The sequence below is a fragment of the Octopus bimaculoides genome, chromosome 12, assembly GCF_046866305.1.
Source record: "Octopus bimaculoides isolate indiv1 chromosome 12, ASM4686630v1, whole genome shotgun sequence".
Taxonomy (NCBI): domain Eukaryota; kingdom Metazoa; phylum Mollusca; class Cephalopoda; order Octopoda; family Octopodidae; genus Octopus; species Octopus bimaculoides.
Genome location: NC_142939.1, coordinates 62,366,084 through 62,480,248, shown reverse-complemented (window position 1 = coordinate 62,480,248; position 114,165 = coordinate 62,366,084). Strand labels below are relative to the sequence as shown.

The window sequence follows — 114,165 nt, the reverse complement described above, 5'->3', positions numbered from 1 at the left end:
GGATGCCCTTCCTAACGCCAACCACTCTGAGAGTGTAACAGGTGCATATTAAAAATGGGGAAGGCTGGTTTATGGGATTACCTTAGGTCTCCCATCCATAAAGGGTTTAGCTTTATGGCGAATCATCAGAAGAAGTCATGGGCTAACAGGATTTGATGACTCACCATAAAGCTAAACCCTTTATGTCCGGGAAACCTAAGATAATCCCATAAACTGGCCTTCCCCATTTTTAATATATATATATATATACACAGACACACAGACATATACTCACACACACGTATATACAGATGGACATACATGAAAAGCTTCTTTCAGATTACCCAAGGTGCCACACAGTGGAATTGAACCCAAAATCACACAGTTGGGAAGCTACATTAAAATAGAAAAACTATATTCACAATGGAATAATTGATATGTGACTCCTATAGATATAAATAAATCTCAAGAGTTGTGCTTTATATCCTATAGCAAGTATATCCTTGAACAAAACACTTCACTATCCTTGTTTCTCTTTCTTTCTTTTCTTCTCTTTCACTTTTTCTCTCTCTGCTTGTCTCTACATGAATTACACATTCAATTAATCTCAATTTCAATTATACTAAATTAAGGATTTAACAGACATCACAGATCCTGTTTAGATGCTGTCACAGGAGACTTATGTCTTATTTTATTGGTATCCTACTGCATGACACTTGTATCAAAGTACTTCACCATGACACAACACAAAACAATCTTGTATTGTTTCAGTGTTCAAAATTGATATTCTCCTCTTCATTAATATCCTTCTGTTTGTTTATTTCTGTAAGATAAACCTAGAATTAAAGGAGCTTATAGTAAACCAAGCAAAGACGAAGGTTTAGTAAGTAGGAAATAAGACAAGACCCTGATATCCTCAGGGAAATTGCTCTGCTCAATATACAGAAAAGGAGTAAACATAAATTCCATTTGCTGCACTCTGTGTAAGCTATGGACATGCAAGAGATGTAGTGGAATCATAGGCAGGCTATCAGTTCAAATTCTGCTACGGTTGACTTTGCCTAGCATTCTTTCAGAGTTGATAAAGTAAGTACCAGTTGAGGGCAGGAGTTGAAGTGATCAACTTCGCCACTAAAATTTCTGAAACAACAATAATAATGGTTTCAAATTTTTCTGCAAGGGCAGCAATTTTGGGGGAGGGGATGAGTTGATTACATCAACCCCAGTGTTCAACTGGTACTTATTTTATCAACCCCAGAAGGATGAAAGGTAGTCGACCTAATAATAAAAATTATCATTACCATTATTATTATTATTATTATTATTATTATTAATGGCAGTAAGCTAGCAGAAATGTTAGTGCTTAGTGGTATTTTGCCTGTCGCTATGTTCTGAGTTCAAATTTCGCTGAAGTCGGCTTTGCCTTTCATCCTTTCGGGGTTGATAAATTAAGAACCAGTTGAGGACAGGATTTGATGTAATCAACTATCTCCTGCCCACTAAAATACCTAAAATAACAATTTGTACTGGGGTTAATCTAACTGACTGGCTCCCTCCCCCAAAATTTCAGGCCTTGTGCCTAGAGTAGAAATAATTATTATTATTACTACTAAAATGGTGAGCTGGCAGAATCGTTGGCATGCTGGATGGACTGCTTAGCGGTATTTTGCCCGTCACTACATTCTGAGTTCAAATTTCACCAAGGTCAACTTTGCTTTTCATCCTTTGAAATTTGAGGATTGGGATCGGTGTAATCAACCTCAAACTTTCACGCCTTGTGTCTACAGTAGAAAGGATTATTATTATATTTATTATTCTACAGGTGGTGAGGTGGTGCATAGGAAAAAATGCCATGCAGTATTTCTGCCAGATCTTTACACTCTGATTTCAAATCATGGTAAGGATATTTTTGCCTTCCATCCTGCTGGGGCTGGCAAAATAAATAGTACTTATATTGACTCTAATGACCAACCTCTCCCCTTGAAACTGCTGCTCCTAAGCCTAAACCAAAAACAGTTATTACTATTATTATCATCATCATCATTATCATTAGAGCAGCATGTTGGCAGATCCATTAGTAGCATTTCTTCTGATTTGTTACCTTCCAAGTTCAAATTCTGCCAGGATTAAGTTTGTCACTCACCTTTTTTTTTGGGGGGGGGGGGGTCGATAAAATAAATTGCCAGTCAAGTACAGGAGTTAATGTAATCTACTTGCCCCTCCTCTTAAAGTTTGCTAGCCTTGTACAAAAATTAAAATTATTGTTATTATTATTATTTTACTGGCCTTCTCGTATTGAAACTGTTACTGTATTGCAGATATTGTTGATATGGGATGTAAACATGACATTGTCTCTTAAAACAATGTTATGCAAAGATACTTGGAATGTAAACATCAGCACACCCACACGTACACTCATACGTACATGTTATACACTAAATTATAGGCAACATAAAAACATTTACAGCAGACAAAACCGAGGAGGTTTTATCCACGAAAAGTATCAGATATTAATTTTATTAAATTTTCAGAAATTTTAATTTTTATTTGATTATTTTTTTTTTTAAGGTAGGATGAAAGAGAATTAATAATTTGTTAAAATGGATTTCGATAATAAAATGTTGAGAAACGCAGTAGAGTAGAAGTGGGCAAATTAAAATGTTAGAGTTAACTCCCTTTACGGGTGTATTTACGTGAATATACATTTTCATCAATAGTATGGTTGAAGTGTTAAGAAGTCCACAGCGCATTCATGATCAGCCAGGTTCGATCCCACTGCATGACATCTTTAGCAATTTTTTTTTTATGATGGTGTCATATCAACCCAAGCCTTGTGAGTGAAATTGGGTTGATGGAAACTTTGTAGGATCCGGTAGGGTGGATTGAGTTTATTTTAAAACTTAAACGTTACCATACACTTTGTCACACTGATTCTTTCCTGAGGATTACATTATGTTACACATCTCCGGAGTCAATGTAATCTATTTGCCCTTCCTCTTAAAGCTTGCTGACTTTGTACAAAAATTAAACTGATTTGTTATTATTTTACATTATGTTATATATCTCAGCCACTTACACACACTAATTCATTTTTCAATGTGTAAACTGTCCAGTTCATAGAACAAGTAAATACTCATCGCTAGAATCAATTAATAAAGAAGCACTTTTTAGCCAGTGTTACTTTAGTGTGCAGTCTACCTGACCATTTACACTTTAAGATGAAGACCAAACCTAACCCTGAGCCCTAAACCTAAATCCTAACCCAGATCAATTTCTCATGCTAAAATGGCAGTTTAGCCTTTCTTTCTCTGAAGAATCTCAACTCAAAGTCCAGTGATTAAGAATCAAAATCTTTGGCCTTAAATTGCCTATATTAGTTTGTAATGTGTTATGTATGTTTGAATGAGTGATCAAATGTATGAGATGCAAGAAAAGCACCTAAATATCTACTAAGAATTCTTCCCAAATCTCCATATCATCTCAGTACAAGATTATGCCTGTGAATAAACCCTACTGTCAGCCAATTCCATCATGAATCTTGCTTCTACCACCTTCTTTGGCAAAGACAAGCAGTCAGATTTTTCCTTTCCTGAGATATTATAGTGAAAAGGGTTATAGCATTAAATGAAGATAGAAAACCTGTGGTCCTTTGCCTCAACAAGTATTATTTGAAGGTTGCTCAAAAGAGAAGTTGGTGATAATGAGATAACACACTTGCCACTTTTGAATACATTTTTATAAAATGCAAATGAAAAATTACAAGATTAACATGAGTATTGAGTCCTGCAGTCTAACACCTGTGTGATTAAGGTTTTTGGATGCATGGTTTTTGGGAAGAAGAATGGCCATGTGTCAGACTGTACGAGGAGAAAAAGTACTGAACAAACCTTTTATGAATGCACATACACTCACACACACACACATATATATACGTATATACATGAAAACACAAAACCTGTTGTAATCACTTTTCATTAAGTACTTGAGATACTGAGATTTCCATCTCTAACTTCTATGAATTGGTCACTAACACAAATTCATTGCATCTGTTGAAAATTAGTTATTGGTAAGTTTTCATAAGCCTCGAGGTGTTTCTTTACATTTCTGCTCTCATTTTATTTTTGGGACCTGTTGTTGCTTGAGATTTTGACATGGGCCACCATTAATCTTTCTTTTTTTTAGATTCAATTCCTCCCTTCTCTCTCTTTATCTGTCTTATGTCTGTTTCTTTTTCATGCTTGCATATATTGTTTTACAGCTGGATATCTTTTTCTTTTGATGACCCTCATGTGTTTTTGAAGTAAAGGATTTCTTATTACAGATGTTTACAAAGGCACAAAGCAAATAGATGAATTGTGAGCAGAAGAGACAACACTGCTTGTAGACTGCAACCTTCACATCTCACAAACATATATGTGTATGTATGTATATATAATCCTACACACACATGGTGGGTGATGCTCCTTCCATAAGTTTTATAAACATTTATAAACAACATTTATAAATGCAAAAACAAAAAGAATTTATAATGTTTGATCAAATACAAATATTCAAGACAGATTCCACAGCCTCTTGAAATGCAGGAATATTCAATTTTCCGCTGACAGCATGCAAAAGATTCTCCACTCGTTCTTTATTCAGCATTCTTAAAATACCTAAAATCTCTACAACTTCACTGATTACTTTCTCTTTCACATCATTAGGAATTACATAAACGTCCTCAACAGCCACATCATAGACAAGCCTGAGTAGTATTTTTACCAATTTATCATTATGGTGTTGTATTCTTGGCCATGAAACTTTAATGAAACTTTTGAGACTAGCAAGTACATTTAACCGAGCAACTTCGTGTGGCCCATCATAAATTTCTAAATAAGATTCTACAAGTTGCAGGAATTGTTTCGTGTGTCGAACAACAGTCATTCCCATAAGGTGAATGAATTTAGGAATATAACTAGTATACACACGCCGAAATGATAGCTGGTTTTCTATTTGTGCGTTGTACAGGACTGAGGTAAATATTTCATCATAACGGTTATAGCTTATATTTTCTAGTTTGGAAGGAGGTTTTTCTAGAATCGAAAGAATAGAGAGCAGAGAAGACAATGTAGTTTCCAATACACTTTCTTCCTGAGTGAACAGCTGATGCTTTAAAGCATCAAAGATGACAGCATCTCTGTTGTACCATCGTAGTTCTTCTTTGCTTACATTATCAATGATGTAATTCAAGTATTTTATACCAGTCAGTTTATGTTCACTTATAAAGTCATCAACAAACAAAAGCACTGGAGTCAAAACATGGTCTAAATAAAAACTGAGATGTGGGTGTTTTACGGGTGTTTTACGTTCCCCAAACACCAACAGAAAGCAGCTTTTGCAAAGGGATTTTTATTCCAGTTTTCCTTACGCAGGCGAGATTGGTTTAAATTTAATATTTTGCGGAAAATTGACTTCGAGTGCCATGAATCTTCGGGGTTTGTAAAGCCATGTTCATTGGCTAAAAGGAGAAGTTCCTGAGAATTTCGACAAGAGTAGAATTTTGCAAAGGCATTGATAATATTGTTCGCTGCAACAACAGTAGTTTCGCTCGTCCACGGACCAGGTTCGGCGTGAGAAGCTGCTAAACTGCACAACAAAGCAACTAAGTCAAGAGATTCGTTTCTACAGAAAATCCGTTTGGAAGCGTTTTGATTTTGAAGAAGAAGAGTGAATGATTTAAACACCAAATTTGCTCTCGTAACGGCATTAGGGAAATCATCTGCAGTGTATTCGTAAATCTCGCGGTCTCTAAATTCTTCAACATACGCATGCATAACAATCTTTTGTAGGAATTTCACATCGTTGTCTTCAGAAAATGTATTTTTTGTGGAACTTGCTGGCATTTCTTCTTGGTGATTACATTCAAAAAATATTTCGGGACATAACTGAATAAATACAACAAAGAGGTTTAACTTACACAATGGGCGGCAAGTGCATGACTTAAGCTCGTTTGAAATTTGATGAATTACATCGGTAAATGAATGTGATTGTTGTATATGATCAACTATACTTTGTAGGTTACAGCTACTGTCTATATTAGACACACTTGAACGTACGATATCTTCCCATAAATCTGAAATCAATTTATCAGTCATATTGAATGTTATTACAATTATTTCATAAACATAGGTAAGTAATCAAGAAGATGTTTATCATGTTGTTGTTCTTTAAGACGGTGTCGATACAAAAAGAGCTATCCTTTCAAAATATTCTGCATCATAAACAATTATTTGAACAATACTGCAAATCATTACTGTTTCATTATTACTATTCCTCACGATTTCTATGTAACTAATTTAATGGTTTTGAATTAAATTTATATCTCATGGAATTTATCAAAATATAACTTATATTTATATAAAATTGGGTGGAATATTTTTAATCAGAAAACTATATCATATTTGCCATAGTGTTTTCCACTTCCGTTGCCAACATGGCTTTTACTTTATATTCTCTTTTAGAAGCCACGTTACTTTGTCTTAATGCGATCTGTATCCTCCATGAGGAAAGATTTCTTTCCAAAAGTAAGTTTTATATGATATCTCTCTATCTTAACCGATTTTAATTTAGCCCATAAATTTATTGTTTATTGTCTCTCATTTATCTCTGAGGAATGTGCGAGCAAGTATCTAGTTTGTTTGGCCCTTGGACGAAATAAGGAAGAAGAAAAGAGATGCTGTGTTGTTTATGTATTCCTCAACGTTATCAACAGCGTAAATAGATTTAACCAGTAATCGAAACCATATCTTGGAACCACTCTCGGAAAGCTTAATGCATCAATAACGTTTACACGTAAATATCTATATGCTTTTCCAGGGTGAATTCCATTAAACTATAAAAATATTTGATGTCGATATATTTTTGACTTGTCTGTCGAAATGTTTCACATTCATTTAGACCAGTACCTGTAAAAATTATCAACTTGGATATGTATGTACATGAAGAGAATTGAATTTATAATAATTGCTTACATACGTACATTTGTATAGTTTAAAAGGTGGCATAGCAGTGTATGCCTTTTTCCGATAGCATTAGCAATAATCTCAACTTTTATGTAGTGCTAGAAAGTTATTAGATTTATACATTTGCAGACACACAAACACGTGAAATTCTAAATTCCCTTATATAAAATAGTCATGTTGTGACGTGGTATATATATATATATATATATATATATATATATATGTATGTATGTATGTATGTATGTGTGTGTGTATTGGCTGACAAGAAACTAAAACCACAGCTTCGGTATTTAAAAACAATTTCTTCTTCCTGAGCCTTCTGATCAACGAACGATACCCGATAATTTTCTCGATTGAAGTATGCAAAAACGCTTTCCTGTTGCTTTCCTCTGTGTGTGTGTGCGTGCTCCAGGCACCATCTTGTCGGCATGACACAGACAAGTTTTTCACACCTGTCTGTGCACACAACCAAAACAGATACTACCAATATCTTGTCCAGAACTCTAACTATTCCGCCAATTCCGACGATTTTATCAACCCTGGATGAAAGAAAGTTATCATTGGCAGGATTCTATTTCTGAATGTAAAGAACCTGAACAAAATTCCTGTTGCTGCTCATATTTTTTATCTAAATTGTTTCTTCAAATTCACATATACAAAGCTTTTGCCTCTTATTGAAGCAAAATGGTCCCCATCTAAAGCTGACCGCTTTAGAAACAGCTTGTTGTCCTTATTCTCAGCTAATTTGGTTGTTTGCTCATTTAAATTTACACAAGTCTATCAATTATCAGTTTTGAATGGATGCATGCTGAACTAAAGATTAATGTCAGTGCCAACACAAGCCATCTCATTGTGCTACCCTAGTGTACTCTAATTGGTTAACAGTAATTAGAAAACATCATGGTAGTCAGGTACAGGGTATAAAACTGGCGTAGCAGAGCAACCCTTGCATTTTCTGTGCACTCCCAGCTCCTACCCAGTCTTATACAGCAGACCCAAAAGCACTGCTCACATTAAAGTGTTGCCTGGGGCTGACTGACCCCTTGCCCCACTCCCAACTACACTGCTGATATGTAAACAACAACTTCTGGCCTTAGGTGCGACATTGATTGTCAAAATGCATGTAGTAAGACACTTTATCTTTTCTAGAGGCTAGTAGGAGGAAGGTGTCTTTAAATTGGAAACCAGAATTGAATGTTGGCAACAGAGTAAACTCTGCTGAAAGTAGCTAAGAATCAACTGATGGTATTAAACTAGGCAACAAAATGTGCAAAGAGCTGGAATAGACACTGCAAAAAATTTCATCTGATGGTCTCACAACTCTGTCAATCTATCATTTTTGACTGATATTTTATAACTGCAAGAAGTTGAAAAGCTAAGTTGATCTCAAGGGGAATTAGAACTCAAGATGCAGAGGTTTGGAACAAATGCAAGACTATGCTTTATACTTGGTACTTTGCCATTTTGCTTTTGGTATTGAAAGCCAAGTAGGAGTGGAATATTATCATATCTAGAGACAAACACATTTAATATTTTCATCTATGGCATGACCGTGTGGTTAAGAGGTTTGCTTGGTGACCACAAGATTTCAGGTTCAGTCTCACTGCATGGCACCTTGGTAAAGTGTCTCCTATTATAGCTTCAAACCAAAGTTATGTTGTGTGCATATGTATTTATATATATAATGAAAGAAAGGGCATCTTTCTTTCATTATATATATTGAATTAGAATAGATGTTCATCAAAATGTTGTATGAACAGTAAATAAGAAATAAATATTATGATTTGTAAAATAGTTTCATTTTTTAAGAATTTTAAGCATTCAAAGTATGAGTTCATTGTACTGGGACAAACTTATGAAATGCGTTGTGGAATGAAAAATGTATGTACTATCATCGTAAAATTTGAACTGCTACAAATACGTAGTGGAAAAAAAAAATTATCTACTCTCATGGAGAAAGTGTAACTGTATGTATATGCATTTGGACTGGCTCTTGTGCGGGTGGCACATAAAATACACCATCTGAGCGTGGCCGTTGCCAGTACTGCCTGACTGGCCTTCATAGGATTTTCGAGCGAGATCATTGCCAGTGCCCCTGGACTGGCTCTTGTGCAGGTGGCACATAAAATACACCATTTTGAGCGTGGCCGTTGCCAGTACTGCCTGACTGGCCTTCGTGCGGGTGACACGTAAAAGCACCCACTACACTCTCTGAGTGGTTAGCGTTAAGAAGGGCATCCAGCTGTAGAAACTCTGCCAAATCAGATTGGAGGCTGGTGTTGCCATCCGGTTTCACCAGTCCTCAGCCAAATCGTCCAACTCATGCTAGCATGGAAAGCGGACGTTAAACGATGATGATATATATTGTATATATATATATATATATATATATATATATATATATATATATATAATCTACATATTATTATATATATATACATATATATATATATTATATCATCATCATCGTTTAACGTCCGCTTTCCATGCTAGCATGGGTTGGACGATTTGGCTGAGGACTGGTGAACCAGGTGGTTACACCAGGCTCCAATCTGATTTGGCAGAGTTTCTACAGCTGGATGCCTTTCCTAACGCCAACCACTCCGAGAGTGTAGTGGGTGCTTTTACGTGCCACCGGCACGAAGGCCAGTCAGACGGTACTGGCAACGGCCACGCTCAAAATGGTGTCTTTTACGTGCCACCTGCACGGGTGCCAGTTCAGCGGCACTGGCAACGATATATATATAATCTATCTCTATATATATAGTTAATAAAAAAAAGCATATATCAGAAAGAAGCACACTCTAAAAAATAGAGTAGTAATTATTACAACAAAATTTTCTGGAGACTCGGAGAGGCCTAACGACAAACGGAGAGATTAAATTATATACTAATGGAAGTGGCTGTTGCAAGATCTGCATCGCGATCAGAACCAAAAGTCTTAAGGACTATATAAGAAACCTGGCGCATTAAACAGACGTAAAGAAGTGTTTTCTAAATGTACCCACTTCAAGCGTTACTTACGTTTGCACGTTAGGCCTCTCCGAGTCTATAAAAGTTATTTTCCTTCTTCTGATTAAGGGGGAATAACCCGTTCTCATTAACGTTTTTTCGGATTCCTCTTGTTCTGAGCGTTTCCTCACGTCTGCGACGAAGATACTTTAAAATGTTGTATTTATATAGAGTCTGACAAGCTGTCCACAAGTCTTTGGCTTTGTGGGTGCGAAACCTTGGATAACTCTATTTAAAATTTTGTTGTAATATATATGTATATATTTATTTAGATATATATATATACCCTTATAGGGCTTTATTTTGCTGGAAATTAATACATTTGTATTGAAATATATTTCATTTATAACTTCTTCACTGTTCTCAGTTCTGTTAACGGCTGGAAGTTCGGGCGAGTATACTTGGCATTGATGTGGCAACATTTGAAATAATGTCTAGGTCAATGCAGCTGATGAAGACTGATCAGATTTACGTTGTGAAACGTATTTGAAGAGTCTGAAACCGGTCCTGCATTATCCTTAATCTGGGTTGTCCATTTTCGAATGTTCTTCCTACAGGTAAGACAAATTTTTCATGTGTGTTGCACACACGCATTTTTGCCAGTATACACGCAGTGAAGCTATACAATAGCGTCGTAATTATATCGATTGCTATTTTCCAGTTAATATTGGTGCCTTGTTGTACCACTCTTCTGAATTTATATATATATATATATATATCACCAAATTAGATTCTATGTATAGAATCGCTTAACTCTTTACTGTCTATGCCAGTCTCCTTTGCCTTACATCTCACTGTTAATAACATAAGAGAGTATTCAAATTGAACAAGAGTTAAATGAAACTTGAAATTATATCATTAGATGCTGAGCTGTAAAGCTATACATGGTAAGGAGTAAAGGGAGATAACTAGATATCACGATATTTTGTCTGATTTCTTAGTCATTACATGTTTTTCATTTCTAACATCATTGGCAGAAGAAGGTGTAGTTGATTGATTTTACCACAGTTCTTTACTGATATCGTATTTTATCAAGGCTGTCTCACATAAGATATTGATAACATTTTGTCTTGGCTGTTTCGTCTTTCAGTTGGTTGGGGTACAGCAGAACAAAGAGGTTTCGGTGAACAACCAGGCATAAAAGCGCAACTAATTAACCTTGTGAGAGCAATACGAACAGTGATGAAAAGTAAGTGTTACTTTCAGTTTTTCTTCTCCATTATTATTTTTATTATAACTATTTATAATTATAATGTTGATGAATGAAAGAAATTCTTGGAATTAAAATTACTCTCGTTATTTTTAATTCTTTAAAATCTGGTACTTACTCTACCTCTAAGTTACAGGGAAATAAACAAACCAAAACTGGTTATCAAATGGTGATGATGGACAAACAAAAAGACACACAAGTATACAAACTCTCATGCACACATACACACACACACACACACAGACACACACACACACACACACACACGTGCACATTAGGGTTTCCACACAGTATCCGTCTAACAAATGCACTCATAAGTCATTGTTTGGTCCAGGTCTATAGTTGAACACACTTGCCTCAGATACTGTGCAATGGGACTGAACCCAAAACCATACTGTTGCTAAGTGAGCTTCTTAACCAACCACCACCACGATCATAGAGCCATGCCTGCTAAAAATGCATTTGGCTGTTTTATTTATTTATTTTTTTCCCTCTCCAAATTTGAAATTAAAGCATTTTGAAAGGAAATATTGAAATTAAAATTACTTTTAAACTGTTTTCTGTTACAGAACAGATTTTTTTTCTCAAAAATTTATTTTTCAGTTTATCATCAATGGTTTTATATTCTTACTTTTCTTTTTCAGTTCCACTGATTGGCTTAAATATACTCACAATCGTTGTTAAGTTACTATTCGGTTAAGGACTCTTTAACCTGTGGCAAGTTCATTCAGCTTTATCATGCAGAAGGAAACAAACACTACAGCTTCTTCAAAGACCATTGCATTCAACAACAGCTGCATCAGTAACGGTAAAGCAATGACGAACTATCTACTAACTTCTCGTTGACATCCTATATAAAAGAAAAATTTCTTCAGTCGTAGAAGTGATACATATATAACTATATATATATATATATATACACACACACTTATATATATGTATATTTTCCACTGCATGGTGCTTCAATGTTTTACTGTTTCTGTTAACAATAATAATGTGTAAGGGCCATTTTATTGTGTTGCAATAAGATTATTAGTGTATATTAATTTTGTTTTAATTCTGTGTTTTTTACAAAAATGCATTGCATTATTTTCATTTCCAAAGAACACATAAAGAAAAATACCAAACAATAATGTTATTTTTTTTTTTAAATTCTTAATTTTTTTTTTTTTTTGTACTCTCTCTCCAGAAACTTTCATAAAATATATTCTTATGGCTTATCCACTAACAACGAAATTATTTGTTATTTTCAGCAATATTTACTGATAAAATTATTATTTTGGATTTGAATTTTTATATATTTTCCAAAATATTTACTTATTAACTAGTTTGTTATCTCTGCATCCCTGCATGCATACATATAATGGCTTCACTTTTAAGTTAAGTTAAAACTATTTGTCTTCAAACTTCCTGAAATGACCTCCTTCTGTTGCGCTCTGGTCTCTTTCTGCCACAGCTTCTGCTCTTCTAAACTTGAAGCAATACCAACTATGTGTGCTCACCTCTCTCTGTCCTTCTTATATCTATCATTGATTTAATCATCAAACCCTTTACTAAATAGACAGTGGCTAATTCATGCCCCAGGTCTCTCTGAAACATTCTTCTTGCAATGGTCTCCCTTCCAACTAGTTTAATGAAATTGAACATCACCAAACTCAAGGACCCTAAAGGTGTCTTAAAAAGGTTAGGGGCACAGCACTACATGCTTCCTCCAGACACCATATAAACAGACTAAAGGCATTAAATTCTTTGAATAATTTAGTCTCTTTTGGGTGGTAAGTTTACTAAATACATACAAACATGTATCTATGTACATATAGTCACACACAGACACATAAATATTTACATACACACATTTATACACACACACGTATATTTATATATAAATAGTGAGTTCAAATCTTACAACAGCTATAGTGTTCTCTCCAGGGTGGCAGACAGCTCTCTGCCTTGGTTTATTTTCCTACTTCAGAGATAAGTTGTTAGTGGTAGAAAAAAACAACAACATTCAGCCATAAAAACAATTTGTCTAAAAACTAAAAGGTAAAACATGATGTTTCCAAGGTAAAAATAATGGATGTAAAATAAATCTGTTTATATTAAATAAGACTCTTATAATTCATTGATTTTCTAATTATTGCATTTTTTTTTTTTCTTGGAGTTTCTTTTATTTTGCTTTTTTGCAATTCTCAATCTTTTGTCAAGGTCTTTTGTTGATCATATCAACCCTAAGAAATATGTCCTTAACTCTGCTACTTATCTCAATAATATACATGTTCACTCAGCTGGTAAAATGACTGCGAATACATTACTTATAATATATAAGCAAATACACTGTTCTTATATACTAAAGGTGACACATCTTGTCTAGGAATGTTTTTGGCAGTGAGAACATGTCATTGACAAGGCTTAATGAGGCCAAAGTGCTTCTGCTGTTGGCATGATTTTTACCTCCCTCCAATACATAGTGAGTTTTTTAAACACAGCACTCCACACGAGATGTTATTTCTGGACAAATGATGCTGCTGTAAATTGCCTATCGCTGATTACTTACATAGAGTATGATACATAAATGGCTATGTTTATTTAATACTGCTTCCTATATTATGAAATACTGAGGTTTTTTTGGGACATCAATGCAATAACAAGCATAGGGATAGACAGACAGACAGATGGAAGCAGATACAGGCTGGTGACAAGAAAGGCTCCTGGTTCTAGAAAAATCTGCATCTATGAATTATTCAACCCACGTGAGCTTGGAAAAACGGACATTAAACGAAGGTGATGACTTTAGTAGAAATATGGCATCAAAAGGCTTAAAATTGACCTTAATTCTTATTGAAACCAAGCAAGACCTTGTAGAGTTAGTTTTATCATTTGACATCCTATTTTCTATGGATGGCTGGTCACCCATGGTTCTCAACCAGCGTGGAGAATGTTCTGTTTTAAAACAAAAATGTGTTTTATTTAATCTTGCTTTAAGGTAATAAATATTTTTCTTTTTGTTCAAGTACCAAGAAATTTGGTAAAAGTTGCATCAGAAGTCAATATGAGGGTTTCTCTGATGGTAACTACCACAGTATAGTTTGTTCTAACAGAACATCCATGTTTAAGTGGAGATAAATATTACCTCTTGATATTAATGCCATCTCGGTTGCTGATTTTTTTAATTTAAGCTATATGCTGGCAGGATTGTTTGCACACTGGACAAAATGCTTAGTGGCATATCATCCATCTTTGTTTTGAATTCAAATTCTATGAGGTCAACTTTGACTTACATCTTTCGGTGGGGGCAAATATAAAAAGATAAAAAATATTAATAGCAAAATGATGAGTTTGTTTTTCCAATAACACTTGTCTTTGGTCAGGAAGTATTACTTCCTATTTGTTTCCGTCGAGAAATCAAAGGAAATGACTACTAATTCCCTTCAAATTTTGCTTTTGTGACTTGGTCAGTGCAATAAGTAGCAGCTGAGCACTGGGGCTCAAATGTAATCCACAAGCTCTCTACCCCAAAATTTCAGGCCTTATTCTTAAAGTAGAAAGGACAATTATTGGAATGTATATGCTATATTTCCTGATATAGCAACAAAAGTGTAGCTTCCAAAGTTACATTGGCAAGTAAAATGATTTTTTCCTCATCTTTAGCACATTGCATTTTCTTTAGACTTATTCCCCCTCCCCTGTTACTGCAGGGGAGAAAACTCAGTGACCCGATGCCCTTACAGTGTACTACAGGCTAATAACAGGCAGTCATGGCCGTGTGGTTACTGTTAGCTTTGTAACCAGATGGTTTCAAGCTCTATCTCACTGCATAACACTGAGAAAGCATCTTCTACAATGGCTTTTGACCAAATAATGCCTTGTGAGTAGAATTAGAAGGTGGACACATTGTATGCGTTGGCCTATTCTCTGTCTTTGCAAAAACTGATAAGATCCCTTTGTAGCTTGTACTTTTGAAAGGAAGTGGAATATAAAAATCCTTTAACTTGGAAAATAAGTGACAGGAAGAGCATCTGGCTGTAGAAATGCCTCGCTAAGCATTCATTCAACCCAAGCTTGCATAGAAAAACAGACCTAGAACAAAATGCCCTATAAGGATTCTTTGCGATTTCTCAATGTGCTGGAAATAGCAACCAAATCTCACCTTATCCGTTAAAAGTGTGCATGTTTGATGGGTGAATGGTCAACATCAGCTTGCAGGTTGTGGCCGCAAAGCTTTTGATTAGTGTCCGCTGGATCAGAGTGGACTTGGTGCTAAACTTAAAATACTTAGTATTTAAGACCCTCTTTTTTCATTACTCCAAGACAAGACTTCTATATTTCTTCCTCATCACTAGTCCTGGTTTTGGGCTTTAGTTCCTATTCATTTGGTCAGTTTAAAACTATTTTATTTTGTTATTTTTACTCTGTGGGTCATACTGGGGAACTGCTTTCAAGGGTTTTGGTTAATTCTATTTAGCTTTTCACACACCCTGCTCCTTACATCATTTAGAACAGTACTTAAGACTAAATATTTCCCCTTTGGTATAGACGGTACATAACTCAGACTAAATATTGATTTCAAGTTTTGACAAGGCCAGCAATTAATGGGAGGGTGTATGTCGATTACATCATCTCCCAGTGTTCAACTGGTCCTTATTTGATTGATCCCAGAAAGATGAAAGGCATAATCAACATCAGAATTTGAACTCAAAATAAAGACAGATGAAATGCCACTAACCATGTCAACAATTGTTAACTTGGCACCTTACTCATACTAAAATTTGAAAATATTTAGCCTAAGGCCAGTAAGGGGGAGGAGGGATAAGTAGATTACATCAACATATGTTCAACTGGTGCTCTGACCCTGAAAGAGCGAAAAGGAAAATTTGGCCTCAATGGAATTTGAATTTCTAGTGTAAAGATATACAAATTGTCACTAAACATTTTACCCAGCCTAATATTCAGCCAGCTTGCTGCTTTACACAGGGCTAAATACTTCAAGGTATTTTTGTTCATGCTCTGATTCACCAACCATTTCTACTTCTAGAGTTTCTGTCCACTTTGTTTCATTCGCAAGGCTTTGGTCTATCCAAAGTCAATGTTGCAATAGCATGCCGAGGCTTCTTAGCATGTACAATCTTTGTACGCAAATGGTTCATTAATAGTTTGCCTCCAGTCTCTCAGGCTGGTCATTGTATTGTAGACTGGGGAAATTATTGTATCTCTTGGAAACAAGTGAAGGTTTAGTGAGAGGAAGAGAGAGGTCTAGCTGAAGAAAGTATGCCCCATTGAATTATCAATCATGGAAAAAGACATCAATAAAGCCAAGACACATTCAACTTAGCAATTGCCTGCTTGTGAATTGTAATCTGTAGAGATTTGTACAATCAGATTTAACTAAAAAACGCCAAAATTGGAAAATAAAATCATTTTGCAGAACAGTTTGTAAGAACAGGATATAAAAAAGAAATTGTTTAAGCAGTAATACATTTTTATTATAAAAATTATTCGAATGTTACAAAAAAATAACTGAAGAAATACAATAACAAAACACTTTTTATTTGTATAAAATTATAGCAGTGTTAGTTATAACTTCTATTTTATTAAGTATAATCTTAATTGTTCATGAAAGAGTATAATTAGGTAGAAGAAAGACTAAAACTACAGGGTAATTAACAAATCCTTTTAGCATTATAAATTGGTTCTCAACTGGAGTCAATGAAGTTTCTTATTGAAAGTTTCATCTTCCAATCCCTCCCAACTCCTCACCATTGCTGTCAGTCAACTACCGGAGCTACATTCATTACACTCCATCCCCTTGGACCACAATGACTGGCATGGCTCTGGGATCCCAGGATAGCAAGTCTACTTAATCTGCTGTTCATATAGTCAAATACTTGTATCACCATGATCATTTGGACTAAGGATGTCCAGACAAACAGAACTATCATTAGAGCAGGTTTTTTTTATGTTTTTTTTAGGACAACGACCATTATCTTTTGACGAGATTAATTAATTATTAAATATATAAACACAATTCTAAGAATTTTATATAGCATTTAACTGGTAAAAAAGAGACATGTTAATTACCCTGTAGAATAGGTTATGACAAAAAGTTTAAACAATATAACATTGAGAAAAAGGTTACAGGGTCAACATTTTTTCCCCAATTCCATTTCTACCATTTTCACATCTGCCACAGACAAAAATAAAAGAAAATGGATTTTATTAATTTGTTTATTTTGTAGACGATTCTTCAGTTTTTGTTTCTTCAGGGGATGAAGGATTTGCAGGTGTCATCTCGATTTCTTCAGATTTTGGAAGTGATGTCTAGATAAAAGAAAAAAAAAATGTAATTGTGTTTAATTTCGAATTCATTAAAAAATTAAGGTTTACCATGAAAATTACAGCCCCCATTGGCACGAAAAGAACAATGAGCTCAGTCCGGCACTGTCACTTGTTCCAATTTCAAATTTTTCATTTGTTTAACCCTTTTGATACCAACCATTCTGCAATCTCACCCCAATTCTAGAAAACAAATTTCCTATTTAAAAGTGACCTAAAAATCTTCCAAAATTTCCTGTTATGTGCCAGATAACAGCTTAATGATTTTCAAAATTAATTGAAACAAAGACAGCATATTTCAACAAATATGGTAACAGAAGGGTCAAGAGTTTACTTACTATGTAAGATAAAGGTGTTTTTAGTAAAGTCTGGAATATTTGTTGTAAACCAAGAAGGGACTCTGTTGTTTTGTGAAATAGTGTTGAAGAAATATCTTTGATAGATTCAGTCTGAAACAGTACAATAAAATAAAATTAGAAGTTATTTCAATTTCAGAAAATTGCACAAAATGTAATTGGCACTACTAGTTATGACAAAGTGTACCCAATTGATTTGATCAAACAGAACAGCCTGCTCGTGAAATTAACATGCAAGTGGCTGAGCACTCCACAGACATGCAATTCAGTAAGACACAATGTGACCAGGCTGGCCCTTTAAAATACAAGCATTACTCATTTTTGCCAGTTGAGTGGACTGGAGTAAATGGTCTTGCTCAAGGACAAGACACCACCAGGTATCAAACTCAGACATGAACTATAACAATAATGCAAATATCAAATTGGTGAAAGAACTTACATTCTGTATCGTTGTATAGAGGTTCTGACTGTATTGTTGAGATTCTTTCACGAGTTGCTTCACAACATCCGGAGCTTCTGGTAAGTTGGACGAAATAAGATGAATGGTTTCTTGTGCTTGCTTTGCAACATGGCGAGCTAAAGTAATGGCTATTTCATTGTTCTGCAAAGCAAAAGAAAAATAAAACCCAAGAGGTTAGAGTGTAATCCTATCTTTTACAGTTTCAATCTTTGGACAGTGGCCATACTGGGGCACCGTGTTGAAGGATTTAGTCAAGCCTTGTACTTATTCTATAGGTTTCTTTCTACCAGACTATAAGTTATGTGGACATAAACACACTAACACTTGTTCTCAAGTGACGTGAGGGGAACCAAAAATATGTGTTCATTTACCACTAGTACTAAGCTGTAGTGGTTCTAAAGTCACAGGCTTGTCTCTTCAACAACACCAACATGGAGAAAAGACTTGCATGCATAGGTGACTACATCTTCCACAAAAATGCTTGCCCAGGCCTGTGACATGTTCAACCCTAACTCATACAGGTACCAGATTAATTTAAAAACTGTCCGAGCCCATGGAGTATCATAAGTTTGTACAAAGTCACTTGTTAATATTTGGAACAAAGGTCTTGAACAATGTGGACAATCGTGTTAGCCTTCTATGGGACAAAACTAAATATTAAAGTAGCTCCATCTTTGTATTCCATTTGAATAACAGAAAAAAAAAGAAAATCATCATGATAGGGAATTTGTCGAAAGTAATCCATCAAACTAATTTTTTTTATTATTACAACAATACTCTAATGAGTCAAGATATAGGTGTCTGAAAATGTAGGAATATGTTAGCAGTTTAAATGCAATAAGTTGAGGTTAGACATACATCCTTCAAGTCATTCTCAAATTATGGAAAGAATGGTTCCCACAGTTTGACTAAGATAAACTATCTGGTTTGTGTGAACCTAACTAATTTTTAATCAATAATACCTAATCAACCCAAATCCCTGAAGCACAGCCAGCTCTTCTGTCTGAAAGTTACATAACATATGTATTCCAGTGAATTGAAAGCAGTAAACTTGTCAAATGTACACAACTTCTAATACAAGTTCCCGTCTACAAAATCTTCTCACAAGATCAACACTGGGCTACAGTTGAAGACACTTGCCTAAGATTCTATAGTGGGATTGAACTTGGAACCATGTGAGTGAGAAGTAAGCTAAGCACAGTCATACCTGCCAGTTTTCCAAAAAGAGAAAACATCTTGCTCAGGCCTGCACATGTACAGATGAATAATTATCCTAGACAGCTGCCCCTATTTCTTAAGGACCTTAAGTGAAAAAGATTTGAAATTGGCACAAAAAAATAAAGGCATGACATATAATCAACTTTATAACTTGAGTATTATTTTCCTATTAAATATAAAAAATGCTTACAGTTTTTTCATCAAAGGATTTTCCTGCATATGGGTCTTCTTCACTCATGACATCCTTCCATGTTGCCATAACTTTTTCCTTAACATTTTGGATCCTTTCTTTAGAAGAACCAATATTCTGTTGCAATGTCTCGATCTGCAAATCAATTTAAAATGTCTGATAACTTCTGCAAACAACTTTAAACTATTTTCTAACAAGGAAAAACTGCCCATTTCAATTAACTTTCAAAAGAATATGATAGGGGTTTAATAAAAACTATTTTGTACAATAAATTATGCAGTTAAAAAGAAAGTATCATTTAATTTTATCAGTTGAAATCAAAACTAAAATGGCAGTGCCAAGCAGGTAAATAATATCAGACCAATGTCTTTGACTAGATGTTATTGAAACTAACCAAATGCTTTATATAACTACTTTAAATCTTAATTGAGTGGGTTGGTATCAAGACATGTTAAATACGGTACTAAATTTCACCCTCAACGAATTAACTACACCTTTTATACATCTTCCATTATTACAAGGCTTCAGACTTATATTCCAGAAGAATGTGTTATGTTCATACTACTGTGAGAATTATTCACAATCTAGGAGGAACCACGATAAAAAATAGTTGTGTGCCTAGGGCATACATCCACAATATTCATTCATTCTTGGACAAAAGACCAATTCTGCAAGAATTTACATTTGCAACCCAGACTTTATTCTGGACAAATAATTTCAGGATTCCAGTCCCACTAACTGTATGTGGAGTAGATCTTTAGGGATTGCTGTGATAATGCATTGTCTGATGCTGTTTATCTTGTACACATTTAACTGCTTCCTCTTTGAGTTAAGCAGCAGCTTTATATCATTTTTCTCCAAGGAAACACCAACAAATATAAAATTGCATGGAGTGAAGAAATTTTCCCTGAGCCACTTTGAATCATGAAACAAGGGGAATATTTGGGCCAGATACAGCCAGTTTAAATGCTAGAAACGAATATTACTAATGAAATTAACCATAAGGTGAAATACTTACAAGAGTATAAGATGCAATTAATTTGTTTAGGGCTTCTTTGGAACGAGCCTGTGCAGTTTCCAATTCTTTCATTGCTTTTGCATAGACACGTTTCTTGAGCTTCTGAGAAATGTTGCCAACACGAGCTAAGGAGGCTTCTTTAGAGGCTTCCAGTTCTGGAGACACAAAGAACCATCAGATAAGTAATGAAATTAGAGCAGTGGAAAAAAACAGAACAAACAAGTGGGAAAATTAAAAGTCTTGACTGTGTTTAAGTCAACGTTTCCAGCCCCTGGAGATTGAAAACAATTTCAGACAGAGACCTAAGGAATTTCTTACAGCAACTGTGTTGCCAAGGAAACAAATTTCTTTAAATGTTTTGAGAGAAAACAAGCATATCTTTCCATCGATGTCAGTTTTAACATGCACTTTTCAATGTCTGCATAGGCCAGATGAAACTTAAGGCAGATTTTATTTGGTCAGCTCTCACCTGTTTCCAAGTCCTGTGTTGTACATGGTCTGAGATTTGGTTCTACTGCATGGCACCTTCAGCAAGTGTCTTCTATTATAGCCCCAAGTTAACCAAAACCTGGTGAGTAGATTTGGTAGATGGAAGCTGAAAGAAGCCAGTGGCATGTTAGTGTGTGCAGGTGTCACCTTGTCTTGACATTGTTGTTATACAGCTGGTAGCATTTATCTTCCATGAAGACAGTATCTATCCATAGGAAAATATTACCTTGCTTGGAAACAGGTGGGGATTGGCAAGACAGACATCTTGCCAAAGAAAATCTACTTTAATAAACACCTGACCCATACAAGCATGGAAAAGTGAATGTTAAAACAATGAGGACATTTTACTGCTATATCTAGGGGTTAAACAAAAGCTTTACAAGGATCTCACCAAGGGACCTTCCTCCAACCCACATTTCATCACTTAACACCAAGCCAAGACAGACAATGGAGCCCAATGTGGCTCCTAACCTCACCAGCCCCAGTCAAACCATCCAGCTCATGCCAGGATGGAAAATAATTGGACAATAAATTGAGGAAAGGTCTCTAGAGACATGGTGCAAGACAAGAGAAATCAACCATGGACAAGACACCAGTCTAGTTCAGTGACATGGCCAAGTGATCTGGTACCCATTCTTGAAGTCGTTTCACCAGATTCCATAGTATTTAACATGGCTTTAACTGACAGCTATGTTTAAGTGTATTTGTTAAGTAATATAATAATGAGCAGATGGAGGAGAAACCCTTAATTTTAATCAAATGAACTCAAGATCTTCACTTTTGTACAGTTTGCATAATTTAATAATTTGTTTTTTTATGGTTACCTTTGCCTGGTTCCTCAGAATCGTCAGCAGCAGGCAGATATTTATCAAGAGCATCTTCAGAATAGGTTAAATAAACTTCCACCTGATGCAACAGTTGCTGACCAAAATCAGTTTGAAGCAGCCACTGCAGCTGGCTGTAAGTGTAGTTGGAAGCACGAAGCACCTGTTTCATGCCATAATCCTTGCTGTTTTCCAAAGAACTGAAATACTTGATGTTGTCCACAGTTGTGTCCCCAAATTGTTTCACAGTATTGACCTTTAAAATAATCAAATTTAAAGATTAAAAAACTAAAATAAAAAAATAAAATTTTTAGCTATATTTTTTTTTATCATCAAATGGTTTCCATTCATATATTCAGGCTAAATTTTACATGGTGTTTGGAACAAAATTTTATATTTTCATAGAAAATTTTAGACCATTTTAACCCTTTAGCATTTAAACCAGCCAAAATATTGTTTTATGTTCAAACTAGAAAGATTTGACCTCTCACACCTACTCTACAATGTCATTCGAAAAACAAATAATCACATTGAATTCCTAAAGCCACAAGATAATTCACAATGAATTCAAACCATTGTAAATAAATCAAGCATCACATTTCACAGAGTAGACTGAATGCTAAAGGCTTAAAACAAAGAGTTTTTGTAGGCAGCAGGTATTGTCTCAGGTACCAACCAATACGAGAAGGGTTATTAACAATATAAATTTAACAGATGTTTAGCCAATACTATAAATAAGAAAAATTCTACTATTAAGAGTTATGGAAGATTTGGCTAAACTGACTTTACCTTATCAACTGCAGGCTGCACTAGAGTGGAGCACATCTCTTTGCTGTCAGTGACAATCTGTTAAAAATAATATAACATAATAGCATTATATATAATAAACAGTTTCTCTCACATCTGCTAAAAGTTTCATTAAAACAAAATTATTGATAAAAAAATTCTTACACTGGTTTCAGTCACTCATCTGTGACCATGCTGGCCACTACCTTTTCAAGGGTTTAATCAATCACAAACCCTGAATTTAGCTAAATCTGATATTTTATTGATTTCCATTTGTGGAAGTGTCAAATTGTGGGACAAACACATTGGTTTTTAATATGCAGACATGGCTGCATGGTAAGAGGCAAGTTTGATCCCACTATGTGAAACCTCGGGCAAGTAGCTTCCATAATAGCCTCAGACCATACACAAAGCCTCAGACCATACACAAAGCCTCAGACCATACACAAAGCCTCAGACCATACACAAACTGAAAAAAACCATCACACACATACAATCACTACATGTGTACATGTCTTTATCATTGCTGTGACGTTGCATAATAGTTGTCATAAGAGCAGTGTCAGTCAGTTTTATTCTGCAAGAGCATGCCTGGCCATGGGAAAATATTACCCTGCATGGAAACGGGTGAGGCTTGGTGACAGGAAGGGCATCCAGCCATAGAAAAATCGGCTTCAGTAAAGTGTGATCCATGCAAGCTCAGAAAAGTGGATGTTAAAATGATAAAAGTGAAACTACAGTCCACATATACACAGACTCCACAGTTTCTGTTCTACCTAAATTCAATCATCTAAGGCACTGTTCACCCTAATGCATGCTATTATAGAAGCCAATAGTTCAAAGTGACATGCAATAGGATCGAACCTGAAACTGTGGCAGAGCAAGCTCCTTCAGCTCACAGCAATACTCATGCATAATATTCAGTTAGCTAAATAATAAAAGCTAACAGCCAGAAAAAAACTAAAGGAATGGAACGAAAAATTGGAACCATTAAATGATCCCAGTCGAAGGGCCAAACCCATTCAAAATATTCCAATCCACATGCCCCCCCCCCCCCCCCCAAGCAAAAGAAGAAAAGAAAAAAAGAGAAGTGCCCTTCCTGTCACCAAGCCTCACCCGTTCCCAAGTAAAGCAATATCTCCCCATGGCCAGGCATTCTCTTGCAGAATAGAAGAACTGACTGACACTGCTTTCTTACGACAACCATCATGCAACGCCACAGCAACGACAAAGACACACACACACATGCAGCGATTGCATGTGGGTGGCAGTTTTTCAGTTTCTGAATATACTCAGAGAAAAAAAAAGAAAGAAAAGAGAAAAAAAAGGGAAGAGAGGTGACCACACACACACACACACACACAAAAGAGACACTCATGTTAATGTTAGCTTTTTATCATTTACACAATGATCAACTTACTTGCTGAGGAGTCTTTTTGATAGCAGGACACTTCTCCTCCAGTTTATCAAGTTGGTTGCATGCAAAGTTATCAGCAGCATTGACTGAAAGAACAAAAATCTGTATTAAAATTGTGCAGAGGTTAACCTTTTAGCATTCAGATTATTTTGCCAAATGTGTTGCTTATTTACACTGTTTTGAATTAATCATACATTATCTGAGCTTCAAAATTTTGATGGTGTTACTGTATATATTTTTAGAATGACATTGGCGAATAGGTGAGAATCCAGATCAGGTAGGTTTGAACAGAATAAATGAGCTGGATATGGCCAGTCTAAATCCCAACAGGTTAGGGCACAGGAATCTTCATTTGAAGTCAGTCTTCAATGCAAGAATGGACTGGACAGTTTAGCAGGAGCCAATGGATCACAGGACTGTTGTGCCCTAAAGGCTGCCTTGGCATGGCTTCTAGAGCTGGATCCCTTCCTGATACCAATAGAAACAAAAAAATATTTAGACCAACTGTTCTTTGGTGAAAGTGAATCCCCGACTGATACTTATCCTGTCTCTTTTACCAAACTGCTAGGTTACATGGACAAACTTAACAGCAGCAGTAGCCAGCAATGGTGGCGGACAAACAGACATTATATACATATATCACACTCATGACAAGCTTCTTTCAGTTTCCACTTACAAAGCTTCGGTTGGACCAGAGCTATGATAGAAGTCATTCGTCCGATACACTGTACAACAAGACTGAACCTGGAAACAAAAAGCGACCCTCTAAACCACACAGCTGTTACATACAAAACATTGTTGACAAGTCATCTGATAATCCTTTGAGATAACAGCACCCAGCTTGAAAAGAATAAGAGTTATTAACAGGAAGAGAATGCAGCTTAAAAACAGCTGAATATGTATTTAAAAAACAAAAAAAAAATTCCTGACAAGGTTTTGTTCAGCCCTGGGCTATAGAAGACACTTGCCCAAGGTGCCCACACAGTGGGACTAAACCTAAAACCATAGAGCCTAGAGGCAACCTTAATTACATAACCTTGCAAGTACATAAAACAATTAGAAATCACACAGAACCTCACATACCTTACATTAGAGCAATGTTTCCCAACATATGTCCACCCACCCCCAGGCCCCACTGGTAGTTGGAAAAAAAAAAAAACAACTTTAGCTTTAATATTCTACCAATTATTTAATACAAAATAAACTACCAATAACTTTGTACCAAGTATGAAAAAAGTACGTTATTGACAACCATTTTCACAATTCCATATACCACTATAAAAAAATTTGAGTCCCAGTCCTAGCACCACCACAATTTTCCCAGGCCCCGAAGACATATTCCTTCATATAGTACCTACTTTTAAAGCATTTCATTGAAAGTCACGTTTTTGTTTAGTACACAGTGTAATGCTTATGTAAAGAAACCAGTGACTCTCAGTCAAGCTTCCTAACATAGAAGGTATGAGGATTCACCATAAAGCATTAAATTATTCCTTGTTCAATTTACCATATTACTATATAATTTTCATAGTCAATAATATAAAATACAAACTTACTCTGAGTTTGATATTTATCCAGAACTGGTTGAGCAGTATTCAGAACAGTTTTTGCTCCACTTTCAGCTTTATCAAAGGCATACTTCACCAATGTGTTGTACTCCTTGGCTTTGTTATAATAAACAGATAGTTGAGTCCATGTACTTTCAATGACTGGGATTGATGAAACACGCTTCATGAACTGGGCTGATGTCTCTTCACTGGTGCTTTGCTCGTGTTCCATGTTAGATCTTTGCTGATTAAAGTCCTACAATAAATAAAATAAATGTTTTAAAAAATCAAGTTATATAAAAAAAAAAAAAAAAAACTAAAAGGTCAAGATTAACCATCAACGATTGAAGTGTATATGGAACACCTGTATAGCCCTGGAAGGTTATTTAATCCTCAGACAATTAACTTTCACTTTCTAAAGGATTTAACTTTTGTTTAATAACAATGATTACATCTTTTTCTGTGTATTGTGTAATTGCGTGTAAATGTGTTTAGTAAATGTTAGTATGGGAATAGGAGGCATAACTTTGTAATACCTGTGTGTGCGTGTGTGATGGAAAGGGAACGCTTGCTTCACAAACGAACTATGTCGCAGCTAGATTACAGCAAAATGATAATGATACTTCACACTATAACCTCAGCGACGTGAACGACAAATAATGATCGTTAAAATAAGAGACATTAATAAAAACTGTCAGAAGTGTAGGGAGAAACCCATCATTATCTCTTGCTGACACAGTGTGTCCTTTCTTAAACGGTAAATACTAACTAGTAAAAGTATCTCAAAATCACCGGCGCAAGCGTGGCTGTGTTGTTAACAAGTTCGCTTCCTCACCATTTAGAAGCGTGTTCAGTCCCACACTGTGATACCTAAGATAAGTGTCTACTGCAGTAAACTCAGGCCAACCAGAGTGTTGCGAACGGATGTGTGGGTTCGCACATGCATGCGTTCTTCCGACTTGCGGCCGAACCTTCGAGCACGCATCAAACTGATTGATAACAGTTGGACACTGTCCTGTCTTCTCCCACGCGATGTCCTTGGTCATCGTCGACAATGACGGACGTACCAATATAATAAATATATGTGCGTATATAAAAGAAAGAATATAACACATCTGAAGGAAGAAATTAGTATTAAATGAAAATGGTCAAAAATGTTTCACTTCAGAGAAAAAAAGTGTGACAAGCTCCCCACCACCACCAGCATATCGTTCAGTTCTACTGTGTGGCACCCTAGGCAAGTGTCTTCTGCTATAGCCTCAGACCAACAAAAGCCTCGTGTGTGAATTTGGTAGATGGAAACTGAATGAAACCCTGTGTGTGTGTGTGTGTGTGTGTGTGTGTGTGTGTGTGTGTGTGGTCACCACCGCTTGACAACCAGTGTTGGAAGGTTTACATCCCCATAACTTAGCAGATCGGCAATGGGATCGATAGAATAAGGACAAGGCTTTACAAAAAAAAGCACTGGGGGGGCCGATTCATTCGACTAAAATTGAAGTTAATGCCCCAGCATGGGCACAGTCTAATGACAAGATAACAAAATAAGTTTCCTTTAGAGATTATAGTTACTTTTAGATTTAGATTTTTTATTTTTTGTTATTTCGAATAAGAAAAATTAAAACTGATCTGGCAAAGACTTCCGCCCATCCCCCTCCATTTTTTCCCAAATTTTTTACAAATCATTATCTCCGTATTTTTCCACATATTTTGAAAAAAAATTCTGAAAAAGTAAAAAAAAATGAAAGAAAAGGGGGTTGGGGTGGGGTAATTTAAAAATGCCGATTTTCGCCAATTTTTCTTTTGGCAGATTCGTATTCCCTGTAGCTGAAAAGGCGGGGGTTTGTGTCGAAAAAAAGTTTTAAAAAGGGTGGTTTGGGGGCGGGGCAGACGTCTTACCCTGATCTGTTTAAAAGAAAAAAGTAAAGATTGTCAAAATATGGAGAATATATTAACGACAGTCTGAATACTTGGACTACAGTGAGATTTCATGTCAAAACATGACCTTTTAAAACCACTCCGAGTGAGCCTTGTTTCTATGTAGTTCCCACAGTCGATCCTACTCGCACAGACCACCTCCTCCAAATTTTGTCACATTTTATTTAAAAAGAAAAAAAAAAGAGCGAAAAAAGGAAAAATTATAAACATACAGGCGCAGGAGTGGCTGTGTGCTAAGTAGCTTGCTTACCAACCACATGATTACGGGTTCATTCCCACTGCGTGGCACCTTGGGTAAATGTCTACTATTATAGCCTCGTGAGTGGATTTGGAAGACGGAAACTGAAAGAAGCCCGTCGTGTGTGTGCATCTTCTCAACAGGCAGACAACCGATGCTAGTAACAGTTTATCGGTCTCCTTTTCCGAACCGCTACGTACTAGGCTTACAAAGAATAAGTCCAGGCGTCGATTTGCTCAACTAAAAGGTGGTGCTCCAGCAGTCACATGACAGAAACAAGTAAAAGAATACAGGAGCGGAAATCATTTAGAGTGCCAACACCTTTTACCCGGTTTCTATGGATTTGTAATTTCAATTTGTAATTACTATTGAGCAAAAAAAAAAAAAATAATAAAGGGTTGGTGGGGGATTTTGAGAACCACTGGCTTAGTCGAAGAACTACCCTCTATCGGACAAGCAGTAGGAGGGAGGGACAGACGCGCATACAAGACAATAAAGAAATATTGAAACAATTTTGAAACAACGGGTAAGAAAATAAATTCCTGGTTTTACAGTAGAATTTTCGTCACCGTCTTGGACCGGATTTTGATGAATTCATTCTTTTATTTTCTGGATAATTCGACACTATAAGATTCCCTAAAGTCTTAATAAACACGAAACAGAATGAATTGGTTAACTTTCATAAGTTTTATTAAAAGACGCCGTCGATATATCTGTTATTGAAATTAGAATTCACAGCCCACTGGACCCACCTCCAAAAGTAAAACAGTTGATCCTACCGGTTTACTTTTTCTCTTCATTACGCGAACGAGACGGCAAACGGATTCTAAAACAACTATCAATGTGGTAGTTGCATTATAATTGTCCCCCACCACCACCACCACTCCCCAACAAAAAAATAAAATAAAGCATACGCACTATATTCGTTCTTCACTCATTTATTACCGTTCTCATTTTAACTGATGTCCATTGTCCGGAAACCTTTTGTCACACATCTGTGACCTTTTCAGCGACACTTTTCGTCCTCGTGTACGCTCCTGCTAAGCGGAGCAGGAGCATACACAATGACGGAAAGTGTCACTGAAGAGGTCACAGATGTGTGACGAAAGCTTTCCGGACAAAGGAACAGTAATAAACGAGTGAAGAATGAATATATAGTGCGTGTGTTTATTTGAAAAAAAAAAAAAAATGACCGTCCCGAAATATAACTAATTCTTTCTGTAATAAAGGACGAGGATAGGTCGAGTACATCGACCTCAGTGCTTAATTGCTAGTCATTTCATCGACTCCAAAGTTAGTTGTCCACGGTGTAAAGTCTGATGAAATAAGCCTTAGCATCAAATAGTTATGAGGATGATTAAAGCGCGCGACTACTGCTAAAATTCGGCATGGCTGTCGAAATTACAAGGCTAGTGTTTTAAAGCTGTAAAAAGTTGGGGGCGCCAGCCTTTTTTTTTTCTTTTTTTTCCCCCCTCTCCAAATCAAAAATAAAATAACTTATATTTCAACTTCCTACACTTTACGTAAGAGCTGTCACGCTAAAAAAAGAAAAGTGATCATTATTAAAGATTTAAAGTTCGTAGAATGAGTAAGTTTAACTTTTTCTTTGATGTGCAAGCTGAAGTTTCGCGTATTTTGTAAACTATCTGGGAGGTGTGTCTTCGTAACTTTGAGTATATTATTTATATGGGAGAATATAGAATTAGAACAAATTTCCCACCTCCCGAATGATGAAGTTGATAGAAATAAAAAAAAAAAAAAAAAAAAAAAAAAACATCTCGTGTGAAGGAAGGAAAAATCGAACGTAGTAAGTTGAGGGCAGAACTTAAGTTTCGTCAACAAAACCTAGAGTTGAAATTACAGGCTGTTAAACATTTCTTTTAATATTAAAACTAATGTTGGCGGAGGTGAATAAGTACACCACCCGTTTTCGGATTAACAAACAACCCTAAACACCGGTGTGCAGATCCTTTACTTTCGCCCGAATGTTAATATTTTTTATTACATATAGAATCAAATATCTAAAAAAAACGATAAGATAACAGAAACGGTAGGGCAGAGGCAAAATATTTAACGGTGTTTAGAGCAGTTCAATCCATACCATCCAGGGAGTTGAGTAATTAAATGTAAGCAATAATATAAATAGATTAAATAAACAGGAGACTTAATGCCAAAATTATATTTTTTTTTAAATCGTATTTATAAAAATATACACCTATATATTCATCTATATATTTGTTAAAACTTTAGTATAAACAGGATTTTTTAAAAGTCAGCTTCTTTTAATGCCTACTGCATTAAATATTGCCGAAGAGTAACAAAACAACTAATTATTAACAAGAGCTTCATTAATGTTAAACTTGTTACGAAAAGAAAAAACTTTCCAACTGTTAATGAAATTTACAAAGTTTTGTTGGCAAAACTTTTAAGTTTACCAAGTTATTAATGTAACACTCACTAAGCATTGTAAAGAGACATAAAATATAGAAGAAATAAAAGCTGTTCTTGTCAAACATAATAAACTTACTGTAAACAATGAAGTTCAATAGCCGGGTAAAGGTCTTCTTAGTGAGACAACACCTTCTCTGTAGTCTGACTTATTACGCTATGGAACTGAAGAACTGTCGACGGTTCTTTTATACTACAGTTGCCTCCTTTTGAGTTTATTGACTGTTTCTGACGTCACTCCTCTGTTCTTAATTTTTGACAATTCGAGAAGCAAGGTCAAAAAAGGGGACGATCGCGTGGAATATGCGTCATTTTAATAAAATTCCTCCGTTGGTTTGATCAAGTTAGAGAGATTATAAATTTGTTAAGAGCAGTTTCGTTCTAGTTTGAAGTGGTTGTGGTACAAAGTTTATGATAACAGGACAAAGACAGACTTGATAGGAAATACGATCGATTAAAAGGGTGAGCAGACTAGATAAATGAAATAGATAGACAAACAAGAAACATAAGGTTCCAATGTAGAGACACGAAGCCTCAGATTTGGGAAGAATACAGTCGAGAACACTGTATTTCTTTATTTTCCTAATACAAAGATAAATAGTGGGGACAAACAAGGACAGACAAGAACATATATATGAGTCAGTCAAGCTTTTACGGATGATTCAATACAAATGAGTTTATACAATTCAGATGATATGAAGTAAAATAATCTAATATAATATAGGTTAAAAAATTTTTTTGTCTCTTTCGGGTTTTGGGTTAGTGCACTAACTCGCCGGTTGATTTCTTTTTGGTAATTCTGTTCTTCTATGCTCGGACCGGCCGTGTTAGCACGGCTCCTTGCATACTCATCTTTCGTACCATTTCCTTCCATCTTTTCGCGAACACTCTTTGCGGCAGGTTCCTCCCCTCCAGACGAATCTTGAAAACAAGATGAGAGGTGAAGTAATTCACCAGCCCTCGTCTGGAGATGAACTGCCCTGTCGCAATCCCTTCCATTCGCATCTTCCATACCGTTTCTTTCAATGTGGTTATTACGCAGAGAAATGCTGCCTTCTTTTCTTTGGAGAAAGAAGAAGGCGGTGCAATCTTTATCGTGGACTCAGTCGAGAGTCGTACTCCTTCCGTATCCGACATCAGCTGTTCGGCATAGGTTATCAAATCCCTCAGTTCCTCACAGTGTACGAAGGCATGCGTCACCGTTTCACTGGCACGCCCGCACCTCGGACACGTGGGGGAGGTGTCATAACCATGCCTTGACAACCTTTCCCGAACCGGTAAAGCCGATCGGTAGCACAGCCAAGTCAAGGATTTCTGGTAGTTATCCAGAAACCTCGACCCGAAGGTCCTCCCGAACAGGTTGGCTAGCTGCCTCTTATCGAAGCCCAGAGTCTTCCCCAGGACATCATGGTAGTCAGGTACAGGGTATAAAACTGGCGTAGCAGAGCAACCCTTGCATTTTTTGTGCACTCCCAGCCCCTACCCAGTCTTATACAGCAGACCCAAAAGCACTGCTCACATTAAAGTGTTGCCTGGGGCTGACTGACTCCTTGCCCCACTCCCAACTACACTGCTGATATGTAAACAACTTCTGGCCTTAGGTGCGACATTGATTGTCAAAATGCATGTAGTAAGACACTTTATCTTTTCTAGAGGCTAGTAGGAGGAAGGTGTCTTTAAATTGGAAACCAGAATTGAATGTTGGCAACAGAGTAAACTCTGCTGAAAGTAGCTAAGAATCAACTGATGGTATTAAACTAGGCAACAAAATGTGCAAAGAGCTGGAATAGACACTGCAAAAAATTTCATCTGATGGTCTCACAACTCTGTCAATCTATCATTTTTGACTGATATTTTATAACTGCAAGAAGTTGAAAAGCTAAGTTGATCTCAAGGGGAATTAGAACTCAAGATGCAGAGGTTTGGAACAAATGCAAAACTATGCTTTATACTTGGTACTTTGCCATTTTGCTTTTGGTATTGAAAGCCAAGTAGGAGTGGAATATTATCATATCTAGAGACAAACACATTTAATATTTTCATCTATGGCATGACCGTGTGGTTAAGAGGTTTGCTTGGTGACCACAAGATTTCAGGTTCAGTCTCACTGCATGGCACCTTGGTAAAGTGTCTCCTATTATAGCTTCAAACCAAAGTTATGTTGTGTGCATATGTATTTATATATATAATGAAAGAAAGGGCATCTTTCTTTCATTATATATATTGAATTAGAATAGATGTTCATCAAAATGTTGTATGAACAGTAAATAAGAAATAAATATTATGATTTGTAAAATAGTTTCATTTTTTAAGAATTTTAAGCATTCAAAGTATGAGTTCATTGTACTGGGACAAACTTATGAAATGCGTTGTGGAATGAAAAATGTATGTACTATCATCGTAAAATTTGAACTGCTACAAATACGTAGTGGAAAAAAAAATTATCTACTCTCATGGAGAAAGTGTAACTGTATGTATATGTATTTGGACTGGCTCTTGTGCGGGTGGCACATAAAATACACCATTTGAGCGTGGCCGTTGCCAGTACTGCCTGACTGGCCTTCATAGGATTTTCGAGCGAGATCATTGCCAGTGCCCCTGGACTGGCTCTTGTGCAGGTGGCACATAAAATACACCATTTTGAGCGTGGCCGTTGCCAGTACCGCCTGACTGGCCTTCGTGCGGGTGACACGTAAAAGCACCCACTACACTCTCTGAGTGGTTAGCGTTAAGAAGGGCATCCAGCTGTAGAAACTCTGCCAAATCAAATTGGAGGCTGGTGTTGCCATCCGGTTTCACCAGTCCTCAGCCAAATCGTCCAACCCATACTAGCATGGAAAGCGGACGTTAAACGATGATGATATATATTATATATATAATATATTATATATATATATTGTATATATATATATATATATATATATATATATATATATATATATATATATATATATATATATATATATATATATATAATCTACATATTATTATATATATATACATATATATATATTATATCATCATCATCGTTTAACGTCAGCTTTCCATGCTAGCATGGGTTGGACGATTTGGCTGAGGACTGGTGAACCAGGTGGTTACACCAGGCTCCAATCTGATTTGGCAGAGTTTCTACAGCTGGATGCCCTTCCTAACGCCAACCACTCCGAGAGTGTAGTGGGTGCTTTTACGTGCCACCTGCACGGGTGCCAGTTCAGCGGCACTGGCAACGATATATATATAATCTATCTCTATATATATAGTTAATAAAAAAAAAACATATATCAGAAAGAAGCACACTCTAAAAAATAGAGTAGTAATTATTACAACAAAATTTTCTGGAGACTCGGAGAGGCCTAACGACAAACGGAGAGATTAAATTATATACTAATGGAAGTGGCTGTTGCAAGATCTGCATCGCGATCAGAACCAAAAGTCTTAAGGACTATATAAGAAACCTGGCGCATTAAACAGACGTAAAGAAGTGTTTTCTAAATGTACCCACTTCAAGCGTTACTTACGTTTGCACGTTAGGCCTCTCCGAGTCTATAAAAGTTATTTTCCTTCTTCTGATTAAGGGGGAATAACCCGTTCTCATTAACGTTTTTTCGGATTCCTCTTGTTCTGAGCGTTTCCTCACGTCTGCGACGAAGATACTTTAAAATGTTGTATTTATATAGAGTCTGACAAGCTGTCCACAAGTCTTTGGCTTTGTGGGTGCGAAACCTTGGATAACTCTATTTAAAATTTTGTTGTAATATATATGTATATATTTATTTAGATATATATATATACCCTTATAGGGCTTTATTTTGCTGGAAATTAATACATTTGTATTGAAATATATTTCATTTATAACTTCTTCACTGTTCTCAGTTCTGTTAACGGCTGGAAGTTCGGGCGAGTATACTTGGCATTGATGTGGCAACATTTGAAATAATGTCTAGGTCAATGCAGCTGATGAAGACTGATCAGATTTACGTTGTGAAACGTATTTGAAGAGTCTGAAACCGGTCCTGCATTATCCTTAATCTGGGTTGTCCATTTTCGAATGTTCTTCCTACAGGTAAGACAAATTTTTCATGTGTGTTGCACACACGCATTTTTGCCAGTATACACGCAGTGAAGCTATACAATAGCGTCGTAATTATATCGATTGCTATTTTCCAGTTAATATTGGTGCCTTGTTGTACCCCTCTTCTGAATTTATATATATATATATATATATCACCAAATTAGATTCTATGTATAGAATCGCTTAACTCTTTACTGTCTATGCCAGTCTCCTTTGCCTTACATCTCACTGTTAATAACATAAGAGAGTATTCAAATTGAACAAGAGTTAAATGAAACTTGAAATTATATCATTAGATGCTGAGCTGTAAAGCTATACATGGTAAGGAGTAAAGGGAGATAACTAGATATCACGATATTTTGTCTGATTTCTTAGTCATTACATGTTTTTCATTTCTAACATCATTGGCAGAAGAAGGTGTAGTTGATTGATTTTACCACAGTTCTTTACTGATATCGTATTTTATCAAGGCTGTCTCACATAAGATATTGATAACATTTTGTCTTGGCTGTTTCGTCTTTCAGTTGGTTGGGGTACAGCAGAACAAAGAGGTTTCGGTGAACAACCAGGCATAAAAGCGCAACTAATTAACCTTGTGAGAGCAATACGAACAGTGATGAAAAGTAAGTGTTACTTTCAGTTTTTCTTCTCCATTATTATTTTTATTATAACTATTTATAATTATAATGTTGATGAATGAAAGAAATTCTTGGAATTAAAATTACTCTCGTTATTTTTAATTCTTTAAAATCTGGTACTTACTCTACCTCTAAGTTACAGGGAAATAAACAAACCAAAACTGGTTATCAAATGGTGATGATGGACAAACAAAAAGACACACAAGTATACAAACTCTCATGCACACATACACACACACACACACACACACAGACACACACACACACACACACACGTGCACATTAGGGTTTCCACACAGTATCCGTCTAACAAATGCACTCATAAGTCATTGTTTGGTCCAGGTCTATAGTTGAACACACTTGCCTCAGATACTGTGCAATGGGACTGAACCCAAAACCATACTGTTGCTAAGTGAGCTTCTTAACCAACCACCACCACAATCATAGAGCCATGCCTGCTAAAAATGCATTTGGCTGTTTTATTTATTTATTTTTTTTCCCTCTCCAAATTTGAAATTAAAGCATTTTGAAAGGAAATATTGAAATTAAAATTACTTTTAAACTGTTTTCTGTAACAGAACAGATTTTTTTTCTCAAAAATTTATTTTTCAGTTTATCATCAATGGTTTTATATTCTTACTTTTCTTTTTCAGTTCCACTGATTGGCTTAAATATACTCACAATCGTTGTTAAGTTACTATTCGGTTAAGGACTCTTTAACCTGTGGCAAGTTCATTCAGCTTTATCATGCAGAAGGAAACAAACACTACAGCTTCTTCAAAGACCATTGCATTCAACAACAGCTGCATCAGTAACGGTAAAGCAATGAAGAACTATCTACTAACTTCTCGTTGACATCCTATATAAAATTAAAATTTCTTCAGTCGTAGAAGTGATACATATATAACTATATATATATATATATATATATATATATATATACACACACTTATATATATGTATATTTTCCACTGCATGGTGCTTCAATGTTTTACTGTTTCTGTTAACAATCATAATGTGTAAGGGCCATTTTATTGTGTTGCAATAAGATTATTAGTGTATATTAATTTTTTTTTAATTCTGTGTTTTTTACAAAAATGCATTGCATTATTTTCATTTCCAAAGAACACATAAAGAAAAATACCAAACAATAATGTTAATTTTTTTTTTAAATTCTTAATTTTTTTTTTTTTTTTGTACTCTCTCTCCAGAAACTTTCATAAAATATATTCTTATGGCTTATCCACTAACAACGAAATTATTTGTTATTTTCAGCAATATTTACTGATAAAATTATTATTTTGGATTTGAATTTTTATATATTTTCCAAAATATTTACTTATTAACTAGTTTGTTATCTCTGCATCCCTGCATGCATACATATAATGGCTTCACTTTTAAGTTAAGTTAAAACTATTTGTCTTCAAACTTCCTGAAATGACCTCCTTCTGTTGCGCTCTGGTCTCTTTCTGCCACAGCTTCTGCTCTTCTAAACTTGAAGCAATACCAACTATGTGTGCTCACCTCTCTCTGTCCTTCTTATATCTATCATTGATTTAATCATCAAACCCTTTACTAAATAGACAGTGGCTAATTCATGCCCCAGGTCTCTCTGAAACATTCTTCTTGCAATGGTCTCCCTTCCAACTAGTTTAATGAAATTGAACATCACCAAACTAAAGGTGTCTTAAAAAGGTTAGGGGCACAGCACTACATGCTTCCTCCAGACACCATATAAACAGACTAAAGGCATTAAATTCTTTGAATAATTTAGTCTCTTTTGGGTGGTAAGAGATAAGTTGTTAGTGGTAGAAAAAAAAAACAACATTCAGCCATAAAAACAATTTGTCTAAAAACTAAAAGGTGAAACATGATGTTTCCAAGGTAAAAATAATGGATGTAAAATAAATCTGTTCATATTAAATAAGACTCTTATAATTCATTGATTTTCTAATTATTGCATTTTTTTTTTTCTTTGAGTTTCTTTTATTTTGCTTTTTTGCAATTCTCAATCTTTTGTCAAGGTCTTTTGTTGATCATATCAACCCTAACAAGTATGTCCTTAACTCTGCTACTTATCTCAATAATATACATGTTCACTCAGCTGGTAAAATGACTGCGAATACATTACTTATAATATATAAGCAAATACACTGTTCTTATATACTAAAGGTGACACATCTTGTCTAGGCATGTTTTTGGCAGTGAGAACATGTCATTGACAAGGCTTAATGAGGCCAAAGTGCTTCTGCTGTTGGCATGATTTTTACCTCCCTCCAATACATAGTGAGTTTTTTAAACACAGCACTCCACACGAGATGTTATTTCTGGACAAATGATGCTGCTGTAAATTGCCTTTCGCTGATTACTTACATAGAGTATGATACATAAATGGCTATGTTTATTTAATACTGCTTCCTACATTATGAAATACTGAGGTTTTTTTGGGACATCAATGCAATAACAAGCATAGGGATAGACAGACAGACAGATGGAAGCAGATACAGGCTGGTGACAAGAAAGGCTCCTGGTTCTAGAAAAATCTGCATCTATGAATTATTCAACCCACGTGAGCTTGGAAAAACGGACATTAAACGAAGGTGATGACTTTAGTAGAAATATGGCATCAAAAGGCTTAAAATTGACCTTAATTCTTATTGAAACCAAGCAAGACCTTGTAGAGTTAGTTTTATCATTTGACAATTCTTTGGAATCCTATTTTCTATGGATGGCTGGTCACCCATGGTTATCAACCAGCGTGGAGAATGTTCTGTTTTAAAACAAAAATGTGTTTTATTTAATCTTGCTTTAAGGTAATAAATATTTTTCTTTTTGTTCAAGTACCAAGAAATTTGGTAAAAGTTGCATCAGAAGTCAATATGAGGGTTTCTCTGATGGTAACTACCACAGTATAGTTTGTTCTAACAGAACATCCATGTTTAAGTGGAGATAAATATTACCTCTTGATATTAATGCCATCTCGGTTGCTAATTTTTTTTATTTAAGCTATATGCTGGCAGGATTGTTTGCACACTGGACAAAATGCTTAGTGGCATATCATCCATCTTTGTTTTGAATTCAAATTCTATGAGGTCAACTTTGACTTACATCTTTCGGTGGGGGCAAATATAAAAAGATAGAAAATATTACTAGCAAAATGATGAGTTTGTTTTTCCAATAACACTTGTCTTTGGTCAGGAAGTATTACTTCCTATTTGTTTCCGTCGAGAAATCAAAGGAAATGACTACTAATTCCCTTCAAATTTTGCTTTTGTGACTTGGTCAGTGCAATAAGTAGCACTGGGGCTCAAATGTAATCCACAAGCTCTCTACCCCAAAATTTCAGGCCTTATTCTTAAAGTAGAAAGGACAATTATTGGAATGTATATGCTATATTTCCTGATATAGCAACAAAAGTGTAGCTTCCAAAGTTACATTGGCAAGTAAAATGATTTTTTCCTCATCTTTAGCACATTGCATTTTCTTTAGACTTATTCCCCCTCCCCTGTTACTGCAGGGGAGAAAACTCAGTGACCCGATGCCCTTACAGTGTACTACAGGCTAATAACAGGCAGTCATGGCCGTGTGGTTACTGTTAGCTTTGTAACCAGATGGTTTCAAGCTCTATCTCACTGCATAACACTGAGAAAGCATCTTCTACAATGGCTTTTGACCAAACAATGCCTTGTGAGTAGAATTAGAAGGTGGACACATTGTATGCGTTGGCCTATTCTCTGTCTTTGCAAAAACTGATAAGATCCCTTTGTAGCTTGTACTTTTGAAAGGAAGTGGAATATAAAAATCCTTTAACTTGGAAAATAAGTGACAGGAAGAGCATCTGGCTGTAGAAATGCCTCGCTAAGCATTCATTCAACCCAAGCTTGCATAGAAAAACAGACCTAGAACAAAATGCCCTATAAGGATTCTTTGCGATTTCTCAATGTGCTGGAAATAGCAACCAAATCTCACCTTATCCGTTAAAAGTGTGCATGTTTGATGGGTGAATGGTCAACATCAGCTTGCAGGTTGTGGCCGCAAAGCTTTTGATTAGTGTCCGCTGGATCAGAGTGGACTTGGTGCTAAACTTAAAATACTTAGTATTTAAGACCCTCTTTTTTCATTACTCCAAGACAAGACTTCTATATTTCTTCCTCATCACTAGTCCTGGTTTTGGGCTTTAGTTCTTATTCATGTGGTTAGCTTAACACTATTTTATTTTGTTATTTTTACTCTGTGGGTCATACTGGGGAACTGCTTTCAAGGGTTTTGGTTAATTCTATTTAGCTTTTCACACACCCTGCTCCTTACATCATTTAGAACAGTACTTAAGACTAAATATTTCCCCTTTGGTATAGACGGTACATAACTCAGACTAAATATTGATTTCAAGTTTTGACAAGGCCAGCAATTAATGGGAGGGTGTATGTCGATTACATCATCTCCCAGTGTTCAACTGGTCCTTATTTGATTGATCCCAGAAAGATGAAAGGCATAATCAACATCAGAATTTGAACTCAAAATAAAGACAGATGAAATGCCACTAACCATGTCAACAATTGTTAACTTGGCACCTTACTCATACTAAAATTTGAAAATATTTAGCCTAAGGCCAGTAAGGGGGAGGAGGGATAAGTAGATTACATCAACATATGTTCAACTGGTGCTCTGACCCTGAAAGAGCGAAAAGGAAAATTTGGCCTCAATGGAATTTGAATTTCTAGTGTAAAGATATACAAATTGTCACTAAACATTTTACCCAGCCTAATATTCAGCCAGCTTGCTGCTTTACACAGGGCTAAATACTTCTAGGTATTTTTGTTCATGCTCTGATTCACCAACCATTTCTACTTCTAGAGTTTTTGTCCACTTTGTTTCATTCGCAAGGCTTTGGTCTATCCAAAGTCAATGTTGCAATAGCATGCCTAGGCTTCTAAGCATGTACAATCTTTGTACGCAAATGGTTCATTAATAGTTTGCCTCCAGTCTCTCAGGCTGGTCATTGTATTGTAGACTGGGGAAATTATTGTACCTCTTGGAAACAAGTGAAGGTTTAGTGAGAGGAAGAGAGAGGTCTAGCTGAAGAAAGTATGCCCCATTGAATTATCAATCATGGAAAAAGACATCAATAAAGCCAAGACACATTCAACTTAGCAATTGCCTGCTTGTGAATTGTAATCTGCAGAGATTTGTACAATCAGATTTAACTAAAAAATGCCAAAATTAGAAAATAAAATCATTTTGCAGAACAGTTTGTAAGAACAGGATATAAAAAAGAAATTGTTTAAGCAGTAATACATTTTTATTATAAAAATTATTCGAATGTTACAAAAAATAACTGAAGAAATACAATAACAAAACACTTTTTATTTGTATAAAATGATAGCAGTGTTAGTTATAACTTCTATTTTATTAAGTATAATCTTAATTGTTCATGAAAGAGTATAATTAGGTAGAAGAAAGACTAAAACTACAGGGTAATTAACAAATCCTTTCAGCATTATAAATTGGTTCTCAACTGGAGTCAATGAAGTTTCTTATTGAAAGTTTCATCTTCCAATCCCTCCCAACTCCTCACCATTGCTGTCAGTCAACTACCGGAGCTACATTCATTACACTCCATCCCCTTGGACCACAATGACTGGCATGGCTCTGGGATCCCAGGATAGCAAGTCTACTTAATCTGCTGTTCATATAGTCAAATACTTGTATCACCATGATCATTTGGACTAAGGATGTCCAGACAAACAGAACTATCATTAGAGCAGGTTTTTTTTTGTTTTTTTTTAGGACAACGACCATTATCTTTTGACAAGATTAATTAATTATTAAATATATAAACACAATTCTTAGAATTTTATATAGCATTTAACTGGTAAGAAAGAGACATGTTAATTACCCTGTAGAATAGGTTATGACAAAAAGTTTAAACAACATAACATTGAGAAAAAGGTTACAGGGTCAACATTTTTTCCCCAATTCCATTTCTACCATTTTCACATCTGCCACAGACAAAAATAAAAGAAAATGGATTTTATTAATTTGTTTATTTTGTAGACGATTCTTCAGTTTTTGTTTCTTCAGGGGATGAAGGATTTACAGGTGTCATCTCGATTTCTTCAGATTTTGGAAGTGATGTCTAGATAAAAGAAAAAAAAAAAAAATGTAATTGTGTTTAATTTCGAATTCATTAAAAAATTAAGGTTTACCATGAAAATTACAGCCCCCATTGGCACGAAAAGAACAATGAGCTTAGTCGGGCACTGTCACCTGTTCCAATTTCAAATTTTTCATTTGTTTAACCCTTTTGATACCAACCATTCTGCAATCTCACCCCAATTCTAGAAAACAAATTTCCTATTTAAAAGTGACCTAAAAATCTTCCAAAATTTCATGTTATGTGCCAGATAACAGCTTAATGATTTTCAAAATTAATTGAAACAAAGACAGCATATTTCAACAAATATGGTAACAGAAGGGTCAAGAGTTTACTTACTATGTAGGATAAAGGTGTTTTTAGTAAAGTCTGGAATATTTGTTGTAAACCAAGAAGGGACTCTGTTGTTTTGTGAAATAGTGTTGAAGAAATATCTTTGATAGATTCAGTCTGAAACAGTACAATAAAATAAAATCCGAAGTTATTTCAATTTCAGAAAATTGCACAAAATGTAATTGGCACTACTAGTTCTGACAAAGTGTACCCAATTGATTTGATCAAACAGAACAGCCTGCTCGTGAAATTAACATGCAAGTGGCTGAGCACTCCACAGACATGCAATTCAGTAAGACACAATGTGACCAGGCTGGCCCTTTAAAATACAAGCATTACTCATTTTTGCCAGTTGAGTGGACTGGAGTAAATGGTCTTGCTCAAGGACAAGACACCACCAGGTATCAAACTCAGACATGAACTATAACAATAATGCAAATATCAAATTGGTGAAAGAACTTACATTCTGTATCGTTGTATAGAGGTTCTGACTGTATTGTTGAGATTCTTTCACGAGTTGCTTCACAACATCCGGAGCTTCTGGTAAGTTGGACGAAATAAGATGAATGGTTTCTTGTGCTTGCTTTGCAACATGGCGAGCTAAAGTAATGGCTATTTCATTGTTCTGCAAAGCAAAAGAAAAATAAAACCCAAGAGGTTAGAGTGTAATCCTATCTTTTACAGTTACAATCTTTGGACAGTGGCCACACTGGGGCACCGTGTTGAAGGATTTAGTCAAGCCTTGTACTTATTCTATAGGTTTCTTTCTACCAGACTATAAGTTATGTGGACATAAACACACTAACACTTGTTCTCAAGTGACGTGAGGGGAACCAAAAATATGTGTTCATTTACCACTAGTACTAAGCTGTAGTGGTTCTAAAGTCACAGGCTTGTCTCTTCAACAACACCAACATGGAGAAAAGACTTGCATGCATAGGTGACTACATCTTCCACAAAAATGCTTGCCCAGGCCTGTGACATGTTCAACCCTAACTCATACAGGTACCAGATTAATTTAAAAACTGTCCGAGCCCATGGAGTATCATAAGTTTGTACAAAGTCACTTGTTAATATTTGGAACAAAGGTCTTGAACAATGTGGACAATCGTGTTAGCCTTCTATGGGACAAAACTAAATATTAAAGTAGCTCCATCTTTGTATTCCATTTGAATAACAGAAAAAAAAAGAAAATCATCATGATAGGGAATTTGTCGAAAGTAATCCATCAAACTAATTTTTTTTATTATTACAACAATACTCTAATGAGTCAAGATATAGGTGTCTGAAAATGTAGGAATATGTTAGCAGTTTAAATGCAATAAGTTGAGGTTAGACATACATCCTTCAAGTCATTCTCAAATTATGGAAAGAATGGTTCCCACAGTTTGACTAAGATAAACTATCTGGTTTGTGTGAACCTAACTAATTTTTAATCAATAATACCTAATCAACCCAAATCCCTGAAGCACAGCCAGCTCTTCTGTCTGAAAGTTACATAACATATGTATTCCAGTGAATTGAAAGCAGTAAACTTGTCAAATGTACACAACTTCTAATACAAGTTCCCGTCTACAAAATCTTCTCACAAGATCAACACTGGGCTACAGTTGAAGACACTTGCCTAAGATTCTACAGTGGGATTGAACTTGGAACCATGTGAGTGAGAAGTAAGCTAAGCACAGTCATACCTGCCAGTTTTCCAAAAAGAGAAAACATCTTGCTCAGGCCTGCACATGTACAGATGAATAATTATCCTAGACAGCTGCCCCTATTTCTTAAGGACCTTAAGTGAAAAAGATTTGAAATTGGCACAAAAAAATAAAGGCATGACATATAATCAACTTTATAACTTGAGTATTATTTTCCTATTAAATATAAAAAATGCTTACAGTTTTTTCATCAAAGGATTTTCCTGCATATGGGTCTTCTTCACTCATGACATCCTTCCATGTTGCCATAACTTTTTCCTTAACATTTTGGATCCTTTCTTTAGAAGAACCAATATTCTGTTGCAATGTCTCGATCTGCAAATCAATTTAAAATGTCTGATAACTTCTGCAAACAACTTTAAACTATTTTCTAACAAGGAAAAACTGCCCATTTCAATTAACTTTCAAAAGAATACGATAGGGGTTTAATAAAAACTATTTTGTACAATAAATTATGCAGTTAAAAAGAAAGTATCATTTAATTTTATCAGTTGAAATCAAAACTAAAATGGCAGTGCCAAGCAGGTAAATAATATCAGACCAATGTCTTTGACTAGATGTTATTGAAACTAACCAAATGCTTTATATAACTACTTTAAATCTTAATTGAGTGGGTTGGTATCAAGACATGTTAAATACGGTACTAAATTTCACCCTCAACGAATTAACTACACCTTTTATACATCTTCCATTATTACAAGGCTTCAGACTTATATTCCAGAAGAATGTGTTATGTTCATACTACTGTGAGAATTATTCACAATCTAGGAGGAACCACGATAAAAAACAGTTGTGTGCCTAGGGCATACATCCACAATATTCATTCATTCTTGGACAAAAGACCAATTCTGCAAGAATTTACATTTGCAACCCAGACTTTATTCTGGACAAATAATTTCAGGATTCCAGTCCCACTAACTGTATGTGGAGTAGATCTTTAGGGATTGCTGTGATAATGCATTGTCTGATGCTGTTTATCTTGTACACATTTAACTGCTTCCTCTTTGAGTTAAGCAGCAGCTTTATATCATTTTTCTCCAAGGAAACACCAACAAATATAAAATTGCATGGAGTGAAGAAATTTTCCCTGAGCCACTTTGAATCATGAAACAAGGGGAATATTTGGGCCAGATACAGCCAGTTTAAATGCTAGAAACGAATATTACTAATGAAATTAACCATAAGGTGAAATACTTACAAGAGTATAAGATGCAATTAATTTGTTTAGGGCTTCTTTGGAACGAGCCTGTGCAGTTTCCAATTCTTTCATTGCTTTTGCATAGACACGTTTCTTGAGCTTCTGAGAAATGTTGCCAACACGAGCTAAGGAGGCTTCTTTAGAGGCTTCCAGTTCTGGAGACACAAAGAACCATCAGATAAGTAATGAAATTAGAGCAGTGGAAAAAAACAGAACAAACAAGTGGGAAAATTAAAAGTCTTGACTGTGTTTAAGTCAAAGTTTCCAGCCCCTGGAGATTGAAAACAATTTCAGACAGAGACCTAAGGAATTTCTTACAGCAACTGTGTTGCCAAGGAAACAAATTTCTTTAAATGTTTTGAGAGAAAACAAGCATATCTTTCCATCGATGTCAGTTTTAACATGCACTTTTCAATGTCTGCATAGGCCAGATGAAACTTAAGGCAGATTTTATTTGGTCAGCTCTCACCTGTTTCCAAGTCCTGTGTTGTACATGGTCTGAGATTTGGTTCTACTGCATGGCACCTTCAGCAAGTGTCTTCTATTATAGCCCCAAGTTAACCAAAACCTGGTGAGTAGATTTGGTAGATGGAAGCTGAAAGAAGCCAGTGGCATGTTAGTGTGTGCAGGTGTCACCTTGTCTTGACATTGTTGTTATACAGCTGGTAGCATTTATCTTCCATGAAGACAGTATCTAACCATAGGAAAATATTACCTTGCTTGGAAACAGGTGGGGATTGGCAAGACAGACATCTTGCCAAAGAAAATCTACTTTAATAAACACCTGACCCATACAAGCATGGAAAAGTGAATGTTAAAACAATGAGGACATTTTACTGCTATATCTAGGGGTTAAACAAAAGCTTTACAAGGATCTCACCAAGGGACCTTCCTCCAACCCACATTTCATCACTTAACACCAAGCCAAAACAGACAATGGAGCCCAATGTGGCTCCTAACCTCACCAGCCCCAGTCAAACCATCCAGCTCATGCCAGGATGGAAAATAATTGGACAATAAATTGAGGAAAGGTCTCTAGAGACATGGTGCAAGACAAGAGAAATCAACCATGGACAAGACACCAGTCTAGTTCAGTGACATGGCCAAGTGATCTGGTACCCATTCTTGAAGTCGTTTCACCAGATTCCATAGTATTTAACATGGCTTTAACTGACACAGCTATGATTAAGTGTATGTTAAGTAATATAATAATGAGCAGATGGAGGAGAAACCCTTAATTTTAATTAAATGAACTCAAGATCTTCACTTTTGTACAGTTTGCATAATTTAATAATTTGTTTTTTTATGGTTACCTTTGCCTGGTTCCTCAGAATCGTCAGCAGCAGGCAGATATTTATCAAGAGCATCTTCAGAATAGGTTAAATAAACTTCCACCTGATGCAACAGTTGCTGACCATAATCAGTTTGAAGCAGCCACTGCAGCTGGCTGTAAGTGTAGTTGGAAGCACGAAGCACCTGTTTCATGCCATAATCCTTGCTGTTTTCCAAAGAACTGAAATACTTGATGTTGTCCACAGTTGTGTCCCCAAATTGTTTCACAGTATTGACCTTTAAAATAATCAAATTTAAAGATTAAAAAACTAAAATAAAAATAAAAAATTTTTAGCTATATTTTATTTTTATCATCAAATGGTTTCCATTCATATATTCAGGCTAAATTTTACATGGTGTTTGGAACAAAATTTTATATTTTCATAGAAAATTTTAGACCATTTTAACCAGCCAAAATATTGTTTTATGTTCAAACTAGAAAGATTTGACCTCTCACACCTACTCTACAATGTCATTCGAAAAACAAATAATCACATTGAATTCCTAAAGCCACAAGATAATTCACAATGAATTCAAACCATTGTAAATAAATCAAGCATTACATTTCACAGAGTAGACTGAATGCTAAAGGCTTAAAACAAAGAGTTTTTGTAGGCAGCAGGTATTGTCTCAGGTATCAACCAATACGAGAAGGGTTATTAATATAAATTTAACAGATGTTTAGCCAATACTATAAATAAGAAAAGTTCTACTATTAAGAGTTATGGAAGATTTGGCTAAACTGACTTTACCTTATCAACTGCAGGCTGCACTAGAGTGGAGCACATCTCTTTGCTGTCAGTGACAATCTGTTAAAAATAATATAACATAATAGCATTATATATAATAGTTTCTCTCACATCTGCTAAAAGTTTCATTAAAACAATTATTGAAAAAAAATTCTTCCACTGGTTTCAGTCACTCATCTGTGACCATGCTGGCCACTACCTTTTCAAGGGTTTAATCAATCACAAACCCTGAATTTAGCTAAATCTGATATTTTATTGATTTCCATTTGTGGAAGTGTCAAATTGTGGGACAAACACATTGGTTTTTAATATGCAGACATGGCTGCATGGTAAGAGGCAAGTTTGATCCCACTATGTGAAACCTCGGGCAAGTAGCTTCCATAATAGCCTCAGACCATACACAAAGCCTCAGACCATACACAAACTGAAAAAAACCATCACACACATACAATCACTACATGTGTACATGTCTTTATCATTGCTGTGACGTTGCATAATAGTTGTCATAAGAGCAGTGTCAGTCAGTTTTATTCTGCAAGAGCATGCCTGGCCATGGGAAAATATTACCCTGCATGGAAACGGGTGAGGCTTGGTGACAGGAAGGGCATCCAGCCATAGAAAAATCGGCTTCAGTAAAGTGTGATCCATGCAAGCTCAGAAAAGTGGATGTTAAAATGATAAAAGTGAAACTACAGTCCACATATACACAGACTCCACAGTTTCTGTTCTACCTAAATTCAATCATCTAAGGCACTGTTCACCCTAATGCATGCTATTATAGAAGCCAATAGTTCAAAGTGACATGCAATAGGATCGAACCTGAAACTGTGGCAGAGCAAGCTCCTTCAGCTCACAGCAATACTCATGCATAATATTCAGTTAGCTAAATAATAAAAGCTAACAGCCAGAAAAAAACTAAAGGAATGGAACGAAAAATTGGAACCATTAAATGATCCCAGTCGAAGGGCCAAACCCATTCAAAATATTCCAATCCACATGCCCCCCCCCCCAAGCAAAAGAAGAAAAGAAAAAAGAGAAGTGCCCTTCCTGTCACCAAGCCTCACCCGTTCCCAAGTAAAGCAATATCTCCCCATGGCCAGGCATTCTCTTGCAGAATAGAAGAACTGACTGACACTGCTTTCTTACGACAACCATCATGCAACGCCACAGCAACGACAAAGACACACACACACATGCAGCGATTGCATGTGGGTGGCAGTTTTTCAGTTTCTGAATATACTCAGAGAAAAAAAAAGAAAGAAAAGAGAAAAAAAAGGGAAGAGAGGTGACCACACACACACACACACAAAAGAGACACTCATGTTAATGTTAGCTTTTTATCATTTACACAATGATCAACTTACTTGCTGAGGAGTCTTTTTGATAGCAGGACACTTCTCCTCCAGTTTATCAAGTTGGTTGCATGCAAAGTTATCAGCAGCATTGACTGAAAGAACAAAAATCTGTATTAAAATTGTGCAGAGGTTAACCTTTTAGCATTCAGATTATTTTGCCAAATGTGTTGCTTATTTACACTGTTTTGAATTAATCATACATTATGTGAGCTTCAAAATTTTGATGGTGTTACTGTATATATTTTTAGAATGACATTGGCGAATAGGTGAGAATCCAGATCAGGTAGGTTTGAACAGAATAAATGAGCTGGATATGGCCAGTCTAAATCCCAACAGGTTAGGGCACAGGAATCTTCATTTGAAGTCAGTCTTCAATGCAAGAATGGACTGGACAGTTTAGCAGGAGCCAATGGATCACAGGACTGTTGTGCCCTAAAGGCTGCCTTGGCATGGCTTCTAGAGCTGGATCCCTTCCTGATACCAATAGAAACAAAAAAATATTTAGACCAACTGTTCTTTGGTGAAAGTGAATCCCCGACTGATACTTATCCTGCCTCTTTTACCAAACTGCTAGGTTACATGGACAAACACAACAGCAGCAGTAGCCAGCAATGGTGGCGGACAAACAGACATTATATACATATATCACTCATGACAAGCTTCTTTCAGTTTCCACTTACAAAGCTTCGGTTGGACCAGAGCTATGATAGAAGTCATTCGTCCGATACACTGTACAACAAGACTGAACCTGGAAACAAAAAGCGACCCTCTTAACCACACAGCTGTTACATACATAAACCATTGTTGACAAGTCATCTGATAATCCTTTGAGATAACAGCACCCAGCTTGAAAAGAATAAGAGTTATTAACAGGAAGAGAATGCAGCTTAAAAACAGCCGAATATGTATTTAAAAAACAAAAAAAAAATTCCACTGACAAGGTTTTGTTCAGCCCTGGGCTATAGAAGACACTTGCCCAAGGTGCCCACACAGTGGGACTAAGCCTAAAACCATAGAGCCTAGAGGCAACCTTAATCACATAACCTTGCAAGTACATAAAACAATTAGAAATCACACAGAACCTCACATACCTTACATTAGAGCAATGTTTCCCAACATATGTCCACCCACCCCCAGGCCCCACTGGTAGTTGGAAAAAAAAAACAACTTTAGCTTTAATATTCTACCAATTATTTAATACAAAATAAACTACCAATAACTTTGTACCAAGTATGAAAAAAGTACGTTATTGACAACCATTTTCACAATTCCATATACCACTATAAAAAAATTTGAGTCCCAGTCCTAGCACCACCACAATTTTCCCAGGCCCCGAAGACATATTCCTTCATATAGTACCTACTTTTAAACCATTTCATTGAAAGTCACGTTTTTGTTTAGTACACAGTGTAATGCTTATGTAAAGAAACCAGTGACTCTCAGTCAAGCTTCCTAACATAGAAGGTATGAGGATTCACCATAAAGCATTAAATTATTCCTTGTTCCATATTACTATATAATTTTCATAGTCAATAATATAAAATACAAACTTACTCTGAGTTTGATATTTATCCAGAACTGGTTGAGCAGTATTCAGAACAGTTTTTGCTCCACTTTCAGCTTTATCAAAGGCATACTTCACCAATGTGTTGTACTCCTTGGCTTTGTTATAATAAACAGATAGTTGAGTCCATGTACTTTCAATGACTGGGATTGATGAAACACGCTTCATGAACTGAGCTGATGTCTCTTCACTGGTGCTTTGCTCGTGTTCCATGTTAGATCTTTGCTGATTAAAGTCCTACAATAAATAAAATAAATGTTTAAAAAAATCAAGTTATATAAAAAAAAACAAAAAAAAACTAAAAGGTCAAGATTATCCATCAACGATTGAAGTGTATATGGAACACCTGTATAGCCCTGGAAGGTTATTTAATCCTCAGACAATTAACTTTCACTTTCTAAAGGATTTAACTTTTGTTTAATAACAATGATTACATCTTTTTCTGTGTATTGTGTAATTGCGTGTAAATGTGTTTAGTAAATGTTAGTATGGGAATAGGAGGCATAACTTTGTAATACCTGTGTGTGCGTGTGTGATGGAAAGGGAACGCTTGCTTCACAAACGAACTATGTCGCAGCTAGATTACAGCAAAATGATAATGATACTTCACACACTATAACCTCAGTGACGTGAACGACAAATAATGATCGTTAAAATAAGAGACATTAATAAAAACTGTCAGAAGTGTAGGGAGAAACCCATCATTATCTCTTGCTGACACAGTGTGTCCTTTCTTAAACGGTAAATACTAACTAGTAAAAGTATCTCAAAATCACCGGCGCAAGCGTGGCTGTGTTGTTAACAAGTTCGCTTCCTCACCATTTAGAAGCGTGTTCAGTCCCACACTGTGATACCTAAGATAAGTGTCTACTGCAGTAAACTCAGGCCAACCAGAGTGTTGCGAACGGATGTGTGGGTTCGCACATGCATGCGTTCTTCCGACTTGCGGCCGAACCTTCGAGCAAGCATCAAACTGATTGATAACAGTTGGACACTGTCCTGTCTTCTCCCACGCGATGTCCTTGGTCATCGTCGACAATGACGGACGTACCAATATAATAAATATATGTGCGTATATAAAAGAAAGAATATAACACACCACATCGTCCAGTCCTACTGTGTGGCACCCTAGGCAAGTGTCTTCTGCTATAGCCTCAGACCAACAAAAGCCTCGTGTGTGAATTTGGTAGATGGAAACTGAATGAAACCCTGTGTGTGTGTGTGTGTGTGTGTGTGTGTGTGTGTGTGTGTGTGTGTGTGTGTGTGTGTGTGTGTGTGTGTGTGTGTGGTCACCACCGCTTGACAACCAGTGTTGGAAGGTTTACATCCCCATAACTTAGCAGATCGGCAATGGGATCGATAGAATAAGGACAAGGCTTTACAAAAAAAAGCACTGGGGGGCCGATTCATTCGACTAAAATTGAATTTAATGCCCCAGCATGGGCACAGTCTAATGACAAGATAACAAAATAAGTTTCTTTTAGAGATTATAGTTACATTTAGATTTAGATTTTTTATTTTTTTTATTTCGAATAAGAAAAATTAAAACTGATCTGGGAAAGACTTCCGCCTATCCCCCTCCATTTTCTCCAATTTTTTACAAATCATAATCTCCGTATTTTTCCACATATTTTGAAAAAATATTCTGAAAAAGTAAAAAAAGATGAAAGAAAAGGGGGTTGGGGTGGGGTAATTTAAAAATGCCGATTTTCGCCAATTTTTCTTTTGGCAGATTCGTATTCCCTGTAGCTGAAAAGGCGGGTTTTGTGTCGAAAAAAAAGTTTTAAAAAGGGTGGTTTGGGGGCGGGGCAGACGTCTTGCCCTGATCTGTTTAAAAGAAAAAAGTAAAGATTGTCAAAATATGGAGAATATATTAACGACAGTCTGAATACTTTGTAGTTCGACTACAGTGAGATTTCATGTCAAAACATGACCTTTTAAAACCACTCCGAGTGAGCCTTGTTTCTATGTAGTTCCCACAGTCGATCCTACTCGCACAGACCACCTCCTCCAAATTTTGTCACATTTTATTTAAAAAGAAAAAAAAAAGAGCGAGAAAAGGAAAAATTATAAACATACAGGCGCAGGAGTGGCTGTGTGCTAAGTAGCTTGCTTACCAACCACATGATTACGGGTTCATTCCCACTGCGTGGCACCTTGGGTAAATGTCTACTATTATAGCCTTGTGAGTGGATTTGGTAGACGGAAACTGAAAGAAGCCCGTCGTGTGTGTGCATCTTCTCAACAGGCAGACAACCGATGCTAGTAACAGTTTATCGGATCCCTTTTCCGAACCGCTAAGTACTAGGCTTACAAAGAATAAGTCCAGGCGTCGATTTGCTCAACTAAAAGGTGGTGCTCCAGCAATCACATGACAGAAACAAGTAAAAGAATACAGGAGCGGAAATCATTTAGAGTGCCAACACCCTTTACTCGGTTTTTATGGATTTGTAATTTCAATTTGTAATTACGGATTGAGCAAAAAAAAAAAAAATCAAGGGTTGGTGGGGGATTTTGAGAACCACTGGCTCAGTCGAAGAACTACCCTCTATCGGACAAGCAGTAGGAGGGAGGGACAGACGCGCATACAAGACAATAAAGAAATATTGAAACAATTTTGAAACAACGGGTTAGAAAATAAATTCCTGGTTTTACAGTAGAATTTTCGTCACTGTCTTGGACCGGATTTTGATGAATTCATTTTATTTTCTGGATAATTCGACACTATAAGATTCCCTAAAGTCTCAATAAACACGAAACAGAATGAATTGGTTAACTTTCATAAGTTTTATTAAAAGACGCCGTCGATATATCTTATTGAAATTAGAATTCACAGCCTACTGGAACCACCTTCAAAAGTAAAACAGTTGATCCTACCGGTTTACTTTTTCTCTTCATTACGCGAACGAGACGGCAAACGGATTCTAAAACAACTTTCAATGTGGTAGTTGCATTATAATTGTCCCCCCCCCCCCACCACCACCACTCCCCAACAAAAAAATAAAATAAAGCATACGCACTATATTCGTTCTTCACTCATTTATTACCGTTCTCATTTTAACTGATGTCCATTGTCCGGAAACCTTTTGTCACACATCTGTGGCCTTTTCAGCGACACTTTTCGTCCTCGTGTACGCTCCTGCTAAGCGGAGCAGGAGCATACACAATGACGGAAAGTGTAACTGAAGAGGTCACAGATGTGTGACGAAAGCTTTCCGGACAAAGGAACAGTAATAAACGAGTGAAGAATGAATATATAGTGCGTGTGTTTATTTGAAAAAAAAAAAAAAAAATGACCGTCCCGAAATATAACTAATTCTTTCTGTAATAAAGGACGAGTACATCGACCCCAGTGCTTAATTGCTAGTCATTTCATCGACCCCAAAGTTAGTTGTCCACGGCGTAAAGTCTGATGAAATAAGCCTCAGCATCAAATAGTTATGAGGATGATTAAAGCGCGCGACTACTGCTAAAATTCGGCATGGCTGTCGAAATTACAAGGCTAGTGTTTTGAAGTTGCAAAACAATGGGTGCGCCAGCCTTTTTTTTTTTCTTTTTTTTCCCCCTCTCCAAATCAAAAATAAAATAACTTATATTTCAACTTCCTACACTTTACGTAAGAGCTGTCACGCTAAAAAAAAGAAAAGTGATCATTATTAAAGATTTAAAGTTCGTAGAATGAGTAAGTTTAACTTTTTCTTTGATGTGCAAGCTGAAGTTTCGCGTATTTTGTAAACTATCTGGGAGGTGTGTCTTCGTAACTTTGAGTATATTATTTATATGGGAGAATATAGAATTAGAACAAATTTCCCACCTCCCGAATGATGAAGTTGATAGAAATAAAAAAAAAAAAAAAATTAAAAAAACATCTCGTGTGAAGGAAGGAAAAATCGAACGTAGTAAGTTGAGGGCAGAACTTAAGTTTCGTCAACAAAACCTAGAGTTGAAATTACAGGCTGTTAAACATTTCTTTTAATATTAAAACTAATGTTGGCGGAGGTGAATAAGTACACCACCCGTTTTCGGATTAACAAACAACCCTAAACACCGGTGTGCAGATCCTTTACTTTCGCCCGAATGTTAATATTTTTTATTACATATAGAATCAAATATCTAAAAAAAATGATAAGATAACAGAAACGGTAGGGCAGAGGCAAAATATTTAACGGTGTTTAGAGCAGTTCAATCCATACCATCCAGGGAGTTGAGTAATTAAATGTAAGCAATAATATAAATAGATTAAATAAACAGGAGACTTAATGCCAAAATTATATTTTTTTTTAAATCGTATTTATAAAAATATACACCTATATATTCATCTATATATTTGTTAAAACTTTAGTATAAACAGGATTTTTTAAAAGTCAGCTTCTTTTAATGCCTACTGCATTAAATATTGCCGAAGAGTAACAAAACAACTAATTATTAACAAGAGCTTCATTAATGTTAAACTTGTTACGAAAAGAAAAAACTTTCCAACTGTTAATGAAATTTACAAAGTTTTGTTGGCAAAACTTTTAAGTTTACCAAGTTATTAATGTAACACTCACTAAGCATTGTAAAGAGACATAAAATATAGAAGAAATAAAAGCTGTTCTTGTCAAACATAATAAACTTACTGTAAACAATGAAGTTCAATAGCCGGGTAAAGGTCTTCTTAGTGAGACAACACCTTCTCTGTAGTCTGACTTATTACGCTATGGAACTGAAGAACTGTCGACGGTTCTTTTATACTACAGTTGCCTCCTTTTGAGTTTATTGACTGTTTCTGACGTCACTCCTCTGTTCTTAATTTTTGACAATTCGAGAAGCAAGGTCAAAACAGGGGACGATCGCGTGGAATATGCGTCATTTTAATAAAATTCCTCCGTTGGTTTGATCAAGTTAGAGAGATTATAAATTTGTTAAGAGCAGTTTCGTTCTAGTTTGAAGTGGTTGTGGTACAAAGTTTATGATAACAGGACAAAGACAGACTTGATAGGAAATACGATCGATTAAAAGGGTGAGCAGACTAGATAAATGAAATAGATAGACAAACAAGAAACATAAGGTTCTAATGTAGAGACACGAAGCCTCAGATTTGGGAAGAATACAGTCGAGAACACTGTATTTCTTTATTTTCCTAATACAAAGATAAATAGTGGGGACAAACAAGGACAGACAAGAACATATATATGAGTCAGTCAAGCTTTTACGGATGATTCAATACAAATGAGTTTATACAATTCAGATGATATGAAGTAAAATAATCTAATATAATATAGGTTAAAAAAATTTTATGTCTCTTTCGGGTTTTGGGTTAGTGCACTAACTCGCCGGTTGATTTCTTTTTGGTAATTCTGTTCTTCTATGCTCGGACCGGCCGTGTTAGCACGGCTCCTTGCATACTCATCTTTCGTACCATTTCCTTCCATCTTTTCGCGAACACTCTTTGCGGCAGGTTCCTCCCCTCCAGACGAATCTTGAAAACAAGATGAGAGGTGAAGTAATTCACCAGCCCTCGTCTGGAGATGAACTGCCCTGTCGCAATCCCTTCCATTCGCATCTTCCATACCGTTTCTTTCAATGTGGTTATTACGCAGAGAAATGCTGCCTTCTTTTCTTTGGAGAAAGAAGAAGGCGTTGCAATCTTTATCATGGACTCAGTCGAGAGTCGTACTCCTTCCGTATCCGACATCAGCTGTTCGGCATAGGTTATCAAATCCCTCAGTTCCTCACAGTGTACGAAGGCATGCGTCACCGTTTCACTGGCAGGCCCGCACCTCGGACACGTGGGGGAGGTGTCATAACCATGCCTTGACAACCTTTCCCGAACCGGTAAAGCCGATCGGTAGCACAGCCAAGTCAAGGATTTCTGGTAGTTATCCAGAAACCTCGACCCGAAGGTCCTCCCGAACAGGTTGGCTAGCTGCCTCTTATCGAAGCCCAGAGTCTTCCCCAGGACATCATGGTAGTCAGGTACAGGGTATAAAACTGGCGTAGCAGAGCAACCCTTGCATTTTCTGTGCACTCCCAGCCCCTACCCAGTCTTATACAGCAGACCCAAAAGCACTGCTCACATTAAAGTGTTGCCTGGGGCTGACTGACTCCTTGCCCCACTCCCAACTACACTGCTGATATGTAAACAACTTCTGGCCTTAGGTGCGACATTGATTGTCAAAATGCATGTAGTAAGACACTTTATCTTTTCTAGAGGCTAGTAGGAGGAAGGTGTCTTTAAATTGGAAACCAGAATTGAATGTTGGCAACAGAGTAAACTCTGCTGAAAGTAGCTAAGAATCAACTGATGGTATTAAACTAGGCAACAAAATGTGCAAAGAGCTGGAATAGACACTGCAAAAAATTTCATCTGATGGTCTCACAACTCTGTCAATCTATCATTTTTGACTGATATTTTATAACTGCAAGAAGTTGAAAAGCTAAGTTGATCTCAAGGGGAATTAGAACTCAAGATGCAGAGGTTTGGAACAAATGCAAAACTATGCTTTATACTTGGTACTTTGCCATTTTGCTTTTGGTATTGAAAGCCAAGTAGGAGTGGAATATTATCATATCTAGAGACAAACACATTTAATATTTTCATCTATGGCATGACCGTGTGGTTAAGAGGTTTGCTTGGTGACCACAAGATTTCAGGTTCAGTCTCACTGCATGGCACCTTGGTAAAGTGTCTCCTATTATAGCTTCAAACCAAAGTTATGTTGTGTGCATATGTATTTATATATATAATGAAAGAAAGGGCATCTTTCTTTCATTATATATATTGAATTAGAATAGATGTTCATCAAAATGTTGTATGAACAGTAAATAAGAAATAAATATTATGATTTGTAAAATAGTTTCATTTTTTAAGAATTTTAAGCATTCAAAGTATGAGTTCATTGTACTGGGACAAACTTATGAAATGCGTTGTGGAATGAAAAATGTATGTACTATCATCGTAAAATTTGAACTGCTACAAATACGTAGTGGAAAAAAAAATTATCTACTCTCATGGAGAAAGTGTAACTGTATGTATATGTATTTGGACTGGCTCTTGTGCGGGTGGCACATAAAATACACCATTTGAGCGTGGCCGTTGCCAGTACTGCCTGACTGGCCTTCATAGGATTTTCGAGCGAGATCATTGCCAGTGCCCCTGGACTGGCTCTTGTGCAGGTGGCACATAAAATACACCATTTTGAGCGTGGCCGTTGCCAGTACCGCCTGACTGGCCTTCGTGCGGGTGACACGTAAAAGCACCCACTACACTCTCTGAGTGGTTAGCGTTAAGAAGGGCATCCAGCTGTAGAAACTCTGCCAAATCAAATTGGAGGCTGGTGTTGCCATCCGGTTTCACCAGTCCTCAGCCAAATCGTCCAACCCATGCTAGCATGGAAAGCGGACGTTAAACGATGATGATATATATTATATATATAATATATTATATATATATATTGTATATATATATATATATATATATATATATATATATATATATATATATATATATATATATATATATATATAATCTACATATTATTATATATATATACATATATATATATTATATCATCATCATCGTTTAACGTCAGCTTTCCATGCTAGCATGGGTTGGACGATTTGGCTGAGGACTGGTGAACCAGGTGGTTACACCAGGCTCCAATCTGATTTGGCAGAGTTTCTACAGCTGGATGCCCTTCCTAACGCCAACCACTCCGAGAGTGTAGTGGGTGCTTTTACGTGCCACCTGCACGGGTGCCAGTTCAGCGGCACTGGCAACGATATATATATAATCTATCTCTATATATATAGTTAATAAAAAAAAAACATATATCAGAAAGAAGCACACTCTAAAAAATAGAGTAGTAATTATTACAACAAAATTTTCTGGAGACTCGGAGAGGCCTAACGACAAACGGAGAGATTAAATTATATACTAATGGAAGTGGCTGTTGCAAGATCTGCATCGCGATCAGAACCAAAAGTCTTAAGGACTATATAAGAAACCTGGCGCATTAAACAGACGTAAAGAAGTGTTTTCTAAATGTACCCACTTCAAGCGTTACTTACGTTTGCACGTTAGGCCTCTCCGAGTCTATAAAAGTTATTTTCCTTCTTCTGATTAAGGGGGAATAACCCGTTCTCATTAACGTTTTTTCGGATTCCTCTTGTTCTGAGCGTTTCCTCACGTCTGCGACGAAGATACTTTAAAATTTTGTATTTATATAGAGTCTGACAAGCTGTCCACAAGTCTTTGGCTTTGTGGGTGCGAAACCTTGGATAACTCTATTTAAAATTTTGTTGTAATATATATGTATATATTTATTTAGATATATATATATACCCTTATAGGGCTTTATTTTGCTGGAAATTAATACATTTGTATTGAAATATATTTCATTTATAACTTCTTCACTGTTCTCAGTTCTGTTAACGGCTGGAAGTTCGGGCGAGTATACTTGGCATTGATGTGGCAACATTTGAAATAATGTCTAGGTCAATGCAGCTGATGAAGACTGATCAGATTTACGTTGTGAAACGTATTTGAAGGGTCTGAAACCGGTCCTGCATTATCCGATTCTGGGTTGTCCATTTATCGAATGTTCTTCCTACAGGTAAGACAAATTTTTCATGTGTGTTGCACACACGCATTTTTGCCAGTATACACGCAGTGAAGCTATACAATAGCGTCGTAATTATATCGATTGCTATTTTCCAGTTAATATTGGTGCCTTGTTGTACCACTCTTCTGAATTTATATATATATATATATATCACCAAATTAGATTCTATGTATAGAATCGCTTAACTCTTTACTGTCTATGCCAGTCTCCTTTGCCTTACATCTCACTGTTAATAACATAAGAGAGTATTCAAATTGAACAAGAGTTAAATGAAACTTGAAATTATATCATTAGATGCTGAGCTGTAAAGCTATACATGGTAAGGAGTAAAGGGAGATAACTAGATATCACGATATTTTGTCTGATTTCTTAGTCATTACATGTTTTTCATTTCTAACATCATTGGCAGAAGAAGGTGTAGTTGATTGATTTTACCACAGTTCTTTACTGATATCGTATTTTATCAAGGCTATCTCACATAAGATATTGATAACATCTTGTCTTGGCTGTTTCGTCTTTCAGTTGGTTGGGGTACAGCAGAACAAAGAGGTTTCGGTGAACAACCAGGCATAAAAGCGCAACTAATTAACCTTGTGAGAGCAATACGAACAGTGATGAAAAGTAAGTGTTACTTTCAGTTTTTCTTCTCCATTATTATTTTTATTATAACTATTTATAATTATAATGTTGATGAATGAAAGAAATTCTTGGAATTAAAATTACTCTCGTTATTTTTAATTCTTTAAAATCTGGTACTTACTCTACCTCTAAGTTACAGGGAAATAAACAAACCAAAACTGGTTATCAAATGGTGATGATGGACAAACAAAAAGACACACAAGTATACAAACTCTCATGCACACATACACACACACACACACACACACAGACACACACACACACACACACACGTGCACATTAGGGTTTCCACACAGTATCCGTCTAACAAATGCACTCATAAGTCATTGTTTGGTCCAGGTCTATAGTTGAACACACTTGCCTCAGATACTGTGCAATGGGACTGAACCCAAAACCATACTGTTGCTAAGTGAGCTTCTTAACCAACCACCACCACAATCATAGAGCCATGCCTGCTAAAAATGCATTTGGCTGTTTTATTTATTTATTTTTTTTCCCTCTCCAAATTTGAAATTAAAGCATTTTGAAAGGAAATATTGAAATTAAAATTACTTTTAAACTGTTTTCTGTAACAGAACAGATTTTTTTTCTCAAAAATTTATTTTTCAGTTTATCATCAATGGTTTTATATTCTTACTTTTCTTTTTCAGTTCCACTGATTGGCTTAAATATACTCACAATCGTTGTTAAGTTACTATTCGGTTAAGGACTCTTTAACCTGTGGCAAGTTCATTCAGCTTTATCATGCAGAAGGAAACAAACACTACAGCTTCTTCAAAGACCATTGCATTCAACAACAGCTGCATCAGTAACGGTAAAGCAATGAAGAACTATCTACTAACTTCTCGTTGACATCCTATATAAAATTAAAATTTCTTCAGTCGTAGAAGTGATACATATATAACTATATATATATATATATATATATATATATATACACACACTTATATATATGTATATTTTCCACTGCATGGTGCTTCAATGTTTTACTGTTTCTGTTAACAATCATAATGTGTAAGGGCCATTTTATTGTGTTGCAATAAGATTATTAGTGTATATTAATTTTTTTTTAATTCTGTGTTTTTTACAAAAATGCATTGCATTATTTTCATTTCCAAAGAACACATAAAGAAAAATACCAAACAATAATGTTAATTTTTTTTTTAAATTCTTAATTTTTTTTTTTTTTTTGTACTCTCTCTCCAGAAACTTTCATAAAATATATTCTTATGGCTTATCCACTAACAACGAAATTATTTGTTATTTTCAGCAATATTTACTGATAAAATTATTATTTTGGATTTGAATTTTTATATATTTTCCAAAATATTTACTTATTAACTAGTTTGTTATCTCTGCATCCCTGCATGCATACATATAATGGCTTCACTTTTAAGTTAAGTTAAAACTATTTGTCTTCAAACTTCCTGAAATGACCTCCTTCTGTTGCGCTCTGGTCTCTTTCTGCCACAGCTTCTGCTCTTCTAAACTTGAAGCAATACCAACTATGTGTGCTCACCTCTCTCTGTCCTTCTTATATCTATCATTGATTTAATCATCAAACCCTTTACTAAATAGACAGTGGCTAATTCATGCCCCAGGTCTCTCTGAAACATTCTTCTTGCAATGGTCTCCCTTCCAACTAGTTTAATGAAATTGAACATCACCAAACTCAAGGACCCTAAAGGTGTCTTAAAAAGGTTAGGAGCACAGCACTACATGCTTCCTCCAGACACCATATAAACAGACTAAAGGCATTAAATTCTTTGAATAATTTAGTCTCTTTTGGGTGGTAAGTTTACTAAATACATACAAACATGTATCTATGTACATATAGTCACACACAGACACATAAATATTTACATACACACATTTATACACACACACGTATATTTATATATAAATAGTGAGTTCAAATCTTACAACAGCTATAGTGTTCTCTCCAGGGTGGCAGACAGCTCTCTGCCTTGGTTTATTTTCCTACTTCAGAGATAAGTTGTTAGTGGTAGAAAAAAACAACAACATTCAGCCATAAAAACAATTTGTCTAAAAACTAAAAGGTAAAACATGATGTTTCCAAGGTAAAAATAATGGATGTAAAATAAATCTGTTTATATTAAATAAGACTCTTATAATTCATTGATTTTCTAATTATTGCATTTTTTTTTTTTCTTGGAGTTTCTTTTATTTTGCTTTTTTGCAATTCTCAATCTTTTGTCAAGGTCTTTTGTTGATCATATCAACCCTAAGAAATATGTCCTTAACTCTGCTACTTATCTCAATAATATACATGTTCACTCAGCTGGTAAAATGACTGCGAATACATTACTTATAATATATAAGCAAATACACTGTTCTTATATACTAAAGGTGACACATCTTGTCTAGGAATGTTTTTGGCAGTGAGAACATGTCATTGACAAGGCTTAATGAGGCCAAAGTGCTTCTGCTGTTGGCATGATTTTTACCTCCCTCCAATACATAGTGAGTTTTTTAAACACAGCACTCCACACGAGATGTTATTTCTGGACAAATGATGCTGCTGTAAATTGCCTTTCGCTGATTACTTACATAGAGTATGATACATAAATGGCTATGTTTATTTAATACTGCTTCCTATATTATGAAATACTGAGGTTTTTTTGGGACATCAATGCAATAACAAGCATAGGGATAGACAGACAGACAGATGGAAGCAGATACAGGCTGGTGACAAGAAAGGCTCCTGGTTCTAGAAAAATCTGCATCTATGAATTATTCAACCCACGTGAGCTAGGAAAAATGGACATTAAATGAAGGTGATGACTTTAGTAGAAATATGGCATCAAAAGGCTTAAAATTGACCTTAATTCTTATTGAAACCAAGCAAGACCTTGTAGAGTTAGTTTTATCATTTGACAATTCTTTGGAATCCTATTTTCTATGGATGGCTGGTCACCCATGGTTATCAACCAGCGTGGAGAATGTTCTGTTTTAAAACAAAAATGTGTTTTATTTAATCTTGCTTTAAGGTAATAAATATTTTTCTTTTTGTTCAAGTACCAAGAAATTTGGTAAAAGTTGCATCAGAAGTCAATATGAGGGTTTCTCTGATGGTAACTACCACAGTATAGTTTGTTCTAACAGAACATCCATGTTTAAGTGGAGATAAATATTACCTCTTGATATTAATGCCATCTCGGTTGCTGATTTTTTTAATTTAAGCTATATGCTGGCAGGATTGTTTGCACACTGGACAAAATGCTTAGTGGTATATCATCCATCTTTGTTTTGAATTCAAATTCTATGAGGTCAACTTTGACTTACATCTTTCGGTGGGGGTAAATATAAAAAGATAAAAAATATTAATAGCAAAATGATGAGTTTGTTTTTCCAATAACACTTGTCTTTGGTCAGGAAGTATTACTTCCTATTTGTTTCCGTCGAGAAATCAAAGGAAATGACTACTAATTCCCTTCAAATTTTGCTTTTGTGACTTGGTCAGTGCAATAAGTAGCAGCTGAGCACTGGGGCTCAAATGTAATCCACAAGCTCTCTACCCCAAAATTTCAGGCCTTATTCTTAAAGTAGAAAGGACAATTATTGGAATGTATATGCTATATTTCCTGATATAGCAACAAAAGTGTAGCTTCCAAAGTTACATTGGCAAGTAAAATGATTTTTTCCTCATCTTTAGCACATTGCATTTTCTTTAGACTTATTCCCCCTCCCCTGTTACTGCAGGGGAGAAAACTCAGTGACCCGATGCCCTTACAGTGTACTACAGGCTAATAACAGGCAGTCATGGCCGTGTGGTTACTGTTAGCTTTGTAACCAGATGATTTCAAGCTCTATCTCACTGCATAACACTGAGAAAGCATCTTCTACAATGGCTTTTGACCAAACAATGCCTTGTGAGTAGAATTAGAAATTATAGAAGGTGGACACATTGTATGCGTTGGCCTATTCTCTGTCTTTGCAAAAACTGATCAGATCACTTTGTAGCTTGTACTTTTGAAAGGAAGTGGAATATAAAAATCCTTTAACTTGGAAAATAAGTGACAGGAAGAGCATCTGGCTGTAGAAATGCCTCGCTAAGCATTCATTCAACCCAAGCTTGCATAGAAAAACAGACCTAGTACAAAATGCCCTATAAGGATTCTTTGCGATTTCTCAATGTGCTGGAAATAGCAACCAAATCTCACCTTATCCGTTAAAAGTGTGCATGTTTGATGGGTGAATGGTCAACATCAGCTTGCAGGTTGTGGCCGCAAAGCTTTTGATTAGTGTCCGCTGGATCAGAGTGGACTTGGTGCTAAACTTAAAATACTTAGTATTTAAGACCCTCTTTTTTCATTACTCCAAGACAAGACTTCTATATTTCTTCCTCATCACTAGTCCTGGTTTTGGGCTTTAGTTCTTATTCATTTGGTTAGCTTAACACTATTTTATTTTGTTATTTTTACTCTGTGGGTCATACTGGGGAACTGCTTTCAAGGGTTTTGGTTAATTCTATTTAGCTTTTCACACACCCTGCTCCTTACATCATTTAGAACAGTACTTAAGACTAAATATTTCCCCTTTGGTGTAGACGGTACATAACTCAGACTAAATATTGATTTCAAGTTTTGACAAGGCCAGCAATTAATGGGAGGGTGTATGTCGATTACATCATCTCCCAGTGTTCAACTGGTCCTTATTTGATTGATCCCAGAAAGATCAAAGGCATAATCAACATCAGAATTTGAACTCAAAATAAAGACAGATGAAATGCCACTAACCATGTCAACAATTGGCACCTTACTCGGGCTAAATATTTTCAAATTTTAGTATAAAGCCAGTAAGGGGGAGGAGTGATAAGTCGATTACATCAACATATGTTCAACTGGTGCTCTGACCCTGAAAGAGCGAAAAGGAAAATTTGGCCTCAATGGAATTTGAATTTCTAGTGTAAAGATATACAAATTGTCACTAAACATTTTACCCAGCCTAATATTCAGGCAGCTTGCTGCTTTACACAGGGCTAAATACTTCAAGGTATTTTTGTTCATGCTCTGATTCACCAACCATTTCTACTTCTAGAGTTTTTGTCCACTTTGTTTCATTCGCAAGGCTTTGGTCTATCCAAAGTCAATGTTGCAATAGCATGCCTAGGCTTCTAAGCATGTACAATCTTTGTACGCAAATGGTTCATTAATAGTTTGCCTCCAGTCTCTCAGGCTGGTCATTGTATTGTAGACTGGGGAAATTATTGTACCTCTTGGAAACAAGTGAAGGTTTAGTGAGAGGAAGAGAGAGGTCTAGCTGAAGAAAGTATGCCCCATTGAATTATCAATCATGGAAAAAGACATCAATAAAGCCAAGACACATTCAACTTAGCAATTGCCTGCTTGTGAATTGTAATCTGTAGAGATTTGTACAATCAGATTTAACTAAAAAATGCCAAAATTAGAAAATAAAATCATTTTGCAGAACAGTTTGTAAGAACAGGATATAAAAAAGAAATTGTTTAAGCAGTAATACATTTTTATTATAAAAATTATTCGAATGTTACAAAAAAATAACTGAAGAAATACAATAACAAAACACTTTTTATTTGTATAAAATGATAGCAGTGTTAGTTATAACTTCCATTTTATTAAGTATAATCTCAATTGTTCATGAAAGAGTATAATTCGGTAGAAGAAAGACTAAAACTACAGGGTAATTAACAAATCCTTTTAGCATTATAAATTGGTTCTCAACTGGAGTCAATGAAGTTTCTTATTGAAAGTTTCATCTTCCAATCCCTCCCAACTCCTCACCATTGCTGTCAGTCAACTACCGGAGCTACATTCATTACACTCCATCCCCTTAGACCACAATGACTGGCATGGCTCTGGGATTCCAGGATAGCAAGTCTACTTAATCTGCTGTTCATATAGTCAAATACTTGTATCACCATGATCATTTGGACTAAGGATGTCCAGACAAACAGAACTATCATTAGAGCAGGTTTTTTTATGTTTTTTTTAGGACAACGACCATTATCTTTTGACGAGATTAATTAATTATTAAATATATAAACAATTCTAAGAATTTTATATCGCATTTAACTGGTAAAAAAAGAGACATGTTAATTACCCTGTAGAATAGGTTATGACAAAAAGTTTAAACAATATAACATTGAGAAAAAGGCTACAGGGTCAACATTTTTTCCCCAATTCCATTTCTACCATTTTCACATCTGCCACAGACAAAAATAAAAGAAAATGGATTTTATTAATTTGTTTATTTTGTAGACGATTCTTCAGTTTTTGTTTCTTCAGGGGATGAAGGATTTGCAGGTGTCATCTCGATTTCTTCAGATTTTGGAAGTGATGTCTAGATAAAAGAAAAAAAAAATGTAATTGTGTTTAATTTCGAATTCATTAAAAAATTAAGGTTTACCATGAAAATTACAGCCCCCATTGGCACGAAAAGAACAATGAGCTCAGTCCGGCACTGTCACTTGTTCCAATTTCAAATTTTTCATTTGTTTAACCCTTTTGATACCAACCATTCTGCAATCTCACCCCAATTCTAGAAAACAAATTTCCTATTTAAAAGTGACCTAAAAATCTTCCAAAATTTCCTGTTATGTGCCAGATAACAGCTTAATGATTTTCAAAATTAATTGAAACAAAGACAGCATATTTCAACAAATATGGTAACAGAAGGGTCAAGAGTTTACTTACTATGTAAGATAAAGGTGTTTTTAGTAAAGTCTGGAATATTTGTTGTAAACCAAGAAGGGACTCTGTTGTTTTGTGAAATAGTGTTGAAGAAATATCTTTGATAGATTCAGTCTGAAACAGTACAATAAAATAAAATCAGAAGTTATTTCAATTTCAGAAAATTGCACAAAATGTAATTGGCACTACTAGTTATGACAAAGTGTACCCAATTGATTTGATCAAACAGAACAGCCTGCTCGTGAAATTAACATGCAAGTGGCTGAGCACTCCACAGACATGCAATTCAGTAAGACACAATGTGACCAGGCTGGCCCTTTAAAATACAAGCATTACTCATTTTTGCCAGTTGAGTGGACTGGAGTAAATGGTCTTGCTCAAGGACAAGACACCACCAGGTATCAAACTCAGACATGAACTATAACAATAATGCAAATATCAAATTGGTGAAAGAACTTACATTCTGTATCGTTGTATAGAGGTTCTGACTGTATTGTTGAGATTCTTTCACGAGTTGCTTCACAACATCCGGAGCTTCTGGTAAGTTGGACGAAATAAGATGAATGGTTTCTTGTGCTTGCTTTGCAACATGGCGAGCTAAAGTAATGGCTATTTCATTGTTCTGCAAAGCAAAAGAAAAATAAAACCCAAGAGGTTAGAGTGTCATCCTATCTTTTACAGTTTCAATCTTTGGACAGTGGCCATACTGGGGCACCGTGTTGAAGGATTTAGTCAAGCCTTGTACTTATTCTATAGGTTTCTTTCTACCAGACTATAAGTTATGTGGACATAAACACACTAACACTTGTTCTCAAGTGACGTGAGGGGAACCAAAAATATGTGTTCATTTACCACTAGTACTAAGCTGCAGTGGTTCTAAAGTCACAGGCTTGTCTCTTCAACAACAACATGGAGAAAAGACTTGCATGCATAGGTGACTACATCTTCCACAAAAATGCTTGCCCAGGCCTGTGACATGTTCAACCCTAACTCATACAGGTACCAGATTAATTTAAAAACTGTCCGAGCCCATGGAGTATCATAAGTTTGTACAAAGTCACTTGTTAATATTTGGAACAAAGGTCTTGAACAATGTGGACAATAGTGTTAGCCTTCTATGGGACAAAACTAAATATTAAAGTAGCTCCAGCTTTGTATTCTATTTGAATAACAGAAAAAAAAAGAAAATCATTATGATTGATTACTTTCGACAAATTCCCTATCAAACTAATTTTTTTTATTATTACAACAATACTCTAATGAGTCAAGATATAGGTGTCTGAAAATGTAGGAATATGTTAGCAGTTTAAATGCAATAAGTTGAGGTTAGACATACATCCTTCAAGTCATTCTCAAACTATGGAAAGAATGGTTCCCACAGTTTGACTAAGATAAACTATCTGGTTTGTGTGAACCTAACTAATTTTTAATCAATAATACCTAATCAACCCTAATCCCTGAAGCACAGCTAGCTCTTCTGTCTGAAAGTTACATAACATATGTATTCCAGTGAATTGAAAGCAGTAAACTTGTCAAATGTACACAACTTCTAATACAAGTTCCCGTCTACAAAATCTTCTCACAAGATCAACACTGGGCTACAGTTGAAGACACTTGCCTAAGATTCTACAGTGGGATTGAACTTGGAACCATGTGAGTGAGAAGTAAGCTAAGCACAGTCATACCTGCCAGTTTTCCAAAAAGAGAAAACATCTTGCTCAGGCCTGCACATGTGCAGATGAATAATTATCCTAGACAGCTGCCCCTATTTCTTAAGGACCTTAAGTGAAAAAGATTTGAAATTGGCACAAAAAAATAAAGGCATGACATATAATCAACTTTATAACTTGAGTATTATTTTCCTATTAAATATAAAAAATGCTTACAGTTTTTTCATCAAAGGATTTTCCTGCATATGGGTCTTCTTCACTCATGACATCCTTCCATGTTGCCATAACTTTTTCCTTAACATTTTGGATCCTTTCTTTAGAAGAACCAATATTCTGTTGCAATGTCTCGATCTGCAAATCAATTTAAAATGTCTGATAACTTCTGCAAACAACTTTAAACTATTTTCTAACAAGGAAAAACTGCCCATTTCAATTAACTTTCAAAAGAATACGATAGGGGTTTAATAAAAACTATTTTGTACAATAAATTATGCAGTTAAAAAGAAAGTATCATTTAATTTTATCAGTTGAAATCAAAACTAAAATGGCAGTGCCAAGCAGGTAAATAATATCAGACCAATGTCTTTGACTAGATGTTATTGAAACTAACCAAATGCTTTATATGACTACTTTAAATCTTAATTGAGTGGGTTGGTATCAAGACATGTTAAATACGGTACTAAATTTCACCCTCAACGAATTAACTACACCTTTTATACATCTTCCATTATTACAAGGCTTCAGACTTATATTCCAGAAGAAAGTGTTATGTTCATACTACTGTGAGAATTATTCACAATCTAGGAGGAACCACGATAAAAAACAGTTGTGTGCCTAGGGCATACATCCACAATATTCATTCATTCTTGGACAAAAGACCAATTCTGCAAGAATTTACATTTGCAACCCAGACTTTATTCTGGACAAATAATTTCAGGATTCCAGTCCTACTAACTGTATGTGGAGTAGATCTTTAGGGATTGCTGTGATAATGCATTGTCTGATGCTGTTTATCTTGTACACATTTTACAGCTTCCTCTTTGAGTTAAGCAGCAGCTTTATATCATTTTTCTCCAAGGAAACACCAACAAATATAAAATTGCATGGAGTGAAGAAATTTTCCCTGAGCCACTTTGAACCATGAAACAAGTGGAATATTTGGGCCAGATACAGCCAGTTTAAATGCTAGAAACGAATATTACTAATGAAATTAACCATAAGGTGAAATACTTACAAGAGTATAAGATGCAATTAATTTGTTTAGGGCTTCTTTGGAACGAGCCTGTGCAGTTTCCAATTCTTTCATTGCTTTTGCATAGACACGTTTCTTGAGCTTCTGAGAAATGTTGCCAACACGAGCTAAGGAGGCTTCTTTAGAGGCTTCCAGTTCTGGAGACACAAAGAACCATCAGATAAGTAATGAAATTAGAGCAGTGGAAAAAAACAGAACAAACAAGTGGGAAAATTAAAAGTCTTGACTGTGTTTAAGTCAAAGTTTCCAGCCCCTGGAGATTGAAAACAATTTCAGACAGAGACCTAAGGAATTTCTTACAGCAACTGTGTTGCCAAGGAAACAAATTTCTTTAAATGTTTTGAGAGAAAACAAGCATATCTTTCCATCGATGTCAGTTTTAACATGCACTTTTCAATGTCTGCATAGGCCAGATGAAACTTAAGGCAGATTTTATTTGGTCAGCTCTCACCTGTTTCCAAGTCCTGTGTTGTACATGGTCTGAGATTTGGTTCTACTGCATGGCACCTTCAGCAAGTGTCTTCTATTATAGCCCCAAGTTAACCAAAACCTGGTGAGTAGATTTGGTAGATGGAAGCTGAAAGAAGCCAGTGGCATGTTAGTGTGTGCAGGTGTCACCTTGTCTTGACATTGTTGTTATACAGCTGGTAGCATTTATCTTCCATGAAGACAGTATCTAACCATAGGAAAATATTACCTTGCTTGGAAACAGGTGGGGATTGGCAAGACAGACATCTTGCCAAAGAAAATCTACTTTAATAAACACCTGACCCATACAAGCATGGAAAAGTGAATGTTAAAACAATGAGGACATTTTACTGCTATATCTAGGGGTTAAACAAAAGCTTTACAAGGATCTCACCAAGGGACCTTCCTCCAACCCACATTTCATCACTTAACACCAAGCCAAAACAGACAATGGAGCCCAATGTGGCTCCTAACCTCACCAGCCCCAGTCAAACCATCCAGCTCATGCCAGGATGGAAAATAATTGGACAATAAATTGAGGAAAGGTCTCTAGAGACATGGTGCAAGACAAGAGAAATCAACCATGGACAAGACACCAGTCTAGTTCAGTGACATGGCCAAGTGATCTGGTACCCATTCTTGAAGTCGTTTCACCAGATTCCATAGTATTTAACATGGCTTTAACTGACACAGCTATGATTAAGTGTATGTTAAGTAATATAATAATGAGCAGATGGAGGAGAAACCCTTAATTTTAATTAAATGAACTCAAGATCTTCACTTTTGTACAGTTTGCATAATTTAATAATTTGTTTTTTTATGGTTACCTTTGCCTGGTTCCTCAGAATCGTCAGCAGCAGGCAGATATTTATCAAGAGCATCTTCAGAATAGGTTAAATAAACTTCCACCTGATGCAACAGTTGCTGACCATAATCAGTTTGAAGCAGCCACTGCAGCTGGCTGTAAGTGTAGTTGGAAGCACGAAGCACCTGTTTCATGCCATAATCCTTGCTGTTTTCCAAAGAACTGAAATACTTGATGTTGTCCACAGTTGTGTCCCCAAATTGTTTCACAGTATTGACCTTTAAAATAATCAAATTTAAAGATTAAAAAACTAAAATAAAAATAAAAAATTTTTAGCTATATTTTATTTTTATCATCAAATGGTTTCCATTCATATATTCAGGCTAAATTTTACATGGTGTTTGGAACAAAATTTTATATTTTCATAGAAAATTTTAGACCATTTTAACCCTTTAGCATTTAAACCAGCCAAAATATTGTTTTATGTTCAAACTAGAAAGATTTGACCTCTCACACCTACTCTACAATGTCATTCGAAAAACAAATAATCACATTGAATTCCTAAAGCCACAAGATAATTCACAATAAATTCAAACCATTGTAAATAAATCAAGCATCACATTTCACAGAGTAGACTGAATGCTAAAGGCTTAAAACAAAGAGTTTTTGTAGGCAGCAGGTATTGTCTCAGGTATCAACCAATACGAGAAGGGTTATTAACAATATAAATTTAACAGATGTTTAGCCAATACTATAAATAAGAAAAATTCTACTATTAAGAGTTATGGAAGATTTGGCTAAACTGACTTTACCTTATCAACTGCAGGCTGCACTAGAGTGGAGCACATCTCTTTGCTGTCAGTGACAATCTGTTAAAAATAATATAACATAATAGCATTATATATAATAAACAGTTTCTCTCACATCTGCTAAAAGTTTCATTAAAACAAAATTATTGAAAAAAAATTCTTACACTGGTTTCAGTCACTCATCTGTGACCATGCTGGCCACTACCTTTTCAAGGGTTTAATCAATCACAAACCCTGAATTTAGCTAAATCTGATATTTTATTGATTTCCATTTGTGGAAGTGTCAAATTGTGGGACAAACACATTGGTTTTTAATATGCAGACATGGCTGCATGGTAAGAGGCAAGTTTGATCCCACTATGTGAAACCTCGGGCAAGTAGCTTCCATAATAGCCTCAGACCATACACAAAGCCTCAGACCATACACAAAGCCTCAGACCATACACAAAGCCTCAGACCATACACAAACTGAAAAAAACCATCACACACATACAATCACTACATGTGTACATGTCTTTATCATTGCTGTGACGTTGCATAATAGTTGTCATAAGAGCAGTGTCAGTCAGTTTTATTCTGCAAGAGCATGCCTGGCCATGGGAAAATATTACCCTGCATGGAAACGGGTGAGGCTTGGTGACAGGAAGGGCATCCAGCCATAGAAAAATCGGCTTCAGTAAAGTGTGATCCATGCAAGCTCAGAAAAGTGGATGTTAAAATGATAAAAGTGAAACTACAGTCCACATATACACAGACTCCACAGTTTCTGTTCTACCTAAATTCAATCATCTAAGGCACTGTTCACCCTAATGCATGCTATTATAGAAGCCAATAGTTCAAAGTGACATGCAATAGGATCGAACCTGAAACTGTGGCAGAGCAAGCTCCTTCAGCTCACAGCAATACTCATGCATAATATTCAGTTAGCTAAATAATAAAAGCTAACAGCCAGAAAAAAACTAAAGGAATGGAACGAAAAATTGGAACCATTAAATGATCCCAGTCGAAGGGCCAAACCCATTCAAAATATTCCAATCCACATGCCCCCCCCCCCCCCCAAGCAAAAGAAGAAAAGAAAAAAAGAGAAGTGCCCTTCCTGTCACCAAGCCTCACCCGTTCCCAAGTAAAGCAATATCTCCCCATGGCCAGGCATTCTCTTGCAGAATAGAAGAACTGACTGACACTGCTTTCTTACGACAACCATCATGCAACGCCACAGCAACGACAAAGACACACACACACATGCAGCGATTGCATGTGGGTGGCAGTTTTTCAGTTTCTGAATATACTCAGAGAAAAAAAAAGAAAGAAAAGAGAAAAAAAAGGGAAGAGAGGTGACCACACACACACACAAAAGAGACACTCATGTTAATGTTAGCTTTTTATCATTTACACAATGATCAACTTACTTGCTGAGGAGTCTTTTTGATAGCAGGACACTTCTCCTCCAGTTTATCAAGTTGGTTGCATGCAAAGTTATCAGCAGCATTGACTGAAAGAACAAAAATCTGTATTAAAATTGTGCAGAGGTTAACCTTTTAGCATTCAGATTATTTTGCCAAATGTGTTGCTTATTTACACTGTTTTGAATTAATCATACATTATGTGAGCTTCAAAATTTTGATGGTGTTACTGTATATATTTTTAGAATGACATTGGCGAATAGGTGAGAATCCAGATCAGGTAGGTTTGAACAGAATAAATGAGCTGGATATGGCCAGTCTAAATCCCAACAGGTTAGGGCACAGGAATCTTCATTTGAAGTCAGTCTTCAATGCAAGAATGGACTGGACAGTTTAGCAGGAGCCAATGGATCACAGGACTGTTGTGCCCTAAAGGCTGCCTTGGCATGGCTTCTAGAGCTGGATCCCTTCCTGATACCAATAGAAACAAAAAAATATTTAGACCAACTGTTCTTTGGTGAAAGTGAATCCCCGACTGATACTTATCCTGTCTCTTTTACCAAACTGCTAGGTTACATGGACAAACACAACAGCAGCAGTAGCCAGCAATGGTGGCGGACAAACAGACATTATATACATATATCACTCATGACAAGCTTCTTTCAGTTTCCACTTACAAAGCTTCGGTTGGACCAGAGCTATGATAGAAGTCATTCGTCCGATACACTGTACAACAAGACTGAACCTGGAAACAAAAAGCGACCCTCTTAACCACACAGCTGTTACATACATAAACCATTGTTGACAAGTCATCTGATAATCCTTTGAGATAACAGCACCCAGCTTGAAAAGAATAAGAGTTATTAACAGGAAGAGAATGCAGCTTAAAAACAGCCGAATATGTATTTAAAAAACAAAAAAAAAATTCCACTGACAAGGTTTTGTTCAGCCCTGGGCTATAGAAGACACTTGCCCAAGGTGTCCACACAGTGGGACTAAGCCTAAAACCATAGAGCCTAGAGGCAACCTTAATCACATAACCTTGCAAGTACATAAAACAATTAGAAATCACACAGAACCTCACATACCTTACATTAGAGCAATGTTTCCCAACATATGTCCACCCACCCCCAGGCCCCACTGGTAGTTGGAAAAAAAAAACAACTTTAGCTTTAATATTCTACCAATTATTTAATACAAAATAAACTACCAATAACTTTGTACCAAGTATGAAAAAAGTACGTTATTGACAACCATTTTCACAATTCCATATACCACTATAAAAAAATTTGAGTCCCAGTCCTAGCACCACCACAATTTTCCCAGGCCCCGAAGACATATTCCTTCATATAGTACCTACTTTTAAACCATTTCATTGAAAGTCACGTTTTTGTTTAGTACACAGTGTAATGCTTATGTAAAGAAACCAGTGACTCTCAGTCAAGCTTCCTAACATAGAAGGTATGAGGATTCACCATAAAGCATTAAATTATTCCTTGTTCAATTTACCATATTACTATATAATTTTCATAGTTAATAATATAAAATACAAACTTACTCTGAGTTTGATATTTATCCAGAACTGGTTGAGCAGTATTCAGAACAGTTTTTGCTCCACTTTCAGCTTTATCAAAGGCATACTTCACCAATGTGTTGTACTCCTTGGCTTTGTTATAATAAACAGATAGTTGAGTCCATGTACTTTCAATGACTGGGATTGATGAAACACGCTTCATGAACTGAGCTGGTGTCTCTTCACTGGTGCTTTGCTCGTGTTCCATGTTAGATCTTTGCTGATTAAAGTCCTACAATAAATAAAATAAATGTTTAAAAAAATCAAGTTATATAAAAAAAAAACAAAAAAAAACTAAAAGGTCAAGATTAACCATCAACGATTGAAGTGTATATGGAACACCTGTATAGCCCTGGAAGGTTATTTAATCCTCAGACAATTAACTTTCACTTTCTAAAGGATTTAACTTTTGTTTAATAACAATGATTACATCTTTTTCTGTGTATTGTGTAATTGCGTGTAAATGTGTTTAGTAAATGTTAGTATGGGAATAGGAGGCATAACTTTGTAATACCTGTGTGCGTGTGTGATGGAAAGGGAACGCTTGCTTCACAAACGAACTATGTCGCAGCTAGATTACAGCAAAATGATAATGATACTTCACACACTATAACCTCAGCGACGTGAACGACAAATAATGATCGTTAAAATAAGAGACATTAATAAAAACTGTCAGAAGTGTAGGGAGAAACCCATCATTATCTCTTGCTGACACAGTGTGTCCTTTCTTAAACGGTAAATACTAACTAGTAAAAGTATCTCAAAATCACCGGCGCAAGCGTGGCTGTGTTGTTAACAAGTTCGCTTCCTCACCATTTAGAAGCGTGTTCAGTCCCACACTGTGATACCTAAGATAAGTGTCTACTGCAGTAAACTCAGGCCAACCAGAGTGTTGCGAACGGATGTGTGGGTTCGCACATGCATGCGTTCTTCCGACTTGCGGCCGAACCTTCGAGCACGCATCAAACTGATTGATAACAGTTGGACACTGTCCTGTCTTCTCCCACGCGATGTCCTTGGTCATCGTCGACAATGCCGGACGTACCAATATAATAAATATATGTGCGTATATAAAAGAAAGAATATAACACACCACATCGTCCAGTCCTACTGTGTGGCACCCTAGGCAAGTGTCTTCTGCTATAGCCTCAGACCAACAAAAGCCTCGTGTGTGAATTTGGTAGATGGAAACTGAATGAAACCCTGTGTGTGTGTGTGTGTGTGTGTGTGTGTGTGTGTGTGTGTGTGTGTGTGTGTGTGTGTGTGTGTGTGTGTGTGTGTGTGTGTGTGTGTGTGTGTGTGGTCACCACCGCTTGACAACCAGTGTTGGAAGGTTTACATCCCCATAACTTAGCAGATCGGCAATGGGATCGATAGAATAAGGACAAGGCTTTACAAAAAAAAGCACTGGGGGGCCGATTCATTCGACTAAAATTGAATTTAATGCCCCAGCATGGGCACAGTCTAATGACAAGATAACAAAATAAGTTTCTTTTAGAGATTATAGTTACATATAATTTAGATTTTTTATTTTTTTTATTTCGAATAAGAAAAATTAAAACTGATCTGGGAAAGACTTCCGCCTATCCCCCTCCATTTTCTCCAATTTTTTACAAATCATAATCTCCGTATTTTTCCACATATTTTGAAAAAATATTCTGAAAAAGTAAAAAAAGATGAAAGAAAAGGGGGTTGGGGTGGGGTAATTTAAAAATGCCGATTTTCGCCAATTTTTCTTTTGGCAGATTCGTATTCCCTGTAGCTGAAAAGGCGGGTTTTGTGTCGAAAAAAAAGTTTTAAAAAGGGTGGTTTGGGGGCGGGGCAGACGTCTCGCCCTGATCTGTTTAAAAGAAAAAAGTAAAGATTGTCAAAATATGGAGAATATATTAACGACAGTCTGAATACTTTGTAGTTCGACTACAGTGAGATTTCATGTCAAAACATGACCTTTTAAAACCACTCCGAGTGAGCCTTGTTTCTATGTAGTTCCCACAGTCGATCCTACTCGCACAGACCACCTCCTCCAAATTTTGTCACATTTTATTTAAAAAGAAAAAAAAAAGAGCGAGAAAAGGAAAAATTATAAACATACAGGCGCAGGAGTGGCTGTGTGCTAAGTAGCTTGCTTACCAACCACATGATTACGGGTTCATTCCCACTGCGTGGCACCTTGGGTAAATGTCTACTATTATAGCCTTGTGAGTGGATTTGGTAGACGGAAACTGAAAGAAGCCCGTCGTGTGTGTGCATATTCTCAACAGGCAGACAACCGATGCTAGTAACAGTTTATCGGATCCCTTTTCCGAACCGCTAAGTACTAGGCTTACAAAGAATAAGTCCAGGCGTCGATTTGCTCAACTAAAAGGTGGTGCTCCAGCAATCACATGACAGAAACAAGTAAAAGAATACAGGAGCGGAAATCATTTAGAGTGCCAACACACTTTACTCGGTTTTTATGGATTTGTAATTTCAATTTGTAATTACGGATTGAGCAAAAAAAAAAAAAAATCAAGGGTTGGTGGGGGATTTTGAGAACCACTGGCTCAGTCGAAGAACTACCCTCTATCGGACAAGCAGTAGGAGGGAGGGACAGACGCGCATACAAGACAATAAAGAAATATTGAAACAATTTTGAAACAACGGGTTAGAAAATAAATTCCTGGTTTTACAGTAGAATTTTCGTCACTGTCTTGGACCGGATTTTGATGAATTCATTTTATTTTCTGGATAATTCGACACTATAAGATTCCCTAAAGTCTCAATAAACACGAAACAGAATGAATTGGTTAACTTTCATAAGTTTTATTAAAAGACGCCGTCGATATATCTTATTGAAATTAGAATTCACAGCCTACTGGAACCACCTTCAAAAGTAAAACAGTTGATCCTACCGGTTTACTTTTTCTCTTCATTACGCGAACGAGACGGCAAACGGATTCTAAAACAACTTTCAATGTGGTAGTTGCATTATAATTGTCCCCCCCACCACCACCACCACTCCCCAACAAAAAAATAAAATAAAGCATACGCACTATATTCGTTCTTCACTCATTTATTACCGTTCTCATTTTAACTGATGTCCATTGTCCGGAAACCTTTCGTCACACATCTGTGACCTTTTCAGCGACACTTTTCGTCCTCGTGTACGCTCCTGCTAAGCGGAGCAGGAGCATACACAATGACGGAAAGTGTAACTGAAGAGGTCACAGATGTGTGACGAAAGCTTTCCGGACAAAGGAACAGTAATAAACGAGTGAAGAATGAATATATAGTGCGTGTGTTTATTTGAAAAAAAAAAAAAAAAATGACCGTCCCGAAATATAACTAATTCTTTCTGTAATAAAGGACGAGTACATCGACCCCAGTGCTTAATTGCTAGTCATTTCATCGACCCCAAAGTTAGTTGTCCACGGCGTAAAGTCTGATGAAATAAGCCTCAGCATCAAATAGTTATGAGGATGATTAAAGCGCGCGACTACTGCTAAAATTCGGCATGGCTGTCGAAATTACAAGGCTAGTGTTTTAAAGCTGTAAAAAGTTGGGGGCGCCAGCCTTTTTTTTTTCTTTTTTTTCCCCCCTCTCCAAATCAAAAATAAAATAACTTATATTTCAACTTCCTACACTTTACGTAAGAGCTGTCACGCTAAAAAAAGAAAAGTGATCATTATTAAAGATTTAAAGTTCGTAGAATGAGTAAGTTTAACTTTGTCTTTGATGTGCAAGCTGAAGTTTCGCGTATTTTGTAAACTATCTGGGAGGTGTGTCTTCGTAACTTTGAGTATATTATTTATATGGGAGAATATAGAATTAGAACAAATTTCCCACCTCCCGAATGATGAAGTTGATAGAAATAAAAAAAAAAAAAAATAAAAAAAACATCTCGTGTGAAGGAAGGAAAAATCGAACGTAGTAAGTTGAGGGCAGAACTTAAGTTTCGTCAACAAAACCTAGAGTTGAAATTACAGGCTGTTAAACATTTCTTTTAATATTAAAACTAATGTTGGCGGAGGTGAATAAGTACACCACCCGTTTTCGGATTAACAAACAACCCTAAACACCGGTGTGCAGATCCTTTACTTTCGCCCGAATGTTAATATTTTTTATTACATATAGAATCAAATATCTAAAAAAAACGATAAGATAACAGAAACGGTAGGGCAGAGGCAAAATATTTAACGGTGTTTAGAGCAGTTCAATCCATACCATCCAGGGAGTTGAGTAATTAAATGTAAGCAATAATATAAATAGATTAAATAAACAGGAGACTTAATGCCAAACTTATATTTTTTTTTAAATCGTATTTATAAAAATATACACCTATATATTCATCTATATATTTGTTAAAACTTTAGTATAAACAGGATTTTTTAAAAGTCAGCTTCTTTTAATGCCTACTGCATTAAATATTGCCGAAGAGTAACAAAACAACTAATTATTAACAAGAGCTTCATTAATGTTAAACTTGTTACGAAAAGAAAAAACTTTCCAACTGTTAATGAAATTTACAAAGTTTTGTTGGCAAAACTTTTAAGTTTACCAAGTTATTAATGTAACACTCACTAAGCATTGTAAAGAGACATAAAATATAGAAGAAATAAAAGCTGTTCTTGTCAAACATAATAAACTTACTGTAAACAATGAAGTTCAATAGCCGGGTAAAGGTCTTCTTAGTGAGACAACACCTTCTCTGTAGTCTGACTTATTACGCTATGGAACTGAAGAACTGTCGACGGTTCTTTTATACTACAGTTGCCTCCTTTTGAGTTTATTGACTGTTTCTGACGTCACTCCTCTGTTCTTAATTTTTGACAATTCGAGAAGCAAGGTCAAAACAGGGGACGATCGCGTGGAATATGCGTCATTTTAATAAAATTCCTCCGTTGGTTTGATCAAGTTAGAGAGATTATAAATTTGTTAAGAGCAGTTTCGTTCTAGTTTGAAGTGGTTGTGGTACAAAGTTTATGATAACAGGACAAAGACAGACTTGATAGGAAATACGATCGATTAAAAGGGTGAGCAGACTAGATAAATGAAATAGATAGACAAACAAGAAACATAAGGTTCTAATGTAGAGACACGAAGCCTCAGATTTGGGAAGAATACAGTCGAGAACACTGTATTTCTTTATTTTCCTAATACAAAGATAAATAGTGGGGACAAACAAGGACAGACAAGAACATATATATGAGTCAGTCAAGCTTTTACGGATGATTCAATACAAATGAGTTTATACAATTCAGATGATATGAAGTAAAATAATCTAATATAATATAGGTTAAAAAAATTTTATGTCTCTTTCGGGTTTTGGGTTAGTGCACTAACTCGCCGGTTGATTTCTTTTTGGTAATTCTGTTCTTCTATGCTCGGACCGGCCGTGTTAGCACGGCTCCTTGCATACTCATCTTTCGTACCATTTCCTTCCATCTTTTCGCGAACACTCTTTGCGGCAGGTTCCTCCCCTCCAGACGAATCTTGAAAACAAGATGAGAGGTGAAGTAATTCACCAGCCCTCGTCTGGAGATGAACTGCCCTGTCGCAATCCCTTCCATTCGCATCTTCCATACCGTTTCTTTCAATGTGGTTACTACGCAGAGAAATGCTGCCTTCTTTTCTTTGGAGAAAGAAGAAGGCGTTGCAATCTTTATCGTGGACTCAGTCGAGAGTCGTACTCCTTCCGTATCCGACATCAGCTGTTCGGCATAGGTTATCAAATCCCTCAGTTCCTCACAGTGTACGAAGGCATGCGTCACCGTTTCACTGGCAGGCCCGCACCTCGGACACGTGGGGGAGGTGTCATAACCATGCCTTGACAACCTTTCCCGAACCGGTAAAGCCGATCGGTAGCACAGCCAAGTCAAGGATTTCTGGTAGTTATCCAGAAACCTCGACCCGAAGGTCCTCCCGAACAGGTTGGCTAGCTGCCTCTTATCGAAGCCCAGAGTCTTCCCCAGGACATCATGGTAGTCAGGTACAGGGTATAAAACTGGCGTAGCAGAGCAACCCTTGCATTTTCTGTGCACTCCCAGCCCCTACCCAGTCTTATACAGCAGACCCAAAAGCACTGCTCACATTAAAGTGTTGCCTGGGGCTGACTGACTCCTTGCCCCACTCCCAACTACACTGCTGATATGTAAACAACTTCTGGCCTTAGGTGCGACATTGATTGTCAAAATGCATGTAGTAAGACACTTTATCTTTTCTAGAGGCTAGTAGGAGGAAGGTGTCTTTAAATTGGAAACCAGAATTGAATGTTGGCAACAGAGTAAACTCTGCTGAAAGTAGCTAAGAATCAACTGATGGTATTAAACTAGGCAACAAAATGTGCAAAGAGCTGGAATAGACACTGCAAAAAATTTCATCTGATGGTCTCACAACTCTGTCAATCTATCATTTTTGACTGATATTTTATAACTGCAAGAAGTTGAAAAGCTAAGTTGATCTCAAGGGGAATTAGAACTCAAGATGCAGAGGTTTGGAACAAATGCAAAACTATGCTTTATACTTGGTACTTTGCCATTTTGCTTTTGGTATTGAAAGCCAAGTAGGAGTGGAATATTATCATATCTAGAGACAAACACATTTAATATTTTCATCTATGGCATGACCGTGTGGTTAAGAGGTTTGCTTGGTGACCACAAGATTTCAGGTTCAGTCTCACTGCATGGCACCTTGGTAAAGTGTCTCCTATTATAGCTTCAAACCAAAGTTATGTTGTGTGCATATGTATTTATATATATAATGAAAGAAAGGGCATCTTTCTTTCATTATATATATTGAATTAGAATAGATGTTCATCAAAATGTTGTATGAACAGTAAATAAGAAATAAATATTATGATTTGTAAAATAGTTTCATTTTTTAAGAATTTTAAGCATTCAAAGTATGAGTTCATTGTACTGGGACAAACTTATGAAATGCGTTGTGGAATGAAAAATGTATGTACTATCATCGTAAAATTTGAACTGCTACAAATACGTAGTGGAAAAAAAAATTATCTACTCTCATGGAGAAAGTGTAACTGTATGTATATGTATTTGGACTGGCTCTTGTGCGGGTGGCACATAAAATACACCATTTGAGCGTGGCCGTTGCCAGTACTGCCTGACTGGCCTTCATAGGATTTTCGAGCGAGATCATTGCCAGTGCCCCTGGACTGGCTCTTGTGCAGGTGGCACATAAAATACACCATTTTGAGCGTGGCCGTTGCCAGTACCGCCTGACTGGCCTTCGTGCGGGTGACACGTAAAAGCACCCACTACACTCTCTGAGTGGTTAGCGTTAAGAAGGGCATCCAGCTGTAGAAACTCTGCCAAATCAAATTGGAGGCTGGTGTTGCCATCCGGTTTCACCAGTCCTCAGCCAAATCGTCCAACCCATGCTAGCATGGAAAGCGGACGTTAAACGATGATGATATATATTATATATATAATATATTATATATATATATTGTATATATATATATATATATATATATATATATATATATATATATATATATATATATATATATATATATATAATCTACATATTATTATATATATATACATATATATATATTATATCATCATCATCGTTTAACGTCAGCTTTCCATGCTAGCATGGGTTGGACGATTTGGCTGAGGACTGGTGAACCAGGTGGTTACACCAGGCTCCAATCTGATTTGGCAGAGTTTCTACAGCTGGATGCCCTTCCTAACGCCAACCACTCCGAGAGTGTAGTGGGTGCTTTTACGTGCCACCTGCACGGGTGCCAGTTCAGCGGCACTGGCAACGATATATATATAATCTATCTCTATATATATAGTTAATAAAAAAAAAACATATATCAGAAAGAAGCACACTCTAAAAAATAGAGTAGTAATTATTACAACAAAATTTTCTGGAGACTCGGAGAGGCCTAACGACAAACGGAGAGATTAAATTATATACTAATGGAAGTGGCTGTTGCAAGATCTGCATCGCGATCAGAACCAAAAGTCTTAAGGACTATATAAGAAACCTGGCGCATTAAACAGACGTAAAGAAGTGTTTTCTAAATGTACCCACTTCAAGCGTTACTTACGTTTGCACGTTAGGCCTCTCCGAGTCTATAAAAGTTATTTTCCTTCTTCTGATTAAGGGGGAATAACCCGTTCTCATTAACGTTTTTTCGGATTCCTCTTGTTCTGAGCGTTTCCTCACGTCTGCGACGAAGATACTTTAAAATTTTGTATTTATATAGAGTCTGACAAGCTGTCCACAAGTCTTTGGCTTTGTGGGTGCGAAACCTTGGATAACTCTATTTAAAATTTTGTTGTAATATATATGTATATATTTATTTAGATATATATATATACCCTTATAGGGCTTTATTTTGCTGGAAATTAATACATTTGTATTGAAATATATTTCATTTATAACTTCTTCACTGTTCTCAGTTCTGTTAACGGCTGGAAGTTCGGGCGAGTATACTTGGCATTGATGTGGCAACATTTGAAATAATGTCTAGGTCAATGCAGCTGATGAAGACTGATCAGATTTACGTTGTGAAACGTATTTGAAGGGTCTGAAACCGGTCCTGCATTATCCGATTCTGGGTTGTCCATTTATCGAATGTTCTTCCTACAGGTAAGACAAATTTTTCATGTGTGTTGCACACACGCATTTTTGCCAGTATACACGCAGTGAAGCTATACAATAGCGTCGTAATTATATCGATTGCTATTTTCCAGTTAATATTGGTGCCTTGTTGTACCACTCTTCTGAATTTATATATATATATATATATCACCAAATTAGATTCTATGTATAGAATCGCTTAACTCTTTACTGTCTATGCCAGTCTCCTTTGCCTTACATCTCACTGTTAATAACATAAGAGAGTATTCAAATTGAACAAGAGTTAAATGAAACTTGAAATTATATCATTAGATGCTGAGCTGTAAAGCTATACATGGTAAGGAGTAAAGGGAGATAACTAGATATCACGATATTTTGTCTGATTTCTTAGTCATTACATGTTTTTCATTTCTAACATCATTGGCAGAAGAAGGTGTAGTTGATTGATTTTACCACAGTTCTTTACTGATATCGTATTTTATCAAGGCTATCTCACATAAGATATTGATAACATCTTGTCTTGGCTGTTTCGTCTTTCAGTTGGTTGGGGTACAGCAGAACAAAGAGGTTTCGGTGAACAACCAGGCATAAAAGCGCAACTAATTAACCTTGTGAGAGCAATACGAACAGTGATGAAAAGTAAGTGTTACTTTCAGTTTTTCTTCTCCATTATTATTTTTATTATAACTATTTATAATTATAATGTTGATGAATGAAAGAAATTCTTGGAATTAAAATTACTCTCGTTATTTTTAATTCTTTAAAATCTGGTACTTACTCTACCTCTAAGTTACAGGGAAATAAACAAACCAAAACTGGTTATCAAATGGTGATGATGGACAAACAAAAAGACACACAAGTATACAAACTCTCATGCACACATACACACACACACACACACACACAGACACACACGTGCACATTAGGGTTTCCACACAGTATCCGTCTAACAAATGCACTCATAAGTCATTGTTTGGTCCAGGTCTATAGTTGAACACACTTGCCTCAGATACTGTGCAATGGGACTGAACCCAAAACCATACTGTTGCTAAGTGAGCTTCTTAACCAACCACCACCACAATCATAGAGCCATGCCTGCTAAAAATGCATTTGGCTGTTTTATTTATTTATTTTTTTTCCCTCTCCAAATTTGAAATTAAAGCATTTTGAAAGGAAATATTGAAATTAAAATTACTTTTAAACTGTTTTCTGTAACAGAACAGATTTTTTTTCTCAAAAATTTATTTTTCAGTTTATCATCAATGGTTTTATATTCTTACTTTTCTTTTTCAGTTCCACTGATTGGCTTAAATATACTCACAATCGTTGTTAAGTTACTATTCGGTTAAGGACTCTTTAACCTGTGGCAAGTTCATTCAGCTTTATCATGCAGAAGGAAACAAACACTACAGCTTCTTCAAAGACCATTGCATTCAACAACAGCTGCATCAGTAACGGTAAAGCAATGAAGAACTATCTACTAACTTCTCGTTGACATCCTATATAAAATTAAAATTTCTTCAGTCGTAGAAGTGATACATATATAACTATATATATATATATATATATATATATATATATATATATACACACACTTATATATATGTATATTTTCCACTGCATGGTGCTTCAATGTTTTACTGTTTCTGTTAACAATCATAATGTGTAAGGGCCATTTTATTGTGTTGCAATAAGATTATTAGTGTATATTAATTTTTTTTTAATTCTGTGTTTTTTACAAAAATGCATTGCATTATTTTCATTTCCAAAGAACACATAAAGAAAAATACCAAACAATAATGTTAATTTTTTTTTTAAATTCTTAATTTTTTTTTTTTTTTTGTACTCTCTCTCCAGAAACTTTCATAAAATATATTCTTATGGCTTATCCACTAACAACGAAATTATTTGTTATTTTCAGCAATATTTACTGATAAAATTATTATTTTGGATTTGAATTTTTATATATTTTCCAAAATATTTACTTATTAACTAGTTTGTTATCTCTGCATCCCTGCATGCATACATATAATGGCTTCACTTTTAAGTTAAGTTAAAACTATTTGTCTTCAAACTTCCTGAAATGACCTCCTTCTGTTGCGCTCTGGTCTCTTTCTGCCACAGCTTCTGCTCTTCTAAACTTGAAGCAATACCAACTATGTGTGCTCACCTCTCTCTGTCCTTCTTATATCTATCATTGATTTAATCATCAAACCCTTTACTAAATAGACAGTGGCTAATTCATGCCCCAGGTCTCTCTGAAACATTCTTCTTGCAATGGTCTCCCTTCCAACTAGTTTAATGAAATTGAACATCACCAAACTAAAGGTGTCTTAAAAAGGTTAGGGGCACAGCACTACATGCTTCCTCCAGACACCATATAAACAGACTAAAGGCATTAAATTCTTTGAATAATTTAGTCTCTTTTGGGTGGTAAGAGATAAGTTGTTAGTGGTAGAAAAAAAAAACAACATTCAGCCATAAAAACAATTTGTCTAAAAACTAAAAGGTGAAACATGATGTTTCCAAGGTAAAAATAATGGATGTAAAATAAATCTGTTCATATTAAATAAGACTCTTATAATTCATTGATTTTCTAATTATTGCATTTTTTTTTTTCTTTGAGTTTCTTTTATTTTGCTTTTTTGCAATTCTCAATCTTTTGTCAAGGTCTTTTGTTGATCATATCAACCCTAACAAGTATGTCCTTAACTCTGCTACTTATCTCAATAATATACATGTTCACTCAGCTGGTAAAATGACTGCAAATACATTACTTATAATATATAAGCAAATACACTGTTCTTATATACTAAAGGTGACACATCTTGTCTAGGCATGTTTTTGGCAGTGAGAACATGTCATTGACAAGGCTTAATGAGGCCAAAGTGCTTCTGCTGTTGGCATGATTTTTACCTCCCTCCAATACATAGTGAGTTTTTTAAACACAGCACTCCATACGAGATGTTATTTCTGGACAAATGATGCTGCTGTAAATTGCCTTTCGCTGATTACTTACATAGAGTATGATACATAAATGGCTATGTTTATTTAATACTGCTTCCTACATTATGAAATACTGAGGTTTTTTTGGGACATCAATGCAATAACAAGCATAGGGATAGACAGACAGACAGATGGAAGCAGATACAGGCTGGTGACAAGAAAGGCTCCTGGTTCTAGAAAAATCTGCATCTATGAATTATTCAACCCACGTGAGCTTGGAAAAACGGACATTAAACGAAGGTGATGACTTTAGTAGAAATATGGCATCAAAAGGCTTAAAATTGACCTTAATTCTTATTGAAACCAAGCAAGACCTTGTAGAGTTAGTTTTATCATTTGACAATTCTTTGGAATCCTATTTTCTATGGATGGCTGGTCACCCATGGTTATCAACCAGCGTGGAGAATGTTCTGTTTTAAAACAAAAATGTGTTTTATTTAATCTTGCTTTAAGGTAATAAATATTTTTCTTTTTGTTCAAGTACCAAGAAATTTGGTAAAAGTTGCATCAGAAGTCAATATGAGGGTTTCTCTGATGGTAACTACCACAGTATAGTTTGTTCTAACAGAACATCCATGTTTAAGTGGAGATAAATATTACCTCTTGATATTAATGCCATCTCGGTTGCTGATTTTTTTTATTTAAGCTATATGCTGGCAGGATTGTTTGCACACTGGACAAAATGCTTAGTGGCATATCATCCATCTTTGTTTTGAATTCAAATTCTATGAGGTCAACTTTGACTTACATCTTTTGGTGGGGGTAAATATAAAAAGATAGAAAATATTAATAGCAAAATGATGAGTTTGTTTTTCCAATAACACTTGTCTTTGGTCAGGAAGTATTACTTCCTATTTGTTTCCGTCGAGAAATCAAAGGAAATGACTACTAATTCCCTTCAAATTTTGCTTTTGTGACTTGGTCAGTGCAATAAGTAGCAGCTGAGCACTGGGGCTCAAATGTAATCCACAAGCTCTCTACCCCAAAATTTCAGGCCTTATTCTTAAAGTAGAAAGGACAATTATTGGAATGTATATGCTATATTTCCTGATATAGCAACAAAAGTATAGCTTCCAAAGTTACATTGGCAAGTAAAATGATTTTTTCCTCATCTTTAGCACATTGCATTTTCTTTAGACTTATTCCCCCTCCCCTGTTACTGCAGGGGAGAAAACTCAGTGACCCGATGCCCTTACAGTGTACTACAGGCTAATAACAGGCAGTCATGGCCGTGTGGTTACTGTTAGCTTTGTAACCAGATGGTTTCAAGCTCTATCTCACTGCATAACACTGAGAAAGCATCTTCTACAATGGCTTTTGACCAAATAATGCCTTCTGAGTAGAATTAGAAATTATAGAAGGTGGACACATTGTATGCGTTGGCCTATTCTCTGTCTTTGCAAAAACTGATCAGATCCCTTTGTAGCTTGTACTTTTGAAAGGAAGTGGAATATAAAAATCCCTTAACTTGGAAAATAAGTGACAGGAAGAGCATCTGGCTGTAGAAATGCCTCGCTAAACATTCATTCAACCCAAGCTTGCATAGAAAAACAGACCTAGAACAAAATGCCCTTTAAGGATTCTTTGCGATTTCTCAATGTGCTGGAAATAGCAACCAAATCTCACCTTATCCGTTAAAAGTGTGCATGTTTGATGGGTGAATGGTCAACATCAGCTTGCAGGTTGTGGCCGCAAAGCTTTTGATTAGTGTCCGCTGGATCAGAGTGGACTTGGTGCTAAACTTAAAATACTTAGTATTTAAGACCCTCTTTTTTCATTACTCCAAGACAAGACTTCTATATTTCTTCCTCATCACTAGTCCTGGTTTTGGGCTTTAGTTCTTATTCATTTGGTTAGCTTAACACTATTTTATTTTGTTATTTTTACTCTGTGGGTCATACTGGGGAACTGCTTTCAAGGGTTTTGGTTAATTCTATTTAGCTTTTCACACACCCTGCTCCTTACATCATTTAGAACAGTACTTAAGACTAAATATTTCCCCTTTGGTGTAGACGGTACATAACTCAGACTAAATATTGATTTCAAGTTTTGACAAGGCCAGCAATTAATGGGTGGGTGTATGTCGATTACATCATCTCCCAGTGTTCAACTGGTCCTTATTTGATTGATCCCAGAAAGATGAAAGGCATAATCAACATCAGAATTTGAACTCAAAATAAAGACAGATGAAATGCCACTAACCATGTCAACAATTGTTAACTTGGCACCTTACTCATACTAAAATTTGAAAATATTTAGCCTAAGGCCAGTAAGGGGGAGGAGGGATAAGTAGATTACATCAACATATGTTCAACTGGTGCTCTGACCCTGAAAGAGCGAAAAGGAAAATTTGGCCTCAATGGAATTTGAATTTCTAGTGTAAAGATATACAAATTGTCACTAAACATTTTTACCCAGCGTACTATTCAGCCAGCTTGCTGCTTTACACAGGGCTAAATACTTCAAGGTATTTTTGTTCATGCTCTGATTCACCAACCATTTCTACTTCTAGAGTTTTTGTCCACTTTGTTTCATTCGCAAGGCTTTGGTCTATCCAAAGTCAATGTTGCAATAGCATGCCGAGGCTTCTAAGCATGTACAATCTTTGTACGCAAATGGTTCATTAATAGTTTGCCTCCAGTCTCTCAGGCTGGTCATTGTATTGTAGACTGGGGAAATTATTGTACCTCTTGGAAACAAGTGAAGGTTTAGTGAGAGGAAGAGAGAGGTCTAGCTGAAGAAAGTATGCCCCATTGAATTATCAATCATGGAAAAAGACATCAATAAAGCCAAGACACATTCAACTTAGCAATTGCCTGCTTGTGAATTGTAATCTGTAGAGATTTGTACAATCAGATTTAACTAAAAAATGCCAAAATTAGAAAATAAAATCATTTTGCAGAACAGTTTGTAAGAACAGGATATAAAAAAAGAAATTGTTTAAGCAGTAATACATTTTTATTATAAAAATTATTCGAATGTTACAAAAAAATAACTGAAGAAATACAATAACAAAACACTTTTTATTTGTATAAAATGATAGCAGTGTTAGTTATAACTTCCATTTTATTAAGTATAATCTCAATTGTTCATGAAAGAGTATAATTCGGTAGAAGAAAGACTAAAACTACAGGGTAATTAACAAATCCTTTTAGCATTATAAATTGGTTCTCAACTGGAGTCAATGAAGTTTCTTATTGAAAGTTTCATCTTCCAATCCCTCCCAACTCCTCACCATTGCTGTCAGTCAACTACCGGAGCTACATTCATTACACTCCATCCCCTTAGACCACAATGACTGGCATGGCTCTGGGATTCCAGGATAGCAAGTCTACTTAATCTGCTGTTCATATAGTCAAATACTTGTATCACCATGATCATTTGGACTAAGGATGTCCAGACAAACAGAACTATCATTAGAGCAGGTTTTTTTATGTTTTTTTTAGGACAACGACCATTATCTTTTGACGAGATTAATTAATTATTAAATATATAAACAATTCTAAGAATTTTATATCGCATTTAACTGGTAAAAAAAGAGACATGTTAATTACCCTGTAGAATAGGTTATGACAAAAAGTTTAAACAATATAACATTGAGAAAAAGGCTACAGGGTCAACATTTTTCCCCCAATTCCATTTCTACCATTTTCACATCTGCCACAGACAAAAATAAAAGAAAATGGATTTTATTAATTTGTTTATTTTGTAGACGATTCTTCAGTTTTTGTTTCTTCAGGGGATGAAGGATTTGCAGGTGTCATCTCGATTTCTTCAGATTTTGGAAGTGATGTCTAGATAAAAGAAAAAAAAAATGTAATTGTGTTTAATTTCGAATTCATTAAAAAATTAAGGTTTACCATGAAAATTACAGCCCCCATTGGCACGAAAAGAACAATGAGCTCAGTCCGGCACTGTCACTTGTTCCAATTTCAAATTTTTCATTTGTTTAACCCTTTTGATACCAACCATTCTGCAATCTCACCCCAATTCTAGAAAACAAATTTCCTATTTAAAAGTGACCTAAAAATCTTCCAAAATTTCCTGTTATGTGCCAGATAACAGCTTAATGATTTTCAAAATTAATTGAAACAAAGACAGCATATTTCAACAAATATGGTAACAGAAGGGTCAAGAGTTTACTTACTATGTAAGATAAAGGTGTTTTTAGTAAAGTCTGGAATATTTGTTGTAAACCAAGAAGGGACTCTGTTGTTTTGTGAAATAGTGTTGAAGAAATATCTTTGATAGATTCAGTCTGAAACAGTACAATAAAATAAAATCCGAAGTTATTTCAATTTCAGAAAATTGCACAAAATGTAATTGGCACTACTAGTTATGACAAAGTGTACCCAATTGATTTGATCAAACAGAACAGCCTGCTCGTGAAATTAACATGCAAGTGGCTGAGCACTCCACAGACATGCAATTCAGTAAGACACAATGTGACCAGGCTGGCCCTTTAAAATACAAGCATTACTCATTTTTGCCAGTTGAGTGGACTGGAGTAAATGGTCTTGCTCAAGGACAAGACACCACCAGGTATCAAACTCAGACATGAACTATAACAATAATGCAAATATCAAATTGGTGAAAGAACTTACATTCTGTATCGTTGTATAGAGGTTCTGACTGTATTGTTGAGATTCTTTCACGAGTTGCTTCACAACATCTGGAGTTTCTGGTAAGTTGGACGAAATAAGATGAATGGTTTCTTGTGCTTGCTTTGCAACATGGCGAGCTAAAGTAATGGCTATTTCATTGTTCTGCAAAGCAAAAGAAAAATAAAACCCAAGAGGTTAGAGTGTCATCCTATCTTTTACAGTTTCAATCTTTGGACAGTGGCCATACTGGGGCACCGTGTTGAAGGATTTAGTCAAGCCTTGTACTTATTCTATAGGTTTCTTTCTACCAGACTATAAGTTATGTGGACATAAACACACTAACACTTGTTCTCAAGTGACGTGAGGGGAACCAAAAATATGTGTTCATTTACCACTAGTACTAAGCTGTAGTGGTTCTAAAGTCACAGGCTTGTCTCTTCAACAACACCAACATGGAGAAAAGACTTGCATGCATAGGTGACTACATCTTCCACAAAAATGCTTGCCCAGGCCTGTGACATGTTCAACCCTAACTCATACAGGTACCAGATTAATTTAAAAACTGTCCGAGCCCATGGAGTATCATAAGTTTGTACAAAGTCACTTGTTAATATTTGGAACAAAGGTCTTGAACAATGTGGACAATAGTGTTAGCCTTCTATGGGACAAAACTAAATATTAAAGTTGCACCAGCTTTGTATTCTATTTGAATAACAGAAAAAAAAAGAAAATCATTATGATTGATTACTTTCGACAAATTCCCTATCAAACTAATTTTTTTTATTATTACAACAATACTCTAATGAGTCAAGATATAGGTGTCTGAAAATGTAGGAATATGTTAGCAGTTTAAATGCAATAAGTTGAGGTTAGACATACATCCTTCAAGTCATTCTCAAATTATGGAAAGAATGGTTCCCACAGTTTGACTTAGATAAACTATCTGGTTTGTGTGAACCTAACTAATTTTTAATCAATAATACCTAATCAACCCAAATCCCTGAAGCACAGCCAGCTCTTCTGTCTGAAAGTTACATAACATATGTATTCCAGTGAATTGAAAGCAGTAAACTTGTCAAATGTACACAACTTCTAATACAAGTTCCCGTCTACAAAATCTTCTCACAAGATCAACACTGGGCTACAGTTGAAGACACTTGCCTAAGATTCTATAGTGGGATTGAACTTGGAACCATGTGAGTGAGAAGTAAGCTAAGCACAGTCATACCTGCCAGTTTTCCAAAAAGAGAAAACATCTTGCTCAGGCCTGCACATGTACAGATGAATAATTATCCTAGACAGCTGCCCCTATTTCTTAAGGACCTTAAGTGAAAAAGATTTGAAATTGGCACAAAAAAATAAAGGCATGACATATAATCAACTTTATAACTTGAGTATTATTTTCCTATTAAATATAAAAAATGCTTACAGTTTTTTCATCAAAGGATTTTCCTGCATATGGGTCTTCTTCACTCATGACATCCTTCCATGTTGCCATAACTTTTTCCTTAACATTTTGGATCCTTTCTTTAGAAGAACCAATATTCTGTTGCAATGTCTCGATCTGCAAATCAATTTAAAATGTCTGATAACTTCTGCAAACAACTTTAAACTATTTTCTAACAAGGAAAAACTGCCCATTTCAATTAACTTTCAAAAGAATATGATAGGGGTTTAATAAAAACTATTTTGTACAATAAATTATGCAGTTAAAAAGAAAGTATCATTTAATTTTATCAGTTGAAATCAAAACTAAAATGGCAGTGCCAAGCAGGTAAATAATATCAGACCAATGTCTTTGACTAGATGTTATTGAAACTAACCAAATGCTTTATATAACTACTTTAAATCTTAATTGAGTGGGTTGGTATCAAGACATGTTAAATACGGTACTAAATTTCACCCTCAACGAATTAACTACACCTTTTATACATCTTCCATTATTACAAGGCTTCAGACTTATATTCCAGAAGAATGTGTTATGTTCATACTACTGTGAGAATTATTCACAATCTAGGAGGAACCACGATAAAAAATAGTTGTGTGCCTAGGGCATACATCCACAATATTCATTCATTCTTGGACAAAAGACCAATTCTGCAAGAATTTACATTTGCAACCCAGACTTTATTCTGGACAAATAATTTCAGGATTCCAGTCCCACTAACTGTATGTGGAGTAGATCTTTAGGGATTGCTGTGATAATGCATTGTCTGATGCTGTTTATCTTGTACACATTTAACTGCTTCCTCTTTGAGTTAAGCAGCAGCTTTATATCATTTTTCTCCAAGGAAACACCAACAAATATAAAATTGCATGGAGTGAAGAAATTTTCCCTGAGCCACTTTGAATCATGAAACAAGGGGAATATTTGGGCCAGATACAGCCAGTTTAAATGCTAGAAACGAATATTACTAATGAAATTAACCATAAGGTGAAATACTTACAAGAGTATAAGATGCAATTAATTTGTTTAGGGCTTCTTTGGAACGAGCCTGTGCAGTTTCCAATTCTTTCATTGCTTTTGCATAGACACGTTTCTTGAGCTTCTGAGAAATGTTGCCAACACGAGCTAAGGAGGCTTCTTTAGAGGCTTCCAGTTCTGGAGACACAAAGAACCATCAGATAAGTAATGAAATTAGAGCAGTGGAAAAAAACAGAACAAACAAGTGGGAAAATTAAAAGTCTTGACTGTGTTTAAGTCAACGTTTCCAGCCCCTGGAGATTGAAAACAATTTCAGACAGAGACCTAAGGAATTTCTTACAGCAACTGTGTTGCCAAGGAAACAAATTTCTTTAAATGTTTTGAGAGAAAACAAGCATATCTTTCCATCGATGTCAGTTTTAACATGCACTTTTCAATGTCTGCATAGGCCAGATGAAACTTAAGGCAGATTTTATTTGGTCAGCTCTCACCTGTTTCCAAGTCCTGTGTTGTACATGGTCTGAGATTTGGTTCTACTGCATGGCACCTTCAGCAAGTGTCTTCTATTATAGCCCCAAGTTAACCAAAACCTGGTGAGTAGATTTGGTAGATGGAAGCTGAAAGAAGCCAGTGGCATGTTAGTGTGTGCAGGTGTCACCTTGTCTTGACATTGTTGTTATACAGCTGGTAGCATTTATCTTCCATGAAGACAGTATCTATCCATAGGAAAATATTACCTTGCTTGGAAACAGGTGGGGATTGGCAAGACAGACATCTTGCCAAAGAAAATCTACTTTAATAAACACCTGACCCATACAAGCATGGAAAAGTGAATGTTAAAACAATGAGGACATTTTACTGCTATATCTAGGGGTTAAACAAAAGCTTTACAAGGATCTCACCAAGGGACCTTCCTCCAACCCACATTTCATCACTTAACACCAAGCCAAGACAGACAATGGAGCCCAATGTGGCTCCTAACCTCACCAGCCCCAGTCAAACCATCCAGCTCATGCCAGGATGGAAAATAATTGGACAATAAATTGAGGAAAGGTCTCTAGAGACATGGTGCAAGACAAGAGAAATCAACCATGGACAAGACACCAGTCTAGTTCAGTGACATGGCCAAGTGATCTGGTACCCATTCTTGAAGTCGTTTCACCAGATTCCATAGTATTTAACATGGCTTTAACTGACAGCTATGTTTAAGTGTATTTGTTAAGTAATATAATAATGAGCAGATGGAGGAGAAACCCTTAATTTTAATCAAATGAACTCAAGATCTTCACTTTTGTACAGTTTGCATAATTTAATAATTTGTTTTTTTATGGTTACCTTTGCCTGGTTCCTCAGAATCGTCAGCAGCAGGCAGATATTTATCAAGAGCATCTTCAGAATAGGTTAAATAAACTTCCACCTGATGCAACAGTTGCTGACCAAAATCAGTTTGAAGCAGCCACTGCAGCTGGCTGTAAGTGTAGTTGGAAGCACGAAGCACCTGTTTCATGCCATAATCCTTGCTGTTTTCCAAAGAACTGAAATACTTGATGTTGTCCACAGTTGTGTCCCCAAATTGTTTCACAGTATTGACCTTTAAAATAATCAAATTTAAAGATTAAAAAACTAAAATAAAAAAATAAAATTTTTAGCTATATTTTTTTTTATCATCAAATGGTTTCCATTCATATATTCAGGCTAAATTTTACATGGTGTTTGGAACAAAATTTTATATTTTCATAGAAAATTTTAGACCATTTTAACCCTTTAGCATTTAAACCAGCCAAAATATTGTTTTATGTTCAAACTAGAAAGATTTGACCTCTCACACCTACTCTACAATGTCATTCGAAAAACAAATAATCACATTGAATTCCTAAAGCCACAAGATAATTCACAATGAATTCAAACCATTGTAAATAAATCAAGCATCACATTTCACAGAGTAGACTGAATGCTAAAGGCTTAAAACAAAGAGTTTTTGTAGGCAGCAGGTATTGTCTCAGGTACCAACCAATACGAGAAGGGTTATTAACAATATAAATTTAACAGATGTTTAGCCAATACTATAAATAAGAAAAATTCTACTATTAAGAGTTATGGAAGATTTGGCTAAACTGACTTTACCTTATCAACTGCAGGCTGCACTAGAGTGGAGCACATCTCTTTGCTGTCAGTGACAATCTGTTAAAAATAATATAACATAATAGCATTATATATAATAAACAGTTTCTCTCACATCTGCTAAAAGTTTCATTAAAACAAAATTATTGATAAAAAAATTCTTACACTGGTTTCAGTCACTCATCTGTGACCATGCTGGCCACTACCTTTTCAAGGGTTTAATCAATCACAAACCCTGAATTTAGCTAAATCTGATATTTTATTGATTTCCATTTGTGGAAGTGTCAAATTGTGGGACAAACACATTGGTTTTTAATATGCAGACATGGCTGCATGGTAAGAGGCAAGTTTGATCCCACTATGTGAAACCTCGGGCAAGTAGCTTCCATAATAGCCTCAGACCATACACAAAGCCTCAGACCATACACAAAGCCTCAGACCATACACAAAGCCTCAGACCATACACAAACTGAAAAAAACCATCACACACATACAATCACTACATGTGTACATGTCTTTATCATTGCTGTGACGTTGCATAATAGTTGTCATAAGAGCAGTGTCAGTCAGTTTTATTCTGCAAGAGCATGCCTGGCCATGGGAAAATATTACCCTGCATGGAAACGGGTGAGGCTTGGTGACAGGAAGGGCATCCAGCCATAGAAAAATCGGCTTCAGTAAAGTGTGATCCATGCAAGCTCAGAAAAGTGGATGTTAAAATGATAAAAGTGAAACTACAGTCCACATATACACAGACTCCACAGTTTCTGTTCTACCTAAATTCAATCATCTAAGGCACTGTTCACCCTAATGCATGCTATTATAGAAGCCAATAGTTCAAAGTGACATGCAATAGGATCGAACCTGAAACTGTGGCAGAGCAAGCTCCTTCAGCTCACAGCAATACTCATGCATAATATTCAGTTAGCTAAATAATAAAAGCTAACAGCCAGAAAAAAACTAAAGGAATGGAACGAAAAATTGGAACCATTAAATGATCCCAGTCGAAGGGCCAAACCCATTCAAAATATTCCAATCCACATGCCCCCCCCCCCAAGCAAAAGAAGAAAAGAAAAAAAGAGAAGTGCCCTTCCTGTCACCAAGCCTCACCCGTTCCCAAGTAAAGCAATATCTCCCCATGGCCAGGCATTCTCTTGCAGAATAGAAGAACTGACTGACACTGCTTTCTTACGACAACCATCATGCAACGCCACAGCAACGACAAAGACACACACACACATGCAGCGATTGCATGTGGGTGGCAGTTTCAGTTTCTGAATATACTCAGAGAAAAAAAAAGAAAGAAAAGAGAAAAAAAAGGGAAGAGAGGTGACCACACACACACACACACACACACACACACACACACACACACACACACACACACACACACACACACACACAAAAGAGACACTCATGTTAATGTTAGCTTTTTATCATTCACACAATGATCAACTTACTTGCTGAGGAGTCTTTTTGATAGCAGGACACTTCTCCTCCAGTTTATCAAGTTGGTTGCATGCAAAGTTATCAGCAGCATTGACTGAAAGAACAAAAATCTGTATTAAAATTGTGCAGAGGTTAACCTTTTAGCATTCAGATTATTTTGCCAAATGTGTTGCTTATTTACACTGTTTTGAATTAATCATACATTATCTGAGCTTCAAAATTTTGATGGTGTTACTGTATATATTTTTAGAATGACATTGGCGAATAGGTGAGAATCCAGATCAGGTAGGTTTGAACAGAATAAATGAGCTGGATATGGCCAGTCTAAATCCCAACAGGTTAGGGCACAGGAATCTTCATTTGAAGTTAGTCTTCAATGCAAGAATGGACTGGACAGTTTAGCAGGAGCCAATGGATCACAGGACTGTTGTGCCCTAAAGGCTGCCTTGGCATGGCTTCTAGAGCTGGATCCCTTCCTGATACCAATAGAAACAAAAAAATATTTAGACCAACTGTTCTTTGGTGAAAGTGAATCCCCGACTGATACTTATCCTGTCTCTTTTACCAAACTGCTAGGTTACATGGACAAACACAACAGCAGCAGTAGCCAGCAATGGTGGCGGACAAACAGACATTATATACATATATCACACTCATGACAAGCTTCTTTCAGTTTCCACTTACAAAGCTTCGGTTGGACCAGAGCTATGATAGAAGTCATTCGTCCGATACACTGTACAACAAGACTGAACCTGGAAACAAAAAGCGACCCTCTAAACCACACAGCTGTTACATACAAAACATTGACAAGTCATCTGATAATCCTTTGAGATAACAGCACCAAGCTTGAAAAGAATAAGAGTTATTAACAGGAAGAGAATGCAGCTTAAAAACAGCTGAATATGTATTTAAAAAACAAAAAAAAAATTCCTCTGACAAGGTTTTGTTCAGCCCTGGGCTATAGAAGACAGTGGGACTAAGCCTAAAACCATAGAGCCTAGAGGCAACCTTAATCACATAACCTTGCAAGTACATAAAACAATTAGAAATCACACAGAACCCCACATACCTTACATTAGAGCAATGTTTCCCAACATATGTCCACCCACCCCCAGGCCCCACTGGTAGTTGGAAAAAAAAAAAACAACTTTAGCTTTAATATTCTACCAATTATTTAATACAAAATAAACTACCAATAACTTTGTACCAAGTATGAAAAAAGTACGTTATTGACAACCATTTTCACAATTCCATATACCACTATAAAAAAATTTGAGTCCCAGTCCTAGCACCACCACAATTTTCCCAGGCCCTGAAGACATATTCCTTCATATAGTACCTACTTTTAAACCATTTCATTGAAAGTCACGTTTTTGTTTAGTACACAGTGTAATGCTTATGTAAAGAAACCAGTGACTCTCAGTCAAGCTTCCTAACATAGAAGGTATGAGGATTCACCATAAAGCATTAAATTATTCCTTGTTCAATTTACCATATTACTATATAATTTTCATAGTCAATAATATAAAATACAAACTTACTCTGAGTTTGATATTTATCCAGAACTGGTTGAGCAGTATTCAGAACAGTTTTTGCTCCACTTTCAGCTTTATCAAAGGCATACTTCACCAATGTGTTGTACTCCTTGGCTTTGTTATAATAAACAGATAGTTGAGTCCATGTACTTTCAATGACTGGGATTGATGAAACACGCTTCATGAACTGGGCTGATGTCTCTTCACTGGTGCTTTGCTCGTGTTCCATGTTAGATCTTTGCTGATTAAAGTCCTACAATAAATAAAATAAATGTTTAAAAAAAAATCAAGTTATATAAAAAAAAAACAAAAAACTAAAAGGTCAAGATTAACCATCAACGATTGAAGTGTATATGGAACACCCGTATAGCCCTGGAAGGTTATTTAATCCTCAGACAATTAACTTTCACTTTCTAAAGGATTTAACTTTTGTTTAATAACAATGATTACATCTTTTTCTGTGTATTGTGTAATTGCGTGTAAATGTGTTTAGTAAATGTTAGTATGGGAATAGGAGGCATAACTTTGCAATACCTGTGTGCGTGTGTGATGGAAAGGGAACGCTTGCTTCACAAACGAACTATGTCGCAGCTAGATTACAGCAAAATGATAATGATACTTCACACACTATAACCTCAGTGACGTGAACGACAAATAATGATCGTTAAAATAAGAGACATTAATAAAAACTGTCAGAAGTGTAGGGAGAAACCCATCATTATCTCTTGCTGACACAGTGTGTCCTTTCTTAAACGGTAAATACTAACTAGTAAAAGTATCTCAAAATCACCGGCGCAAGCGTGGCTGTGTTGTTAACAAGTTCGCTTCCTCACCATTTAGAAGCGTGTTCAGTCCCACACTGTGATACCTAAGATAAGTGTCTACTGCAGTAAACTCAGGCCAACCAGAGTGTTGCGAACGGATGTGTGGGTTCGCACATGCATGCGTTCTTCCGACTTGCGGCCGAACCTTCGAGCACGCATCAAACTGATTGATAACAGTTGGACACTGTCCTGTCTTCTCCCACGCGATGTCCTTGGTCATCGTCGACAATGACGGACGTACCAATATAATAAATATATGTGCGTATATAAAAGAAAGAATATAACACACCACATCGTTCAGTCCTACTGTGTGGCACCCTAGGCAAGTGTCTTCTGCTATAGCCTCAGACCAACAAAAGCCTCGTGTGTGAATTTGGTAGATGGAAACTGAATGAAACCCTGTGTGTGTGTGTGTGTGTGTGTGTGTGTGTGTGTGTGTGTGTGTGTGTGTGTGTGTGTGTGTGTGTGTGTGTGTGTGTGTGGTCACCACCGCTTGACAACCAGTGTTGGAAGGTTTACATCCCCATAACTTAGCAGATCGGCAATGGGATCGATAGAATAAGGACAAGGCTTTACAAAAAAAAGCACTGGGGGGGGGGGGGCCGATTCATTCGACTAAAATTGAATTTAATGCCCCAGCATGGGCACAGTCTAATGACAAGATAACAAAATAAGTTTCTTTTAGAGATTATAGTTACTTTTAGATTTAGATTTTTTATTTTTGTTATTTCGAATAAGAAAAATTAAAACTGATCTGGGAAAGACTTCCGCCTATCCTCCTCCATTTTCTCCAATTTTTTACAAATCATAATCTCCGTATTTTTCCACATATTTTGAAAAAATATTCTGAAAAAGTAAAAAAAGATGAAAGAAAAGGGGGTTGGGGTGGGGTAATTTAAAAATGCCGATTTTCGCCAATTTTTCTTTTGGCAGATTCGTATTCCCTGTAGCTGAAAAGGCGGGGTTTGTGTCGAAAAAAAAAGTTTTAAAAAGGGTGGTTTGGGGGCGGGGCAGACGTCTTGCCCTGATCTGTTTAAAAGAAAAAAGTAAAGATTGTCAAAATATGGAGAATATATTAACGACAGTCTGAATACTTGGACTACAGTGAGATTTCATGTCAAAACATGACCTTTTAAAACCACTCCGAGTGAGCCTTGTTTCTATGTAGTTCCCACAGTCGATCCTACTCGCACAGACCACCTCCTCCAAATTTTGTCACATTTTATTTAAAAAGAAAAAAAAAAGAGCGAGAAAAGGAAAAATTATAAACATACAGGCGCAGGAGTGGCTGTGTGCTAAGTAGCTTGCTTACCAACCACATGATTACGGGTTCATTCTCACTGCGTGGCACCTTGGGTAAATGTCTACTATTATAGCCTTGTGAGTGGATTTGGTAGACGGAAACTGAAAGAAGCCCGTCGTGTGTGTGCATCTTCTCAACAGGCAGACAACCGATGCTAGTAACAGTTTATCGGTTTCCTTTTCCGAACCGCTAAGTACTAGGCTTACAAAGAATAAGTCCAGGCGTCGATTTGCTCAACTAAAAGGTGGTGCTCCAGCAGTCACATGACAGAAACAAGTAAAAGAATACAGGAGCGGAAATCATTTAGAGTGCCAACACCCTTTACTCGGTTTTTATGGATTTGTAATTTCAATTTATAATTACGGATTGAGCAAAAAAAAAAAAAAATCAAGGGTTGGTGGGGGATTTTGAGAACCACTGGCTCAGTCGAAGAACTACCCTCTATCGGACAAGCAGTAGGAGGGAGGGACAGACGCGCATACAAGACAATAAAGAAATATTGAAACAATTTTGAAACAACGGGTTAGAAAATAAATTCCTGGTTTTACAGTAGAATTTTCGTCACTGTCTTGGACCGGATTTTGATGAATTCATTTTATTTTCTGGATAATTCGACACTATAAGATTCCCTAAAGTCTCAATAAACACGAAACAGAATGAATTGGTTAACTTTCATAAGTTTTATTAAAAGACGCCGTCGATATATCTTATTGAAATTAGAATTCACAGCCTACTGGAACCACCTTCAAAAGTAAAACAGTTGATCCTACCGGTTTACTTTTTCTCTTCATTACGCGAACGAGACGGCAAACGGATTCTAAAACAACTTTCAATGTGGTAGTTGCATTATAATTGTCCCCCCCCCCCCCCACCACCACCACTCCCCAACAAAAAAATAAAATAAAGCATACGCACTATATTCGTTCTTCACTCATTTATTACCGTTCTCATTTTAACTGATGTCCATTGTCCGGAAACCTTTCGTCACACATCTGTGACCTTTTCAGCGACACTTTTCGTCCTCGTGTACGCTCCTGCTAAGCGGAGCAGGAGCATACACAATGACGGAAAGTGTAACTGAAGAGGTCACAGATGTGTGACGAAAGCTTTCCGGACAAAGGAACAGTAATAAACGAGTGAAGAATGAATATATAGTGCGTGTGTTTATTTGAAAAAAAAAAAAAAAAATGACCGTCCCGAAATATAACTAATTCTTTCTGTAATAAAGGACGAGTACATCGACCCCAGTGCTTAATTGCTAGTCATTTCATCGACCCCAAAGTTAGTTGTCCACGGCGTAAAGTCTGATGAAATAAGCCTCAGCATCAAATAGTTATGAGGATGATTAAAGCGCGCGACTACTGCTAAAATTCGGCATGGCTGTCGAAATTACAAGGCTAGTGTTTTGAAGTTGCAAAACAATGGGTGCGCCAGCCTTTTTTTTTTTTTTTCCCCGCCTCTCCAAATCAAAAATAAAATAACTTATATTTCAACTTCCTACACTTTACGTAAGAGCTGTCACGCTAAAAAAAAGAAAAGTGATCATTATTAAAGATTTAAAGTTCGTAGAATGAGTAAGTTTAACTTTTTCTTTGATGTGCAAGCTGAAGTTTCGCGTATTTTGTAAACTATCTGGGAGGTGTGTCTTCGTAACTTTGAGTATATTATTTATATGGGAGAATATAGAATTAGAACAAATTTCCCACCTCCCGAATGATGAAGTTGATAGAAATAAAAAAAAAAAAAAAAATTAAAAAAACATCTCGTGTGAAGGAAGGAAAAATCGAACGTAGTAAGTTGAGGGCAGAACTTAAGTTTCGTCAACAAAACCTAGAGTTGAAATTACAGGCTGTTAAACATTTCTTTTAATATTAAAACTAATGTTGGCGGAGGTGAATAAGTACACCACCCGTTTTCGGATTAACAAACAACCCTAAACACCGGTGTGCAGATCCTTTACTTTCGCCCGAATGTTAATATTTTTTATTACATATAGAATCAAATATCTAAAAAAAATGATAAGATAACAGAAACGGTAGGGCAGAGGCAAAATATTTAACGGTGTTTAGAGCAGTTCAATCCATACCATCCAGGGAGTTGAGTAATTAAATGTAAGCAATAATATAAATAGATTAAATATACAGGAGACTTAATGCCAAAATTATATTTTTTTTTAAATCGTATTTATAAAAATATACACCTATATATTCATCTATATATTTGTTAAAACTTTAGTATAAACAGGATTTTTTAAAAGTCAGCTTCTTTTAATGCCTGCTGCATTAAATATTGCCGAAGAGTAACAAAACAACTAATTATTAAGAGCTTCATTAATGTTCAACTTGTTACGAAAAGAAAAAACTTTCCAACTGTTAATGAAATTTACAAAGTTTTGTTGGCAAAACTTTTAAGTTTACCAAGTTATTAATGTAACACTCACTAAGCATTGTAAAGAGACATAAAATATAGAAGAAATAAAAGCTGTTCTTGTCAAACATAATAAACTTACTGTAAACAATGAAGTTCAATAGCCGGGTAAAGGTCTTCTTAGTGAGACAACACCTTCTCTGTAGTCTGACTTATTACGCTATGGAACTGAAGAACTGTCGACGGTTCTTTTATACTACAGTTGCCTCCTTTTGAGTTTATTGACTGTTTCTGACGTCACTCCTCTGTTCTTAATTTTTGACAATTCGAGAAGCAAGGTCAAAAAAGGGGACGATCGCGTGGAATATGCGTCATTTTAATAAAATTCCTCCGTTGGTTTGATCAAGTTAGAGAGATTATAAATTTGTTAAGAGCAGTTTCGTTCTAGTTTGAAGTGGTTGTGGTACAAAGTTTATGATAACAGGACAAAGACAGACTTGATAGGAAATACGATCGATTAAAAGGGTGAGCAGACTAGATAAATGAAATAGATAGACAAACAAGAAACATAAGGTTCCAATGTAGAGACACGAAGCCTCAGATTTGGGAAGAATACAGTCGAGAACACTGTATTTCTTTATTTTCCTAATACAAAGATAAATAGTGGGGACAAACAAGGACAGACAAGAACATATATATGAGTCAGTCAAGCTTTTACGGATGATTCAATACAAATGAGTTTATACAATTCAGATGATATGAAGTAAAATAATCTAATATAATATAGGTTAAAAAATTTTTTTGTCTCTTTCGGGTTTTGGGTTAGTGCACTAACTCGCCGGTTGATTTCTTTTTGGTAATTCTGTTCTTCTATGCTCGGACCGGCCGTGTTAGCACGGCTCCTTGCATACTCATCTTTCGTACCATTTCCTTCCATCTTTTCGCGAACACTCTTTGCGGCAGGTTCCTCCCCTCCAGACGAATCTTGAAAACAAGATGAGAGGTGAAGTAATCCACCAGCCCTCGTCTGGAGATGAACTGCCCTGTCGCAATCCCTTCCATTCGCATCTTCCATACCGTTTCTTTCAATGTGGTTACTACGCAGAGAAATGCTGCCTTCTTTTCTTTGGAGAAAGAAGAAGGCGTTGCAATCTTTATCATGGACTCAGTCGAGAGTCGTACTCCTTCCGTATCCGACATCAGCTGTTCGGCATAGGTTATCAAATCCCTCAGTTCCTCACAGTGTACGAAGGCATGCGTCACCGTTTCACTGGCAGGCCCGCACCTCGGACACGTGGGGGAGGTGTCATAACCATGCCTTGACAACCTTTCCCGAACCGGTAAAGCCGATCGGTAGCACAGCCAAGTCAAGGATTTCTGGTAGTTATCCAGAAACCTCGACCCGAAGGTCCTCCCGAACAGGTTGGCTAGCTGCCTCTTATCGAAGCCCAGAGTCTTCCCCAGGACATCGTCAGACTTATGCTCTGCCAACCCCTTTATAAATATCCGCTGTGGTAACCCTGCTGTCAGCATTGCTCACCCGGGAGAAGAGGGAAAGTGCTTGTTTGCACTCCACCTGCCATTCCCCTGTCTTGGGTCTCCGCCTGATCCATGCTCCTAAGTCCACAAGGGACTCACACTTTGGGAAGTCCTGTCCGGCAAGCGTTGACCACACCTGCTCACCATCCAGGTGGCACTGAAGATGCCTCAGCCTCAGCGCGTGCTTGCGCATCATCAGCCAGGGCATCACCAGCCCATCCTTTAACGGTTTCTGGCAACAGATGGAGCGCCTCACAAGTGGAGTTTTACTTCCCCACAAAGTGGAAATGGATCCGTTCCAACTTGTTCAACCACAAACCGGGACAAGGCACGACGGTTAGGTGGTAGGTTATCACCGATGCTATGATCATCTGCACAACCTCCCCCCTTCCCAACAAGGATAACCTACTCCCAGACCACTTCTGGGCTATGGCTGTCACCTTACCCGCCACCTCACTCCAGTTCGTCTCCACCTGAAGGTCCGGTCCAAACCAGACCCCGAGCATTTTAACCGGGCCCTCCGTCCAGCGCCCGACGATGCTGTTGGGAGGCATCGACTTGCCCCTCCAGGTGCCGAGTTGCAAGCCGACTGATTTTTCCCGCCACCGTCTCGTATCCTTTGATGGCGTCTTTTATGCGAGGTAGACGCCCTTCGTCAGACACGGTGATGGTAACGTCATCCGCGTATGCCGTCACATTCCTTCCGTAACAAAGATCATGCGGGTCCACCCCCACGTCCTTCAATTTCCGCAGCAATGGCTCAAGCGCGAACACGTACAGAACCGGGGACAGGGGGCAGCCCTGGCGAACCGAACGCTCGATCGCGAAGGGGTTCGAGAAGAACCCATTCACCCGGACTATTGATTCGATATCACCGTGCATGGCTTTAATCCAGCCTCGGAAGGTCGGACCAAATCCGGCCGCCAGGAGGACCGCCGCCAGGTATCCGTGGCCAACCCTATCAAACGACAGTCGAGAACACTGACCCAGTACTTGATAGGTGTTCCATTTTTATCGGCCCCGGAAGGATAAAAGGAAAGGTTGACCTCGACAGGATTTTTCCCATCTCGCCGAGGTCATCTTAAAAAGAAAATAAAGTAAAGAGAAACACAATCAATTGATAGGATGAGAAATAAGACATTTTTCTTCTTTTTATTGTATAGAATGGGAATGGTTTTCAGATTTATTGTTAAATCCTCAAAATAATTGATCCAATTAGGCGTGTTTTGACATATACATTTTTTCCCACTATGTTTGTTTGACCATTTGCAGCCGTCAACTTAATACTAAGTTGGAGACGAGCTAGCAAAGGCGCTCTGAATGGTCGCTTGGCCTACTAAAAATAGCAGCCAAACCTCCTAGGAGTCTTAAAAGATACAAATCTGAAATAGAAGATAAGACAGTCATGGTTAAAATCCTTTGATCACAGGTCTGCTAGATCAGAGTTGGTCAACCTGCGTCAATTGTTAGCTGCCAGGACAGTTCGTTCTTTAAAAAATTTTGTCTTTTCCGAAATTCATCAACACCACTCTTGACGTGCCAATGCACCCCTCCACGGCGATGAGAAGACGATTCAGTCACATGATTTGGGTCAAGATGGAAAAGAATGGCCCAATCAAAAAAGGATTGGAAGCGCATTGTAGCCAGCGGTGTATAACAACATCCGATAGTCTGGCCGATACATGATTACGCTTGTTCTTCAACATTTCATTTGACTTATGTTTGTTTTACTGATCCCACTTTTAACCCTTTCTGACGAGTTATAGTGTATCTTAGCACTTTTTACAGTAAGCTCATTATCATTTTGACTAATTTTAATATCCTTTTGACTTATTGTGATGAGAAACATTCAGATTACGAAAGAAAACTATCCTTTATTGTTGAATTAATTGATAATCATCTTAGTTTTACAAATTTAAAGACTGATTCTGAGGTTACTAACAAAAGGAGGGCTAATAAAGAATTAGTAGGAAACGAGATCAGGACAATAAGCCAAATCAATAGAAAAAGGGAAAGAAACGAGGTGATCGACGAAGATCGAAAGGAAATTATAAATAATTGCAGCATGGAAGGTGTTTATAAGCCATTTAAAACACACAAAAACTGTTAGATTCACTTAAACATTTAAATTTAATTTGCCAAAATAATTTCGTCGCTTTGAGACCGCGACCTGTTCACTGACAAAATTCCGCGCTGCATCTCAATTATAAATAGGTAGGAGAAAACGAACAATTTACTTCATGTGTATGTGAGAGAGATGCCTGTCCCCTTATCCCCGGGACCATCTTAGCAGAATTATGAACCCCAAGACAAATCAATGCACTGGGCCCAAATGCATTCATTGACAAAAAGTTACAGCATACATAGGTCAGAGTAAGGTTTCTTAGGTTCGTCGCGGTTCCTAGGTAACTGATCAGTGTGCCTACGCATTAAGACAGCACTGCTTGTCACCCCTACACTTAAGGCGTTCTAAATTCCTTTATCTCCCTCTATCTCTTCCTTTTTTTTTTTCTCTTTTTCTTTTATTTAGGCTCATGACCTTTATAAAGAGGGGACACCACAAGGACAGACCAAACAATACATGGGGTACATAAAAACGTATAATGAATGAATTATGAATATAAATGAAATGACAATGAAATGGCTTTCCTACCCCCTTTCCCTCTTTCTCGCCCCACTCTTGTAAGTGTCCACTCCTATAAACCATGCATTCATCTCTATCATACCCAGCATTTCTTTCTCAAAACGTTGAGGCACTGGAAATCTCAGCCTGCTCATGTTTTTACAACAGTGAATATACAACAAGACGTGTGTATATTCACTGAGTAAAGCAATTATGTAATATTTATAACTCTTTGTTGACATTACGACCGGTCACTACATTTTTGAAAACGAGTGGAATAAAAAGAACTGCTACGCTTGAAAAACAGCAAAGGGTTGGTGTTAGGAAGAGCAGCCAGTCATAAAATATTACCACATACAAATCCCCTGCCAATCCATGCTAGCATGAAAAAGTAAAAAGAATGTTAAATAAAAAAAAAAAAAAGATGTACATCGAGACTGAATGTTGTCATTGAACCGATTTCAGTTGTTATGGAAATATGTGTGGCTATTAAGAAGTTTGCTTTCCAACAACATGATTCCTGGTTCAGTCTCACTGCATGGCGCCTTGAGTAAGTTTCTTTAGCCATAGGTACTGGCCAAACAAAGGTTTGTGAGTGGATTTGGTAGACGGAAACTGAAAGAATCCCATCGTACATGTATGTATGTATGTATGTACGTATGTATGTATTCACTAACGTAGCTAAAGTGTGTGCCGCCTGGCGGGGCCCTTCCGTTTGCCACTCCAGGACCACAGAAAAAACACATATTGCCTACAACAGACCTAAAAGTGCCAGCCCTACCACCCTCTAGCTACGCTAGTGTATGTGTGGTACGCACATACGCACGTATGTGCGTGTCTTCCATCACTACTTAACTTATATTAGTTTGTTTACGTCCCTCTAACTTAGCGGTTCGGTAAAAAAGCATGGCCACAGTCTAGTGACTGAAACAAGTAAAAGACTAGCAGAATTCTTGGAAGAAATCAAAACAGAAGATCAAAGGCAGACTGAGAGAACTAAGGGCCCTCGGACATAACTGTTTACTGGGCCCCTTAGCATTGATATCAAAGAGGATTAACATGTAGAGTGCAGGCCCCTCAGACCTCAGCAGAATTTCTTTGGTCTTGTAAATCAGTACCAGAAATAACTTGATCAAGTCCAAACAATTTTTGTTGGAAAGTGACCATCCTGTCAAGTATCATTTGCAAAACTCCAATCTTCATCCCAAATCATCTTCCATGAGTGCATGGACAGTCCTTGGAATGTAATTTTTCCAATGACAGACTTTAAAAATATGAAGGATGCTAGATTCTGAAATTTTTGTCTCATGACTCACTTTCTTCACAAATTTTCATTAAATCTGGCAATATATTTCCAGTACCCTTTTTTGGGGGTATGTTAATGACTTATGGAACATTTATTGTGCACATTTTAAATAGTTCCATCTGCTTTAAACATATCTGTAATTTCAGTCATGGCTAGTGACATAGGTGGATCTGTTTGTACCTAAACTTTCTTTGGCTTGTTTTGAAATTTCCACGAGAACTACTTTAGGAGAAATTTCTAATAGAACTACTTTAGGATAAATTTCCTCTGCTGAAAGTTTTGTTTTGTTCCCTTAATTATTTCTAAAGGGTTAAATCTAAAAAAGAAATGAAAATTTAATGAGTTATCAGCTCTTAAGGTATGTTTACAACTTTGGGGCAAACCTATATATACATTCCCCCCCACACACACACACACATTCATATATATAGATGCAGGTTGTTCATAAATTATGATCATATGTTCCATAGTTAATCGTATCTGTTAAAGCTGAGATTCATCAATCAACTTCTTTCCAACAAATGGAGCCCATGTGAAAGTTTTCCAATGGTAAAACTGTATTTCCAATGTTTTCCAGTAAATTCTGCTGAGTTATCCTTATTTTTCATTTTCTTTTTTTCCTACTTTTTTTTTTTTGTAAAGGTAATTTATGGACACCTTGTATACATACATGCATACATACATACATACGTACATACATACATATATACACACACATTCATACATACATACATACATACATATATACACACACATTCATACATACATACATACATACATACATACATACATACATACATACATATATACACACACATTCATACATACATACATACATACATATATACACAAACATTCATACATACATACATACATACATGCATACATACATATATACACACACATTCATACATACATACATACATACATATATACACACACATTCATACATACATACATACATACATACATATATACACACACATTCATACATACATACATACATACATGCATACATACATACATACATACACACATGTATTTATGTATTATACAGTTTCCTTTTGTTTTTTGCTTTTTTTTTACAGTTAATTTATCAGTGCTTAAACAAATAAATGAACTGTCTATCAGTTTTAACTTCAAATATTTCCATGTCAAGTATTTCTCTGTTTAATCTATGCTTGATCAGATTTATCAAGGTCGCTGTCCTAAAAATAGATTATTTAAATATTAAAGTTTAGACTGAAGTAGGAGGAAAAGATGCAGTTTGCCCTCTTGGCCTTGTTTTACTGTATCGTATGTGCGTCTGTGTTAGCATGTGCATGAGGTGTTCTTTATTTATAGACAAGCAGTGTTTGAATTTTTACACTTGGAGGTTGTTGCTTAGCCCCAGGTCACTCCTGAATGAACAATGATTACACATACCATCAATGGTATGATTGTCATGTGAGTAGTGATGATCACACCTTGACTGGTATGACTGATTGCTTGATTAGTCATTTAACCTCTTGCTATACCATTGTTGTTTAACCTGTCTGAGGCCAACCTGCCTGAAACCACACCTAATTCAATTATATAAATTGCCTTTTTAAAGTGATCTAAATAAAAACCTTTCATTGAAATTTCATGATTATTTATGTTCCAGGTACCAGCTTAATAATGACAAAATCATTTTATTAAATTCTTTATTATTTTCAAAATTTATTGAAACAAAACAGAGCATTTCAACAGAAATATGGCAACAAAACTGTTTAAGTTATCTAAATAAAAACCTACTAATGAAATTTCATATTAATTTATCTTCCAGACACCAGCTAAATAACAGCAGTTATTTTAACAAATTCTTTATTTTCAAAATTGATTGACACAAAAATCAGTGCATTTCAACAGAAATATGGCAAGAAAAGAGATAAAGGGATCTAAATTAGAACTTATCAAAATTTCATGTTAATTTACATTCCAGACACCAATTAATGATGACAAAGTTATTTACTAAATTCTTCATTGTACTTCTTCAGTGATATGGACATGCTAATAATAATAGTTTTTAAGCTACAAAGCCAGAGGTGTTGAAGGAAGGGAGTTAGTCACCTCCATTGACCAATACTTTATTTTATCATCTCTGAAAGATGAAAGACAGTTGACTTTAGCAGGATTTGGACTCAGAATACAAAGAACCAAAACAAATACCACAAGGCTTTTTGGTCCAACACTGAGATGGTTCTACCAGTCTATCACTCTAGGAGATACTAACAATTGTTTCTAATGTAGGCACAAGACTTCAAAATCGTAACTAATAATCCTTTCTACTATAGGTGCAAAGTTTGAAATTTTGTTGGAGGGGACTAGTCAATCGCATCAAACCCATTGCCCTTTTATTTATTTATTTATTTATTTACCCTGAAAGGATGCAAGGCAAAGTCAACCACAGCTGAATTTGAACTCAGAATGTGAATATGGGCGAAATGCCACCAAGAATTTTGTCCAGCGTGCTAGGAATTCTGCTGGCTCACCGACTTAACTGAAATTAATCATGATATTCATTTTTGTCAAGATACAAAGCAAATTGCTGTCATTCTTGTTGCTGTTTAACCCCGAGTGAATTGTAGTTGAACAACCAGTGATTAAAAGCATTCCATCCATAACCACCTTGTACATTTCCCTGGTTAAATGCACCCACGACCATGTTATACATTGTATTCTTTTATAAAACAGTAGAGTGTAATTTGAGAGAGATTTGATAGCCATTTCTAGCAAGTTAAGATTCCCTCAGAGGGAGAAATACATAGTTATTAGCATTTAAATGATTTCTAAGCATTTATTTAATTGATATTATATAGTGATTCCTGATTATTTTTCACCTACAAACCCTTTTTACTCTGCTGGACTATGATATGTAGTACATTGCTGTACACTAAAAGACCCACCGACCACAACAGAATCAAAATCCTAAAACCATACATACAGGTTCATCCTTAACAGGCGCTGGTGTCACATAAAATGCACTCATGCCAGTGTGACATAAATGCACCCATGCCAGTGGCACATGAAAAGCACCCAGCACACTCTGTAAACTGGCTGGTATTAGGAAAGGTATCCAGCCATAGAAACTATGCCCCAACAGACAATTGAAGTCTGAACAGCTCCCCAGTTGACCTGCCCCTGTCAAACTGTCCAAACCATGCAAGCATGGAAAATAGACGTTAAACGATGATGCTATATATATATATATATATATATATATATATATATATATATATGTATATATATATATTATCATCATCGTTTAACGTCCGCATTCCATGTTGGCATGGGTTGGATGGTTTGACAGAAAACTGGTAAGCTGGGGCTGCACCAGGTTCCAATCTGATTTGGCAAGATTTCTACAGCTGGATGCCCTTCCTAATGCTAACAACTCCAAGAGTATAATGGGTACATTTTATGTACCACTAACATGGGTGCCAGTGACCTGACACAGGCATCGGTCAAGACTACGGTCTCACTTGGCTTGACAGGTCAACACAAGCACAGTATATTGCCAAGGCTGATAAACACACATATATATATCGTCATCATCATTTAGTACCCCTTTTACCAAGCTGGCATGGATTGGATAGTTTGACAGTTAATTTCTAAAAGAATCAAGATTTTGAAAGAATATAGTAAAATAATTATTGTATTCATTATGAAATTTACAAAATGTTACTGATATACATTTAAGATAAAATGCTAAAATTTAACTATGATCGACTTTAAAGCAAACATATGCTCAACAATAATAAAGCTGTGTTCAGCACCTATAATTCACACAGATTTAAACCCTTTACCATTTGAACAAGTTACATCTGGCCCAAATTTTCTACCTGCTTTATACCCAAACCAGTTACATCTAGCTTCTCACACCTACCCTACAATGTCACTCTAAAAACAAACAATCACATCATTAACATCTCAAACTTACAAGGTGATGCATGATTAATTCAAACCAATGTGAATAAAAAGATACACATTTGACAGAGTAACCTGAATGCTAAAGTGTTAAAGTTCAGGAAAGATTTCATAAACGCATGACTTAGCTCTGAATTTTGTGATGATAAACAGATGCTAGATGCAACTTTCCTTAGGTAGAATGCCAGTCAGTTGCAGGTAATCAAGTCTACCATTATTCTCACCAGTAATGCTTTTCTGTTTAATGTTGTAATTCATCAACATCATTTTAACATCCACTTTTATACACTTGCATGGATCAGACAGAGTTTACTGAAGCTGATCTTTTTACAGCCTGATGCCCTTCCTGTCATCAACCCTCACCCATTTCCCAGCAAGGTAATATTTCCCCATGGCCAGACATTTTCACAGAATATTGAAAATGAATAGTGCTGTTTATATGACAGTGATACTCATTTTATAATTGTCAGCACAAGGAGACACAAACGTATACACACTCCACACAAAGACACACACACACACACACACATATTCGACAGGCTTTTCTCAGTTTCCATGAACCAAATCCACTCACAAAGTTTTGGTTGTTCCAGGGCTACAACAGAAGGTAGGTGCCATACAGGGGAACTGAACATGAAACTATGTGGTTGGGAAGCAAACCTCCTAACCACAGTCACACATGTGTCCATAATTACAACTATAATTCTTTTGGCATAATCATTTGGAAGTTTTGATATACCTGCCTGTTTTTTGAAAACTAGTTGAACCATCATCATCATCATCATCATCATCATCCTCATCATTTAACGTCCGTTTTCCATGCTGGTATGGGTTGGATGGTTCAATACATTTAAATGTCTCACAAAATGCTTGCAATGTGATAGATATGAACTCAGAATTGGTAAGTCAATATAATTAGTATATTCCTGTCTCTGCAATAAAGCTGTTAATAAAAACAATTGTTTTTAATTTTTGTTTGCTTAGATAACTTCTTTCAATTGCATAGAAAAGGACATAGTTGATCAAATTAATTTTAATACATTACTGGATCAGTGAAATTATTTATTCTAAAGAGATGACAATTTTAAAAAATAAAACAGTGATGCATTCAAAACCCTTACAATCTTCTATGCTGATCAAATTCACTCAGCTATGACTAATTACGATTAAAACGAGCGGTTGATATGTTTGAAATATTTTACTCTTATCTGACAAATTAGCTAATTTCTAACCTTTAAAACTCTATTTAAGACCATTGATAAGAAGCTAAAAAAGCAAAAAAATGCATTAACATATTACCAAATACGGTGAATGGTTAGTACATGAATCAAGACAAAAATCCCAGAAAATCTAAATGCACATGCCATACAATTTGAACTATTTATGGTGTAACCCACTTTAAACAATTCTGTCATATTTACTGAGATAAGTAAAAGATCATTGATTAATCTATAACTGAATTGCATGAGTACAAGTTGAATAGGGTGATAAAGAAGAATAGTAAAAAAGGAAGAGAAGGGGAGGTGTCATTTTGAGAATAAAATACTTGGCTACTATTATAAAACTGGATTCCGGTTGATTGAGTCAGTCTGCAGAGGCCATTGACAAAGACACCTACCATTGGCACAGGGATTTAAATAGTGTTGAGTTGGTGGAATCATGGTGGAATCATGAGAGCTTCAGATTAAATGCTTTGCAGAATTCACCCCAGATCTCAGCAATTCAGAATTCAAATCCTGCCAAAGTCAGCATTGTCATCCATCTCTTTGGGGTTGGTGGATAAATTACCAACCTTTACTGGTGTAGGTACTGCATCTTCTTTCTATCTGTCTGACTGTCTGTCTGTCTGTCTGTCTGTCTCTCTCTCTCTCTCTCTCTATCTCTCTCTCTCTCTCTCACTGAAGAATCATAGAATTAAATATTAGTTCCAGTTTTGTTCACAGATGGAAGTGAATGAAAGTGGAAAAAAAATCTTAATTGTTAATAATTAGCGTCACTTATAATGAGAGACATCTTTTATCTTTTATTTGTTCCAGTCATTGAACTGCAGCCATGCTGGAGCACTGCCTTGAAGGGTTTTTGTCAAACAAATCAACCCCATTACTTATTCATTTGAAATCTGGTACATATATGTTACTGGTCTGTTTAAACCAACACCAGTAGTCAGGCTATAGGGGTGAGTCCACTGCCTTTTATAGTAGAAACAGCTGGAAGCTAATGAAGTTCTTAAGATAATCATTTATTCCTTTGTCATCTCATTTTCTCATATATATGTATATATATCTATATACAAATAACAAAAAATTAACAAGAATGTCCAGGTATCAGTGCATTCCAGCCATTTCAAGCAGCTCCATTTAATCGATCAATGAAGACATAATATCAATTTAAAAAAAAAACGTTCTTTCTTGGACATCCTTGTTATTTATTTGCTTCTTGTTCACCCAACTCTAAGCTGGGCAGACTATACCAAACTGGCTTGGTGCCTCAATTTATGTACCTAACTCAACTGAATCTTAATTATATATATATATATATATATATATATATGCATACACACACATGCACGCACACATGCATGCACACACACACACAGAAGTAAATACATACATATATATATATATATATATATATATATATATATATACACACACATATATATATATATATATATATATATATATAAACACATACATATATACGTATGTATGTATCTACCTCTGTGTATGTGTGTATTTTTGTCCCACACCGCTGCTTGACAATTGGTGTTGGTCTGTGTAAGTCCCTATAAACTAGTGATTCACAAATATGTATGATGGGCCTCTGTCAGTTTCCATCTACCAAATCCACTTACAAGGCTTTGGCTGGCCTGTGGCAAAAGTAGAAGGTGCATGCCCAAGTTGCCAATCAGTGGGACTGAACCTGTAACCATGTAGTTGGCAAACAAGCTACTCACCACATACCCACAACTGAAATAAATCCAATCCACAGCCATCACTCACAAGCAAGTATGACTTGGAAGTATGTACTCTTCA

At 36.2% G+C, this 114,165-nt stretch overlaps 9 protein-coding genes across 21 annotated transcripts; 4 read left to right on the top strand and 5 right to left on the bottom strand.

The window, feature by feature from the left end:
• Positions 1-2,493: 2,493 nt before the first annotated feature.
• LOC149133119 (TELO2-interacting protein 2-like) lies at positions 2,494-6,199 on the bottom strand. Its single transcript, XM_089361191.1, is given in 2 exon segments — positions 2,494-5,328; positions 5,331-6,199. Coding segments are annotated over 2 exon segments (1,596 nt in total). The 5' UTR covers positions 6,114-6,199; the 3' UTR covers positions 2,494-4,515.
• A 39-nt stretch (positions 6,200-6,238) lies between these two features.
• LOC106873230 (immediate early response 3-interacting protein 1) lies at positions 6,239-13,309 on the top strand. Its single transcript, XM_014920502.3, has 3 exons — positions 6,239-6,542; positions 11,083-11,181; positions 11,847-13,309. Exons 1-3 carry the CDS (start codon positions 6,452-6,454, stop codon positions 11,900-11,902), a joined length of 246 nt encoding a protein of 81 aa, XP_014775988.1. The 5' UTR covers positions 6,239-6,451; the 3' UTR covers positions 11,903-13,309.
• A 3,348-nt stretch (positions 13,310-16,657) lies between these two features.
• LOC149133118 (perilipin-3-like) lies at positions 16,658-30,619 on the bottom strand. Its single transcript, XM_089361193.1, has 10 exons — positions 30,538-30,619; positions 25,847-26,093; positions 24,294-24,376; positions 22,877-22,933; positions 22,088-22,343; positions 20,775-20,929; positions 19,757-19,891; positions 18,328-18,489; positions 17,871-17,981; positions 16,658-17,517 (listed from the first exon to the last, which is right to left on the bottom strand). The coding sequence occupies exons 2-10, from the start codon at positions 26,067-26,069 to the stop codon at positions 17,425-17,427; spliced, it is 1,275 nt and encodes a 424-aa protein (XP_089217319.1). The 5' UTR covers positions 26,070-26,093; positions 30,538-30,619; the 3' UTR covers positions 16,658-17,424.
• A 3,401-nt stretch (positions 30,620-34,020) lies between these two features.
• On the top strand, positions 34,021-37,108 carry LOC149133117 (immediate early response 3-interacting protein 1-like). Of its 4 annotated transcripts, none has more exons than XR_016243880.1 (3): positions 34,021-34,172; positions 35,055-35,153; positions 35,822-37,108. XR_016243880.1 is itself a non-coding variant. In XM_089361188.1 (3 exons), the coding sequence occupies exons 1-3, from the start codon at positions 34,827-34,829 to the stop codon at positions 35,875-35,877; spliced, it is 180 nt and encodes a 59-aa protein (XP_089217314.1). In that variant the 5' UTR covers positions 34,748-34,826; the 3' UTR covers positions 35,878-37,108. The 4 variants fall into 4 exon arrangements, 1 of the variants encoding a protein (XP_089217314.1); XR_016243881.1 differs by having other exon boundaries at positions 34,063-34,168; XM_089361188.1 differs by lacking the exon at positions 34,021-34,172 and adding an exon at positions 34,748-34,851.
• Positions 37,109-40,445: 3,337 nt separating this feature from the next.
• LOC149133116 (perilipin-3-like) lies at positions 40,446-54,266 on the bottom strand. The gene is made up of 10 exons (XM_089361187.1): positions 54,185-54,266; positions 49,556-49,802; positions 48,011-48,093; positions 46,650-46,706; positions 45,879-46,134; positions 44,566-44,720; positions 43,548-43,682; positions 42,119-42,280; positions 41,662-41,772; positions 40,446-41,304 (listed from the first exon to the last, which is right to left on the bottom strand). The coding sequence occupies exons 2-10, from the start codon at positions 49,776-49,778 to the stop codon at positions 41,212-41,214; spliced, it is 1,275 nt and encodes a 424-aa protein (XP_089217313.1). The 5' UTR covers positions 49,779-49,802; positions 54,185-54,266; the 3' UTR covers positions 40,446-41,211.
• Positions 54,267-57,661: 3,395 nt separating this feature from the next.
• On the top strand, positions 57,662-60,934 carry LOC149133115 (immediate early response 3-interacting protein 1-like). Of its 5 annotated transcripts, none has more exons than XR_016243876.1 (3): positions 57,662-57,813; positions 58,694-58,792; positions 59,461-60,934. XR_016243876.1 is itself a non-coding variant. In XM_089361186.1 (3 exons), the coding sequence occupies exons 1-3, from the start codon at positions 58,466-58,468 to the stop codon at positions 59,514-59,516; spliced, it is 180 nt and encodes a 59-aa protein (XP_089217312.1). In that variant the 5' UTR covers positions 58,274-58,465; the 3' UTR covers positions 59,517-60,934. The 5 variants fall into 5 exon arrangements, 1 of the variants encoding a protein (XP_089217312.1); XR_016243877.1 differs by having other exon boundaries at positions 57,678-57,809; XR_016243878.1 differs by lacking the exon at positions 57,662-57,813 and adding an exon at positions 57,881-58,162.
• Positions 60,935-64,294: 3,360 nt separating this feature from the next.
• On the bottom strand, positions 64,295-78,269 carry LOC106873228 (perilipin-3). The gene is made up of 10 exons (XM_014920499.3): positions 78,112-78,269; positions 73,468-73,714; positions 71,916-71,998; positions 70,510-70,566; positions 69,720-69,975; positions 68,407-68,561; positions 67,389-67,523; positions 65,963-66,124; positions 65,506-65,616; positions 64,295-65,152 (listed from the first exon to the last, which is right to left on the bottom strand). The coding sequence occupies exons 2-10, from the start codon at positions 73,688-73,690 to the stop codon at positions 65,060-65,062; spliced, it is 1,275 nt and encodes a 424-aa protein (XP_014775985.2). The 5' UTR covers positions 73,691-73,714; positions 78,112-78,269; the 3' UTR covers positions 64,295-65,059.
• Positions 78,270-81,588: 3,319 nt separating this feature from the next.
• Positions 81,589-84,666, top strand: LOC149133114 (immediate early response 3-interacting protein 1-like). 5 transcript variants are annotated; one of them, XR_016243872.1, is made up of 3 exons: positions 81,589-81,740; positions 82,621-82,719; positions 83,374-84,666. XR_016243872.1 is itself a non-coding variant. In XM_089361184.1 (3 exons), the coding sequence occupies exons 1-3, from the start codon at positions 82,393-82,395 to the stop codon at positions 83,427-83,429; spliced, it is 180 nt and encodes a 59-aa protein (XP_089217310.1). In that variant the 5' UTR covers positions 82,199-82,392; the 3' UTR covers positions 83,430-84,666. The 5 variants fall into 5 exon arrangements, 1 of the variants encoding a protein (XP_089217310.1); XR_016243873.1 differs by having other exon boundaries at positions 81,605-81,736; XR_016243874.1 differs by lacking the exon at positions 81,589-81,740 and adding an exon at positions 81,807-82,089.
• Positions 84,667-88,022: 3,356 nt separating this feature from the next.
• On the bottom strand, positions 88,023-102,014 carry LOC149133113 (perilipin-3-like). 2 transcript variants are annotated; one of them, XM_089361182.1, is made up of 10 exons: positions 101,857-102,014; positions 97,227-97,473; positions 95,697-95,779; positions 94,240-94,296; positions 93,451-93,706; positions 92,138-92,292; positions 91,120-91,254; positions 89,691-89,852; positions 89,234-89,344; positions 88,023-88,880 (listed from the first exon to the last, which is right to left on the bottom strand). In XM_089361182.1, exons 2-10 carry the CDS (start codon positions 97,447-97,449, stop codon positions 88,788-88,790), a joined length of 1,275 nt encoding a protein of 424 aa, XP_089217308.1. In that variant the 5' UTR covers positions 97,450-97,473; positions 101,857-102,014; the 3' UTR covers positions 88,023-88,787. The 2 variants fall into 2 exon arrangements, with proteins under 2 accessions (XP_089217308.1, XP_089217309.1); XM_089361183.1 differs by having other exon boundaries at positions 97,227-99,501; positions 99,666-101,983.
• Positions 102,015-114,165: the final 12,151 nt, after the last annotated feature.

What these genes read in the sequence shown, in the direction of transcription:
- LOC106873230 (XM_014920502.3), top strand. Translation starts at nt 6,452, where the DNA reads ATGGCTTTTACTTTATATTCTCTTTTAGAAGCCACGTTACTTTGTCTT. An exon ending in GGAAAGATTTCTTTCCAAAA is followed by an intron (nt 6,543 to 11,082) that starts GTAAGTTTTATA and finishes TTCGTCTTTCAG; the next exon opens with TTGGTTGGGGTACAGCAGAA. An exon ending in AATACGAACAGTGATGAAAA is followed by an intron (nt 11,182 to 11,846) that starts GTAAGTGTTACT and finishes TTTCTTTTTCAG; the next exon opens with TTCCACTGATTGGCTTAAAT.
- LOC149133118 (XM_089361193.1), bottom strand. Translation starts at nt 26,069, where the DNA reads ATGGAACACGAGCAAAGCACCAGTGAAGAGACATCAGCCCAGTTCATG. An exon ending in TTCTGAGGAACCAGGCAAAG is followed by an intron (nt 20,930 to 22,087) that starts GTAACCATAAAA and finishes TTGTGTCTCCAG; the next exon opens with AACTGGAAGCCTCTAAAGAA. An exon ending in AATCCTTTGATGAAAAAACT is followed by an intron (nt 18,490 to 19,756) that starts GTAAGCATTTTT and finishes TTTGCTTTGCAG; the next exon opens with AACAATGAAATAGCCATTAC.
- LOC149133117 (XM_089361188.1), top strand. Translation starts at nt 34,827, where the DNA reads ATGCTGAGCTGTAAAGCTATACATG. An exon ending in GAGCTGTAAAGCTATACATG is followed by an intron (nt 34,852 to 35,054) that starts GTAAGGAGTAAA and finishes TTCGTCTTTCAG; the next exon opens with TTGGTTGGGGTACAGCAGAA. An exon ending in AATACGAACAGTGATGAAAA is followed by an intron (nt 35,154 to 35,821) that starts GTAAGTGTTACT and finishes TTTCTTTTTCAG; the next exon opens with TTCCACTGATTGGCTTAAAT.
- LOC149133116 (XM_089361187.1), bottom strand. Translation starts at nt 49,778, where the DNA reads ATGGAACACGAGCAAAGCACCAGTGAAGAGACATCAGCTCAGTTCATG. An exon ending in TAATTGCATCTTATACTCTT is followed by an intron (nt 43,683 to 44,565) that starts GTAAGTATTTCA and finishes ATTGATTTGCAG; the next exon opens with ATCGAGACATTGCAACAGAA. An exon ending in AATCCTTTGATGAAAAAACT is followed by an intron (nt 42,281 to 43,547) that starts GTAAGCATTTTT and finishes TTTGCTTTGCAG; the next exon opens with AACAATGAAATAGCCATTAC.
- LOC149133115 (XM_089361186.1), top strand. Translation starts at nt 58,466, where the DNA reads ATGCTGAGCTGTAAAGCTATACATG. An exon ending in GAGCTGTAAAGCTATACATG is followed by an intron (nt 58,491 to 58,693) that starts GTAAGGAGTAAA and finishes TTCGTCTTTCAG; the next exon opens with TTGGTTGGGGTACAGCAGAA. An exon ending in AATACGAACAGTGATGAAAA is followed by an intron (nt 58,793 to 59,460) that starts GTAAGTGTTACT and finishes TTTCTTTTTCAG; the next exon opens with TTCCACTGATTGGCTTAAAT.
- LOC106873228 (XM_014920499.3), bottom strand. Translation starts at nt 73,690, where the DNA reads ATGGAACACGAGCAAAGCACCAGTGAAGAGACACCAGCTCAGTTCATG. An exon ending in TAATTGCATCTTATACTCTT is followed by an intron (nt 67,524 to 68,406) that starts GTAAGTATTTCA and finishes ATTGATTTGCAG; the next exon opens with ATCGAGACATTGCAACAGAA. An exon ending in AATCCTTTGATGAAAAAACT is followed by an intron (nt 66,125 to 67,388) that starts GTAAGCATTTTT and finishes TTTGCTTTGCAG; the next exon opens with AACAATGAAATAGCCATTAC.
- LOC149133114 (XM_089361184.1), top strand. Translation starts at nt 82,393, where the DNA reads ATGCTGAGCTGTAAAGCTATACATG. An exon ending in GAGCTGTAAAGCTATACATG is followed by an intron (nt 82,418 to 82,620) that starts GTAAGGAGTAAA and finishes TTCGTCTTTCAG; the next exon opens with TTGGTTGGGGTACAGCAGAA. An exon ending in AATACGAACAGTGATGAAAA is followed by an intron (nt 82,720 to 83,373) that starts GTAAGTGTTACT and finishes TTTCTTTTTCAG; the next exon opens with TTCCACTGATTGGCTTAAAT.
- LOC149133113 (XM_089361182.1), bottom strand. Translation starts at nt 97,449, where the DNA reads ATGGAACACGAGCAAAGCACCAGTGAAGAGACATCAGCCCAGTTCATG. An exon ending in TCAAAAAGACTCCTCAGCAA is followed by an intron (nt 94,297 to 95,696) that starts GTAAGTTGATCA and finishes TATTTTTAACAG; the next exon opens with ATTGTCACTGACAGCAAAGA. An exon ending in TGCAGCCTGCAGTTGATAAG is followed by an intron (nt 93,707 to 94,239) that starts GTAAAGTCAGTT and finishes ATTATTTTAAAG; the next exon opens with GTCAATACTGTGAAACAATT.